Source organism: Somniosus microcephalus, chromosome 25, assembly GCF_052327205.1.
Source record: "Somniosus microcephalus isolate GS21.2 chromosome 25, FLI_Smic_1.0, whole genome shotgun sequence".
Taxonomy (NCBI): domain Eukaryota; kingdom Metazoa; phylum Chordata; class Chondrichthyes; order Squaliformes; family Somniosidae; genus Somniosus; species Somniosus microcephalus.
Window position 1 is genome coordinate 23,469,026 of NC_141011.1, and position 141,726 is coordinate 23,610,751.

At 45.7% G+C, this 141,726-nt stretch overlaps 1 protein-coding gene across 1 annotated transcript; it reads left to right on the top strand.

Annotated features, from left to right (window-relative positions):
* Positions 1-75,942: 75,942 nt before the first annotated feature.
* Positions 75,943-120,489, top strand: wnt4 (wingless-type MMTV integration site family, member 4). The gene is made up of 5 exons (XM_085966884.1): positions 75,943-76,600; positions 79,538-79,773; positions 92,533-92,664; positions 96,484-96,626; positions 115,865-120,489. Exons 1-5 carry the CDS (start codon positions 76,524-76,526, stop codon positions 116,330-116,332), a joined length of 1,056 nt encoding a protein of 351 aa, XP_085823010.1. The 5' UTR covers positions 75,943-76,523; the 3' UTR covers positions 116,333-120,489.
* Positions 120,490-141,726: the final 21,237 nt, after the last annotated feature.

Below are 141,726 nucleotides of genomic sequence, written 5' to 3' on the forward strand. Positions count from 1 at the left end.
AGTCCTGCCATGATGTTCTATAACAGGAGGTTGCGGTCCAGGTTGGACTTGTTAAAACCAAATGTGCGGAGGGAAGTCGAAAACAAACAGTTCCAGCATATAAATAACAAGACCACTCGGAGTTTCGAAATAGGACAACCAGTGTTAGCCCGGCACTATAAAAATGAGAAATGGCAATCTGGAACAATTCGGGCCAGACAAGGACCCCTGATGTACACGGTAGATATTGGTGAAAATGTAATACGGCGTCATGCTGACCAACTGGTAGAATCGAGAACAAGGGTCGAACCCATGGTTACGGCAGAGACAACCGTGGAAGAAGTTAGTGAACCTGAAGCATCTACCTCAGAAGTGAATGTACCTGATGATGATGTCCAATCCATAAGAGATCAACTAGATGAGTCACCCCAGCAACGAGAATCAGAGACCCCTGAAAGGCGTTATCCAACTCGGATCAGGAGGCCTCCTCAGAGACTGAATCTTTGAACTGTTTTGCATGAAGTTGTATATATATATATATGTTATTATGTTATGTTAAATGGGGATATGCACTGTTAAGCTAAAAAGGGAGGATTGTGGTGTATGTAACCTGTTCCACCTTAAGAGAACTACCTTAAGAGATGTACTACTTTCTCTTGGCTGCTGTATACTGTAATACCGCTGGTGACCACACCGGTATATAAACGTTGTGTAGTGATTTGCTGGGCAGTTCAGCCCTGACCTCTGAATAGTAAAGACCTGTTAAAGTTATTCTTGTTGTCTGTGTCCAGTGATTTATAATAAGCATAACTGGGACACACAGACTCAACATATACTATTCACTTCAACCACTCCCTGTGGTAGCGAGTTCCACATTCTCACCACTCTCTGGGTAAAGAAGTTTCTTCTGAGTTCCCTATTGTACTTCTTGGTGACTATCTTATATTGATGGCCTCTAGTTACGCTCTTCCCTACAAGTGGAAACGTTCTCTCTGTATCCACTCTATCAAAATTTTTCATTAAAATGTTTTGATGGCATTCTGACAGTTTTCACAGTCATTTGTTTCTGGTGCCAGCGCACAAATGACTGGACTTAGTGAATTCAATTTCACAACTTGCCATGAAGTCTGATTTCTGGGTCGCTCGTCCAGTATCAGCAGCACCACACCACTGTATCCGATTAATCCCAACTTTAATATCTGGCCGATGTCTGTGGAAATTCCAGACCGCTCAACAGTTGGGAAGTCAAAATTGCTGGCCTGATACGGACGGGCCAATCACTCAGCCCACCTACGCTTCCGAGAGAATGGTGGCTGGCGCTGCACCTGGCAGAGGCAGTGTTTGAACTGCCACCACCAGCGCTGCCGCCTCGGGAGGCTCTGCGAAAACATCCTCTTGGAGTGCTCCTTGACTGTTCCCCTGGCAGCAGCAGGAGCGGCACCACCTCATTTGTATCGCAGCTGCTGGAGTCAGGGCTGCTTGCAGCAGCAGCATTATAGTGGAGAAGCCTTTACATCGCTGTGCTACCACAAAACAAGGGAATTGCTCATTTTCGCAAAATGCAGAGGAGAGGAAACGTGGGTCAGGCTTTTAAAATAAGGAGAGGAGTGGGAAAAATGGAAGCCGATAAAAGTCTTTGAATTGAATCAGGATGTGAGCTTGTTCTTGAACTTGTCATTAGTTAGCTGAGAGTTTAGAAGAAACTTCTCCAGAGTTTGTTAACTTGTGGAATAAGCTGCCACCTAGTGCAGTGAGCACGGACTCTGGATTCTTTCAAAAGAGAACTTGATAAACTCCTGTTGCTGAAGGGTGCAGATGGGGTCCGGACATGGGTCGAAATATAGATCCAGGGTAACACGACATAAAATGAGGTGAGGTTCTGAGGTAAAGCTATCACAGGTACTCCACAGCCATCAGAATCCTTAAACTGCTATCAAAGGTAATGGTGTACCAGTTACTAAACATATAATCCTGTACAAGTGACTTAGTATCACAGGTAATGTACTGGCATTGCAGGTATTAAAATGGCAACACCAGTTATATATAAATCATTAGGATCAACTTTTTAATGACTTTTTTATGCATGCTTTTTTTGTAGCCATCCAACTGAGGGATTTTGGGGAACATGCACCCAGTGTCGCTGTATCAAGCACTCCCGGTCAGTTCTAGCAGAGCCTGACGAGAAGTGGAGCTTCCTCTGCACTGCCTCAACAATGTGCCTCAGCCCAACCTCAGAATAGCACCCCCTACAGTTCCAATATGACATTTTTGTGTCGCACACCCGCCACCCTGTGCCCATTAAGAGTAAAATTGTCAATCGTAGTGTCAACTAATGCCAGGTTAGAAGCTGCCATGCCCACTAGGAACTGGTTTAAGACTGTCCAAAATCATTTCACCTAAAACAAGCAGAGTAAAGGAAATTTCAGATCACTATGTTGTAGGAATTGTATTAGTATCACATGCTAGTATTAAAGGGAATGAGCTAGTATCACAGATAAAAGGGTGAGATCACAGGTAATGGACTGATATCACAGGTAATGGGCTTGTTAGTGTCACAGATAATGGCTTAGTGTCACAGGTGATGGACTTGTATCAAGTAATTGATCTGTAACACTGGTAGTGAGCCACTATGACACATAACTGACTATTATAACAAGTAATGGGCTAGCATCACAGGTAATGGTCTAGTATCATTGGTAATGGACTTATAATACAGGTAATGGATTTACATTACAGGTAATATATTCCTATCACAGGTAATGGGCTAGTATCACAGATAATGTATTTGTGCCTCAGGTTGCGGGTTATTGGGGTAGATTAGCTTCACCCGACAAGAGTACGTTTCAGGAAATCAGGCATGGAGGTCAGTGTACCCCATGCAATTTTTCATCAATTAATTTTAATGGATAGAAAGTCATGTGGGATATACTAGCCTCCACATCCGAATTCTGCCATGCACTCCTGTTAATGCACAGCAAAAAGAAAAGGTGTTAATTATCAAATGTTCCCTTCCCCCTATAATCTACAGTCTTTTAAAACCAAGCTTGGCGTCACCCAACCACTACTTGATTTACCTCATCTTCTCTCCTACGCTTTCAACCTTGGTGGTGTCCTGCACTATAGCCCTTGTCCCCTCACCTAAGTTTCTCAATGAAAACAAATTAAAAAATTGTTCCCAGGATCATGCTTTTGACCCTTTCAAAAGAATCAGAACAACATTAGGTATTTTCTAATCCTCTGGTTCTACCCCGTTACTTAATGAGCTGTAAAAAATTTCAGTCACAGCTTCTCTACCTCTACAAGTATTTTTGGATGCATTCCATCTGTTCCTGTTGTCTTATGAATATTCAAGTGCTCCAGTTCTTTCATGGCAATTTTATTACTGAGCTCCATTTTGTTCTTGGATTCAATGCCTCTCTTAGCCTTTCCAAGTATCGGAAAGCAGATATCATTGTTCTCTTCAGTGTTTATATAGTTAAAGTATTTGTTGAATTTCTGCATATTGTTTTCATAAGAAAGAACATCAGAAAAACTAATAGATGAAAAAAGGCTCTTCAGCCCATCAGGCTCACCCTCCCAGCATCCATCTCACCCGCCCAGTGCCCATCTCACCCGCCCAGTGCCCATCTCACCCGCCCAGTGCCCATCTCACCCGCCCAGTGCCCATCTCACCCGCCCAGTGCCCATCTCACCCGCCTGTAGTGTATGTAACGTTCCACCTTTAAGAGAACTATTTTAAGGGTTGCACTACTTTATCTTGGCTACTGTATACTGTAATACCAGTGGTGACCACACCGGTATATAAGTGCTGTGTAAGGATTTATTGGGCAGATTCGCCCTGACCTTCGAATAGTAAAGTCCTGTTAAAGTTACTCTTGTAGTCTGTGTATTAATTCACCATATAACCCACAGACTTTACAGTGGCGACGAGTTCGATCTTACCCTGCGGCAGCGATACATCCGAAGCAGTTAACGAGCGTCGAGAGGAGGCACCCGCCCTCGTCATTCTGCTGAGAGAAGACTCGAGTCTGCAGAGCAAGGAAGAAGGAAGAATTCAGACACGACGCCTTCCATCAGCAACAGGCAGTGATCGTCCCTTCTGCCACGGTGGTGAGTGAGCCGATCAGCCACGAGAAGCAAGTCGGCCACGTTGACTGTGAGTAGGGGGAAAATAAAAAAAAAAAGGAACGGAGGAAGGGCGGTGAACTCGACCACGGTCGGGGGGGAAAGGAGCCGGACAGAAGTCGGGCCCAGAGGCGCTGAGACTGGGGCAGCGTGGGGCACGGAAGCCGCGGTGCAAGCGGGAACGCAGCCAGTGTGAGAGACCGGGCTACCAGCGGGAACGCAGCCGGTGTGAGAGACCGGGCTACAAGCAGGCTGGGAGACGCAACAGCGTCATGAGACAGCTCGACCGCGACCGGCGAAAGGCCGGGCAGCTACCGAGGCCGCGAGGCGCTGCGACCGGGATCGTAAGGCGCGGGAAGAAATAAAAATAAGAAACCGCGGAGAACTCAGCCGCAGCCGGGGGAGGAAAGGACCGGACTGCGAGAGGGCTGGGAGGCGCGATTGGAAGCCGCTGAGGGAGAGACAGAGCCCGAGCGAGCGGGAGAGACAGAGCCGAGCGAGGGAGACCGAGGAGATTCAGCCAGCGGCTGGAACTGTTCGCCATCAACGGGTTGTCCCCAGCGCCGGTTGCCCTGCCGAGAAAAGGGAACAAAGAACGCACTGAAGCCGGCGCGCAGGCTGTGAACCCCGAAAGCCAGCGGTCGTCGCCCGAGGGAAAAGCTTACCCCTCCCACCAGTAGGCGGAGAAGAAGACAGGAGCGGGAAACCACCATTTTGAAAGTGGGCGGGGAAGAAGACAAGTGCGGGAAACCGCCATTTTTGGAAAAAAAAAGTTAAAGAAAAATTTCGTTGTTCTTTCTCAGGAAGATTGTGAAGATGCCTAAGCGTGGCAACATCAACGAATTCGATTCTGATGTGGAAGATTGGACCACGTATGTAGAACGCATCGAGATATATTGTAAGGTCAATAAGATAGCAAATTATGATAAAGCTCTAACCTTACTAAACTCAATGGGTGCGAAGACATACGAGTTATTGAAGCATCTTCTATCACCAGCTAAACCGGCGGATCAGTCTTTCGCTAATATTGTTGCTGTCCTGAAGGATCATGTGAACCCCACACCGCTGATGTTAGCGGAACGAGCTAAATTTTACGGGAGAACGCAACTAAAGGAGGAAAGCAACGCGGAGTACCTGGTTGAACTGCGTAGGCTAGCAAAATACTGTCAGTTTGGGGTAAATCTGACAGAGGCACTGAGAGACAAGTTTGTGTGCGGGATGTCGAAGGAAGGAACACAAAAGCGACTGCTCGAAGAGAACGATCTTACACTTGATAAGGCTGTCCTTATTGCAGCATCGCACGAAGCCGCAGCGAGAGGCACGGCGGAAATGCAGCTGAAGACAGCGGTACTCAGTGTGGATCAAATGACTTCGGGTACAACGAAATGTTACCGTTGTGGGAAGACAACACACGACCAGAACCAATGCTGGTTTAAAAACCAGGAATGTAGAAAATGTGGCAAACTTGGTCACATAGCTAAAGTATGCCGATCAGGAAAGAAGACCAGCAACAATAAGTCACCGCAGAAGAAGTACAGAAAGGTACATAAGGTGACTGTGAAGAGTCCAGATGAACTGAATTCGGATTCAGACCCCAACAGCAAGGAACTGGGTAGTCTGAGGATTCACAATGTGAGTAAAGAAGCTGACCGACAAACTATCTGGGTCACACTGCAGATTGCAAAAGTCCAAGTGAAGATGGAAGTGGACACCGGATCGGCGTTGACGGTCATGAATAAACAAGATTACAAAAAGTTATTCAAACATATTCCCCTACGGGATACGGAGATAGTATTGCAGACATACACGGGGCATAAAGTATACCCCGTCGGAAAGATAAAAGTCAAGGTGAGACACAAGGGCAAAGATCACCAAGGAATGGACTTATATGTACTACCCGAGGGAGGTCCACCGCTTCTGGGACGGGAGTGGATCAGGAAAATAAAGATAGACTGGCACTCACTAAACACAATGACGGTAGATTTCGGAAAGAAAGATGTCAAACCTGAACGGTTGTCCAGAATATTGGACGAGGCTAAAGAGGTATTCCAGCAGGGACTGGGAACACTGAGAGGAATTAAGGCAAAAATCAAGATTGCAGAACATGCAAGCCCAAAATTTTTCAAAGCCAGATCGGTACCTTACGCGATACGACCTGCTGTGGAGGCAGAACTGGAAGAGCTTGAACGTGCAGGGGTACTGTCGAAGGTGGACTGGAGTGAGTGGGCCACGCCCATTGTTCCCGTCATGAAGTCTTCATCAAGTAACAAGCCAGGGGGACCGGGGAAGGTCCGCATCTGCGGAGACTTCAAGATCACAGTTAATCCGGTGCTTCACACGGTACAATACCCGCTTCCGCGGATTGAGGATATCTTTGCTTCATTGTCTGGCGGGAAACACTTCACCAAGATAGACCTGGCACAAGCATATTTACAGATGGAGGTCGAGGAAGAGTCACACCAGTATCTCACAATCAACACGCACAGAGGCTTGTATCGATATAATAGACTGGTTTTTGGAGTAGCTTCGGCTCCAGCAATTTGGCAGAGGGCCATGGAGCAGGTCTTACAGGGTATTCCAAGCACTCAGTGTTACTTGGACGATATCCTGATTACGGGAGAAGACGAGGAGGAACACCTCACGAATTTGAAACTGGTGCTCACCAGGTTGAAGGAATATGGCCTTCGAGTTAATCGCCAGAAGTGTGAGTTCTTCCAGAAACGGATCTCGTACTGCGGTCATGTCATTGACCAAGAGGGGCTGCACAAGTCACCTGACAAGATCGAAGCGGTCGTGAAGGCCCCCGCTCCGGAAAATGTATCACAGTTGAGGTCGTTTCTGGGGTTGATTAATTATTACCATAAGTTTCTGCCAAATCTATCCACGGTGCTGCATCCGCTGAATGCTCTGTTGCGGAAAGAAGTACCATGGAAGTGGAGCGAGGACTGTAAGAAGGCCTTTCGCAGAAGCAAGGCGTTGATTACCTCTGAGGAAGTGTTGGCTCACTTCAACCCAACGCTACCTCTTCGTCTAGCTTGTGATGCTTCCCCTTATGGTATTGGAGCTGTACTCTCACACAAGTTACCAAATGGCTCGGAAAGGCCAGTCGCATTTGCGTCCCGATCATTGACCTCCGCTGAGCGAAATTATGCTCAGATAGATAGGGAGGCTCTCAGCCTTGTGTGGGGAGTAAAGAAATTCAATCATTACCTGCAGGGCAAGAAGTTTACATTGCTGACAGACCACCAGCCGTTGGTGTCCATATTCAACCCTAACAAGGCCGTTTCCACTATGACAGCACAAAGGCTACAGAGGTGGTCCGTTCTACTAGGGGCACACCAATATGACATCGAATACAAAAGGTCCAAACAGCATGGAAATGCTGATGGGTTATCGCGCCTACCGTTGCCAGTGGAAGAAGAGGCGACTACAGTGGACCCAGTGGAGATGTTCCACTCAACCATAATGGAATGTCTACCAGTAACAAATTCCATGATCGAAAAGGAAACAAGAAATGACCCGACTCTCTCACGAGTCTACGATTTAACGGTGGAGGGATGGCCAGTACATGGCGAACCAATGCTGCCAGCATTTTCGCACAGAAGAGAACAGCTGTCAGTGTGCCGAGGAACCTTGATGTGTGGATCTAGAGTGGTGATTCCACCCAAACTCCAGCAGAAAGTACTAAAGGAGCTTCACGAGGGGCATCTGGGTGGAGTGAAAATGAAGGACCTAGCCAGAGCGTTTGTGTGGTGGCCAGGTATTGATGGAGACATCGAAGAAATAACCAAGAGCTGTCTAGGATGCCAGAAGGTCCAAAACGCGCCACCACAAGCTCCTCTGCATCCATGGGAGTGGCCCTCATCTCCATGGCAAAGGGTACATATCGACTTTGCTGGTCCATTTATGGACTCAATGTTTTTAATCGCGGTGGATGCACACTCCAAGTGGCCGGAGGTAATAAAAATGTCCTCCACCACCACGGAAAAAACCATCACAGTATTAAGGACCATATTTGCCAGGAATGGGCTGCCGGAACAGATCTGTTCTGATAATGGACCGCAATTTGTGTCCGAAGAATTCAGGAAGTTCTTAAAAAGCAATGGGGTCAAGCACTATACGTCCGCCCCATACCATCCCGCCACCAATGGATTAGCTGAAAGGTTTGTCCAGACCTTCAAGAAGGCCATAAAGGCCATGGGTAATGAAGACATAAATCTACAACATAAGGTAGATAACTTCTTGTTGGCGTACAGGAATGCAACACATGCGGTCATAAACCAAACTCCCGCCATGATGTTTTTCAATAGAAGAATAAGATGCCGGCTCGATTTGGTTAAGCCAAACGTCAGACGGGACATAGAGAACCGGCAATTTCAAGGCATGAATGAAAGGCCAACTAGATCCTTTCAGATAGGTCAACAAGTTTTGGCCCGGGACTACCGTACCGAGAAATGGCAGCCGGGAACTATTGGAAAAAGGCTAGGACCGTTGATGTATACCGTGGACATTGGTGAAAGCATAATAAGGCGCCATGTTGACCAGATCATAGAATCATCCACAAAGGCCCAACCTACTCCACAACTCTATACGTCTAATGTTGAAGCAGAGATACCCAGAGCATCTACCTCCGATCCGGTAATCCTGGAATCCGATGAACCTGAAATGGTCCTTCAAGCAGAATCGACCTTGCCAGAAGAACCTACTACACCACCGAAAACGACTACACCACTGAGGCGTTATCCGGACAGAGTCCGGAAGCCTCCAGAGAGACTGAATCTGTGAACTGTTTCACACAAAGTTGTATATATGTTAAGATGTTATATTAATGGGAATATGTATATATTGTTAACTTAAAAAGGGAGGATTGTAGTGTATGTAACGTTCCACCTTTAAGAGAACTATTTTAAAGGTTGCACTACTTTATCTTGGCTACTGTATACTGTAATACCGGTGGTGACCACACCGGTATATAAGTGCTGTGTAAGGATTTATTGGGCAGATTCGCCCTGACCTTCGAATAGTAAAGTCCTGTTAAAGTTACTCTTGTAGTCTGTGTATTAATTCACCATATAACCCACAGACTTTACACCACCCAGTGCCCATCTCACCCGCCCAGTGCCCATCTCACCCGCCCAGTGCCCATCTCACCCGCCCAGTGCCCGTCTCACCCGCCCAGTGCCCATCTCACCCACCCAGTGCCCATCTAACCCGCCCAGTGCCCATCTCACCAGCCCAGTGCCCATCTCACCCACCCAGTGCCCATCTCACCCGCCCAGTGCCCATCTAACCCGCCCAGTGCCCATCTAACCCGCCCAGTGCCCATCTCACCCAACCTGGCCACTGTCTCACCAACCCGGCCACTGTCTCACCAACCCGGCCACTGTCTCACCCAACCTGGCCACTGTCTCATCCACCTGGCCACTGTCTCACCCAACCCGGCCACTATATCACCCACCTGGCCACTGTCTCACCAACCTGGCCACTGTCTCACCAACCCGGCCACTGTCTCACCAACCCGGCCACTGTCTCACCCAACCTGGCCACTGTCTCACCAACCCGGCCACTGTCTCACCAACCCGGCCACTGTCTCACCCAACCTGGCCACTGTCTCACCAACCCGGCCACTGTCTCACCAACCCGGCCACTGTCTCACCAACCCAGCCACTGTCTCACCAACCCGGCCACTGTCTCACCAACCCGGCCACTGTCTCACCCAACCCGGCCACTGTCTCACCCAACCTGGCCACTGTCTCACCCAACCCGGCCACTGTCTCACCCAACCCGGCCACTGTCTCACCCAACCCGGCCACTGTCTCACCAACCCGGCCACTGTCTCACCCAACCCGGCCACTGTCTCACCCAACCTGGCCACTGTCTCACCCAACCCGGCCACTGTCTCACCAACCTGGCCACTGTCTCACCAACCCGGCCACTGTCTCACCCAACCTGGCCACTGTCTCACCAACCCGGCCACTGTCTCACCAACCCGGCCACTGTCTCACCCAACCCGGCCACTGTCTCACCCAACCTGGCCACTGTCTCACCCAACCTGGCCACTGTCTCACCCAACCCGGCCACTGTCTCACCAACCTGGCCACTGTCTCACCAACCTGGCCACTGTCTCACCCAACCTGGCCACTGTCTCACCAACCCGGCCACTGTCTCACCAACCCGGCCACTGTCTCACCCAACCCGGCCACTGTCTCACCCAACCTGGCCACTGTCTCACCCACCTGGCATCCATCTCACCCAGCCCTGTATCCAAATGTATCCTGTGCTTCTCTAATGCCTTTGATTCCAGTAGCATATCTGGTAGATCATTCCTAACTCTGTGAGTAAAGATATTTTATCCACGGTTGGTTTTAAATTGACTTTCCTCTCATTTAAATTATTGAATTGCCCTGAGCAACCTTGGTACTTCGGTACATGCACAACCAGTACACAAGAGGCAAACACAACATCAAAATGCATTAGACATGTAAACTACTATCACTACAGGGTTGAATAAAATTAATGTTGATGTATTCATGTTAGAGTTAATATATTGGTATCACAGAAAATGTAATCACAGATAATGTACTGGTATTAGAGGGAATAGACTTGTTTCAAAGGTAATGCGTTGATATCATATGTAATGTACAGGTATTGCAGGTAATATACAGTATTAGTAATGTGTTCGTATTATAGGTAAAGTACTAGTATTACAGGTCATTTGCTGTATCATAAGGTCACAAAATAGTTACGGATGAGAAAGACCATTCAGCCCACCTTAGTTCATCCACCCAGAAAGATACTAAAGCCATTCAATTTCAGCATCCAATTGTTTCTTAAAAAGGTTTTAGATTTTTTCATCTCCATCGCTCTTCCTGAAATTCTAATCCATACACTGATCACTCTTTGTGTGAAGAAAAAATTCCTGACATCAGTCCTAAATTTACGTTTACTACTCCCACTATTTAACTTAAAGTAGTATTCTAGGTTTTCCTCTTCTATTTCCCTTACCTAGTTCATAAACTTCTATAAGGTTACACCTCAGACACTTCCTTTCCAGGATGACAAACCCAACTCCTCAGATAATGAAGCAGTCCATGCCTGCATGCAGCAAGACCTGGACGACGTTCAGACTTGGGCTGATAAGTGGCAGGTAACATTCGTGCCACAGAAGTGCCAGGCAATGACTATCTCCAACGAGCGATAGTCGAACCACCTCCCCTTGACATTCAACGGCATTACCATCACCAAATCCCCCACCATCAACATCCTGGGGGTCACCGTTTACCAGACACTTAACTGGACCAGCAACATAAATACTGTGGCAACAAGAGCAGGCCAGAGGTTAGGTATTCTGCGGCGAGTGTCTCACCTCCCCAAAGCCTTTCCACCATCTACAAGGCACAAGTAAGGAGTGTGATGGAATACTCTCCACTTGCCTGGATGAGTGCAGCTCCAACAACACTCAAGAAGCTCAACACCATCAAGGACAAAGCAGCACCGCTTGATTGGCACCCCATCCACCACCTTAAACATTCACTCCCTCCACCACTGGCGTACCGTGGCTGCAGTGTGTACCATCTACAAGATGCACTGCAGCAACTCGCCAAGGGTTCTTCGGCAGCACCTCCCAAACCCACGACCTCTTCCACCTAGAAGGACAAGGGCAGCAGGAGCATGGGAACACCACTGCCTCCAAGTCCCACTCCAAGTCACACACCATCCTGACTTAGAAGTATATCGCCAATCCTTTATCGTCGCTGGGTCAAAATCCTGGAACTCCCTCCCTAACAACACTGTGGGAGTACCTTCACCACACGGACTGCAGCGGTTCAAGAAGGCGGCTCACCACCACCTTCTCGAGGGCAATTAGGGATGGGCAATAAATGCTGGCCTTGCCAGCGACGCCCAAATCCCATAAGTGAATTTTTAAAAAATTCCTCCAATCTTTCCTTATTACAAGAAATAAAGAAATACTTGCATTTCTATAGCGCCTTTCACGACCTCAGGATGCCCAAAAGCACTTTACAACCAATGAAGTACTTTTGAAATGTAGTCACTGTTGTAATGTAGGGATCGGCCTTGTGGCTCTTCTCTGCACTGACCTCGGCGCTTGGATGTCTCCCTTATGTCTCGGTGACCACAACTGGACGCAATACTCAAGGTACGGTCTGACCAGAGCGCTATATAAGAACATAAGAACATAAGAAATAGGAGCAGGAGTAGGCCAATTGGCCCCTCGAGCCTGCTCCGCCATTCAATAAGATCATGGCTGATCTGATCCTAACCGCCAATCCACTATGACAGGACTATCTCCTGAATCTAACAGCATTAGACACACGAAAACAGGAGCAGGATCAGGCTACACGGCCCCTAGGCCCGCTCCGCTACCCACAGGGCCATGACCTATCCGAACCTAGACTCATGTCCAAATTCCTGCCCGCTCCCCGTAACCCTTAATTCCCTTTTCTACTAGGAAACTGTCTATTTCTGTTTTAAATTTATGTAATGATGTAGCTTCGACAGCTTTTTGGGGCAGCATATTCCATGGACCTACCACCCTCTGAGTGAAGTAGTTCCTCCTCATCTCAGTTTTGAAAGAGCAGCCCCTTATTCTAAGACTATGCCCCCTAGTTCTAGTTTCACCCATCATCTGGAACATCCTCCCTGCATCCACCCGATCCAACCCCTTCATAATCTTATATGTTTCAATAAGATCGCCTCTCATTCTTCTGAACTCCAATGAGTAGAGTCCCAATCTACTCAACCTCTCCTCATATGTCCATCCCCTCATCCCCAGGATTAATCGAGTGAACCTTCTTTGTACTGACTCGAGAGCAAGTATGTCCTTTCTTAAGTATGGACACCAAAACTGTATGCAGTATTCCAGGTGCGGTCTCACCAATACCTTGTACAACTGAAGCAATACCTCCCTATTTTTATATTCTATCCCCCTAGCAATGAAAGCCAACATTCCATTGGCCTTCTTAATCACTTGCTGCACCTGCATACTAACCTTTTGAGTTTCGTGCACCAGGACCCCCAGATCCCTTTGTACTTCAGTACTTTCAAGTTTCTTGCCATTAAGATAATAACTTGCTCTACGATTTTTCCTGCCAAAGTGCATAACCTCACACTTTCCAGTATTGTATTCCATCTGCCAAATCTCTGCCCACTTACTTAGCCTGTCTATGTCCCCTTGCAGGTTTTTTATGTCCTCCTCACTCACTACTTTCCCTCCCATCTTAGTATCATCTGCAAACTTTGACGTGTTACACTCGGTCCCCTCCTCCAAATCGTTAATATAGATTGTAAAGAGTTGGGGACCCAGCACTGACCCCTGCGGAACACCACTGGTTACTGATTGCCAGTCTGAATATGAACCATTTATCCCAACTCTCTGCCTTCTGTTAGATAGCCAATCCTCTATCCATGCCAGAATATTACCCCCAATCCCGTGATTTTTTATCTTAAGCAATAATCTTTTGTGTGGCACCTTGTCAAATGCCTTTTGGAAGTCTAAATACACTACGTCCACTGGTTCACCTTTATCCACCCTATATGTTACTTCCTCAAAGAACTCCAGCAAATTTGTCAAACATGACTTCCCCTTCATAAAACCATGCTGACTTTGTCTTATTAAATTATGATTATCCAAATGTCCTGTTACTGTCTCCTTAATAATGGACTCCAAAATTTTACCTACCACAGATGTTAGGCTAACCGGTCTATAGTTTCCAGCCTTCTGTCTACTGCCCTTTTTAAATAAGGGTGTTACATTAGCAGTTTTCCAGTCTGCCGGGACCTTTGCTGAGTCCAGGGAGTTTTGGAAGATTATTACCAATGCATCCACAATCCCTACCGCCACTTCCCTCAAAACCCTGGGATGTAAGCCATCAGGTCCAGGTGATTTATCCGCCTTGAGTCCCATTATTTTACCAAGTACTACTTCCTTAGTGATTTTAATCGTATTTAGCTCCTCCCCCCCTATAGCCCCCTGCTTGTCAAGTGTTGGGATATTCTTGGTGTCCTCTACTGTAAAGACTGATGTAAAATATTCATTCAGTGTTTTTGCCATCTCCATATTTCCCACCATTAATTTCCCGGTCTCATCCACTAAGGGACCAACATTTACTTTAGCCACCCTTTTTCTTTTTATATAACTATAAAAACTCTTACTATCTGTCTTTATATTTTTTGCTAATTTACTTTCATAATGTATCTTCCCTTTCTTAATCAATCTTTTTGTTATTTTTTGCTGTCTTTTAAAGTTTTCCCAATCCTCTATCCTCCCACTAGATTTGGCTACCTTATATGCCCTTGTTTTTAGTCGAATACTATCCTTAATTTCTTTACTTAGCCACGGATGGCTGTCTTTTCTTTTACACCCTTTTTTTCTCAGTGGAATATACTTTTTTTGGAATTTGTAAAATAACTCCTTAAATGTACACCACTGATCATGTATCGTCTTATCCTTTAACCTATTTTCCCAATCCACTTTACTCAATTCCGCTCTCATACCTTCATAGTCTCCTTTATTCAAGCTTAGCACGCTTGTTTGAGATACAGCCTCCTCACCCTTTAACTGAATATGGAATTCAACCATGTTATGGTCACTCATTCCAAGGGGATCCTTTACTAGGACATTTTTAATTAATCCTGTCTCGTTACACAGGACCAGATCTAAGGTTGCTTGCCCCTGGTTGGTTCAGTTACATACTGCTCAAGAAACCCATCCCTAATACACTCAATGAACTCATCCTCAAGGCAGCCCTGCCCAATTTGATTCGTCCAATTTATATGATAGTTAAAATCCCCCATAATTATAGATGTTCCCTTATTACAAGCCTCAACTATTTCCTGATTGATACTCCGTCCAACCGAGTTGCGACTGTTCGGAGGCCTATATACTACACCCACTAGTGTTTTTTTCCACTTATTATTCCTTATCTCCACCCAAACTGTTTCATTATCCTGATCCTTTGACCCAATATCATTTCTCTGTATTACAGTGATTCCTTCCTTTATTAACATAGCCACCCCACCTCCCCTTCCTTCCTGCCTGTCCTTCCTGATTGTTAAATAACCTGGTATGTTTAATTCCCAGGCATTGTCACCCTGCAGCCATGTTTCTGTAATGGCCACAAGATCATACCCATATGTAGCTATTTGTGCCTTTAACTCGTCTATTTTGTTACGAATGCTACGTGCATTCAGATAGAGAACTTTCAAATATGTTTTGTGACACTTAGTTCCTGCTATTGCCCTTTTTATTACTTTACCTTTTACTCCACACCTTCTACCCCTTCCTGACACGCTCTGGTTTTTAATTTCCCCACTGCTACCTAAGTCTATGACCTTCTCTGTTGTCATTTGTATTATTTGCTCTCTGGGAACCTCCCCCCCACTAGTTAGTTTAAAGCCCTCTCTACAGCCCTAGTTATATGATCCGCCAGGACTCTAGTCCCAGCACTGGCCAAGTGAAGCCCGTCCCAACGGAACAGCTCCCTCCTGTCCCAGTACTGGTGCCAGTGTCCCAGGAAGCAAAACCCATTTCTCCCACACCAGTCTTTGAGCCACGCATTTAACTCTCTTATTTTATTTGTCCTAGCCAAATTCGCTCGTGGCTCAGGTAATAATCCAGAGATTATTACCCTTGTGGTTCTGCTTTTTAATTTGGCCCCTAGCTGCTCAAACTCCCTCAGCAGAACCTCCTTCCTTGTCCTATCTATGTCGTTGGTACCAACATGGACCACGACAACTGGATCCTCCCCCTCCCACTCCAAGTTTCTGTCCAGCCCAGAGGAGATGTCCTTAACCCTGGCACCGGGTAGGCAACACAGCCTACGGGACTCTCGCTCTTGGCTGCAGAGAACTCTATCTATCCCCCTAATAATACTATCCCCTACCACTACAACATTTCTATTTACTCCCCCCTCTTGAATGGCCCCCCTCTCCACGGTGCTGTGGCCAGGTTGCTCATCCTCCCTGCAGCCCCTGCTTCCGTCTCCACAGGGAGTAAGAAGCTTGAACCTGTTGGACAAGAGCAACGGCTGCGGCTCCTCCAACACTACCTTCTGGATCCCCGTACCTGCCTCACTCGTGGTCACACCGTCCAGTCCCTGACCATGGGCTACATCTGAATTAATTAACTTCATAGGTGTGACCACCTCCTGAAACACAGAGTCCAGGTACTTCTCCCCCTCCCTGATGTGTCGCAGCATCTGAAGCTCAGACTCCAGCTCATCAACACGGAGCTGGAGATCCTGTAGCAGCAGACACTTGTCACAGATGTAATCACCGTTAGCCTCAATGGGGTCTACCGGCTCCCACATCTCGCAACAGTAACACATCATCTGCTCCATTCTATGTAATTAATTATAAATTTTTTTATTTAATTAGATTAAATCAATCCCTCTAAATTACACCAGTTTAATGGTTAACCAACTGTCTCCCTTACAGCACAGACCCTAGAAAAAAACCGCCGAATTTAAGATTGTAATAAAAAGAAGAAATACTCACCAACCAGTCCAACCAATCACCTACCTGCTTCCTGGTGACGTCACTCTTGGATTATTTCTTACCTCTCTCCTCTGCTGTTGATTTGGTACGCCTCTGGTCGCTGCCGCTGGTTTTTATGCCGGTTATAGCTCCTCCTCCTGACCTCGCTGCTCACTCCTAGGTCCGATGCTGGTCTCGGGCCTCTGGTTGCTGCCGCTGGTTTTTATGCCGGTTATAGCTCCTCCTCCTGACCTCGCTGCTCACTCCTAGGTCCGATGCTGGTCTCGGGCCTCTGGTCGCTGCCGCTGGTTTTTATGCCGGTTATAGCTCCTCCTCCTGACCTCGCTGCTCACTCCTAGGCCCGATGCTGGTCTCGGGCCTCTGGTCGCTGCCGCTGGTTTTTATGCCGGTTATAGCTCCTCCTCCTGACCTCGCTGCTCACTCCTAGGTCCGATGCTGGTCTCGGGCCTCTGGTCGCTGCCGCTGGTTTTTATGCCGGTTATAGCTCCTCCTCCTGACCTCGCTGCTCACTCCTAGGTCCGATGCTGGTCTCGGGCCTCTGGTCGCTGCCGTTGGCTTTTATGCCGGTTATAGCTCCTCCTCCTGACCTCGCTGCTCACTCCTAGGTCCGATGCTGGTCTCGGGCCTCTGGTCGCTGCCGCTGGCTTTTATGCCGGTTATAGCTCCTCCTCCTGACCTCGCTGCTCACTCCTAGGTCCGATGCTGGTCTCGGGCCTCTGGTCGCTGCCGCTGGCTTTTATGCCGGTTATAGCTCCTCCTCCTGACCTCGCTGCTCACTCCTAGGTCCGATCTTGGGCGTAATTCCCTCTGACTTATATTCTACAGTTGTGGCTATGTAGTTCAACATCCTATTAGCTTTCCTGATTGCTGCGCTGTATTGGTTGGTCATGATTAGTGTCAGGTCTGTTCAGACTCCTACGTCTCTTTCAGCAGGTAATGTGTTGTATAACAAGCAATGTGTTTATATCATGGGTAATACAATGGCACTGTAGGTAACGGCCTAGATATTCCGATCTCTATAGGTAAGTACACGCTGTGTACCTGTAGTGTATGTAACTGTTCTACCTTTAAGAGAACTATTGTATGTAACCGTCCACCTTTAAGAGAACTATTTTAGGTGTGGCACTACTTTATCCTGGCTGCTGTATACTGTAATACCGACGGTGACCACACCGGTATATAAGTGCTGTGGCAGAATTTATTGGGCAGATTCGCCCTGACCTTCGAATAGTAAAGTTCTGTTTAAGTTACTCTTGTAGTCTGTGTATTACTTCGCTATACAACCCACAGACTTTACAGTGGCGACGAGTTCGATCTTACCCTGCGGCAGCAATACTTCTGAAGAAGTAAACGAGCGTCGAGAAGAGGCACCCGCCCTCGTCGTTTTGCTGAGAGAAAACTCGAGTCTGCAGACCAAGAAAGGAGGAAGATTTCAAACACGAAGTCTTCCATCAGCAACAGGCATGGATTGTCCCTTCTGCCACGGTGGTGAGTGAGCCGATCAACACGAGAAGCAAGTCGGCCACGGTGACTGTGAGTAAAGGGAAAATAGAAACAAATAAACGGAGGATAAGGGCGGTGCACTCGACCATGGTCGAGGGGGAAAGGAGCCGGACAGAAGTCGGGCCCAGAGGCGCTGAGACTGGGGCAGCATGGAGCAGAAGCCGCGGTACAAGCGGGCTGGGGAGCGTCGTGAGACGACTAGACCGCGACGGCGAAAAAGGCCGGACAAATACCGCGACCACGAGGCGCTGCGACCGGGATCATAAGGCGCGGGAAGATATAAACATAAATAAGCCACGGAGAACTCAGCCACAGCCGGGGAGGAAAGCACCGGACTGCGAGAGGGCTGGGAGGCGCGATTGGAGCGAAAAAGGCCAGGCACCTACCGAGGCCGCGAGGCGCTGCGACCGGGATCATAAGGCGCAGAGGCAATAAATAAATAAATAACTAAATAACCCGCGAAGAATCAGCCGCAGCCGGGGAGGAAAGGACCGGACTGCGGAGGTCTGGGAGAGGCGTTTAAAGCCGCTGAGGGAGAGCCGCGCGAGCGGGAGAGACAGAGCCCGAGAGAGAGCCGCGCGAACGGGAGAGACAGAGCCCGAGAGAGAGCGAGCGAGAGCCGAGCGAGCGGGAGAGACAGAGCCCGAGAGAGAGCGAGCGAGAGCCGCGCGAGCGGGAGAGACAGAGCCCGAGAGAGAGACCGAGCGAGGTTCCGGCCAGCGGCTTGCAGCAGCTGCCGTGAAGGACCAGGAGCTGGATCTGTCCGACGCCAACTGGTTGTCCCCAGCGCCGGTTGCCCCTGCCGAAAAGAAGAAGGGGGGGGGGACAAGGAACGCGATCGGCTTTTCTAGCGCGCGCTTCAGAATAAACTGAAGCCGGCGCACAGGCTACAAACCCCGTAAACCAGCGGTCGTCGCCCGAGGGCAAAGCTTACCCCTCCCACCAGAGGAAGAAGTCAGGAGCGGGAAACCGCCATTTTGCCAGTAGGGGGGAAGAAGACAAGCGCGGGAAACCGCCATTTTTGGAAAAAAAAAGAAAAAGTTAAAAAGTTAAAGAGAAATCCTGTTGTTTCGCAGAAAGATAGTGGGAGATAGTGAAGATGCCTAAGCATGGTAACATCAACAACTTCGATGCCGAGGTGGAAGATTGGGACACGTACGTAGAACGTATCGAGATATATTGTGAGGCCAATAAAATAGAAGATGATGATAAAGCTATAACCTTGCTAAACTCGATGGGCGCGAAGACATACGGGTTATTGAAGCATCTTCTATCACCAGCTAAACCGGCGGATCAGACTTTCGATAATATTGTTGCTGTTCTGAAGGATCACTTGAACCCCACACCGCTGATGTTGGCGGAACGATTCAAATTTTATGCGAGAACGCAACGGAAAGAGGAAAGCAACGCGGAATACTTGGTCGAACTGCGTAGATTAGCGAAATACTGCCAGTTTGGAGGAAATCTGACAGAGGCATTGCGAGACAAGTTCGTGTGCGGGTTGTCGAAGGAAGGAACGCAAAAGCGACTGCTCGAAGAGAACAACCTTACACTTGAGAGGGCTGTTCTTACTGCAGCATCACACGAAGCCGCAGTGAAAGGAACTGCGGAAATGCAGCTAAAGGCAGCGGTACTCAGTGTGGATCAAATTACTTCGGGTACAACGAAATGTTATCGTTGTGGGAAGACAACACACGATCAGAACCAATGCTGGTTTAAAAACCAGGAATGTAGAAAATGTGGCAAACTGGGTCACATAGCTAAAGTATGCCGGTCAGGGAAGAAGACCAACAACCAAAGAAAACCATCACAGGAAAAGTACAACAAAGTACACAAGGTGGCTGAGAAGAGTTCAGATGAACCGAATTCGGATTCAGACCCAAACGGCCAGGAACTGGGTAGTCTGAGAATTCACAATGTGAGTAAGGAAGCTGACCTACAAACTATCTGGGTCATGCTAAAAATAGCCGGAGTCCAAGTAAAAATGGAGTTGGACACTGGATCAGCCCTATCAGTCATAAATCGAAGGGATTACAACCGGCTATTCTCACATATACCCTTGAGAGATACCAAGTTCGTATTGCAGACATACATGGGGCATAAAGTATACCCCATGGGAACGATAAGACCAGCCCAAGTATGAAAGACAAGGCTAAAATGGACTTGCTGACTGAGGTTGGAAAAACGAAGGCGTGCATAAAGGCTTATGCGCCAGAGGAGAACAAAGTTTCAGAACAGAATTCCACTGAACAACAACAACATAGTTTGACAGAGAATTCTGAGTCTGTCCAGTTTACAGACATATACATTACTGAGGAACACCGGGCTCGAACTCAACTTTATTTCAAATTACAACAGCAATTAGAACAATTGAGTCACCGTCTTGAGCAAGAGACAACAGCAATGAAAAAGTTCTTGGACACAGAGTGGGAGAATCTGGAAAGACAACAGAAGCAGCTGAGGGAGAAAATGGAGCAGGAGCACACAAACCGTCTGCGAGAGGAGGCCAAACGAATCAAAGCTGAGTCGGTCTCTGAAGGTGCGTGCTCTAATCTGGTGGAGCAAGATGTTCAGCAACTGAAGGCGCTTGTTAGCAGGTTGCAGGCAGAAAAGGCTGATTTGGTCGCCATGAATTCCGAGCTCCTACTGAAGTCGGGTGCAGCATCACCGGACGATTCATTTGTGGAAATTCGAATGGTGGAGGCTGCGGATGATGGCAAAGTAGAAACAGCAAAGGAGCCCCAGGGCAAGTTTATAAACAGCCCTGTAGCTAATGGGAAACAGATGATGGCAGAAGAGTTAACAGTCAGCCAACTTCTTCATATGCTGAGGGACAAGACCCTGAACTGGGAAAAACTTGAACACGAGCCTCAATCTTCAAAGAAAAGGGGTTCGGAACTCTCAAAGGTTATTGAAATAGCTGAGGTGGCAACACAGACTGAGAAGACTGCAGCAGAGCCGCTCTTGGATGCCGAAAGTACGCTGCCTCACGTCAATGCAGAACAACAGAATGCTGAAACAGCTACTTCAGTAGAGGGATTGAATGGTCCGATCAATCAATCTCCGAATGAAGTTGAAGTATTGAAATCACAAATGAGGTCATTAGTAAAAGACTTGCAGGAAGCCCAGAAAAAGCGGGATGAAGCTGAACGCATGATGAAGTCTCTTCAGGACAGATGTCGGGATTTAGAACAAAAGTCGGCTAACGTTCAGCTGGGCAAGGAGGAAATAGAAGACCCTCCCGCTGGCTTAGCTCAGGACGACACCGAATATTACCATGACCTGTTGAGCGACACCGAATATTACGAGGACCTGTTCTGCCCAGCTTGTGATGAAAACTCCCAAAGTGCAGAAACCTTGATGAATCACAAAAAGTCTAAGGAACATCGGGAGATGGTGGCGCTACTACGGGAGGAACTGTGCAGGCAGCTGGCAGCTGACAATGGAGCCCCGAGAGTCTCCAAGAAGCAGAAAAGGAAAAGACGAAGCAGAAGATGATAACCATCTGAACCATTATTACCTCTACCCGATCACACACGTGGTCCCCCGAACGGAGCCAAATCAGTTGGAAAGTAGGAAAATTTCCCAAGGCAATCCAACTGTTTTTTGTTTGTTTTAAAAAAGTCAGCAATGCTGGTTCAGAAGTGATGGAAGTAAAGCTGTTAAGTCTAGGGAAGGACTATCGGAGGAGTCCCTCTAGCAAGGTGACCCGACTACACCACGGAGGCGTGGTCCGGACCGAGTCAAGAAGATCAGAGACTGAATCTGTGAACTGTTTCCCGCAGAGACTGAATCTGTGAACTGTTTCCGCAGAGACTACCTCTGTGAACTGTTGTAACATGAAGTTGGATATGTTATGATATGTTAATGGGGAATAAGTATGTTGTAAGCTAAAAAGGGAGGATTGTAGTGTATGTAACTGTTCCACCTTTAAGAGAACTATTGTATGTAACCGTCCACCTTTAAGAGAACTATTTTAGGTGTGGCACTACTTTATCCTGGCTGCTGTATACTGTAATACCGACGGTGACCACACCGGTATATAAGTGCTGTGGCAGAATTTATTGGGCAGATTCGCCCTGACCTTCGAATAGTAAAGTCCTGTTTAAGTTACTCTTGTAGTCTGTGTATTACTTCGCTATACAACCCACAGACTTTACAGTACCCACCCGTAGGGACATCGGAAATGCCGGTTTCAGGCATGCACAGCGCATGCACTGAAAAGTGGCATTTCCGATCTGTCAAGAAAGCTCTTGACAGGTCCTCTGGCTGCCCTGAAGAAGGGCCTCTGCGGGCGGATAGTTCTGCTTTTTGGAGACCCTCCGCCCGCAGAAAACCCTTACAATTCTTACGCCTGGTAAAAGCAGGCGTAAGGCTTCCTTTTACCAGGATAAGAGTTGAAAAAAGTTTTTTTTTTAATTTCACTGGTTTATCATTTTAAAATACTTTTAAAAAGGTACATTTATTTTTAGCCCCATGAAAAACTATAATTTTTTTTCAAAAAATTAAATTTTTGTTAAAATACTTAATTTATTGTAATTTCAAGTCATTTTAAAAATGTGATTTTTTTTTTCATTTATTTAAAGTTTTACTATGTTTTTTCATTGATCTCCATTCATATACTTGACAAATCCTCCTGTCAAATGCATGAAGGGAGATTCCCTTCTGTGATTGGCTCCCCATGGCCCACGTGATCCCAGGGATGCTGTGAACGACATGCACCCCTGGGATACCTGGGCCCTGCGTACTTCAAGTTTGGTGAGGTCCAGGAACGGAAGCGTGTGCGTCCCGGGATCCCTCTGGTAAGGGCGCAGATTTTTCCAGATCGCAGGCCTCTGCCCGCGGGAGGCCTGCGATCGGAAAATATGGACCAATGTGTTGGCATCACAGGTGATGTGTTGGCAATACAAGTATTGTACCGGCATCCCAGTTGTTAGGCTGGTATCATAGGTAGTGCGTTGTTGTTACAGGTAATGTACTGGTAACATAGACAAGCTGCTACCTTTGCCTACAAAACAACAGTGACTACACTCCAAAAGTAATTAATTGATTGTGAAGCACTTTGGGATGTCCTGAGGACATGAAAGGCACCATATGAATCAAGTCCTTTCATAGTGGGGTTTTAGACAACTCCCTGGTGTAGAGGGAAAAGACAAATGTTAAAGATTTAAGGAAACGTGGAAATGAGCAAGATTGAACATTATTCAAAGGGTAGCAGGAAATATAATTTGATGGGGAAATAAAATAAATAAATTGTAATATGTTCATCGCAGGTAAAATATTAAAGAACAATTGAGGCCCCTTAAGCAGGTGAGTTAGCTGAAAGAGAAATAGGGCAAAAGTTTTAAATGATTTCTTTATAACAGTTTGCACTGTACAAACATTGGTAGTGTTACTGTCTGGTAAGTGAACAGAAAAAATACCCAAGTGGCGAAAAGAGTTTACTAATGAATATGTCAGTAAAAATCTGGATCCTGAATATTCATAAAGCATCATGCAATGGAATGAGTCCAAAAATACTTAAGGAAATGAGGGTAGAAGCAGGGGGCTGTTGTAGAAATGTTTCACAGGTCATCGGGGTAATGTCAAAAGATTGGAATTTTTTTCCCTAAAGTCAGAATTGTGATTCTAGAAATTATAGAGCTATTATTTTGGCATCTATTGTAGGAAAAACAGGGAACGCATTATATAGGAAGCAATTCCTTATAGACTGAAAGGTTCAAGGCTCAATCAGTGCTGAGATTGCCAACCTCCACTAGGGTGATGGCAGGAATGTTACAACTGGCCAAAAAGGGGAAATAAACGAAGGTTCCTGAACCCTCGCCAGTGACAGCTGGTGGAAACTGCGTGGGTTGACATCAGGTGGAGAACAAGATCTGGCTTCACTGTGTTGCCCCTCATGGTCACACATTAGCCAGGCTCACTCACAGAAAATGGTCCCCAGCACCTTTAGCACCATCATCCAGCAAGTCAGCACCTTCAGAAGAGGAGCCAAAATTGCAGGAAAGTGCAACTGAAGAGGAATTCTGAGAGATTGGGTCTGAATTTGACAGTGATATGAAGGACAATAATATGAAGGTCATTATGAATTTGAACTTTTGACACAGCGCTTTTCCCACTCGGAACACATTTCTAGAATGCAGATGCGCAAGTCGGTGGGGCCCGCAGGGTTTTCCAGATAAAACCCTGAGGGATCCTCTAACCTCCATGCCCATATTCCTGATATGTGCTCCCGTGGGTAAAGCTCTGCAACTGGAGTGCAAATTTGTAAAATTATCTCATATCTGGACTTTCAGAAGCTATTTGATAAGGTTTCTAATGAGGTGCATGGTGAAAATCTCTTGGGTAAAGGAGAAAGTTTTAAATTGAATAATGAGTTGGTTAAATGATAGGAAATAAAGGGTAGTGATCAATGACGGTAGTTCCAATGAGTACACAAGGCTGAGTATTGGCTCCTGTGCCCAATATTTATAAAAGCAGGATGCATTCAGTTACATAAGAAAGCAGGAGGTTTGTAGGTAAAGAGATATTTAAGAAGCGTAGCAACTAAGCAAATGAATCGTGAATTCATCTGTCATAGGGTAAAGTTCTAGATGTGAATCTTGACCAGAGTTTGAAATTTGTCACAGCTTGTGTTTCAAAGGCAAACTGAATGTTGGAACACACGAGGAGAACCTCATAATGCTAATCCAAGGAAAGTACATTGACATTCTATAAACTATTACTAAGAACACAAATAAGAGGTGATTCCATTATTTGATGTTCCCAGTAGGGAGTGGCTTTCGCTGGAAGTGCTTATTGTGCAATTGCACGCATGCAGCCCATGATTTTTCTGTCCACATGATGGACAGAAAATGGCGGGCTATGTGCTTGCAATTCCCAGAGACTCGCTCCCCTCTGAGGGCATTAGGTTGTGCAATCAGCCCAATGGAGTATTGTGTACAGTTATGGCCACTGTAATAACAGAAAGGCACAAGCCTAGAAATGACTGTTGGCAATATTAGCAGACAAAGCTTTCCCATGTTCAGATGGCATTCATTTGTCTGCTATTTTAGTGGCAGCATTAACCCATTAAAATAAATGGGTTAACACCTGCGTTAAAATAGTGAAGCGACGAAGGCCATACAAACACGTTAAAAAGTTCATCCAGTCTTTTCTAGGCTGTAAGAGTAGGTGGACAGGGTTCAGAGAAGGTCAACAATAAAATTCCATATTTAGATCTATAACAATTAGCTGAGGAAGATCGATCTGTTTTCACTTTCATCCCTTCATTCAGGACTGGATTCAAATGCTAGTATCAAAAATGAAAGAAATAACATTGATAATGGCTAGTGACGTAAGAAAACTACTAGGCACTTGGTCTGAGCGTTAAACAAAGCTTTAATCAACTGTTTTACAACATGGAGGTCTAGTTGTGTCCTTCACTAGTTCCTGTTAAGAATGTCCTGCCCAAGCTGGGCCATGCCCAAGTATTTATACTCTCCCTGGACAGCGCCGCTCAGTATTATTTCATAAGCCTTTCTTTCATGAATGACTGATTCATGGCAGCTAGTATGATACAAGTTAATGTCACTTATTGGCATCCATATTTCGAATATACTCTTATAATGGTTATTGCATAAATATCCTAGTCTTAGTATCACAGTTACTTGCAACATAGTTTGCATTACAGATAGACTTTGGGTATTAGAGTGCTGTTACCACACAGGTAAACAGGAGCATGAATAGAATTATGGATGATATAGGTAATGTGCTGGTATAGATATTGGCCCAGAAATTTGGGTCTCCACGGGTGAGTACGCACGAGGTACTCACCCGTAGGCCCAATGGAGGTTCATGCACTGCGCATGCGCGGGAAACCGGCACTTCCTGTTGTGTATGTACCTTTAAGGGAATAACTGGTCTCAGACTGCAGTACCGGCAGTGACCACCCCTGTATAAAAGCAACTAGCAGCCTTCTGTAGTTTCAGTTCCAGGTTGTCTCCATTCAGTAAAGACTTGTTATAATCAACTCCTGCCGTCCGTGTCTCAATTATACACGGACATAATATTGGCGATGAGGATGGGATACATTGCACGAGTTTGCAGGTCTGGGAAGAAGACCAACGACAACAAAAAGGCTACTAAGGAACCGTACAGGAAAGTACAAAAGATGATGGACAGTAGTTCCGAAGACCAGATGAGCGATAGTGAATCTGGGAACAAGAGACTAAGCTGTCTCAAACTTCACAACGTAATCGCAAAAGAGGATCACCGAACCATTTGGGTCACCCTCACGATAGCAGGGTCCCAAGTCAAAATGGAATTGGATACAGGATCAGCTCTAACCATCATGAATCGACGAGACTACGAGCGGCTATTCTCACACATACCCTTGAGAGAGACATCCATTGTCTTGAGGACGTATACGGGGCAAAAAGTATACCCCAGAGGAAAAATAAGGGTGCCTGTCGAATACAACGGCAAGAAAATACGGAAATTGTATCTCTACATTCTGCAAGATGGTGGACCACCATTATTGGGACGTGAATGGATCAGAAAGATAAGTTTAGACTGGCACTCCATTCAGGCACTGACGGTGGCTGGTAAAAAGGATGACGACGTCACTCCTGGACGATTGTCAACAATCTTAGCTGACGCCAAAGAGGTATTTCAACAAGAACTGGGCACTCTTAAAGGCGTAACCGCCTCGATAAAAATAGAGGAGAATGCAATTCCCAAGTTTTTCAAAGCAAGACCGGTACCATATGCAATTCGCCCAGCCGTCGAGGCAGAGCTGGAGAATCTGGAGAATGCAGGCGTGTTATCTAAGGTAGACTGGAGCGAGTGGGCGACACCCATCGTTCCTGTCATGAAGAAAATGTTAAACAATAAGTCTGAGGAGCCAAGGAAGGTTCGCATCTGTGGGGACTTCAAGGTGACAGTGAACCCAGTCCTTCACACAGTACAATATCCTCTTCCAAGGATAGAAGATATCTCCGCCTCACTATCTGGAGGGAAGCGTTTTACAAAAATTGACCTAGCACAAGCATATTTGCAGATGGAGGTTGAAGAATCCTCTAGGAAGTATCTCACGATAAACACTCACAAAGGTCTTTACCAGTATAATCGACTGGTATTCGGAGTAGCATCAGCTCCGGCGATATGGCAAAGAGCGATGGAACAAGTCCTGCAAGGGATTCCGGGGACTCAGTGTTACTTAGACGACATCCTAGTGACAGATGAAGATGACAGTGAACACCTTGCCAACCTAGAGCAGGTGCTCACTAGACTACGTGAACATGGGCTACGAGCCAATCGCCCCAAGTGCGAGTTTTTTAAGAAACAGATATCGTATTGTGGCCACGTGATTGATGAAGAGGGGTTGCATAAGTCCCCTGACAAAATTGAAGCGGTAGTTAAGGCTCCAGCGCCTGAAAATGTGTCGCAACTGAGGTCATTCCTCGGATTGGTGAATTATTACCATAAGTTTTTGCCGAATTTGTCCACAATTCTGCATCCACTGAATGCCCTACTACGAACGGGAGTAGCATGGAAATGGAGCGATGAATGTAAGCGGGCCTTTCAGAAGAGTAAGGGCCTAATCACTTCAAGAGAAGTATTGGCTCACTACAACCCATCACTACCGATAAGACTGGCGTGTGATGCGTCTCCCTACGGCATTGGGGCGGTACTGTCACATAAATTCCTTGATGGTTCAGAGAGGCCGATAGCTTTTGCGTCACGCTCGTTAACTTCAGCCGAGCGTAACTACGCCCAGATTGACAGAGAGGCCCTCAGCCTGGTGTGGGGGGTGAAGAAGTTCAATCACTACCTGCACGGTCAGAAATTTACTCTACTAACTGATCATCAACCTCTCGTCTCCATTTTCAACCCTCAGAAGGGCGTACCGATAATGACGGCACAACGGCTGCAGAGGTGGTCCCTTTTCCTAGGGGCACACCAATATGACATCGAGTACAAGGGAACTAAACAGCATGGGAATGCTGATGGATTGTCGCGCCTACCGTTGCCGACGGTGGAAGAAGAACTGGCAGTGGATCCAGTGGAGTTATTCCACTCGACTATAGTCGAATGTCTCCCTGTGACGAATGCAAACATAGAAAAGGAAACACGAAATGGCCCGACACTCTCCTGGGTCTATGATTTAACGGTGAAGGGATGGCCAGCACATGGCGAACCACTGCTGCCAGCATTCTCGCCGAGAAGAGAACAGCTGTCAGTGTGCAGAGGGACCTTGATGTGTGGATCCAGAGTAGTAATTCCACCCAAATTGACGGATAGAGTGCTCAATGAGCTTCATGAGGGTCATCTGGGTGGGGTAAAAATGAAGAACTTAGCCAGAGCGTTTGTGTGGTGGCCGGGAATCGATAGAGAAATCGAAGAGATGACCAAGAGCTGTACAGGATGCCAGAAGGTCCAAAACGCCCCACCACAAGCTCCTCTACATCCATGGGAGTGGCCCTCATCTCCATGGCAAAGGGTGCACATTGATTTTGCTGGTCCCTTTATGGACTCGATGTTTTTAATTGCGGTGGATGCACATTCAAAGTGGCCAGAGGTAATAAAAATGTCCTCAACCACCACAGAAAAAACTATCACAGTCTTACGAACCACATTCGCCAGGAATGGGCTGCCTGAACAGATTTGCTCTGACAATGGACCACAGTTTGTGTCTGAAGAGTTCCGGAGGTTCTTAAAGAACAATGGTGTTAAGCATTACACATCCATCCCATATCATCCAGCCACTAATGGATTGGCCGAGAGGTTTGTTCAAACATTCAAGAAGGCTATCAAGGCAATGTGTAATGAAGATATACCCCTACAACACAAGGTGGATAACTTCTTGTTTGCCTACCGGAATGCGACACATGCGGTTACCAACCAAACTCCAACCATGATGTTCTTCAATCGAAGACTACGATGCCGCTTGGATTTGGTTAAGCCAAACGTTAGAAGAGATGTGGAGAACAGGCAGTTTCAGAATATGAATGAAAGGCTGACCAGGAGTTTTAAGATAGGTCAACCAGTTTTGGCCCGGGACTACCGCACAGAGAAATGGCAGCCAGGAACGATCTGTACACGGCAAGGACCTCTAATGTATACCGTGGACGTTGGAGAGAGCATTGTAAGATGCCATGCTGACCAGATTCTAGAGTCACTGGAAAACGTCAACTCCACACCACGATCTGATACACCTGGCGATGAAACCGAAGTACCAATTGCATCTACCGCAGAATCGGTGATATTGGAAGCAGACGAACCAAACAATGACATTGATCCCGACTCAACCTCACCAGAAGAACCTGATACCCCAAAGAGGCGTTATCCAGACTGAATCAGGAAGCTTCCTCAAAGACTGAACTTATAATTGCTTAACCTCAACCAATGTATCTAGCAACCGTAATTGTAATTGTAATTAGTTATTATTTAGTTGTTAAATGAATGTTATGTACTGTTTATCTAAAAGGGGAGGAATTGTTGTGTATGTACCTTTAAGGGAATAACTGGTCTCAGACTGCAGTACCGGCAGTGACCACCCCTGTATAAAAGGCACTAGCAGCCTTCTGTAGTTTCAGTTCCAGGTTGTCTCCATTCAGTAAAGACTTGTTATAATCAACTCCTGCCATCCGTGTCTCAATTATACATGGACATAATACTTCCGTTCCCCTGAAAGAAGGGGTTCAGAGTTCGAGCGCGTGTGCAGGAGAGGCTGCGCGTGCGCATCGAACTTCCGTTTTTTTTGCAGGTTTTCCCGGGAGGGTAAGTCTCCAGAAGTTACACATTTAAAAAGCAGGCGTAAGGCCTGCTTTTTACAAGGTAAGTGGTGAATTAATTAAAATTAAAACATTTTTTCCACAGGTTTATTATTTTTAAATTCTTTAAAGCAAGGTAAGTTTATTTTTAGCCCCATTAGAAAATAAAATTATTTTTTTCAAAAATTTAAATTATTGTTTAAAATAGTTATTTCATGTAATTTATAGTTTATTTAAAAAATGTGATTTAAAAAAAAATTTATTTGAAGATTTAGTGCTGTTTTGGGACCGTAGTATTTATAAGTTTTGACAGCCCTTCCTGTCAAACTTATGAATGGGCATTTCCCTGCTCCGATTGGCTCTCCAAGGCCCACGTGATCCCAGGGGACGCATCGAACTAACTGCGCCCCTGGGATACGCAAGCACTGCGCGCCGGCAGTTGGAGCAGGCCCAGGATCGGAATTCCACGCGGGCCCACAGCTCAACAGCCGGCGCGCAAGGTAAGTGCAGGTCGGGGGCTTACACCCGCGGGAAGCCCTCGACCCGAATTTCTGGGCCAATGTACAGATATCCCAGGTACTGCTAATACAGGCACTGTATCAGTATTAGGGGAAATGCACCTGTTTAACAAGTAGTACAATGATTTCACAGGCACTTCGCTGGGACCAGCATCACAGGTACCACACTGGGGTCAGTAGCAGGGCTACCATGCTGCGATCAATATCACCGGAACTGGACTGCAGTCAGTATCATAATTACCACAATAGGGTCTATATATAAGAGGAACTGGACCGGGGTCAGTATTACAGGATCAATATCACAGGTACTGTACTGATGTCAATATTCCATTTATATTGAATTTCAAAGCATAGAGACAATGGCCTAGAAATTGAGTGGGGTTAGCGCCCATTTTGAGGCGCTAGAGGGCCTAGCGCCGCAAGTACAGCCGATTGAGAAATTCACTTGGGCGCTGCCATCGGCGTTAGCCGGTTGCGCTGCGCCGGCACCGATGACGTCATCGGTGTGCGCAGCGTCCCGGTTGCCGTGGCAATGCGCCCGAACGCCGAAATTGAGTTGCGGCCGCCTCACCCGTGGCAGCCGCAACCAACGATTTTTCAAAAGTTCGCTACGGGTCTTAGCGCCGGCGCATTAAGGTCGCGCGGCAGCCGGCCGCCTGCCCGCACCTCCCTCCCCGGACTCCTCCAACACCCCCCCGCGGCACAGATGCGTGTGGGCCGCGAGCCCGGCACTTCTCCGAGGTGCCGGGCTCATTTTTCTCCACAGATCAACGGCCAGCGGTCGGGTGCAGGCAGCTCCTCCTTAACGGAAGGAGGAGGCCTGCACTTCCCCAGCCTGCCGCACCGCATCGGGTGCCGCAGCGGCGGATTAGCGCCGCAATGCGGCAGTCAGCGCCCATTGCGAGGCGCTGACACCCTCCAGTAGCGCCGGCAGCCGTCTGGGCGCGGCGCTACTGAATTTTTGGCGCGCGCAGGGGGACTTAGCGCCGGCGCTAAATTTCCGGCGCTAAAGCCCTGGCGCGGCGCCAACTCAATTTCTAGGCCAATGTCTTATGCCATTAAAAGACCTTCAACAGAAAAATAAGAATTCGTTGTATCTGGCCAGCTCCATGGCCTCTGCCAATGATGCTCACTACCTGACAGTTAGGAAAGTACACAACAATGGCCTGTGGTGACACATTCATTCTTCCTCCCTCCCTTTGAAGAAGCTCACACCTTTCATCCTGTAACTCCTCGCGCTGCTTCAGTCAATCTGGGAAACTTGATAGGTATGTAAAATTTATGCACTGCATACAGGGGCTGATCACCTAATCAGAGGAAGTGTATTACTGCCCTTGTGACAGAACAGAGACGAACAACAAAGTTGATTCCTGTATTAAGAATTAATATCAGGAGGGAAGATTAAGGAAGTTCAGTTTGCTTCTCGGCCAGACCCCAACTGGAGCACTGCGTTCAGTTTTGGACACTGTGCCTCAGGAAGGACAGACTGGCCTTGGAGGGGGAGCAACACAGATTCACCAAAATGATACCAGGGCTTAATGGGTTAAATTATAAGGACAGGTTGCATAAACTTGCCATGTATTCCCTTGAGTGTGGAAGATGGAGGAGTGATCTCATCGAGGTGTTAAAAGGATTTGATAGGGTAGATACAGAGAAACTATTTCCTCTGGTGGGGGAATCAAGAATAAGGGAACTTAATCTTCAAATTAGGGCTAGGCCGTTCAGGAGTGAAATCAGGACGCACATTTTCACACAAAGGGTGGGAGGGACAATTGGGGCTTTCAAGACTGAGATCAATATATTTTTGTGAGGATATGGAGCTAAGGTGGGTGAATGGAGTTGAGGTACAGATCAGCCATGATCTCAGTGAATGGCAGAGCAGGCTCAAGGGGCTGAATGGCCTACTCTTGTTCCTAAAATTCCTATGTTCCTTTGGAAAAGAGGTTTCGAAGTGACCAAATTGAACATTTTCAATGTTATGATGGGGATTGATAAAGCTGATCCAGGCAAATTGTTCACTTAAGTGTCAGCTTAATTCAGTTGATAGCACATTCACCTCGAAGTCAGAAGGTTGTGAATTCAAGCCCCACTCCAGGCAAGAGACACATAGGCTGCGATTTTGCCGGCACTCAGAGTGCGGGTTCGGAGGTGGGTCAGCTGTCAAAATTGAAATGATTGCCAGCGGGTTGGGAACCCGCTCCGAACCCACCTCCATGTAAGTTTCCAAAGTGTCGGGTCTGTGATTTCAGAACAGACCCGACACCAAGCGGCGGGGGCATGACCATGGCCAGGTTTACTTCACTTGACGCTGTACACCCTGGCTGCCACATAATGTGCCAGGTTGACACCACCCCCACACCAGCACCATAAATCATCCCTACAATGTCCAAGCCATTCCTTTCACACTCATCATAAATGGGGGTTGCGGGGATGGGGGGGTGGAGTTCAGGGCTGGATTTTGTGAATGGAGGCGAGTTGGAGGCGGGACAGCTGCTTGTCATGTCAATGTCCCGCCTCCATCTCGCCTGACCAACCAGAGGGATTTTCCCCTGATTAAGCTTGTTAAGCCCGTCCTGCAGGCTCAGCAGGCCAATTAGGGAGGAAGTCACTGACAGATCATGTCAACGTCAGACGTGCTATCTGTCAAGACTTCTTGAAAGAAGAAATGTCAGCGTTTGACAACTCTGTGAAGCTGTCAAACACTGATATTCTCTTTAGTTTGATGAGCCCTTGTGTTCAGGACTCATCAAACCTTTCAAATTTGTAAATTTCACATGGCTGTTGGTACGGAGGTTCCATCAGCCAGTCTGTGAAATTGACAAGCAGGATGTCGGCTCTCCCCATCCACCGCGGCTGAAGGCTGTAGAAAGAAAATAAGGTAAGTGAACACTTTTTAAAACTTATCACTCACCTTGCTTACTTACCACTCCACACTTGCACCCATCACTCACCTCTACATTACTTCCAGGTGCCTCCTACCGCCGCAGACCTCCTCCACGTCTCCTCCAACCCAGCAGGGTTCTCCGACGTCGGGAAACCTTCACCTGTGAAGGTAAAATGGCACTAATCCCTTTTTCTGCCTGTTAACTACCTGTCAACAGGCAGTTAAAAGGATGAAATGCCTTTCCTGCCTCCAGGAGACGGGACCTGAAGCTGCACATCTTCCCGCCTCCTGGCAAAAGGGCACGGAGGCGGGATGGGGGCGGCTTTGCCATCCGCCCCCACTTTTTCCGAACTTACCGGCTGTCTCGCCTCCATGCCCGCCTCCTCGGGGCTTGGAAAATCCAGCCCTATGTCTCAACATTCACTGGAACTCACTAATACACTTCCAAAGGTGAGCACAGACCTGTCCAATAAGGTAAAGTGTTGAAAATATAGATTTCAATGTTTGACAACACATCAACAGAAACTTCACATGAACATTGGCTAAAACACCCAAGTGCCTACCCTTGTGTATTGTTAGTTGGTATGCTTGCAGTCAGTTAAGGATGAGTATGTGGGGTGGCTAGTGAGATGGGGAAGTGATAATATAGATAGAGAGCGATGGGTGGAGGTGCAAGCTATGTTGGTGTTGTGAAGGAATAAGCAATATAACCTATTCAGAAAAATACACCATTCTATGAAAGAATTCTGGTCTTATTAAAACATGACAAACTGGGTCTGGAAATCTAGAAACCTGACGATGAAAAAGCTGTGATAGCATTCTGGTTGTTGAGGTAAGATGAGTTGTTGACACTGAATCAGTGGCTTTGTTGAAACAGAAGGTTAGAGGCTCCTGGAAGTCTAAACCTTTGGGAACAAGACAATAGTTACCCAGTACAAGGTGTTCTAGTTTACACCTCATAAAGGAGCACATAAAAGTAACAAACATCTGCCTTTGTAAAGATGATACTGGGTGGAGTGCAGCTGCTGTTACGCCATTTTTAATGATAAATTTAGAACACCTGGAGAGGAGACATGGTTCTGCAGTACTACCAGCTGAGGTGACTGTAAGAACTGCAAGGGTCAGCACAAAAATGACTAGAGATAATTAGCTTACATCAGCAGAAAACCTTAAAGGCAATACCAATGGGAAAGGGTATAAAAATTGAACTCTCAAATGGGATAATAGACTCGCTTAAAGGGGCAAAGCGATTCTTGGTTTCAGAGCTAGCTCTGTAAGTCTACAACTCTTTGTACCTCGGGGATCAAGGTACAGGAAACTCTTTTTTATCCGGCACCGACGGGACCGGCATGGTGCCGGTTTATCAAAAAGTCCAGATTACAGAGAGTTATAGTTAAAAGGTACAAGAGCTCCGTACACAGTAACAAATCCAGGCTTCCCTGTTGCTTAGCAACAGCTGCAAGAAGCCCGGCCACAGACCAAGCGTCCCTGTTGCTTAGCAACAAGTGCAGGAACCCCCGATTACACAGCCAAGAATCAAGAAACGGCCACTAATAGGAAGAAAAACTTAACTGAACCTACTCCTGAATTTTGCCAGCTAACCGAGATTTCCGATTGTTTGGGTGCCGGTAAATCGAGAGTTTCCTGTACTGTATTTGATTTTGGTGGATATCCTGAATAAACTTTAAGAACTGTAAAACTGTAGCGAAGTTAAAATTTGAGAATAAGGATCTCTGATAAGATTGTAAAGCTTTCTCTTTTTGGAACTGTTAATGTTGCGATTGACTCACCAACTGTAAATTATAAGTCGGTTCTTTAATAAATCTATATATTTTTAGAATTGTCTCACATAATACTCTGTATCAAACTCGCGAACTCAATCTCTGTACACTCTTTGGTGAGCAGTTGCAGAATTCTGGGGGAGTTTTCCGGACCCTCATAATATCTGGAACGTTACAGTCTAGCTAAACTTATTAAAAGTGCTATCTGGAGGACGGTAACATTTTTAGGTTGTTCCTTTCCTTTAGGGAGAGATAGTCCGGACCTTTAGACCCAATTAAGCGTCTTTAGGATTCGGCTACCTCAAACTTTAGTTGAAAGTGAACGTCTGAGGAATACGCCTGATCTGGGGTAGTCCTAAAGGAGCTAGGACTAGTAATTATCCTTCCAGTGTGAGTAAAGATGTGCAGGAGTAGGATAGGGAAGGCAGAGCAATATTGGTGTGATGAGTGGCGCAGGAGGATGAGGTTGAGTGTGGCTTTGAAGTAACGTTTTGTGATCTGCTCAGATCATTGAAAGGTTTGCGCCATTGTAGCCTGGTCCTCCTGACGACATCCCTGCTTCTGCCCTCCTGTGCAATGTGCAACCAGGCTGTGTTGGTTTCCTGGGGAGGTCTCTTCTGCCTATAGGAAGGGAAGAGAACTTCCCTGGGTGTTGTGACTCCCTCCATAAGCATATGGAGGGAGTTTTGGGAAAGCCTGGGTGCAGCCGTGCACCTTTGTGCAGTGCTTGTCAGTGTTTGCAGCACCTCAATGCTGTAGAATACTGACAGCACAACAGTCAAGATCAATTTGGACATGGCCCCTTTAAGGAAACCGGCTGATGACGCTTCATCAGACCCGCTTCCTATTAATTGGCCGGAGACCTCGCCGGGCGGAGAGTGCGGGCTGGAGCAGGCAGCGGGCTGGGACCGCAACACCGACCTCGGCCGCCCCAGACCCGCCTCAGTCGGCAAAATCGCGGCCTTAATCTAAGTTGAGACTGCAGTGCAGCACCAAAGGAGTACTACATTGTAGGAGATGCTGCGTTTTGGATGAGAAGTTAAGTAGAGTCTCCTTTTGCCTGTTTAGGTATTCCATGGCACTATTTGAAGAAGAGTAGGAAGTTTTCCTGGTATCCTAGACAACAGTCCTCCCTTAACCAAAAACAAATCTGGTCATTCTCCCCAGCTGTCTGTGGGACTTGGCTGTGTGCATATTTGGCCACTGTTTGCCTCCATAACAAATACATGTCAAAAATAAGTCATTAAATGTGAAGCACTTTAGAACACATGATAAGGTGCTATAGAAATGCAAATTCTTTTATTTGTTTATGGAAGAATGGCTCAAATATTGGTCGACACGAGTTAAAAGTAAGGAATTTAAGGGCAAGGTGAAAAGTCTGGTAGTACTTTATCACCCAAAGGAACCTGTGGAATAATTTTCTGGACAAAGCCATTGAAGCAGACAGTTCAAGAGGCAATTAAATGAATTTCTGGAGAGAGAAGATATGATGCTGTATAGGTAGGTAGGTAGGTTTGATTGGTCTAGAAAAAAAGGGTCTGTCTTATAAGCCCCAAAAGGCCTTTTCCTGTTCCTACACATCTTGTGCCAGTCGTTACACTGCACTATTGATCCATCTATCCTGCATTTATTGTTAAAAGTTCCATCCTCCCCAACTTACTGTTATACTCACTGAAAAATGTTGATAAGCTTGAATGGTCCCTACAAAAAAAGATTGATGTATTCAGAGTTAAAGGGTAATTTCAGAAAAAAAGTCACAGCCAAAATGATTATTGTTAACGACTGGGATTATGAAGTATGACTGAAGTAATGGCTGCAGGCACATTTCAGAGTCTCAGTCTGAAATAAATAGAGTTTGTTGGAGAACTTTCAAATTATGTTGTTTCTCCCACTGCACGATGAGCATGGTCATTAATCAGGAGTCCAATAAAGCTTCACATGTCTTAAAGACCTAGCAATTTAATTTTTTACAGTCAAAAGACCATGCAATACCATGGAGGATGTGATTCAGAATGCAACTATGCATGCAACCTTTCCTGTCAAAGAACTACACTATGTGTACAGTGTTTGCACTACACTTGTGTAGGTATATATGAATTTTCTGTGAAAGCACTCTGCAGATGTATGTTAAAAGTCATTAACAGGGAAATATATATAGTGGACTATTTTCCCATTTTCAGTCACCATAACAGTAAGTGTTAGCAGGCTAATTGATTCTGAAGGGCTTCAAAGTCGGGGGTGATCCTGTTCTCACCAGATGGCCACACGCACGCACATTTTACAGAAGGGGTCAATAGATAGCAATAATTTTTTTCATCCCAAACCCAGCCCAGAGGACCCGAGGCCAATTGTCTTTCTCCAACTGCTGTTCTGGCGGAGGACAGGATCTCAGACTTGGCCCTGCCGCCCTTCACAGTCGAATTGCTTGCCAACATCCACTGTCCAGTCACATTCATGAAGAATGGCTACTCGGGCAATGTACTGGAGAGCACCCAAGATCAGTACCCTGCCACGAGTCAGCACCTTTGGGAGAGGTGTAGAGATGATCGGAGAACTCATAAAATATAATCAACTGAAATTACATATACTTTCCAGTGCTGTTAAAAGTACCAGAATAGCTACAGTACACAGATGTTGAGTTTAGCCTCAGACTGCTGTATAATTGCTGGAGATTAGATATTCATGGTTTGAAAACTCACTCTCCAACACACACACCAAGACAAGGGTCAATGCAAATTATTTTATTGCACGTATTTAGGAAATCAGTCTGTTTGTATCCCAAGAGGGCATCTCAGGGTCAGAATTGGGAGTCAAATTATAGAGTGTGACCATCACTATGAGTTACTGAGTAACTGGTGCTAGCAGGGGGTGTGAGGCAGAACATCAAGCATGATTAATTGGAGGCATTTGTACCTTCTAGTTAAATTATGGAAAAAGTCGCTGTAAGTTGTGGAGATAGTCAAATGGCTGTACGAGGGAGAAAAGAGAAAGAACTAAAAGAAAATGAAGAGAATAATAAAGATTGCGAAGAAAGGAAGGAGGAAAGACAGAAGCTACAGAGAGAAAGATAGAGAAGGCATTGAGGATGTAGAACAAGAAAGAAAAAGAAAAAGTAGAAGGAAGCAAAGAGACAGTGAAAGATCAAGAGAGGAAGCGGGTGACAAACTGAAAACAAGGAATGGGAGATGAAAATAGAAAAAGATGAGAAGTAAAAGGAAGAGGAAAGAGAGAGGAAAAAATGGTTCTTTTAAATTGGATTTAATATATAATAGAAAGGGGTTTCGTTTTTCAACAAAGCTCTACATTTACATACTAACCTATTCCGCTTGAAATGTCTCATTATGGTTTTCTCACAGAAAAGAAAAGGGTTTTCAATTATTATTACCTGTCTGCCCATTTACTACTATTGCAGAAGTTAACTATTATAAGAATTCATGCACAGAGAAGCACCCATGGGGGAGGGGTGTGGGGGGGGGACAGTGAATTATCTCGATGCCACTTTCATTACCATGCCCCGCTCCAGTAATGCATTTACCTCTTTGCAATTGAAGAAATATTTCAATTCAATTTGCATCACTGCTTTGCGAAAACGATAGGCCAAATACTTATATTGTGAAGTCAATGGCCTTTTAAACTTGTTTTATGATTATGTTATTCAATTTAACTGAATTTCAGACATAAATAACAGCTCCTAGTGGAACCTTCCTCTATGCAATGTCCTATCTGTTCTCAACATACAGATTTGCTCCCTTAACATCGATTTCGTTGGACAACATATTGTAAGCAACATAATTGCCAATGGGGAGCACGGATGCTGATACGAAAGGGGAAATTTTTCAGGGGGGTTAGCGGGCGGGTTTGGTGGCGGGTCAGGTGGGAATTTTTTTTTGACAGCGGGTAGGGAACCCGCTGTCAACCCGCCACCATGCTAGTTTCCCAGATGTCGTGTCTGTCATCGCTGAACAGGCCCAACACCAAGCGGTGGGGGAGGCAATTTAGGTGATTAAGAGCTTGTTAACAGCCACTTAAAAACTATTTTGAGCTCACCTTTAAATTTTACGAGGTCGCCCATGGGTTCCACGCTGCTCGGGGGTCACGTCAGGTAAGCAGGCCGGGAGTTGTGTCACCATCTCTTTACTTGATAGCTGCAATTTGGTATAAAAGCTTCCATCTCACAATTGTTCACTTTCCAAGGTCAGAAGCTGTTGCTTACTGCATTTGGAAGACAGATTGAGCTTTATGCAGGTTGCAAGTGTTTGGAGTAAACTCTGTATCCAGTGTCACCTCACTGGAACAACCTCTCTCACCATTGCCAGATCGCTTCTGTCATCTCAACTGCAGCTGCCATCTATTCCAGCAACATCGGTGCCCTTGAAAAAATCTCAGAATCCCACCACGATCAGCCCCAACACCAGCAGCACCAACAACAACACCAACCCACTCCGCAATCAACTGATGTTGCACAGGACACAGGGCATCAGCACCCGAGCACATTGCTGGTCGGGAGGCCAGGGATGGCCTCACCATGGCCAGATGTACTTCACTTGACGCTGTACACCCTGGCTGTCACATGATGCGCCAGGTTAGCACCACCCCACACCAACACCATAAAGCATCCCTACAATGCCCAATTCCTTTCACACTCGTCGCCATTGCAGGGGGTACCGTTATGTCTCACCATTCACTGCAACTCACTTAGACACTTTCATAGGTGCACACAAATCTGTCCCCGCCACCGACCCGGGCCACACCGGATCCGCCGAGTTGGGGAAATCGCAGCCATAGATTATAACTGAGGGTCAAAGGTCTCAGTTGAACTATGAACCATCAGTTAGACTCATCTCAGCACCAGATCATTATTGTGAGTTGATTATTATTTTTTTAAATGACTATTTTAATACCTACGTGTCAGCTTGGCTCAGTTGGTAGCATTCATGCCTCCAAGTCAGAAGATTGTAGGGTTAAGCCCTGCTTCAGGACTTGAGCACATGATTTAGGCCAACACTTCAGTGATGTATCGAGGGAGTGCTTCATTGACAGAGGGACAATCTTTCAGATAAAGTGTTAACCTGAGGTCCCATATACCTGCTCAGGCAGATATATAAAAATCCCATGGTGCTACTTGAGAAAGAATTTTCCTAGTGTCCTAACCATCATTCTTTCCCTCCACCAACATCAAAAAGAGGTCTTGTGGCATTCATTCATTGGCTGGGTGCAAATTAGCGGCCACATTTGCCTACGTAACAACAATGACTACACTTCAAAAGTAATCTATTGGTTGAAAAGCACTTAGGAACATCCCACGGAAGTGATAAGGTGCCAAGCACTTGTCTGTCTATATTTTGTAATCTTTTTAAATTTTCAGACGTTAAGATTATGCTGTGAAACAATGAACGAACGCTTAATGTGTCTGCATTAAATACCCTGTGGCTGCTGAGCCATTAACCTGTTTATTTTATATGGGATGATGCCAATATTAAATGATAATTGTGCAGTAAGGAATTTAATAGGAACAAGTTAAGGGCTGTATGTTAAATTCCACACGGTGTAATTTCAAGGCCTCAATTTTTTTTTAAGATTTCTTGTTCGCTGTGTGATTGTGACTTTCGTTTTCTGGAATGAGGACCTTCCCCATTGGCTGCGGGAGGTCCATACAGGCTGGCAAAATAAAAATCACAGCCAGAAAACGTAGTGGCTCATGGCATCCAACAAATTACCGTTTCCCTGTGCCTGAGAGAAAACACTCCTCTTGAGGCAGTTAGATTAGTACTGCCTTCTTTACTGTACACTACTACCCCTGGAACTGAAGAAATCGCCAGCAGTAGAGTATTACAGCACTGTTAGAGAGATCTGTACGACTGCACCACTGGACGGCTCGTGGAAGCAAGTTTCAATAAGGGCATTACAATTGGTCTGTGTTAGGACAAAGAAGAATCAGCCAGGCCCCATTGCTGATCGCTAGGTCACGATCCCCCCCTTCCCCACGCCTTCCACCACCCCCCCCCCCACCCCCCACATTGGAAATGAGCGTGTGCGGAAGTCAGGTGAGGACAGAAAAGGGTTTGGCTGTGAAGCCCCTTCCGATCGAATGGCCTGTTAACATTCATTGATGTCAGGCTCACACATGCGGAATGGTCACTTCGGAGGCTACCAGTAGCTGTGGAACAGTATTCCAGTATGAGGAAGCATGTTGGGAAAAAAAAGAGAAGAGAAAACTGATACAGTAAAATGTAACTCTACGAGAATGCGACATTTACCAGCTGAAACGATATAGGCCCAGTTTCACCTCATTTTCACCTTACCAGAAATCAATATTTGTACAGTAATTTCTGGACAGCAACCAAGCAATGGAAAAACTAATAAAAGAAAATAAACTTTGCAATTCCCTAACCACATGTGCTGTGCTTTGCAAGGGTTTCCTGCCCGGTATTTAAAGGAATTAGATGACTTCATTTGGCGCTGATGTGAGTATATTCACTAATATTGTGATTCCATTGCTAATAATATGCCAACCAAGTACACATGCAATGTATTTAACATGATCTTTTGGTCAGAATTTTGTACTCATCAAGGTGAGGGATGCTGGAGCTGAGGAATTTGACGTTTTCCTGTGTCAGCAAAAAGCACTCCCTGATCAGGTATAACACAGGTTAGGTGTTGAATAAAGCTCCAACTGCTCTGCCCCAGGAATGTGCCTCAGCTTCAAGCTCAGAAGAGCACCCCCTAATGTACTGGCACTTTGCTCTGTGTGTAAATTTATTGCCAATTTTGTGATGTGGACTGATGCTTTCTAAGAAATGCATTGAGTCTGCCTAAGTTCATTTTATAAATGGTCCTTACAACTAACTAGCAGGCACTTTATATCCCATCAGTCTGGGCTGGACATGAACCCAAGACCTGAGATGAGATACTGGAGACCAAACCAGGGACCTTCCTGGTCTACATAAGAACATAAGGATTAGGGGCAGGAGTAGGTCATACGCACCCTCGAGCCTGCTCCGCCATTCAATAAGATCATGGCTGATCTTCGACCTCAACTCCACTTTCCTGCCCGATCTCCATATCCCTTAATTCCCCTGGAGTCCAAAAATCTATGTACCTCAGCCTTGAATACACTCAACGACTCAGCAGCCACAGCCCTTTGGAGTAGAGAATTTCAAAGATTCACAACCCGCTGAGTGAAGAAATTCCTCCTCATCTCAGTCTTAAATGGCTGACCCCTTATCCTGAGACAGTGCCCCCGAGTTCTAGACTCTCCCGCCAGGGGAAACAATCTCTCAGCATCTACCCTGTCAACTCCCCTCAGAATCTATGGGCTGGATTTTCCAAGCCCCGTGGAGGCGGGTTTGGAGGCGGGAGTGGTGGGAAAATTGCAGAACCGGGGGGCAGGAACCCATCCCGTCCCCAACCCGCCTCCGTGCCAATGTCCCAGGAGGCGGGAACCTGACCTGTGCTGGGAGCTGCCTCCCCGAGGTGGGAAGGGGATTAGTGCCAATTAACTGCCTGTTAACAGGTAGTTAACAGGCAGTTTTTTTGCCTAATCCCTATTTTTAGCCCCGAACTGTGGGCTTCCCGACGGCTCCGAACCACGCCAAGTTAGCGAGGCAGACCGTCGGTCTGAAGGGGTTGGAGGGGTCGAGATGTCCGTTGTGCAGGTGAGTGATGGATGCATGTGTGCAGAGGTAAGTGTGTGAGGTAAGTGTAAAGTGTTTTAATAAGTTTTACTTACCTTTACTTTCTCCTGCAGGCTTCCTTCCTTCAGTTCTCGGGAGTCCCTCAGCTCACCGGCACAGAAAGCAGAATGGCCGCTGAAATGTCAAAATCTGCAGCATTCTGCTTTCTGGTCTGGAGAGCTCTCTAACTGAGTCGGAGTAGAAGGACTCAAGTTAGAAGACAGATTGTCAGTGTTTGACGGCTTCACAGAGCTGTCAAACGCTGATTTTTCATCTGTCAAAAGCTCTTGACAGATGAAATGTCAATCACTGACGTCACCAGTAACCAGGTGTCCCTTAATTGGCCTGCTGAGCTCGCTGGGCGGGCTTAACAAGGTCAATCAAGGGAAAATAGCATGGGTTGGCCACAAGTCGATGGAGGCGGGACTACAACCCAAAAGGTGGGAGTCCCGCCTCCATCACGTCCCCATTGACAAAATCCAGCTCTATATGTTTCAATGAGATCACCTCTCATTCTTCTAAACTCCAGCGAGTATAGGCCCAATCTACTCAATGGTCTGTATGGTTCAGCTATAACACTAACAACTTACATTTATATAACGCCTTTAACATAGTAAAACGTCCCAAGGCACTTCACTGGAGTGTAATCAGGCAAAAATTGACACCGAGCCACATAAAGAGATAATAGTACAGGTGACCAAAAGCTTGGTCAAAGATGTAAGTTTTAAGGAGCATCTTAAAGGAGGAGAGAGAGGCGGAGAGGGAGCTACGCATTGCATAAAGTCAGCTGAGCCTTCTGGGATCTGGTAGCCAGGCAGTTAAAGGCAAGATGTGTAAATGTACATGTAGATGTCCTTTGGTTGAATGTCTCACAGGTTCAGCATTTACTATAGCTGTGCAGAGTCGCTATTTCCTACCATAGACAAATAGAAGAGCTAGTTAAGTTTCTTAGCCATCAGGATTTCCATTGTTGCAAGATTTATTTATTAGTCTATGTTGCCATGGCCCAGAATTTCAGACTCGCTAAAGGACTGAATGTGGCTTTGTACGCAGTACCATACGTCAGGGGTTTTTTAAGCTAAGAAACATGTTCCTTTGTCGAGTGTATAACCCACCATTTATCACTGTACCCAGTTTCCCTCAACTTTTGCTTCTTTTTCAATTGAGACAGATAAAAACCCAAAAGCTGTTTTAAAATGCATAGAACATCTCTCACTTTGAACAATGCATGTTCCATGTGAGCACTGCCACCACATAAAACTGCAAGGTGTACCTAGAGAAGCAATCCAGCCACTCGGAGGTATTAAAGTATCCATATACTAATACTGAATTGGTAATTGTTCAGGTAAATGTATAGTTAACGCATGCTAACCTCCCGCTACTGAAACAATACAACTACAGGCACTGATAATGGAGTATTACACACTGTATGATACACAACTGAGCCTTACAGATCAACAAGTCCCACATTCAATCCCTGCTCTGTGCTAAATTAGCTGGTCTCAGCCAGAGCATATGTGTGCGTGTGTGCTGTGAGGAGGATGCCGAGAAACTCCAGGATGATTTGGACAGGCTGGGTGATTGGGCAGATGCATGGCAGATGCAGTATAATGTGGATAAATGCGAGGTTATCCACTTTGGTGGCAAAAACAGGAAGGCAGATTATTATCTGAACGGCAATAGATTGGGAGAAGGGGAAATGCAACGAGACCTGGGTGTCCTTGTGCACCAGTTGCTGGAGGTAAGTATGCAGGTGCAGCAGGCGGTTAAGAAGGCAAATGGTATGTTGGCCTTCGTAGCGAGAGGATTCGAGTACAGGAGCAAGGATGTCTTGCTGCAGTTGTACAGGGCCTTGGTGAGACCACACCTTGAGTATTGTGTGCAGTTTTGGTCGCCCTATTTGAGGAAGGATGTTCTTGCCATAGAAGGAGCGCAGCGAAGATTCACCAGACTGATACCTGGGATGGCAGGAATGACGTATGAGGAGAGATTGGGTCGATTGGGCTTATACTCGCTGGAGTTTAGAAGAATGAGAGGGGATCTCATTGAAACTTATAAAATTATAACAGGACTAGACAGACTAGATGCAGGAAGGATGTTCCCGATGGCGGGGGAGTCCAGAACCAGGGATCACAGTCTAAGGATAAGGGGTAAGCCATTTAGGACAGAGATGAGGAGGAATTTCTTCACCCAGAGAGTGGTGAACCTGTGGAATTCTGTACCACAGAAGGCAGTTGAGGCCAATTCATTAAATATATTGAAGAAGGAGTTGGATATATTTCTTAAGGCTAAAGGGATCAAGGGATATGGGGAGAAAGCAGGGACAGGGTACTGAGTTTGGATGATCAGACATGATCTCATTGAATGGCGGAGCAGGCTCGAGGGGCCGAATGGCCTACTCCTGCTCCTATCTTCTATGTTTCTATGTAAGAGCACTACCATTGACCTCATTGACCCCGGGCTTGGAGTGGGGGTGGCGGGGGAAATTAGTCAGGATGATTGCTGCTGTTTGCTATACAGTGGCTCCTGTTGAAGTGTGCATGTGGGGATGTTGGGTGCGAGCAGGATTTAGCTCACCTGTGAGATCTCCCTGAATACAATAGAAAGAAAGAAACATTTGCATTTATGTAGCGCCTTTCCCGACCTCAGGATGTCCCAAAACGCTTTCCAGCCAATAGCTGGGCCAACACTCACTGTCTAGGCTCAAAATGAAGAATACCCAATTAGGTGAGGTGCTGAAGGGCCGATAGCGTAGAACTCTATCCAGCATCAGCCTGCACCTTCAGGGAACGAGGGCAGAAAACTGAGGTATTAAAGTCACCTTGAGCAAAGAATCAGCCTATCCCTTACAGTTTGTGCTTATCAAGGTAACAGCAGTCAGTTGCAGGGCCCTTATCGAGACTAAATTGACATTTTTGGGGGACTTTTTACATTAAACACTCCCAGGTCGTCATGTGTTTGATGAGGATAAAGTTCAACCCACTTTGCTTAACATTATGTATTATCCTCAGCCTCAGAAAAGCACTCAGTACTGAACCAGTGCGCAATTTCTAACTCCTGCGTCAACCATTCTTGTCACCTCTGTGAGTGAGACTGCCAATTGGTCCTGAGTCATGGGTAGCTTTGTGCTGCAGATTTATGCCTACTGCAAAAAGGAGTTGAAATTAGTTTCTCTAAGGACTTTCCAGTCATCAGTGAGTGGATCCACATTAGATTTGGGCTTGATCCGAATCAGATCCCAGGGACGAAAGGGCAGTTTTCTGAAACCTCCGCAGCACACAGTCCTCTTTTAAACCGGTCTAGGAACTCAAAGGGGCCATTTTAACTTTGGGTGACTGTGTAAAATGGGCGATATCAATTCAGCTGCCCATTTTACAACTCTCACGATTTTCATTTCCAAATGAAGTTCGGGGGAGTTGTATAACGGGTGGCTGAATCGATATCACTCATTTTACATGATCGTCCAAAAGTCAAAATTACCCCAAAGACACTAACTCACATTTAATTTATCATCTTCTCATTTTCCCTTAGTCTTCTCTTTCTTCTATAATATACAGGCTTTTAAAATCCAATTTTAACTTATCCCATCTTCTCTTCGCAATCCCGTACTCTGGATGTTTTCACCCGTGTTTCGCAATTAATAAAGAGATTTACATTATTAATAGCCAAGCATTATTGTAAGACATATTTGTGTTACATCACAAAGATCGCATGAGGGAGGCCATTCAGCCCATCCGTCCATAGAAACATATGTCTCCCCATCACATCATCTAACAATCTCATGAATGATTGCAGAGATTTTGCCTCCACTAACCTACTCAAAAGAACTTTCCTGGTATTGATTGCTCTTTGTGTGCAGAAGTGCTTCCTGACATCAATTCTGAACTTCTATTTTATTAGTTTATACTATGTGCTCTTGTCCTGCAATCATGATTTAACTTCAAATGGTGCCCAGGATTAAATTATATTCTGCATGTATCTTATACACCTCTAGAAGTTCTCTCTTATTTGCCTCTTTTCAAGGTTAAAGAGTCTTAGTTTTTCTAAACTTTCATCATATCTCAGTCCTCACACTAGGGCCAAGAAATTGGATGGTGCAGCACCCGCTTTTGAGGCAAAAAACAGGCACGGAAGGGTTGATTCTGCACCGGGTATGTGCTGCACGCCATATTGGTTAGGGTGCCATGTAATCATCCAGAGCGCCTGTCTGAAACAGGCATTAGGCCCGTAACCTATGCAAATCGTAGGCCTAATGCCAAATTCAGGCCCCTACCCAAAGTTGGCTGGTGCTGAGGTTGCTGCGGTCAGTTCCCTTAGGTGCAGAGCAGCCAAACCAGAAGGGGCCAGAAGGAGCACTCCTGCCACATTAAAACTGTGGGCCGCTGCTGGCCACCACTCACTCCCCTCCTCATCTCCTCCCACCCCACCACCCCCCGCCCCCCTGGACTCACCGGTGCTCCGGTGCTGGCGTCCCCCCCAGCTAATCTTTTACGCGACCAGCGCACTGCCTCGTGGCATCACCAGCACTCTCGTCGTGCCTTGATGATGCAAGGGGACCAATTTTGCAAGGTCCTCTTGCTCGTTAGTTTCGCCGCGATGGTTCCCATTTGCTACAGGGTCTGAGGCCGAAGTCAGGCGTGAGCGAATTTCTGGGCCTCGGAGTCAGCCCTATGGACTTTCTCTGCATGCTCTCCAGGATTGGATGGTTTCCTTTTACCAGTACTGAAAGTTTGACCTGATCAGCGCTCCAGGCAGTTCCAGCATGATGGCCTCAGACTTCAACTCTATGGATTCGGCAATACTCATAATCTATTTGTTGTTGTTTCATATGTAACTACAGGAAACTCTCGTTTAAACGGCACCTAAATATCCGGAATTCTCTATTAACCGGCAAAATTCATACTCCGAAAACAACACCTCAATAACCGGAAATGTTGCCGAGTCCGAGTTTCCCGCGGTGGCCGAGTTAGTCAGTGGGGGTAGTTCTCCAAACTGCCACTACTCGGCTTCTTGGCGCTGTCGGAAGTCCGAACACCTCACTAACAGGAGTCTGACTCTCCCGCGCTGCTGGTAGTCTCTTCCGATCCGCCATTTTTCTGTGTTATGGATTACCCTCAACTGGCAGTCCTGTACTTAATCAAGCATCTTCCACCATCCATTTAACACAACATTCTGTAGGTGAGTACCCAATTACTGTATACTGCACGTTTCTTGATTTTTTTAATTTTTGTTTGTTAAAAATAGCCTCGGTAGATAATCCTCTCCGCCATCCGGAATTTTTAATCAACCGGCACCATCCCAGTCCCATCGGTGCCGAATGCCAAAGAGTTTCCTGTACAACCCATTACAAGCAGCAAAGTAACACTGGGCTTGGACAGCAACATAACAGAATCATGAGGCTTCACATTGATTCACAGAATTTTAATGATCTGAATCTGATATTATTCTGCATAAATATTCAAAGTAGCCTTCAGGACATTCAAACTATTATATGACCGGACGGAAATTATGAACACGTTTATATCGAATGTCGGTTCCTGGTGTTCGACTAATTAGCAAACCTTTTTTTAAAAAGGCAGGAAATTACTAAAAGAAACAACATAATTTTCACAAGATGCATGATACTTTCTACATGGTTTGTTGAAGGAATGAGTGTAATGGTACAAATACACTTTTCTCTTTCTGTGCTTTCTTTTGATCTTAATCAAAGACAGAGCAAGAGCACTGCCTCACCATAGCTTTATACATGAGAAAGAAACAAAGAACATGCATTTATATAGTGCCTTTCATGACTTCAGGATGTCCCAATTAAAAACTTTTTTTTACAGCCAATGAAATACTTTTTGAAGTGCAGTCACTGTTGTAATGTAGGAAACTGATTTGCGCACAGCAAGCTCCCACAAACAGCAATGAGTTAATGACCAGATAACCTGGGGTTTTTTTTGCGATGTCGAGAGTGATAGCGTTGTGAAAAACAAGTAAATAACCATCCTTTTATACTGAGGTGAAGGACTGCAGCACTAGAAAGTATTGCAGCTTTTTATTGCACACGCTTTTTTTAGCCTATGAGAGTCAGTCTGCATGCAGGACAATCACTTCAATATTAAAGTGTGGCAGGGGAGTGATTACATATGGTGCTTTTCTTGCATATTTAGAAATTAGATTTGAATCAAAGGAGTGATTCTGTAATCCAGAGTTGACAAATCTTGCACAGAGTGCAGGTGGGAACGTTACAGGCACCAACCTGGCTATTTCTGTCACTTCATTTTAAAGGACAAGAAAAATTACAATTTCCCTAAGAGACAGGTCATGGAATCACTATTCTAACCCAAAGAAATCAGAATAACGTCTACTTTCTCTCCCTCCCGAACAGTTTCCAAGAGTTTCAAGTACATGGGTTTGAATCATGCTGTGCAATATTAGTAACACATGTTAATATATTTGTATGAAATTCCTTTTTCCATTATTTTAATAAAGATTTAAAACAATTGGGCTAGTGCCTTTGTGTAAATAGCAGACAGAGAAACCTGTTAATGCATTTGTAACTAATATCACACAGTGCGATTTCAATCCCAGTGAGCCTAAACAGTGTCTGAAAATCCCCGCAAGCAAGTCCAAACCAGGAGTTTGGCCTCGTTTCTTTGCTATGATATTTTTGTTGAAACTATCGCAATAAACTTGCTAAAAAGGGCCTATAAACTTAAAGAACCAAAAAATAACACGTTAATGCAGTTAGGAGGTTTTTTTTTGCCTATCGTTAGAGCTGGTGGTGTTGATGTTGAACCTCTCCACTGGATCTAAAAAAACAGCAACAAACAGATGGGTGTTGAAAATAGATGGTGAGCTGGGGAGAAGGTGGTTAAGAAATGTTGCAGAAAGCTTGGATGAAGAGATGGGTTTGAAATAGGTTTTTAAACGTGAAGGAGGTGAGTGGTGGAGATGTCCATGGTGAAAATTCCAGAGAGCAAGACTGACACAACTGAAGATTCTACCACCAAAAGCAGGGTGAAAGAAGAGGGGGCAAATGATTAGATGGTCAGAGTTAAAGGAGCACAGCATCTAGGAGGGGTTATAGGGCTGGAGGCATTTGCAAAAGTAGGGCGGTGTGGCGACACGCCACCACTGGACATAATCCGCTCATGGCGGCACAGACAGTCTAAGCAGAAGCCCCCAGCCGGGGGCCCTTTCCTCCAGCAACTTGTTTCCCGCAGGGACAGGCTGCCAGGAGCACGTCCTGTCTGGGAAGTATTTAAGTGGATGCGCGGGCTTTTCTAGTTCCTGTTTGTCATGTGGTTGGAATAAAGCAGTTGTGTTTTCAATAGCTCTGGTCTCGACTCCCACGTTTGCCGCGGTATCTCAACACTGGTGACCCCGACGCTCAGGACGAATCCTAAGCTAGCATGGCGGATACAAACGCAGTCACGGTTAAATTACCAGACTTTTGGGAGAACCTCGCCGAAGCCTGGTTCGTTCAAGCTGAGTCCAGATTCCGGCTGAAAGGCATTACAGTCGACGCCACGAAGTACGACTACCTCGTCGCCTCGCTCACCTACGCTACAGTCCCCAAGGTTTGGGCAGCGCTGCAGAATCCACCAACAGAGGGCAAGTACGAACATCTGAAGGCTGCGCTACTTAAAAAATTTCAAACGTCCTCTTACCAGCGCCACTGCCAACTCCTGGACCTCCCCGGCCTTGGTGATGCTTCACCATCAGACCTGCTTTCCCACATGCTGTCCCTCTCAGACGACAAAAATCCCGGCGCCCTTTTTCGCACGCTTTTCATTCGGCGGCTCCCCGCCAGCATCCGCCCGCTCATTGTGGAGTCTGACTCCACGGACCTGAATGATATAGCCGAAAAGGCCGACCGGCTGCTCTCTGCACAGGCCGCTCGCGACGTCGCGCCCGACCTCATGGCAACGACCACGCGGTCTTCCCGGGCCGCTAGGCCCGACCGCCCTACCACTCCGGGTCACTGCTACTACCACACCCGTTTTGGCGCTAGGGCTCAACGCTGCACGCCACCGTGTTCCTTCAAAACGCCCCCCGCACCGGCCCCCGCGATGGCCGCGGGGCAGAAGGAGCCCCTACTGTACGTCACTGACGACAGAACCAACCGCCGATTTCTGTGCGACACAGGGGCCCAGCACAGCATCACCCCCGCCTCCGCCCTCGAGATCCAACGCGGCACACGGGGTATCACACTGGCTGCAGCCAACGGCTCTGAAATCCGCACATATGGCACCCGCATGGTCACGCTCGACCTCGCGGGCCGCCGCTACCGCTGGGAGTTCCTCACAGCCAAGGTCCTCTGCCCACTCATCGGCGCCGACTTCCTACGCGCCCATGGCCTCCTTGTCGACATTCCGAGGCACCGCCTCGTCGACATCAACACTATGGACCCCATCCCCGGCGCCTTTACCCCGGCCCGTTCGGCCGGCCTGACGACCTACTGCCTCGCCAGAGCCACGGACGACTACTCGGCACTTCTAGCTGAGCTTCCCGCCCTCACTAACCCGACCTTTTCGGCCAAAGCCGCCAAGCACGGTGTGGAACACTATATCCCCACCACCGGCCCCCCAGTTTCTGCCCACGCCCGCAGATTCAACCCGGCCAAGCTGGAAATCGCGCGGGCCGAGTTCACCAACATGGAACAACTCGGCATCATCCGCCGCTCCAGCAGCCCTTGGGCCTCGCCTCTCCACATCGCCCCCAAGCCCGGCGGAGGCTGGCGCCCTTGCGGGGACTACCGCCGCCTCAACGACGCCACCACCCCCGATCGATACCCGGTGCCACACATCCAGGACTTCTCGGCCCGACTGGCCGGACGAACCGTCTTTTCCAAAGTCGACCTGGTGCGCGGTTACCACCAAGTCCCCGTACACCCCGCAGACATCCCCAAAACGGCCGTCATCACCCCATTCGGCCTGTTCGAGTTCCTGAGGATGCCCTTCGGCCTCAAGAATGCAGCACAGGCTTTCCAGCGCCTTATGGACTCAGTCCTCCGGGACCTGAACTTCCTATTCGTCTATCTAGACGACATTCTCGTGGCCAGCTCCTCCAAACAGGAACACCTCGAACACCTTCGCATCCTGTTCGGGCGCCTAGCCCAACACGGGCTCATCCTCAGCCCGGCGAAGTGCCAATTCGGCCTAACCGAGATCGATTTTCTCGGTCACCACATCACCCCTGCTGGGGCCGTCCCCCTGCCCAACAAGGTGCAGGCCGTCCAGCAATTCCCCCGCCCCACAACCATCAAGGGCCTCCAGGAGTTCCTCGGGATGGTGAACTTCTACAACAGGTTCATCCCCAGAGCCGCAGCCCTCATGAAGCCCCTATACGACTCCCTCCGAGGAAAATCCGGCAAGATGGACGTAGCCTGGACCACTGACACGGCAGCCGCCTTCGACGCCACCAAAAACGCGCTCGCCGACGCCACTCTGCTCGCGCACCCGAGGGCCGATGCCCGGGTCGCGCTCACCACCGACGCCTCCGACCACGCGGTCGGGGCCGTGTTCGAGCAGTGGGTCAATGGCGCGTGGCAGCCACTTGCCTTCTACAGCCGCCAACTGCGCCCCCCGGAGGTCAAATACTCCACTTTCGACCGCGAGCTTCTCGCACTCCACCTGTCGGTCCGCCATTTCAGGTTCCTCCTGGAAGGCCGCCCCTTCACCGCGTATGTGGACCACAAGCCACTCACATACGCGATGGCCAAGCACACCGAACCCTGGTCCGCTAGGCAGCAACGCCAGCTCGCGGCCGTCTCCGAGTTTACTACGGACATTCAGCACGTCTCCGGTAGAGACAACGTGGTCGCCGACTGCCTTTCCCGTCCCGCCGTCTGTGCGAATCACCTCGCGGTCAACTACGCACAACTAGCAGCGGCCCAGCTCACGGACCCAGACCTCCTCTCGGCGGCTACCAGCCTGCCAGGGCTACGCCTAGCCAAGGTCATGCACGGGCCCGAAGCCACGGCAGTCACGTGCGACGTCTCACTCGGTCAACCCAGGCCGGTTGTCCCTGAGACCTGGCGCCGCCGCGTCTTCGACGCGCTCCACGGGCTCTCTCACCCGGGTTCCCGCGCATCCGTCAAACTCCTCTCCAAGCGCTTCGTCTGGCGCGGCCTCAGCAGAGATGTTCGGACTTGGGCCACCTCCTGCCTCGCCTGCCAACGGGCTAAGGTACAGCTGCACACCAAAGCACCCCTGGGAGACTTCGAGGTACCCAGCCGCCGCTTCGACCACGTACACGTCGACATCGTCGGTCCCCTGCCGCCATCGCAAGGCCAAAGTTATCTCCTCACGATGGTCGACCGCTACACACGCTGGCCTGAGGCAGTGCCGCTGACCTCCACCACCACAGCCGACATCGCCAGGGCGTTCGTTAACACCTGGGTGGCGAGGTTCGGCGTACCGGCCGACATAACCTCCGACAGAGGCGCCCAGTTCACCTCCGAACTCTGGACGGCCACAGCACGCAACCTCGGGGTGACGCTCCACCGCACCACGGCGTACCACCCGCAGGCCAACGGACTTTGTGAACGCTTCCACAGGTCACTCAAGGCCTCACTCCGCGCCGGCCTGCAGGACAGTACCTGGACTGACCGCCTACCGTGGGTGCTACTCGGCCTACGCACCGCGGTCAAGGAAGACCTCCAGTCCTCGGCAGCGGAGTTAGTCTACAGACAACCGCTGCGCGTCCCAGGCAAATTCCTTCCGGAGCCTACCAAGCCTTGGTCGGCCGAACAGCAGCGGCTCGACTCTTTCTCTTCCGCTCAGCAGTTCGCCCCACTTCCGGTCAACCGACACGGCGAACTCGCACCTCACGTCCCGCCAAATTTACAGCAGGCGCGCTTCGTCTTCGTGCGACACGACGCGCACCGCGGGCCCCTGCGACCCCCGTACGATGGTCCGTACGAGGTACTACAAACCGGGGACAAGGTCTTCAAGCTGCGACTCGGCGACAGGGTCGAGACAGTCTCCATCGACCGGCTCAAACCAGCACACACAGAACCAGGGGAACAGGTCCCCGTGGCCCAGCCTCCAACTAGAGGCCGTCCCCCCGGCAAGCCAGCACAGCCGGCGGCGAACCGCCCGACCCAACCAACCAGACCGGCGACCACTCAGAGCCGCTGCGGCAGAACCATTAGACCACCGTCACGACTCATCCACTCCTCCTAAGCGGATTCTGGGGGGAGCTCTGTGGCGACACGCCACCACTGGACATAATCCGCTCACGGCGGCACAGACAGTCTAAGCAGAAGCCCCCAGCCGGGGGCCCTTTCCTCCAGCAACTTGTTTCCTGCAGGGACAGGCTGCCGGGAGCACTTCCTGTCTGGGAAGTATTTAAGTGGATGCGCGGGCTTTTCTAGTTCCTGTTTGTCATGTGGTTGGAATAAAGCAGTTGTGTTTTCAATAGCTCTGGTCTCGACTCCCACGTTTGCCGCGGTATCTCAACAGCGGGACAAAGTCGAGAGAGAGATAGAATGACAAAAACAAGGGTTTTAAATTTAATGGCCTGTATTTTCCGAGTGTGTGTGTACGAGTTTCACGGGTACTGTAGTGTATGTACCTTTAAGGGGAGAACTACTTTTTACAGCTACTGTATACTGTAGTACCGGCAGTGACCACACCTGTATATAAACCCTGAGTACGGATCTGTACGTTTAGTTTTAGAGTAACCCTTATCCAGTAAATACCTGTTGATTGTTCCTGCAGTCTCGTGTCCAGTTATTGAAGGACACACAACATCAAAAATACACGGATCTAACAGTGGCGATGAGGCAGATTCGAACCTACCTGCAACTCTGCATTACCTCCCAGGGATTTGCTCCTGGAGAACAGTGGAAGAAAGTTGAGGCCAGAAGCACGGGCGTCGACCACGAGCAACCGCCCAGTCATCCAGCAGAGATTGAGCATCGCAGGGGAGGCTGTTGAGAGCTGGGCTTGGTTCTCCAGTCACGGTGGTCCAGCGAAACGGGCTGGCAACAGGTACAGCGCAGACCCTTCCCGGACAGCGGCGGCTAGAGCCGACCGACAGCACAGAAAAGGCCGAGCAGCGTCGACGGGAGAAGAGAGAGGGTAGAGCGCACAGGGCGCAGCCGGTGTTCAGGCCTGAACAGCGTCAACGGGAGAAGAGACAGGGTAGAGCGCACAGGGCACAGCCGGTGTTCAGGACTGAACAGCGTCGACGGGAGAAGAGAGAGGGTAGAGCGCACAGGGCGCAGCCAGTGTTCAGGACCGAACGGCGTCAACGGGAGAAGAGAGAGAGGCGCGAAAGAAAACGCGCAGAGAGCAGCCGGTGTTCAAGGGACAAGCAGCGTCAGCGGGGAAGAAAGGGAAATGTGCAGAGCGCAGCCGGTGTTCAAGGGCCGAGCAGCCGCAGCGGAGAAGAAGGGAGAGCATGTGAAATACCATTTTGAGCCGCAGCAGAGAAGAAGGGAGAGCGCGGGAAAACGCCATTTTGAGCTGCAGCAGAGAAGGGAGAGCGCAGGAAAACGCCATTTTGAGCCGCAGCGGAGAAGAAGGGAAGCGCGGGAAAACACCATTTTGAGCCAGTCTAACCACACCCAGGGATGCCGAAGAGTGGCAGTATCACAGCGTTCGACAATGAAGTCGAAGATTGGATGACATATGTCGAACGCATAGAAGTGTACTGCAAGGTGAATGAAGTGCCAGATGAGAGGAAAGCGCTGGTATTGTTGAATTCCATGGGTGCAAAAACGTATGGCTTACTGCGAAACCTAGTAACCCCAGAGAAGCCAGTGGACAAGGATTTTGGAAACATAGTGTCAACCCTACAGGACCACTTAAAACCCACACCGCTGCTGATAGCAGAAAGATTTAAGTTTCACAAAAGGAACCAGCATAAAGATGAAAGTAATGCTGAGTATTTAACGGAACTGCGTAAGCTATCGAAGCACTGCCAGTTTGGAGCGGGACTGGCAGATACCTTAAGGGACAAGTTTGTGTGTGGGCTTCAAAGTGAAGGAACCCAGAAATGGCTTTTATCTGAAAAGGACCTTACGCTGGAAAAGGCTTTCAGCATGGCAGTATCACATGAAGCAGCCGCACGGGGCGCTGCAGAGATACAGAGACCGCAAGAATATGGCACAAATGAAATGTCATACGGAACAGTGAAGTGTTATCGCTGCGGCAGAACAACACACGACCATAATGATTGCTGGTTCAAGGACAAAGTGTGCAGACAGTGTGGAAAAGTAGGACACATAGCAAGAGTCTGCAGGTTGGGAAAGAAAACCAGCAGCAAGAAATCTCCACAGGAGAAGTACAAGAAGGTACATAAGGTGACGGAGAGTAGTTCAGATGAACAGAAAAGTGATACAGACTCCGGAAGCAAGGAGCTGGGTTGTCTGAAACTACATAAGGTGATCCAAACAGAGGATCATCAAACTATCTGGGTCACGCTCAAGATAGCTGGAGTCCAAGTGAAAATGGAATTGGACACAGGATCAGTCCTAACAGTCATAAACCGAAGGGACTACAAGCGGCTATTCTCACATATACCCTTGAGAGATACAGAGATTGTCTTGAAGACGTACATGGGGCAAAAAGTCTACCCCAAAGGAAAAATAAGGGTGAACGTTGTATATAACGGTAAGGAAACACCAAAAATGGACCTATATGTATTGCCAGATGGAGGACCACCACTACTAGGACGTGAATGGATCCGGAAGATACAGCGAGATTGGCATTCCATACAATCACTGACTGTAGATGCCAAAAAGGATGATGACGCCACACCTGGATGACTGTCAAAAATGCTAACTGACACACAAGAAGTGTTCCAGGAGGGACTTGGAACACTAAAAGGCATAACAGCGACTATCAAAATAGAGGAAAATGCAAGCCCAAAGTTTTTTAAGGCCAGACCGGTGCCTTATGCGATCCGCCCAGCCGTTGAAGCAGAGCTGGAAGGTTTGGAACGTTCAGGAGTACTGTCCAAAGTGGACTGGAGTGAGTGGGCCACACCCATCGTTCCTGTAATGAAGAGGTCGTTGAGTAATACGCCTGGGGAACCAAAGAAAGTTCGCATCTGTGGGGACTTTAAGGTGACAGTGAACCCAGTCCTTCACACGGTACAATATCCGCTTCCGCAGATTGAAGATATTTTCGCCTCGCTATCTGGAGGGAAATGCTTCACTAAGATTGATCTGGCCCAGGTGTACCTGCAAATGGAGGTAGAAGAAGCCTCGAAACAGTACCTCACGATCAACACTCATAAAGGTCTCTACCAATACAACCGGCTGGTGTTCGGGGTAGCATCAGCTCCGGCTATTTGGCAAAGGGCAATGGATCAAGTCCTGCAAGGGATTCCAGGGACCCAGTGTTATTTGGACGACATCCTGGTCACGGGCAAAAATGACAGTGCTCACCTTGCCAACCTGGAGCAGGTGCTCACTAGATTGAAGGAATATGAGCTCCGAGCAAATCGCCACAAATGCGAGTTTTTCCAGAAGCAGATCTCGTATTGTGGCCACGTTATTGATGAAGAGGGGTTACATAAGTCCCCTGAAAAGATTGAGGCAGTAGTCAAGGCTCCAGCACTGGAAAATGTGTCACAACTGAGGTCGTTCCTCAGGCTGGTGAACTACTACCATAAGTTCTTGCCAAATTTGTCTACAGTACTACACCCACTGAACACCCTACTGCAAACGGGGGTACCATGGAAGTGGAATGACGAATGTAAATGAGCTTTCCAGAAGTGCAAAGAATTGATCACATCAAAGGAGGTGTTGGCTCATTTCAACCCAGCACTACCCATTCGGTTGGCGTGTGATGCATCACCCTATGGCATTGGAGCGGTGCTGTCGCACAAGTTCCCGGATGGCTCGGAGAGGCCGGTAGCCTTTGCGTCTCGGTCACTAACCTCAGCCGAGCATAACTACGCCCAGATTGACAGGGAGGCCCTCAGCCTCATGTGGGGAGTGAAAAAGTTCAACCACTATCTGCACGGGCAGAAGTTCACCTTGCTGACGGACCACCAACCACTTGTCTCCATCTTTAATCCAAAGAAGGGCGGGCCGGTGATGACTGCGCAACGGCTACAAAGATGGTCACTTTTTCTAGGGGCGAACCAATATGAAATCGAGTATAAGGGCACGAAACAGCATGGAAACGCTGATGGGCTATCACGCCTGCCACTGCCTACTGCGGAGGAAGCACCAGCAGTGGACCCTGTCGAAATATTTCATTCGACTATAATTGAATGCTTGCCAGTAACTAACGCTGATATAGAGAAGGAGACCCGAAATGACCCGACACTGTCTCGGGTATATGACTTGACGGTGAAGGGATGGCCAACACATGGCGACTCACTGTTGCCAGCATTCTCATCCAAAAGAGAACAGCTGTCAGTATGCCAGGGGACCTTGATGTGTGGATCCAGAGTGGTAATTCCACCCAAGTTAAGGGAGAGAGTGCTCAATGAGCTTCACGAAGGCCACCTGGGAGGGGTGAAAATGAAAAGCCTTGCTAGGGCTTATGTGTGGTGGCTGGGGATCAATCAGCAAAGCGAGGACCTGACAAAGAGCTGCTCAGGATGCCAAAAGGTCCAAAATGCACCACCACATGCCCCTCTACACCCATGGGAGTGGCCCTCCTCTCCATGGCAACAGGTGCATATTGATTTTGCTGGTCCATTCATGGACTCAATGTTTCTAATAGCCGTGGATGCGCACTTGAAATGGCCTGAGGTGACCAAAATGTCGTCCACCACCACGGAGAAAACTATTGCAGTCCTACGGACCATATTTGCCAGGAACGACTTGCCAGAGCAGATTTGCTCTGATAACGGACCACAGTTTGTGTCCGAAGAGTTTCGAAGATTCATGAAAAGGAATGGAGTAAGGCATTACACATCCAACCCGTATCATCCAGCCACAAATGGATTGGCTGAGAGGTTCGTACAAACCTTTAAGAAAGCAGTAAGGGCCATGTGCGATGACGACATTCCACTGCAGCATAAGGTGGACAATTTCCTGTTAGCTACAGAAATGCGACACATGCAGTCACCAACCAGACCCCTGCCATGATGTTCTTTAACCGAAGGTTGAGATCTCGTCTGGATTTGCTCAGACCAAATGTACGAAGAGATGTTGAGAATAAGCAATTCCAGCACATCAATGAGAAGCCGACAAGGAGCTTCAATGTAGGGCAACCAGTCTTGGCCCGCGACTACCGAACAGAGAAATGGCAACCAGGAACAATATGCACACGGCAGGGGCCACTAATGTACACAGTGGATGTTGGGGAGAACATTGTGAGACGCCATGTCGACCAGATCCTAGAGTCACAGGAACGAGTCAACCCCATGTCTCGTGCACCTGGTGATGAACCCGACATACAGGTTGCATCTACCCCAGAAACAGTAGCATTGGAAGCTGATGAACCAACTGACGACAAGGGGCCTCCGCACCAAGAACAAGACACTCAGGAAAGGCGCTATCCAGAAAGGATCAGGAAGCCGCCCCAAAGACTGAATTTATAAATGGACTATTTCCAGTTAATGTGCATGTTAAAAGTGTTAATTGTTAAATGAATGCTATGGTACTGTCAATCTAAAAGGGGAGGAATTGTAGTGTATGTACCTTTAAGGTGAGAACTACTTTTTACAGCTCCTGTATACTGTAGTACCGGCAGTGACCACACCTGTATATAAACCCTGAGTAGGGATCTGTACATTTGGTTTTAGAGTAACCCTCATCCAGTAAATACCTGTTGATTGTTCCTGCAGTCTTGTGTCTAGTTATTGAAGGACACACATCAAAAATACATGGATCTAACATGTACGAGGTGTGTACATGCGCTGAAAACCGGCATTTCCGAACTGTCAAGAATCCTCTTGACAGATCGGATGCCTGCCCTGGAGAAGGGCCTCTGCGGGGGGAGAGTTCCGCTTTCTGCAGAACCTCCGCCTGCCGAAATCACTTAAAAATCTTATGCCTGGTAAAAGTAGGCGTAAGGCCTGCTTTTACCAGCATAAGAGTTTTTAAAAAGTTTTTAAAAAATGTTTTCACTCATTTATAATTTTAAAATATTTTTTAAAAAGGTAAGTTTATTTTTAGCCCCGTAAAAAACTTTAATTATTTTTTTCAAAAAATTATATTTTTGTTTAAAATATTGAATTTAATGTAATTTTAACCCATTTTAAAAACGTGATTTTTTTTTAATGTATTTAATGTTTTAGTGTCTTTTTTCAGTGATCCCTATTCATACTTTTGACAGGTCTATCTGTCAAAAGTATGAAGGGGGATTCCCTTCTTTCATTTACTCGCCTGGCCCACGTGATCCCAGGGACGCTTGCGAACCGCATGCGCCCCTGGGATATGTGGGCCCTGCGCATTTCGAATGTGGAAAGGCCCAGGATCGGAAGTGTCCGGACCTCGGGATCCCTCAGGTAAGTTCGTCAATTTTTTCCCGATAGGAGGCCTCCGCACGCAGGAAGCCTCCTATCAGAAATTACAGGCCAATATGTTGGGGGATGAGATGCCATTGGAGGTCAGTGAGGATGGAGGGTGGAAAGGTGATGGATGAAAGAAACTTAGTACAGGACAGGACACGAGTAACATATTTAATGAGAGCTGATCAATCAGCACCTGAAAGAGTAAGACAGGTTAACATTTAAAGATTCCTAGCCGAAACGTTAAACTATCTTTCCCTTTCAGATGCTTTTCCAACACTTTCTCTTTCTATTTCAGATTTCCAACGAGTCCAGTTTTTTATTGTCCACTCTTTGACCTAAGAGTCTTTGATTGAGGTGCCTACAAGTGCAATCATTTGCCAGTGGCCATTTGTTTTAGGTAAATGTTCCTACGTGCCCAAAGATCTTTGCAATAAAGCTCATGAGTTTTCTCTGTCCAACATTCCAGAAATGTTATTGCTCCAGCGTGCTGCATGCCACTTTTGTTTAGTACTGAGCTTGTCCTGGAAGCTGTGTTCCGCTCCTTAGTGCCATAGATAAAGTGTTGAAGGATTCTTGTCATTACCTGTATGGACCATTTAACAGGTTACAATTTTTGTACATATTGTGCACTGTTGCAGGCTCGTATCTTTCACTTGTGATGTTTCAATTTGTAAAATCAGAACAGGAGAAGCATCTTGTCAATCAGTTCATTTTATATGTTTGTGAATATCGACTCTGCATCAGGGAAACAAATCCTATACACTAATAAACTACAATCATTCTAATAACATGGATACATTAAGGTTCCTTGTGGGGTTTTGAAATAGCTCACTGTAATTGTTTAGAAATAAACAGGAAGAAAGAACTTGCAACAACTTGCATTTATATAGCACCTTTGATGTAGTAAAATGTCCCAAGGCGCTTCACAGGAGCATTAGCAAACAAAATTTGCATTTATATAACACCTTATCATTGTCTTTCAGAATGTCCCAATGCAGAGAAATGTATGTATTTAAAAAGGAACTTTGCTTTCTGGTGTGTTTTCCTAGGGTGGTGTTAGGGATGCTAAAGTCAACTTCATTAATGCCCCCGCACAGAGATAGCATACAACAAGACGTAGTCGAGAGGCAGGAACATATTCCTGCAGAATTTGGTGTGCTCAAACAACAGTTTTGATGCTTGGCCCACACCGAGGATGCTCCACAGTGTGTGTACCTACAGGCTATAGCACAGGAGAAGGAGTTCACAGATTCATTAGCCAGCAATGATTTGTTCAATGGTGGTCTCCCCCTAGCGTTACAGCAGGAGACCAGTAGAACCCTTGCAAAATTTCAGGGCCTCCACTCAAAGGGATTATTACTAGTCCTAGCCCCTGTAGGGTTACCCTGGATCAGGCATATTCCCCAGACGTTCACTTTCAACTAAAGTTAGAGGTAACGGAATCCTAAAGATGCTTAATTGGGTCTAAAGGTCCAGACTATCTCTCCCTAAAGGAAAGGAACAGCCTGAAGATGTTACCGTCCTCCAGATAGCACTTTTAATAAGTTTAGCTAGACTGTAACCTTCCGGATATTATGAGGGTCCGGAAAACTCTGCCAGAATTCTGCAACTCCTCACCAAAGAGTGTACAGAGATTGAGTTTGCGAGTTTGATACAGAAGTACTATGTGAGACAATTCTAAAAAAATATAGATTTATTAAAGAACCGACATGTAATTACAGTTGGTGTTTCAATCGCGACATTAACAGTTCCAAATACAAAACGCTTACAATTCTTATCATCAGAGATCCTTATTCTCAAATCTTAACTTCATTACATTTTTACATTTCTTAGTCTATTCCAGGATATCCACCAAAATCAAATACAAGTACCTTGATCCCCGAGACTCAAAGAGTTGAAGACTTGCAGAGCTTGCCTCTGAAGCCTGAGAATCACTTTACCCCTTCAAGCAAATCTGTCTTCCCATTTGAAAGTCCAATTTTTATACTCTTTCTCAGTGGTATATCCTTTGAAGTTTTCTGCTGATGTAAGCTAATTATCTCTAGTCATTTTTCTGTTGAACCCTGCTATTCTTACTGTTAGATCAGCTAGTAGCAAGCAGACTTGTGTCTCTACCTTTAGGTGTTCAAAACTTATCATAAAAACAATGTGGAACAGTGCATCTATTTGATGTCATTCTTACGAAGGTCTTCTGAAGAACACCTCAGCTGGTTGCACCATTGTCTTTTTAGTTATCTCAGTTGGTTGCAACACATAATCGTGTCTCCGTGTTTCATTTGATGTTACTTTTATGAAGGCATATGTTTCTTTAATTTTATGTGATTCGTTCCGAAGTGTTGGTTTAAAACACTTAAACAGGGTATATACCATTGCATTCCTTCCAAGCTGCAGACTTCCTGGAACCTCTAACCTTCCACTTCAATAAGGCTATTGTCTCAGTGTCAACAACTTATCTTTTCTCAATATCCTGTATGCTGTTCACAGCTTTAGATAGTTGAGGCTTCCAGATTTCCAAGCCCAGTTTGTCATGTTTTAATAAAGTCAAAATTCTGTTCATAGGCTGGTGTATTTTTCTGAATATTGCATATTCCTTCACACCACCTTTTGTCTCAGATTTTAATTTTTAAGTCCAACTGACCTCTCGATATGTAATATAAAGCTATTGCCTTCCAATTGTAATTCTATTATAAGAAAATTCATTTTTGGCAGGCCAAAGGAACATGGACTGTTAAACAGCTTGAAATCCAACTGGTTCTCAGTGAAGATCACATGCTGGCGAGCTGGAGAACATTACCATCAAGATCAAATATGTCTAGTGCACTACTTTCTGAAAATAAATGGATTAATTTGTTTGCATGGTCTGGAATGGAGATGTGAGATGTGTGAGAATAAATCTTATACTAACAAAGTTCTGAGAGTTTACTTCTTACTCATGGACAGAGGTCAGGAGTGAAGAGATACATCAGACCTTTAAAACACCAGCAAACTTCCAAACATTAGTTTCTACCAGCTCTAAATTGTGAACTATGATCTTTAATGATTTCAAGACCTCAGCCCTTAACCATCTCTTCTTCTAACCATCTACAGGCTTTTAACACTGACGCTTGGCATTACTGAATCACTTCTTCAGTACTTTGTCTTCTCTCCTATTCTAATCAAACTTAGAATCCTGCACTATAGGTCTTCATCTATGTTTCTCAATTTTTAAAAAATCAATGCATCTAACTCAAATTATGTCTATATTATAATATTCATAACAAACAATTCCTTACCTGCAGAAAGTGAGAGGTGGACATCCTGAGCTTCTATGTATGTTAGGAAAAGTGTCTGAAATAAATGTGGAAAGCAAAGTACAATATGGAGGCAACCAGCCATGATATTCGATTCTCTCAGATGCCTCTTCCCATAGATAATTGCCCCCAATCATAGTTAGGAAAGCTGAAGAATGGTGAATTGTCTATCAAGCTAACAAGGAACAAATTGTTCGCTGTAGACTGGTTTAAATGAGAACAAAGTCTGATGCCTCTTCAGGTGGTTGGTAAAGCTGATATCATTACAGTAAGCAACTGAGGATAGCACTGTGCTCGACAAAGCGGGCTGGATGTTGCTCTGTGGCAGGTTTACCGCTGAAAGTGTGTCAAGACTGCACTTCTGATGGTGAGTGTGACCCTCTTTGAAGCATCACATTTTCCTGGGTCATTTAGGAGGCTAGGTTTGAAATGACTCATAGGGGGTAAGTTTAATCGATCCCACTTTATAGGATCGGATTGGGGGGCCCATTTTACACCCAGCCTGGTTTTACTTTCCATTAACTTCAATGGAAAGTAAAATCAGGCAGAGTCTAAAGTGGGCACCCGATCCAAACCTGTCAGTTTCCCACCAAGCGTGTTAGGTTAAAATGCCCCCCATGGTGTCAAGCACCAAGGGGAGACACATGGACAAAAACAGTAAGACGGCACGCATACTTTGATGCATTCATTAATTCTATTGTAGGAATGTGCAGATTGATTTATGGCAAGGTGGATAAATGAGTTGCAGAAAGATTCCAAAATGGGAGAATTGGTAGTTGTTCAGGAGAGTGAACTGCCTCCACATGAATGATTAGATGTACTTGCAGAAGGTGGACCACAATGGCAGAAGAGGTTTTGCAGTGGACACAGTTGAAGGTGTCTGTTATCAGCTCTATTCATAGACGTCTCGCACATGGCAAAGAGTTCTCCTGTGTGATTTTTCCTCCAGCAGGGCCTTGTCTGCCTGCTCACCCTGCTGGCTTCATTGACTTTTCTCTACCACCTCCAGGGCATTAATCAGGAGTCCTTTGTGAATGGCAAAATCGTGCAGCATGCAGCAAACCACACAGTGTGAGACACCCTGGCTGGACTGTACTGGAGCATTCCCCCCACCAGATCTATTAAGGCACCTGAAGCATGTCTTCACAAGATTTATGGACTGTTTAATGACAATCTTTAAGGCACTGTGAGCTTCACTGTATTTGTGCTCAGCAGGGGTCCACAGGATCCAAACCAGGGTCATCCACCACTGCCGCAATGAAGACCCCTCATCCCCAATCAGCCAGCCAGATGCCTGCCTGTCATCTGTGAACAGTGGTGGTCGCTGGACTGTCTTCAAATAAATGATTTGTGGTAGCTCCCTTTTAATGAGTGTTAAGTTGCAGAATGAGATGATTCTGATCGCACATCAGCTGCACAATGATTAAGTGAAACCCTTTCCTGTTGGGAAAGCTGATTGCATTTTCAAAAGGGGCAAGTATGATGATGTGGGTACATTTGATTGCACCTTGCAACTATAGAGATTGAACCACTCTATAAATGTTAATAGCACTGTCACATTGATGTGCTAGGTCCAAAGAAAACTGACATAAGAAAACTACTAGGCACTTGGTCTGAGTATTAAACAAGGCTTTAATCAACTGTTTTTCAACATGGAGATCTAGTTGTGTCCTTCACTAGTTCCTGTTAAAGAATGTCCTGAGCAAGCTGGGCCCATGCCCGAGTATTTATACTCTCCCTGGACAGCGCCACCAGCAGGCCGCCCAGTATCATTTCATAAGTCATTTCCACATGAATGACAAGATTCATGTCAAAAACATTATGAACTGGGCAACTCACATAAGCAATATATTGGTTACTTGCTTAATGTGGACTGCCAATTGGCTGATGTTGCTAATGTCCCCTGATTGTACATGAAAGATTGTACTAGAATTTGAGTGCCGCAGTGACTTTGATTGACACTGGCACTGCTGTGCCTCTGATAGAGGTAGACTCCAGATCTGGGGCAACCAGGTGACACCACTTTGGTATTGCCTCACGATGGAAGTGCAGCCTTCTCGAGCAATGGTGAGGTTGAGACTTGGCCACTTTGGTCTGTATACACAGAGGCCTTTGGGTGCTAGACTCTGCCTTCGGTGCCCAATCAGGCTGGCTCCCTGTGTGGCTCTTCCTGATCCTCTTATTCCTTTTCATAGATGAAAATGTATGGGAGGGAACATTGCCTCACATGGTGAATGAATTAAGCTGAAAAAAATAAAGACCACAGCAGCAAGAGCAGCGCTGGAGCAACCAGCAAAGGTGAGATGACAAAGCAGTAACACAAAAAAGGAGCCTTCAGCAGCAAACTACCTGTCCTCAGAAGGTGACCATTAACTCCACTTCCGCAAGTTGGCAGCTGCTTCACAATACCGACTGCCTCTTTTATGCCAGTGTTCATTTCAGGAGGTGAGCCACACACAGTGAGAGAGGGAAATTTAACATGGGACACTGAAGCTACGTTTAAATCTGATTTGTATGTGGCAGCCACTCATAATGCACTCTCAGGAATACTTCAATGGGTTTTTTTATGGGCAGGGATTCGACATTGCAACACCCCGACCCAGTTAAACTCTGCAGGCCACCCTAAATCCACCCAAAAACAGGCAATAAACATGAAGAAAATCCGGGCCAGCGAGTCTAGGGAAGGTTAAAAATGACCTACCTGGGTTGAAATCTCTTGTTTCTTGGACATCCTGTTTGAAGTCATTTGTCAAGGATTTGGATTTATATGTGAATTTATCTGGCTAAGACCTTTTGAGTTATGTTAGTTCAAATGAAAATTCATCAAGCTCTAACATGAATTCGGCAAGCTGTTCTGTCTTGTCACCAGAGTTTAAGGTGAGCCACTGAAATGTGGAATGAATTTTCTTGCACCAGGGATAAAGGTGAGCTAGGATATTTGACAAATAGTTTTTGAAGTATTATAGGGCTCAGCAAATGAATATAATCACTGAGGGCAAGTTTGAGAACCAGTGCTGAATCTGCATATTTACATTGCACATCTGTGGAATGAATGCCCCTTCCTGGAACCATTCCCAAGCATTTCAAATAATTCACCACTACTTCAAATATGACATATTTACTGCTATAATATTTTAATACAATCAAAAAATATATTCATGCAGTAATACTTTGGGCAGGAGAAAACCATTAGTCTACCTAGTCAACTATTTCTAAACAACACATCAGGTTACTTTTTGTGAATCTAGCCTTGAATCTTATTTACTAATAGGAATCCATCTTTTAAAACCTGCCATGGTTTACTATTCCACCTTCCCTGCTGATAATCTGTTCCACATTTCTATCACCCTCTCACTAAAAAAAATACTGCCTACATTTCTTATTTTAATTTGACATGCGTAACTTTAAACTGTGGCACAGTGCATCAGAGAATCAACCCGTTGCAACATGGAGTAGTGGGCTGCAGGTTTGATGCCACACTTCACTGGGTTGCTGTACACAGTCATACCTTTTGAAGGGGGTGGTGAACAGTCTCCATACAGGGAGGGGGAGAAATCAGAGGAAGAGATCTCAACCGCATTCTTGCACAATATCCAGTGGCAGGCTTTGGAGCAACTTGGCAAGAGGCCTGGGGAAAAGCAGGAGGAAAGAAAAACAAGGGTAGAATCAGAAGGTAACAAATCCAGTAAAAAAATGTGTCAAACCATAAATCTTATTTGCAAAATTAACCCACGACTATACTCCCATCATATACGCATTAACCAATGGTCCAATAATCCTACATTATTGCTCCTCTGGTCTTTCCTCACTTGCCCCTAATAAGCTCTAAATATTCCAACCTACATGCTATTACTCCTCCCTGCATCCTTATTGTATTGAAACCAAGACCATCTCCTGCTTTACCTTATTCTCCCACAAGACCTACTGTGAAACTTCCCTTAGTCTTCTCTTCCTCTTGAAAACAGGCTTTCAAAACCCAAACTTGGCATCACCTAATCACTTCTACGTGATTGACTTCATTATTTTTAACTTCACTGCAATATGTGTCATCCCCCTTCAACTAAAAGAAAATCCATCATCATATTCTAGACTGGTATGGCTCTCCCTGTTAAATGATAATCTGGTTAGATACAGGGAATTTTTTGTCCCTTCCAGCTCTCCTCTCCTGAAAGTGTTAACCCTTGCTGCGTGTGGTTTCAGGAGTGCCAAATGACCTTCAATACTTTGTTGAAGAAACATTCTTCATGTGTGTGCCTAGACAACATGTGACAGCACTATCATATTGATGTGCTAGGTCCAAAGGAAACACTATGAAATAGGCAACGTGCATAAGCAATACGTTGGTTACTTGCTTGATGCATCTGCCAATTGGCTGATGTTGCAAATATCCCCCGATTCTACCTGAAATCAGCCAGTGGCGTAGAGGTTGAGTGCCGTGGTGACTTTGATTGACATGAGAGCTTTTGGAAACAATAATTAGGGACAAAGTTAACAGTCATTTGGACAAGTGTGGATTAATTAAAGAAAGCCAGCACGGATTTGTTAAAGGCAAATCGTGGTTAACTAACTTGATTGAGTTTTTTGATGAGGTAACAGAGAGAGTTAATGAGGGCAGTTGACGTGGTGTACATGGACTTCCAAAAGGTGTTTGATAAAGTGCCACATAATAGGCTTACCAGCAAAGTTAAAGCCCATGGAATAAAAGGCACAGTGGCAGCAAGGATACGAAATTGGCTAAGTGACAGGAAACAGAGTAGTGGTGAACGGTTGTTTTTCGGACTGGAGGAAGGTACACAGTGGTGTTCCCCAGGGGTCGGTACTAGGACCACTGCTTTTCTTGATATATATTAATGACTTGGACATGGGAGTACAGGGCACAATTTCAAAATTTGCAGATGACACTAAACTTTGAGGTATAGTGAACATTGAGCGGGATAGTGATAGACTTCAAGAGGACATAGACAGGCTGGTGAAATGGGCCGACACGTGGCAGATGAAATTTAACGCAGAAAAATGTGAGGTGATACATTTTGGTAGGAAGAACGAGGAGAGGCAATATAAACTAAAGGGTACAATCCTAAAGGGGGTACATGAACAGAGAGACCTGAGGGTATATGTGCACAAATCATTGAAGGTGGTTGAGAAAGCAGTTAAAAAAGCACATGGGATCCTGAGCTTTATAAATAGAGGTATAGAGTACAAAAGCAAAGTTATGATGAATCTTTATAAAACACTGATTCGGCCTCAACTGGAGTATTGTGTCCAATTCTGGGCACCGCACTTTAGGAAGGATGTGAAGGCCTTAGAGAGGGTGCAGAAAAGATTTACAAGAATGATTCTAGGGATGAGGGACTTCAATTACGTGGATAGGCTGGAGAAGCTGGGGTTGTTCCCCTTAGAGCAGAGAAGGTTGAGAGAAGATTTGATAGAGGTGTTCAAAACCATGAGGGGTCTAGACAGAGTAGATAGAGAGAAACTGTACCCATTGGCAGAAGGGTCGAGAACCAGAGGGCACAGATTCAAGGTGACTGGCAGAAGAACCAAAGGCGACATGGAAAAACCTTTTTTATGCAGCGAGTGGTTAGGATCTGGGATGCACTGCCTGAGAGAGTGGTGGAGGCAGATTCAATCGTGGCTTTCGAAAGAGAATTGGATAAGTACCTGAGGGGAAAAAATTTGCAGGGCTACAGGGAAAGGGTGGGGGAGTGGGACTAGCTGAAGTGCTCCTGCAGAGAGTCGGCATGGGCTCGACAGGCCGAATGACCTCCTTCTTTGCTGTAACCATTCTATGATTCTATGACAGGCATCACAACAAAGTTTGATCTTGTCCTACCCAACGCCTATATATGCACACTCCAGTAGGGACCGCTGGATAACAATCAGCAGCAGGAACCTTGGCCGACTTTCATCTACTTAACATGGAGCACTGGGCTTAATTGAGGCAGTCCTTCCGCTGTCCTGCCTGAGATCAGGTAACGTGAATTTGGAAATTTCTTGCTCCTTATGGCTCAGCTACTCACTGCCTTAATCAGAAAGCAGAGCCATCCTGGAGTGCCAAATACAAGGTTTTCTGGCGTGATGTGTGTTGTTGTATTTAATAGGATTTCACCGTAATATTCTCAATCCCTACCTTTCAGAAGTACAATCAGTTATGAGACAAACATCCCTTTTCCTGTGAGTGACTTATGTATAGTTAAACATGAAAACCTTCCCATTAGAACAATCTTCATTGTTAAATAGCTCGGAGGTGTAGAGTTAAATAGAACTTTGAGAAATGGAGATAATCTGCTTTATGGTTAATATAACTGTTTAAAATTAAGATTTTTTTTTCTCTTTACCACACGGCATTTGGCACGTGGCCCAGTGCTGGGTAGTAAATCAGTTGCTTTTCAGTGTCTGTGGATTTGATTAATATGGGTGCCGAGCTAGCTCTTTATAAAGTGATAACAGGGGCCCTGCACTTCCTCAGATTGGGGAGTGGGAAAAGACAGCACAAAAGATTAAGACAAATGAAACTTGGAAAGTGGTTTCTAGTAAAGAGCTGACTGGTTGCTCCTAGAAATGTGTCATGTCTTACAGTGGACCAAAAGGTCACCACTCATCTATACTCCTACCTTGAGCCTGGGAGGTAAGAACAAGGTAAAGTTAGCCGTGAAATATGTCGAGTTAGCATTTGTACAAGTACCTAGACTTTTTAAAAATCAGATTTCTGCTCAAACTTTTGTTCAGTGACACCTTCTACTTGGATAGTGCCTTTAACGTAATAGAATGGCCCAAGGTATCTCACATGGGAGAGAACAAGCACAGTGTATTAGCCCGTAAACTATGCTGTATTATATTATCTGTCCACTGTTTTAATGGAGACATTAATTTATTTTTGCTAGATTAATCTTTCCATTAGAATAATGGATAGATAATAGCATGCCGCATAAATGGTTAACACCCCAGTTAAAACAGCAAACAAAGGAATTTGACACAAACGCAGTAAGTCATTGTATAATAACACACGAGGTAATGCCTATGCTGTTATCCTTGAACAACAATGTTGCATTGATTTTGCCTATCTATTCTTTTATCTATTTTATTTTCTGTTTGTAAGCTGTTTGGATGATTGAGAGGTAAAGGTGATACAGTAAAGGTCAGCAAGCAACAAATGGCAAACTCAGCTTACAAGGATTAAAAGGTAAAACTGCAAATGCCGTAAATCTGAAATAAAAAAGTGCTGGAAATGTACAGCGGGTCAATGAGTGCCTGAAAGAGAAAGGCTAATGTCTAGAAGTAACCTTTCATCATTTAATTCGGTCAAACTGTACGAGTGATTTAAACAGAGATTAAGTTGTCAAAAATACTATTTACAAAGCACCGTGGTCAGTTCCACTATGACACGAGCAAGAAAATTCAAATCTAAATGGCCATGTCCTCGTCCCAAAATGCTGCCCAAAGCACATCAATGTCAGCAATGTCATTAGACCAATATCAAAAATATGATTGTAAGTTTAATTTCTTGTGTGCTATTTATTTTTAGTATAATGATTAATGCATTTGTGTTAAATTCCTGTCTGTACTATTTTAATGCAGTTCTTAACTCATTGAAAATAAACAGGCTTAAAGTAGTGTTAAAGTAGCTAAACTTGTATCAGCAGGAGATATTTCACTCCCCACCCCCCCTCCCCCCCACCCCGAGTATTTCTTGTCCCACTACCTCAGAAACTTTCCTATATTAGACCAGCCTGAGGTTTTCATTTCACACACAATCCATTCTTATTGCCTTTCTAAGTTTTTGGATTTTTAATATTTTTGCTAATGTTACACCACTTTTTTCTTGGTCATACTTTCTCCCACACTACTCCCATTATTCTTGCCATGTTTAATGCCCACTATTCTTCTGGTCCTGATGATTCAAGACTCATGTTTGCAACTCATCTCACTACAAAATTAGATTTTATGATATTTTTCACTGCACAAAGGTGAGGAATGTTAGTGCTGAGGATGGAACACTTTCTAATTTCAGGCACTCCTAGGTCAAATATAGCACGGTTAGTTATAGCATCTTGTTTCTTTACTTGTCCCATTACCATCTCCTTTTGCCTTGCACCATCCCTTTTGTCATTTAATCACTGCTGCCTTCCACCCTATCACAGACCTTCCCTTTTGTTCTTTCCTCCCCTGCATGCCCCCCCCCCACACTTTTCCCTACCTCTGTACTTGCTTAAAAACTGATACATTGCTAACTTTTTCCAGTTATGACTAAAGGTCATGAACCTGAAACATTAACTCTGTTTTTCTCTCCACAGATGCTGACTGACCCACTGAGTATTTCCAGCATTTTCTGTTTTTATTTTAGTTTTTGGCATGGTTAGTTATAACATGCGGATCCGTGTCAAATTTTGTTTGATAATGCTCCTGTGAACTGCCTTGGGAGGTTTTACGACATTAACGACGAGTTTTTGTTGTTATAGCATGGTTAGTTGCAGAGTAAAACTCCCATTACTCGGACCCAGCAATGTTTCTCAGCTCAAACCTCAGAAGAGCACCTGTTACAGCACCAGTGTGACAATTTCCCCTTTCCCAAACCAGCCATCCTGTCACTTCTCTGAGTGAGTTTTCCAAATTAGTACCAAATGGGGGCAGTTTGGTGGGGCCCATACCCACTAGAAGGAGTGAGCCTTTGGTTCAGTGGAAGTATTCTCGCCTCTGAGTCAGAAGGGTTGGGTTTGAAACCCCACTCCAGACAAGGGAGACCAGAGGGTCTGAATACTTGATTGACGTCCAGCGGGGATACCTGTGTCCGATGGGTGCGGCTGGACAACCCTAATAGTAAAAAGCCTTGGTTGCAGCCCACCTAGGAGAAGGTACTCCGAAGATAAAAACCGTGAGGAAGACAATAGGAAACCTCCTCAGTTACTCTTCCCTAGCAAATGGCTGAAGAATCTTACATGTGAGACTTGAATCAGGACCTGCCCTAGGGCAGAACACAATGGGTGGGCCGACCCACTGGGATGTGGACTAGGACTACTCAAACTCATTTCACATAGGACCTTTACAGCCAACAGATAAAGGAGACTTTCATCCCATCAGTTTGGGCTGGATTTGAACCTGAGCCCATTTTTTGTTTATGATGAATACAGCAAATATCCCCAGCTTTCAATAAGATCCAAACATTATTCTATTGAATAGCATGCTTCTTTAGGGGTACGGTAGCATTGTGGTTATGTTACGGGGCTAGTAATCCAGTAGGTCTGGAATAAGGATCTGGAGACGTGAGTTCACAATCCCACCATGGCAGCTGGGGAATTTAAATTAGTTAATTAAATAAATCTGGACTAAAAAGCTAGTGTCAGTAATGATGACCATGAAACTGCTGGATTGTTGTAACAACCCACCTAGTTCACTAATGTCCTTCAGGGAAGGAAATCTGCCATCCTTACCCGGTCTGGCCTATATGTGACTCCAGACCCACAGCAATGTGGTTGACTCTTAACTGCCCTCTGAAATGGCCTAGCAAATTATACCAAACCACTACAAAGAAGCATAGATTGCAGTGGTTCAAGAAGGCAGCTCACCACCACCTTCTCAGAGGCAATTAGGGATGGGCAATAAATGCCGGCCTTGCCAGCGATGCCCACATCCTGTGAATGAACTTTTTTTTAAATTCCTCCTATTTTCCCTCAGGTTTAATGTTTGAATCTTGTCCAATGTAGTCTGATAGCATCAGCTCAACATTGCCAAATGATCAATTGCACGACAATTGCACTGTACATTTTGCATCCTACAAAGTGTTTTCATCTTAAAACCTTCAGATTAACTACAAAAATAAAAACTGAATCTCACCTACATGTAGGGCCAAACAGGAACTGTCTCTTAAAGGAGCTCCGTTATTCATTTTGAGGAGTTTTGCAAGCAGAGCTCAGTTCCGGAAATAGGCTGCACTGTAAAGCAATTGCTGCAGGGTGAAAGATTCCAGGTCTATCTACGACAGTACAATTTTTTCAAAGGACTTTTATCAGATAATTAATTTTTTTTAAAGAGCAATTTCTGGTATTAAAGTGAAAGAATGGAGTATTTGTCCACTTTTGCCAATTATTGACTTTCAGGAGCTTACTCAGGTCAGGTATAGCATGTGTTAGATTTACAGTAAAACTCCTTCTATTTCATGAAACCATTATGCCTTAAATGCAACTTCAGGAGAGCATCTGCTACTGAATCAGTGTGACATTTCCATTTCCCATGCCAACCATCCTTATGGTATCTTTAAAACTAATTTAATGGTAATGTATGCTGAATTATGAGAAGCTTGGTACTGTGCACAGAAGTTTAATAATGAGCTTGCATTAATAAAGCACCTTTCACATCCTTGGGACATTCCAAAGCATTAAACAACTTTCACGCAGATTTCTCAAGAGTTGTTAGAGAGCGGAGACTCGTTCATCACTAAGTCTGGGTTGGATTGAATCATAAAAATCATAGAATCATAGAATGCTTACAGCATAGAAGGTGGCCATTCGGCCCATTGAGCCCATGCCAGCTCTCTGCAAAAGCACTTCAGTTAGTCCCACTCCCCCACCCTGTCCCCATAACCCTGCAATTTTTTTTCCTTCAGGTACTTATCCAATTCCCTTTTGAAAGCCATGATCGAGTCTGCCTCCACCACCCTTTCAAGCAGTGCATTCCAGATCCTAACCACTCACTGCGTTAAAAAGTTTTCCCGCACGTCGCCTTTGGTTCTTCTGCCAATTGCCTTAAATCTGTGTCCTCTGGTTCTCGACCCTCCCGCCAACGGGAACAGTTTCTCTCTATCTACTCTGTCCAGACCCCTCATGATTTTGAACACCTCTATCAAATCTCCTCTCAACCTTCCCTGCTCTAAGGGGAGCAACCCCAGCTTTTCCAGTCTATCCATGTAACTGAAGTCCCTCATCCCTGGAACCATTTTCAATACCCTCTCTAAGGTCTTCACATCCTTCCTAAAGTGCGGTGCCCAGACTTGGACACAATACTCTAGTTGAGGTCGGGCCAGTGTTTTATAAAGGCTCATCATAACTTCCTTGCTTTTGTACTCAATGCCTCTATTTATGAAGCCCAGGATCCCATATGCATTTTTAACCCCATTCTCAACTGACCCTGCCACCTTGGAACAAGGTTCCAGAGGTGAAAGCATAGTCTACTAATAATTTACTAGCTTAAATGTTGCAAAATAAGTGTGAATTGATTTGGCACAGTGATTGTGATGACGTGACGCCGCCATGCAATTTATGTGTCACCATGGTGCTTATAAGCAGAATGAAAAGCAAGTTGCCCTGCAGACTGAAATAGCTCTTCCTCTCCCTTCCCCCATGAACTGCCCTTTCAAAGTGGTGGGGATCAATTGCCTTTGTATTCCTTCATGATTGATCCTTTTGTGGCTTGGGACGTCTGGCTGTCAGGAGATGAGAGCAATTTTTATCTACCCCTGTGAACAGGCCAGCCTGGACTCTGGTTGAGCCTAATTCAGGTGATCGCACTGGCTTCTTCAGTGCAGTTTGTGATCAGTCTCTGGCCAGAAACTTCAGTCATCCAATGCAGGGATATTTGATGCATCACTATGTCATATGATTCCATCCTCATCCTCAGTCTCATTGTTGCCATCAGTACTAACCTTGGGCGAAGATTCCTTCTATGCGCCATGTGTAATTAAATCATAAACCTATTTATAAAGAACATGATTTTGTTACACATTGGATACATGTGGACATTGCCCCACATTGCTATTCAGGTGATTTTTTTAAGGAAAAAAGTTTCAATAAAGAAGCTAAGATTCATTATCTGCTGTCCCTGTGAATGCCAGCAAGAGTAAGGGGAAAATACTTCCGTTTGAAAAGATGAGTATGTTTACGAGTCCCACTCTGCCCTGAATTAGCTGATATCAGCCAGGGAGGCAATTGGGAGTGCGACAAATGGCCTCAGTGTTCCTGGGCTTGGGAGCAGGAACATGAGCCATTGTTCCTGCTCCGGTCTCTAATTTATGATTCCTGTTGGAAGTGTGAACGATGGGTGAGAACAGGTCCGGCTTGGCTCAGATACGCTCCACACAGTAAACAGCCTGCCCACGTTCACTTTCTAATCCTGCAGACGAAGTGTGGCCGATTGGATGATGTACCCAAGGGATGCTGGTGCCTGGGTGACTGTAAAGCAACATGAGCAGTCACCTGCCACAGCGAAAATGTAGGGTGGGGGTGGGGGTAGGAACAATTCGTTTTGATAAGACTTGGTCGGTTTTTTATAAAAAGTTTCAAAAGGAGAAACGCCTGCTCTGAAAGGGTGAGAAAATCTAGTGACCGTCATTCTCTTTTACTTCTCTCCCTCTACCGGTTGCTTCAGTGCTTTTCTCTGCAGATCTCCCAGTGTATTTGCTGTCAGATGGTGCTCCTGTCAGTGTATCAGTGACTCATCAGCGCCTCTATAAACCACACACAGCGGCGAATGGAAGCAGCCTGTGGGGCTGATTGACGCGGTGGCCGGTCCAACCCTGTGCTGCCGAGCCCGCCCCCGGGGGGGCTCTGTGCCCGATCAGGGATCCGAGCGGGGCTCGGCTCGGTTCTTCGCATTCTCCTGCTCACCCAGCCGAGGCGCAACATCCCACGGATACAAGCCCTTCGACACCGCACCGGGATTCGCAGCGCTACCTCCTGCCTCTCTAACTCCAACCAGAGCTCGCTTGGACCCGGCGAGAGCTTCACCGAACCTCCGCTAAAACCCACCTCACATCCCCTCGACCGTGGAAAGCTTGTGCCATTTCACCAGAAATCACTTATAACCACACTCAAGCAGCACTTAAAGGCGATCTCTCCGTCCGTATATATTTAGATATATTGGCGACATCCTTGATTATAACTTTTTAAGAAATTGAGTGGATCTTTCTGAGGGCGAAGATTTTTTTTTTAACCTGTAACAAACAACTTGGAAAACTAAAAAGACTTGTTGCACTTTATGTGATTTTATATGAGGGAAAACATCTGAAACACTTATTTCAAAAAATCATCTGCAATTAAGGGAACAAATATTTCTGCCTGGATTTTAGGTTGCTGAAGTTTCTTCGTGATGACTCCGGTCTGCTTCCTGCGGTCGCTTCTCGTCCTGATCTTGGCTCTGTTTTCGGCAAATGCTAGTAACTGGCTGTAAGTGTTGATAATTACGACTTATGCTATTTATATTATTATTGCAAAAAAAAAGGTTTTAATTCTCTCATCTGAAGGCGAGATGGTGCAACAGACAGCATGCATGAGGTGAGGTGGGGAGGGGGTCAAGTTTCGTGCTCTTTCAAAAAGAATCACATTTTGTTTCTCTGTTGTGTTTTGGTGATTTTTTTTTTTAAATAAAGACCTTCAGATTCATCTGGACGAGTGTTTTCTAACCCTTGACTCCCAACCCTGTTGTCATTCAGGCTCTGAAAAAAAATCCCAATAAAACAGTACCACCCTAAACGTATTTGGCAATTTAAAATGATCCTGGTTATATAATTTTACTGATAACATCGTGAAGTTACATTTATATTTATAACATTTGAAAGTTTTTTTTAAAAACATCTCTCAGCCAACAATCTATGCCCCTCGGGGATGCTGGGTGTCATTCTTATTTATTTCTTTCAATTCATTAATTTTTGATTAGTTAGGCGGGGTGATCCGAGAGAGAGTGAGAGAGAAAAATAGACTTGTGCAGACCTGTTCTCGACTTCAGCAGATACGTGCTTTCAATTAATCCTCATTTTTCATTCATACAGTGAGTGAAGGTACCGGCAGATGACAGGCGTGTTATTTAAATTGTGGGTTTCCCCGGAGGCGGCTTTATTCCAATAATTTTATTTTTAAGAAAGAAACGAGTCAAAATATGTCAGTCGTGAATAAAATGTTGATATAATAGAATAATAATAGCATGATGGTACCTGGGATATAGCCTCTCCCTGTATTGCAATGAGGTCCAGTCTGTTTGAAATGTCAGTGATTCTCTAATATAGACCCTTTTCAACAACAAAAAAATGTTTATAACCAACCCCGTGTATAACAGAGATGGCTGTAAGGGATTGATTTAAAATTGTTTTTAAAAATTGCTTATATCAATAATTATCGCGCGTATTTAAACTACTAGCATGTGGTAATAAAAAAACACAAGTAATTCTAAGGGAGTGGGATGTTGCTTCTACACAATTAGTATTTCATGTGATTTATAGAGCGACGGAATTAAATACTGTTGTTCTGCCCTTCTCTATCGTTGGGAAACAGATATATTTCGTCCTGTATCCGCGAGAGAGAAAATGTGAGAACGAGTGAAACAGATAGTGTGAGAGAGGTGGAACTGTCTATTTCCCATGTCTGATTAAAGAAGTTAGTTGTTTTCCAAACGATACTGGTCAAATCGGAGGAGGGGGAGCTGTTTGGGGGAGTTGAAGGTCAGCTTTGCACAACAACAGTCTGGTACACTGTCATAGTGCTGACTGCGAACCGCCCAAACAACAGATACCTCGCCAGTCTGATTTTGTATTTACTGTGGGCGACCCTACCCAAAAAGAAGGGTAGGCAGGGCAGCCTCTTCTGTGATCAAGTTATTCGAGGGGGCGGGAGGATTTTAAAAGGTTAAATAAAAGTGTACCAAACTGCAGAAAGGAAAATCCAGATACCCTTAACCCTTTAATTACAAAAGTGATTTTTTTTTTAGTTGTTGCAACTTTGAACCTTTTAGATAAAGAAGTGTGTTTATTTCCAAAAACGTTTAGAATTTGAGAAATCTGTGAAACCCGGAGTGTTCTGGTTTACAGGAATCTGCATTGTTACCATTAACCAAAACTATACTGACTGACCTGGCAGGCTTCATGCTGGTATATGGAAAGAAAACTCATTAACCGCAAGGCAAGTACTGGGTGTCCATAATTCACCGCAGGTCCTTTGTTCAATGTGAAAATTAGTCCGATAATTCCCCCAAAAACTACAAATACACAGCGAGGATGAGATGACTTTATCTCTGTTTTAGTTAAGTAGTTTTTCCCCGTTATTATTATAAATTTTCGGGCTGAAAAATATCTCTCTTTTCTGTAGATTACTTTAAGAAATTGTTTTCAAATCTAGATATTTATCGACAGAGCAACTGGAACCTTAGGATTGTTCAATTATATATATATTAATGCAGAAAAAACAGTCCTCTAACCGATAACATTTCATGTTTTAGAACTGTGCGAAATATATACGATACGTAACACAATATTTGACTTACACAATTCTCGCAATCCATTTTCTAGGTTTTTTTTCAAGAATTCAAATAGTAAATAATTATTCTCTCCCCCCCCAAAAAAATTAAAACGTAATTGTTCGTACACCCCTCCCCCAAACATACGCACAATCTTTTCTGCATCCGTTGCAAATACCCTGAAGGGAAAAGGTGCAGGGCTGAAATTTTTTTTTAAACTGCTCATCACCGAGATAAAGTACCCCTCTTATCAAAAAAAAATCTGCCCATAAAATACTACAAATAGTATTGGAAAATATGTGCAGAAGACCAGAGTTCGCAGTGTAACTGGTTGTCGAATACGGGGAAGTATCTGTTTGATTTGCCTTCATTCTCCGGGACTCCTCTTTTTAACAGTTGTCATGAGTTAATCTGAAACCCGCTCAGATTCTTCGACTCAAATTTTACTGAAGTTAAGGAGCGAATTTGGAAAGTTGGAATTTACAAACAACTTTCGTTCTTTTGGTTAGAATCTCCGCCGAGTTTTGACTTCTGTGATTACAAACATTTTGAGTGTAAAATGCTAAACATCAAGAAAGGCTCCAGACAAAACAGACAGTTAAGACATTGTTGGCACTGGCCCAGGGAATGTCTTTTGGGTTCTGAAGCTATGATATCTGGATTGGACTGTAATAATTCTGTTTTACACTGAGGTGGATCCCCTATTTCATACTCTGGTAGATTCCCCGTTTTGAAATATGGCAGATCTACATTGTTACACTGTGATGAGACCTGCAGTTATTTTAAACTGCTGCATCCCCTATTGTTTTTACACTGGTGGATCCCCTGCGTTATGTTTGCTTCTGCTAACCCGTTGCCTTTTCTGTCTGTTTTAACAGGTATCTGGCCAAGCTGTCGTCGATCGCCAGCATTCAGGATGAGGAAACGTGCGAGAGGTTGAAGGGTTTGATAAACCGACAGATCCAGATCTGCAAGCGGAATGTGGAGGTGATGGACTCGGTGCGGAGAGGAGCGGAGCTGGCGATAGAAGAGTGTCAGCATCAGTTCAGAAACCGCCGCTGGAACTGCTCCACTGTCGACACACTGCCTGTATTCGGCAAAGTGGTCACACAAGGTACACAGAGACCGAGGCCGATAATGCCGGGTTACAGCACACAAGGTACATAGATCAGAGACAACAAATCCAGGACATGAATCAGGAATAGTGTAAGGATCGGTGACAATACACAATTAAAACAGTGACAGAGGAGGCTAAATTAAATTGTATTGGGGCCAAGAAACAGTTGAATGTCTTTCTGGAGAGAGAGCTTGGGAAATGTGATGAGAAGGGAGATTGATAGAATTGATCTATCAAAAGGGGACTTTCTGTCCTTTATGACCTTTTCCTGTTTCTAAAAAATCTTATATTGTCATGTAATCCAGGAATGTGGTAGGAGAATTGAAGGATAGTTATAGGATAAGGGGACACAAGACAAAGGTAAGAAAGAAAAGAACCTGCATTTAAAAGAGTTAGTAATTCTTACACAAGAAAGGCATACATCTATCATTGTAATCGTGGGATTTAATATGCACAGGTCAGGAATAATAATCCAAGGATTGAACACACAAGATACTGAGACCAGGAGTAATGATTTCTCATAAATTAAAGACTTTGATGCATAGACTGAGAGAATGGTTGCACATACTGTGACCGCAATCCCGGGATAGAACAGAGGGAGTATCGGGATACTCTGTGCCCCTCTATCTCCAGAAAGAGAAATTAATTATTGGAAAACCAATAAAAGATAAACCACAGTGATAGGTCTCGTCTCTCTGTAATTTATCAACACTTCCTTGGCTTTCTCCCCTTGTTGCTCCTAAACTGCAAATGTGTTGCCCTCTTCACTGTGTTGAAATCATGATTCGTTACACTATCTCCTACTCGAACTCATTCTTTCCCAAGACTTCAAAACTGTGGAGCTCTTTACCTCGCTCAGTCTTCCCTTCCTCCCACAGTGGGCAATGGGTCAGATGTGGAGTTTAAAATTCAAGCTTGGAATCACTGCTCCTTGAGATATCTTGTCTTCTCCCCTATTCTTTTCAACCTCTTGCACTGTGGGCTTCTGCCCTTCACCTGAATAAAAAACAACCAAAAATAGAATACAAACCAATGGCAGTCCAGAGATAAAGCAGAAATATATCAGTGAAAGCTCTAGATAACCAATAGTGAAACCGAGAGTGAGTTTATTTTTATAATCTAGAACTAGGAAGTGTAGATCAGTGCTAGCAATCATGAGGTGAAATGTCGATCAGGAATAGCAATGTCAGACAAGGACCGTAATCCAGTGATACACAGATGCGGAATAGAAATGACAGTAATACTGGGAAGGATGAGGCACTGATCATAATCTCAGGATAACGCCAATTAAAGAGCTTCCCTGATGGCTCAGTGAGTATATCCAGTGAATAGTTGAGCCCTACAGATGAGGAAGACCTAAGGTTTGATCCCAGGTCACCGCCAGCACCCATCGGTTAAGGGGGAGATAATTGGTCACTCTTCACTGCTCATGGCTATCCAGCAACCGCCGCTGTACACTGTGGACATTAGGTGAGGCAGGATTGGACCCGGAAGGGATGCCTTTTGTGGTGAAAGGGCCTGCTGATTGTTAGAGCTCACACATCAATAATGGCCAACATGGAAATATCAGAGGGCTTCCAGGCCCAAAGAGTCACCAAATTCAGGAGAGCGGGGGAGAAGAAAAATAATTAAGATCACTGATAATGGCATGGCTACTAACACTATCATAAAAAATATCACGTATCAGTAATCAAGAAATAAGACAGGACTGCTGGGCAGTTCGTTCAACTTCCATTGGGGGTGGAAAACAGATGATAACGGATCGGCCATCTGTTATATACCCCGCACCATTTTAATTTCTATTGAAGCCAATGGAAAGGAATATTGGTGGGGTGCATAACTAGTGTGGCCAATCCGCTACTTCCTGTTTTACCCACCCCCGCCCCCGCTAATCTTGAAAGTTCTGCCCCCGTCTTTTTATTTCAAATCCTGACCCATCTGCTGTGCGTTTCCAGCATCTTCTGTTTTTATTTCAGATTTCTCAGTGTTGATTTTTATCCATAGTATTTCACGTGTTGGCAAATAGGATCAATGCAGCTGAGATGTACAAATAGAGGGCATAGTACGAGGGATAACACACACACAGAGCACACAGTAAACCCAGTGGTATCACAGATGGATCAATGACCCCGATATCTGGACCGCTATGGTAATCCCAAAACAGTCACATACAGAGTAGGAACAGGAATCCCAGGACTGTCATACACAGTGCAACGACAGGAATCCCAGGACAGTTACATACAGCAGTGATAATATTCTTGGGAAAGTCACAAAAAAGACCGTTTCGTTTCAAAGATCAGCTACTTCCACCTCCGTAACACTGCCTGTCTCTAACTCTGCTGCAGCTTATCTGCAGCTCAGCTGAATCCCTCATCCATACATATGTTATCTTCCACCCTCCATAAACTTGAGCTCATCCACAACTCTGCTGTCTGTGTTCTAACTTGCACCACGTCCTGTTCACCCCTGTGCTCACTGACCTACATTGGTTCCCAGTCCATCAATGCCTCAATTTTAAAATTCCTCCATGGCCTCGCCGTTCCCTATTTCTTTAACCTCCTGCAGCCCTATAACCATCCCAAGAACTCGACATTCCTCCAACTCTAGACTTGTGCACCCCCCACTCCTTTTGCCCCACCATTGGCAGATGTGCCGTCAACCATCTAGGCCCTAAGCTCTGGAATTCCCTTCCTAAACTTCTCCATCTCTCCACCTCTTTCTCCTCCTTTAAGATCCTCTTTAAATGTGAATAAGGTTTTAGTCACCTGTTTATTCACCTGTCTTAATATCTCTTTCTTCGGCTCAGTGTCAATTTTTGTCTTATTATGTTCCTGTGAAGTGCTTTGGGACATTTTCCTACGGTAAAGGCACTATATAAATGCAAGTTGTTGTTGTCACACACAGAGCAGTCACAGAGCAGTGACAATAATTCCAGGGCAGCCACACACAGTAACGTCGGGACAGTCACACATAAAGCAGTCATTTTGTGACAGGACTGCATAATATAGGTCAAATATTGATTATGAGATCATGACACTGGAGATCAAGATCAGTTATAAGTAAAAGAAGGATTACAATCCAGAATTAAATTGATATTAATAAAAGGAAAGACTTCATAGAGTTACCAAGCTAGTACAGGTAAATCAGGGACAGATGTTCAATAAGAACTTCAAAGCATTCCAAGTAAATTAGAACATAAAAAATTGCAAAGATAGACTTGGTTGTGAGGAAATTGTAGAAATCAAAAGAGATGGTTGGGAAAGTATAACATATTGGAGTAACACTATAATTGGATTTACAATAGAAACCTGGGTTTTGAGTAGGCTAACCAGATCAGCAGAGATAGAGATATACATAGATATATGTAAGTAAACAAACAGCATATTTAGATATTGGACATTGCATCATGGAAATCATGCATGGAACATATTTAAGAAATTTAACATTGAACTCTCGGGACTGCAATGAGGTATAGGTTATTTTACATTAAATTCAAGGCTGACAAAGGGCTTAGCTTGAGCAGAAATGTGCGGAATCAGCCCCAGGGATAATGCTACTTACGCCCACACACACACCACGCAGAATTTTAAATATGAAAGTTAAAATTTCACTGTCAGCAATTTGTACTTATGACCTTTATTCAGATTTTTATTGCTTTCAAGGTATTATAGGCAAGTTCCTGCATTGATGCAACACAGTTCTTTATGTAGCACAACTTAACTGTGCTTTGAAGTCTCTATATCAGGGTAATTTGAATTTTGACAAGCAGTGTGAGGCCATCTTGAGGAGATAGTTTCACACCACCTGGACTTTGCACAACCTTCAGTATAACCACAAGCGGTGTAAGCCCATTTCAAATTTTAAATGATCCAGCTAGTCTGCTGAACCATCTTTACATTTTTAACACTAGCACAATTTGTAATTTAGGACAGTCTGTTTTTTACTAACACAGAACATTTCAGCAGCTCCGGACACTAGTGGGCAGAGCTCTGCTCATGTATTTAAGTGTACATGTGCCGAACTACAATTTGCCAGTACTGTCTGCTCTCACAGCTCAACTGGCATCCAACCCAGCTATATAAAGACGCTATGAAAGAGTTCAAGATTCCTTCACAAAATGACTCCATTTAAAAACACTGAATGCACTGCCTGATAAGGTGATGGATACAGATTCAATAGTAGCCTTTAAAAGAGAATTGGATAAATACTTGTAGGAGAAAATATTACAGGGATATGGCGAAAGAGCGGGGCTAACTGGATTGCACTTCGAAAGAGCCGGCACAGACTCGATGGACTGAATGGCCTCCTTCTGTGCTGTAGGATTCTATGATTCGATGATCTGACTGAGTCATAGAGACCAGGATGGTCACAGGTTCCATCCACAGTCTCTGCTATGTCAGCTGATGTCAGAAGTAGGGCTGAACTTTTATTTTGAGGGCTCAAATTGATGCGAGATGGCCTTGGAGATTAATGTACCCCCCAAACCACTTTGCATTGATGAAAAAGTAGCAAAGTCAAATCCAGCCTTGGAGTGTTAATAATAATTCAACTTTATTGTCATTGTACAACAAAATGTGATCTTGCAAGCTCCCATGAGTCCAGTACAAATAACATTAACATTAAACGTAAATAGCACCGTCCTGGGAGAAGTAAAGCCACTGCGTCTGTGCGCGCCGCCATTCCATTTCCACCATTCCTCCTATCCGACAATCTTCAGCCCAACACCCGGGCCTGCTCACCAGCCGCCCCTCCCAGGGCTCCTTCCGTGACCTTCTGCACCCTGGTCTTACCCCTGATGGTCACCCCTCCAGGTACTAACCAGGCCTGGCTCTGCTTAGCTTCCAAGCCTTAGCCAGTGACCCTGTCCCTAGTCCCAAGAACAGGGCATAAATGATCCTTGGCATAAATGGGCAAGGAAAGAGGGAAAACATCATTACCGACCATTATCCAGTGGCTCCTATTGGAACTGTATGGGCATGAATGTGGATTGAGCTCAGCTGTGATGTCCCAATGCTCAAATGGCCTGCCGACACTCAAAACCGGGATTTTCCCCATTGGTGTTATTTTAATACAGGCTGATGTTAAAATAACACCAGCCGGCAAAGCTAGGCTTCACATGAAGAATGGGCACTCGGATGAGGTCCCAGGCAGAAGGCTTTGCTCGTGCAACTGTAACAGGAGTCTGCGCCTTCTAGGCAGGGAAGACATTGTAGGGAGGGGGCCAGTCGGAGCTTCAATTTATAGAGCCCAATCCAGAGCTAACCCTGGATTAAGGGGAATAACAACAGAAAATGCTGGGAAAACTCAGCAGGCCAGGCAACATCCGTGGAGAGAAATTAGAGTCGACGTTTCGGGTGAACCCTTTTTCAAAACTCAAAACTGGATTAAGGGGGTTTGAGTGACCATTGTTGCAGGTTTAAACTGAGCAAAGTCTGGCATCAGAACAGGCAAAACAAGCCCAGAAATGACCTAAACATTAATTTAGTATTAAACAAGGCTCGACACTCTTTCAGCACTTTAAGCTCAGAAGACAGCACGGTGGCATAGTGGTTAGCACTGTTGCCTCACAGCACCAGGGACCCGGGTTCGAATCCAGCCTCGCGTGACTGTCTGTGTGGAGTTTGCACATTCTCCCCGTGTTTGCGTGGGTTTCCTCTGGGTGCTCCGGTTTCCTCCCACAGTCCAAAAATGTGTGGGTTAGGTTGATTGGCTATGATAAATTGACCCTTAGTGTTAGGAGGATTAAATATGTGTGGTTACGAGGATAGGGTGGGATATGTGTTGGTGTAGGGGTTACAGGGATCGGGTGGGATATGTGTCGGTGCAGGCTCGATGGGCCGAAATGGCCTCTATCTGCACTGTGGGATTTCTGTGATGACATGAGACAAACGGTCCCTTTTACCCTTTATCTTGCCCTTGTCAATTTTGATCGGTTGAATTGGAACCTCTGTAAGTCAGCCAGTGTAATGGAGCTTTTTAATGGGACTGCACTGTGTCGCTGGTGAATAACAGTGAGTTAGAAGCAGATGTTGGAAGTGTGTTGATGCGAGTGGGATTCCGTGGATTAGAGCGACCTCCACTGTCACTACTTAACCCTGCAAGATAAGGTCTGACGGACGAAGCATCAGGAATGACATCGCAGTTCAACAACGCCATCCCAGCGTGTTTTCGGGAGCTTCCTTCCATCTCCCTCCCCTTTCCCCGATGAGGTTAAATGGTTTTACATTATTTTAAAACGCGAATTTAGCTCAGGCAGTCACAGACATCATTTTTAAAAACAATCTTGACGCAAATACAGGGACAGGAGCCGCTGGTTCAGCCCCTGTACTCAGGGACTTGGCTCACTTGTCAGCGAGTTATGTGCAGAGTTGGGTTACATGTAGTTAATGGCGTCCTGTTGGAGGTTGATAGATGCATGACAATTGTACAAAATCTATCAATACTGAACACTAATTTTCACTAAACGAATTCCGACCAGATGTAACTTCGATTGCCGTTAATGTTTTGTACATGATGCCAATACATTTGGGGAAATGGTTTTCTGTGCATTTAATTTCCCCAGTATTAAAAGAAAACAGAATATCTATCACTTTTTCTCCCCTCTTCACCTGAAGGCTTTGACAGTTCCTAGGGTGTGGTTCCACAGTGCCAGATATGCTCTGCTCTCTCCTGCATGTTGCACTCTCTACGTCAACAGGCTGTTTGGCCACAGAAACAATAACCAAATTTGTCACCATCAAACACGCATTTCCCAGGGTGGTCACTAGGAACATAGGAACAGGAGTCGGCTATTCAGCCCCTTGAGCCTGCTCCACCATTCAATCAGATCATGGCTGATCTGTGCCTTAACTCCATTTACCCACCTTAGCTCCATATTCCTTGATACCCTTACCTAACGAAAATCTATCGATAGCCACCAGAAGCAGTAATCCTGGCTGATTTTTCGCCCCCTCTAAGGGATGCTGAGATCAATTTTAGTCCCTATTCCTAAACTGAAGACTGACGTTCCTGATCTGCATGGTTCCGTACCACACTGGGTGGTTGATTTGCCCATCAAGTCAATGGGGACAGGTCACATATCAATGAATTATAGAATCATACAACACAGAAGAAGGCCATTCAGCCCATCTTGCCTGTGCCGGCTCTTTGAAAGAGCCATCCAATTAGTCCCACTCCCCTGCTCTTTCCTCATAGCCCTGCATATGTTTCCTTTTCAAGTCTATATCCAATTCCCTTTTGAGAGTTACTATTGAATCTGCATCCACCGCCCTTTCAGGCAGTGTGTTCCAGATCATAACAACTCGCTGTTTATTTATTTTATGGGTACCAAAGCTTGCACTCCAGGCAATCCACTTTAATGTGTGATACTCTTAATTAATCACCTCAAATTACCACATTCACTATTATTGACAGTCCTGTTACCACCTTGGTGAGACAACCCGCCAAGTTTGGACAGAAAAAATCTGTGTTTTTCACAGTTCAAGTGGACATAACACAAAAATTTCACACGCCCACTGTAACACTTCACTGAAATCCAAGTGACAACACTGCTGTCCAATGTTAAAGCAACAATGAAGGGAAAGGGGTGGGTTTATCCTGTGTTTCAGCACAGCATGGGCCATTTTGGCAGCAGGCAGACCCTGGTATGCCAAACCAAGATAAGTATGCACCTTTTGAGTTCATTATTGCCATTCAATTGGGGTGCTCACATTTCTTTTGATAAAATGTTTATATTTATTTTCCATTGCTGTTTGTAGTTCTCTCATAACAACAGTGACTCAAATGTAGGACTCTGGGTGGTTCAGACTCTGAATTAAACTATGTTTACTGTGGCTTCTCACCAATCAGAATCCTCCATTAAACCTACCAATGATTTCATTTATATTTTGAATGATAGAAAAAAAAGGTAAACCTCTTTCTCCCACACAATTTGTTTTTAAATATTGTACAATTATAGAACTTATTGTGTGTTACTGTATCCTTTCAGATCCTGTATCACAAAATCAGCGATAAAACCATTGGGTCCTATATCATGTTACCCGAATCTCACAATCTCCTGATAAAAGCAACCAGTTTAACAAACATTTTGTAAGCCAGTTATATTACAGCGTTCATAGAATCATAGAATTTCACAACACCGAAGAGGGTATTCGACTCATCATGCCTGTGCTGGCTCTCTGAAAGAGCTTCCCATTAGTCCCATCCCCAAATTAAAATTTTTCTTCATCAAATATTTATCCATTTTCCTTTTAAAAGCTGTTATTGATTCTGATTTCACCGCTGCAGAATATTCCATGTCTGCGTAAAAAATTTCACCTAACCCCTCCCTTCATTCTTTTGTTGATCATCTTAAAATGATGCCGCCTAGATACCATTCAGAGAAATATAAATGAGGCAGAGACCAACTCCTCAGGAGTTGGCTTCATTCCCTGCCTCCAGGAGCAAATGCCACACATGAGCAAAAGTAAATGGCTGCCTCTCTGCTCTGCTTGATGTTGGGTCCATCAGTTTATTTTCGCTGTAGGTGGGGGTCAACTTTATACCCTTCTATATAGGTTAGCAGAGCATTTTTTTATGGATCTTTCCTTCAGATTAGGAAAGGTGTGCAGTCAGATGGAAAGATCAGGAATGCACCTTTGTAGCAATTGCATATGCACAAATCTTGCAAGAGGTATAAAATGAAATGTTTGTTTTTTGCAACTTGGCTTTTAGGTAGCCATTTACAAAGCACTGTAAGATGTATGATCACAACCTAGATTGATTAACCCTGGATATCCCCTCCTCCCCACTTGTAAGCTAGATCCTTACTTCCACTCTTGCAGCATCCCACTGCACCCTTGCCAAATCCCATTGCACCCTTGCCAACTTGAGGAACTTATCCAAATGCACACTCTTTCATGCCCTGCTATTCTGGTGGAGCATGTTGGACTGGCCTCCTTTAATCGTTTCTTTTACCCCCTTCAATTCTTTCTTCTTCTCATCTTAGGTGGCTGACTCAGAGTGGGATATAATTTATTTTCTTATGCTGGGGTATGGATCCATGGTACCAGTGAGTGTCAGCAAGCTGTTGAACAATGGGGGGCATCACTGCTGAGCACCCCACCTCTTCCCCCAAAGTCCAATGATTTTTACAGGACTCACTGTATAACAGTCCTAAATGGGAACCCTGGCTGATCTTTTGTGGCACTCCTGTAGTCGTCCCAGCTCAGTTCAGTGAACTCAGTGCAGACTGGACATCAAACATGGGACACGCCGGTCTGTTCTGCACTTGGCGGTGCATTTACCAGCTGAACCATCGGGGCCTCTTATTCATATCTAACTGAATAATAATGGTCATAGAAGCAAATTGTGCTGTAATCCACATTCACAGTACACACTTAAGCAGTAGATCATATTTCCAAATGCTGACCTGTTAATTAGTTGTATAAGTGGGTCTCTTTAACACTTCCTTATTCACTATCACAATCCAGCCACTGTAAGTGGCGCTTTGCAAGCTATAATTGTAAACACAAAAAAGAACAATTTTTGTGTATTCAGTGCACTTTTTATATGTGCACTTCAAATTTATACCCATTGTTGGAAAAATATTTTTAAGTGTTACCCACAAGGGACTGGGTGGTGCAGTGGATTAATCATTGGTTTTCACTCCTATGGGTTTGAATCTAGCCCAGACAGATGGGATGAATGTATTCTCCGTCTGCTGACTGTCAGTCACGTAAAATGAGTTTCTTCAGTTTCACTTCCAGTTCCAAGTGGGCATAGACCCACAGTGCCCAAGACAGCACTTTTGGGTCTGATTTGTTAATCTTACTCATAGAAGCATTAGGGTGGGTGCTGGATATGGAAAAATATCACACTGGTTGCTCCTTTGAGGTTGGGGTGGAAGTATGTTTTTGGGGCAGAGTAGATGCATCTTTATTCCGCATCTAACTGACCTGAGATTCATGATGTTGACACTGAGTGCCTGAAATGGAAGAGTGTTCCACTGCCAAGCATTAATGTCTCTCACCTAGACAAGGACAAAAATTCACAATAATAAGTCATTAAGAAAAAGTTAACTACAACTCAGTAAGTGCAGCTTTTAAATAAAAATTACCTAAATTAACATTTCACTTTGCGCTAATTGAAAAAAAAAGCAAATCCTAAAAAAAGGATTAAAATGTATCTTTGGTATGGCTGAGGTCCTTAAGATCTTTCTGCAATAGTGTCTCATAAGTCCCACTGTTGCAGAAATCCATACATTTATACCGTGGGTTGGATTTCACACAGCCAGAAAGAAAAGCTGAAAAACTGCAGTTATTAACTTCCTTTCTGGCTGTTGTACCTTCTCCAGGGACCAGGGGAGGTCTAGACAGGCCAGAGATGGCAAACTGCTTTGCTGGCCTTTACAGGCAGGCTAGGGTGTTCAGCCAGTGAATGGCCAGAAAGCATTGTTGCTTCCGCCTCTGATAGCCAAGTCTGTGTCGCCACTGGGGCACTGTTGCCTCCAGAGATGACACCACTTGTTTTGGCGGGGCCCAGAACTTTCAGAGGCAGCAGAGACATCTTTACGTTACTGCTTTTCTGTTGAAGTTGGGCCTGCTGTCAGTGGCATCACAGTAAAGTAAATATAGCTCAAGTTAATGCAGTAGGGAACAGCTGCAACAGAGCACAAAGGACCAAGTGCAGCCCAAGTGAGTGCAGTTTCTCATAAAGGCACTGTCTATTGCAGCAGTTGTGACCCTGCAATTGGCCTCACTGTCCTAGGGCTAGAGAAGGGAAAGAACGAGCCAGAGTACCTGCTCCTGATCATTAACCAGTGGCCCAGGCTGAAAAGTGGACATTGGGTTAACAGAATTGGGCTATGCTAAGATGTCCTCCACAGTTAAATGGCCAGCTGATACTAAATGGCTACGCTCATGATTGAAGAATGACCACTTAAGCAAGGTAAAGGGCTGCCAGCGCCCATGAAACAGTATTCCCACAGTCAGTAACTTCAGGAGAGGAAGGGAGACAAGAGGAGAAAATTGGAGAAAAGTGTTGATGACAACGGGATGAATTGCTCATTGAAGAGGAGTACACTCCATCAGTGTAAGGGAAAATCACATCATATTCCTATAATACATTACTATTATTAATAGCATTGGTATATATATGTCAGCTGTCTGGTACAACGCTTACTAACAGGAAGTCGTTTTATTTGTAAATGAGGAGTTTATTAGTATGGTAAAAATTCACTTTAGCATTGACTGAGTGAGGGAGCACCTTTAATAAAAGTGAAATTCCCTCTTGAAACAAATAATACTGTTGTGTGTTAGCAGATACTTAATTAAAATGGAGCAATCCAATTGGTGCTGCCAATTGCCGCTAATTCCTGTTAGGTAGTCTCAATTTGTAGAACACAATTTTAAAATGAAACACTGTTAAAGGGGCCCCACATTATGAAAGTCTAAGATCCCTACTTGAACCACCCCCCCCCCCCCCCCAACATGAAGCTCCCCAACAGCTTAGACGTTAGAAACTCTGCCCTCCTGATCTTGGTCTGTATTGAGTAAGCTGATCTCAGATCTGATGGTGGTACGACTGCTACAATTGGCTTCTTAGGGAGAAGAAAATCAACCAGGATTCGCACTCCTCGTCACTTTTCAGTGGGCCCTGGTGGGATATGTATATGCGGATATCGGATGAGGACAGGGCTGGTCATGGCTCTGATGCCCACAAGATATAATACTCTACCAACAGTCACTTTCCAGGCTAATGGTCACATGGGTGAGGTGCCACAGGGCAGAAGATGCTCTTTGAGCTATACCCCAGCAAGCCTTAGCATCGTTCGGAGAGGTAATATGAGGATTAAAATTAATCTATTTGCAATGCTCAGAGCAGAAACACACAGTCTTAAATTTGGTAATAAGAAACCTCAGTTTTGCTTTAATAAGATTACTGTTCTCTATACCAGCATGGGACTGCCTCATTCTCGGCTATCATCTCATGGCTTAATCAGCTTCACATTCCTGCCCACCAGCCATTAAAGTAACATGATCTAAAACAGTAATGATCTTTGTTGGCCCATCAGTTAATGCTCAGTCAGAGAGAGTAGTTGGCTTTATTTTAGGGGTTAGTTATGCTACAGGTAATGGTCTCAGACCAGTTGGCAGGGGCGGGGGGCGTTCAGCCAACCTGAGCTGCTGCCAGCTCTTGCATTGTGCTTTCTGTCCAGCATCAATATAATTTTGTGCATGCATGCACCAGACAATTAGATTTTAATATTAGGAGCGAGCCAAAGGCTGCGTAGAAACTGATGCTTCCAGAGGACTGCCTGGGAGCTATTAAAACAGGACTGAAGTTATACCACACCATTTGTAAAGTTCAAGTGGTTTAAGACTGATTTCTGGTGGTGGTCTTTAGTGCAGTTTACAAACTGATCATCACTCTGACGGTTCTAGGTTTTGTGTCGATATGCACCCAAAGCCACTTTGCCTCAATATAAAAAAGCCCATTGGAGTGGAGGAAAAATCAGAAATTATGTTCAACAGAACTGTAACAAACATAGCTCCCAGGTGGTCCTTTTTCATGCACTTATCAGCTTGCTCCGAACATTGAAATCTAACTAGCTGTCACACACAAGCACAGAACTACGTCAGTGCTGGGCAGAAAACAACATAGAAGCTGGCAGTGTAACTTGGGTCTGCATATCTTGTTCGGCTCTATACAGGTATTGTTACATCCCAGTGTGTCCGTGATGTGGTTGAGTAACCATTCTCAATTCTTTAAATGCAGGAACAAGAGAAGCAGCTTTTGTGTACGCAATCTCATCTGCTGGAGTAGCCTTTGCAGTTACTCGTGCCTGCAGCAGTGGAGAGCTGGAAAAGTGTGGTTGTGATCGCACAGTCCATGGAGTGAGTCCTGACGGTAAGTCTAAAGATGTTGCTCCATCAGGGGGCTGGATGTTGCAGTGAGTTAGCCATTGCCCTTTATCCTCTGAGATCGGTGTTCAAAACTAGCCCAGAGTAATGGGCTGAAAATCTCCTTTGCCTGTATAGGTCCTACACCAAACAAGTTTCAGCAATTTCAGTCCAGTTCCTAATGCGCAGTGCAAATTACCTATAATCTGGCATTAATTTGCAAACTGACTAAGAGAGGCCACAGAATGGCTGGTGTGAAAAATGAAAAAAAAAATTACACAAGTATAGTAGGTCCTTTCCTGAGATTGGAGTGGGGCTCATTGTTGAGGTAGCATCTAACCATGCTATACTTGATCTGGGAGTGCTGGATACTGATACCAGGTGCCTCACACTGAAAGTGTTCCATTCTCCAGTACTAACATTCATCATGGGATGAACAAAAAAAAAACACATTTAACATGCTTCATCATCATCCACATATTAGACCTTAAAATAGAGGGAGACCACTTCGGGTAAAGTAAGGACTTCATTAATGGCCAGTAATAGTCTTCGAAGGCCCTGTTCTCCCCCTCTCTAACCCCATGTTCTCTGAGATGAAGCCTTTCTTCCATTATGACTCTCCATCTAGCAGCCTGAGTACTTATGGTGCATTCAGGACATCATTAAGGGCAGGAAAAGTGCTGCCGTGTCCTATCCTCCTCCTCTTCTTAATTCCTACATGCCCCCTGACATGCTGGGACCACTCTCCAGCCATGGTACATAAGTAGTTAAAGACCAGCTCCCCTCACAGAAGTCATGTATCAGCTTAACTTGAAACAATGGTTATAGATTTAAGTCAGTTTCTCTGTGCCTATTTGAGAGAATGAACAAGCCATTTAATTCAAATACAGGTCCACAACCCCTTATCCGAAACCCTTGGGACAAGATGTGTTTCGGAATTCGGAATTTTTCGGATTTCAGAACGGTAGCTCTTTTTGACATTTTTACAGTGAAAGTAAACTCAAAATAACAAAAAATATCAAAGAGCAGCAGCCGCACGTGTGACTGGTAGCAGCGCTGAGGCACAACTGACGCCTCACACCTGCGTGGGTCAAGCATCGGCCGCGTCGGGTCATGTGTGCCGCCACTCGGGTCATGTCGTGCACATGAGTGAGGCTCCACGAAAAAACTTTCGGTTTTCAGAGCTTTTCGAATTTCGGAATTGCGGATAAGGGGTTGTGGACCTGTACAAACATCTTGTGGGATTTGTGGAAAAGTGTGTTTGATTGGCAACTCTTTTGAATTTAACAATTAATTAAATCTGTGTGGTCCTGGTCAATTTTTATAAAGGGATTTATCAACCTGTCTTGTTCATATCAGAGAATCTACCTGAAGACTTCGAAGACAGATAGTCAGGACAGATAGCTTCCATAGGTGGTGAGAAAAAGAAAGGAATCACTACATAAAATAGTTTAGCGCAGCAGTGATGAACTATTTATTATTTTCTAGTATTTGAGGAGCTAGCAATGCTTAATAGCTACTGTAGAAAATGCTGTTATCACTAGTATTTGTTGGCGTTTTAATATTTAATAAATCTGTTTGTCAGTTAAAGCCCAAGCCAAAGTCAAAACGAGGAGGATCACATGAGATCATGTGATAAAAACAAGTCGCTAATAAACTGTTTGTTTCCTGGACAGCCTACAAATTTACCTAGATATCTGGGCAAGTGAAAATATTCTTTCTAGGAAATAGGGAGCTAGGAGTCACCTAGAGTAAAAAAAAAAGCTAAGGAAACCAAAAAAATGGCTTTGCTGTAGTGCTGGAGTTGGTGCATAAATACAGAGTCTGATCAATGATCTGACTCCCCATTGCATTAGAAACTGGAAAGTAAAACCATGTGGGGGTTTCAAAACTGAACTGCAAATCCTTAAATGCAGTGTAAATATCGACAAAAAAAATCACGAGTGACTCCATTTCAGTTTGTTGCGTACAGTGTAAATGCACTCCAAAAACTATTAAACAGTTAATATCATTGCGGACATTTGAAATTGGTCAGTATAATTGAGAGTCTAGTGTTCTACCATTACTACTATTGCAGTGATTTTCTGTGTGGGAGGCTCCTCTGCAAATATTGGAACACTCACAAGAATTTTGAGATCAATGATAACCCTCCTCCGCCCAGCGGGCAGAGTACGGGCGGGGGTTAAGGTGGTGGGGAGGGGGGAGGGAGGTTCACACCGCATTCCTGCCGGCCACCATCTTAACTGACCTCAGATCAGGCACAGGGGGGGCCGCCCAGCCCAGGCAGGCGGGGGACCTAATTGACAACCAAAAGTCGCAGCCCGATGATGTCACTGGCGCTGCAATGCCATTTTTACTTATGGATTCAGGAGGCTCGCATGGGACCAAACCCAGCAGCTATACCATGGCGGGAGTCAGTGGAGTGGCCAGAAAGTTAATTTTTACTTTTCTGTGGAATCCTTGTGGAGCAGGAGTGCTCATCCAAGCCCCGCAAGGAGTCCTTGGACCACCCCAGCCCCGGCTTTACCGCTCCGTCCCAGTGCTGGTATCTGCTGCCAAACCCCTTCCCCAGCACTAACTTCATGCCGCGGACTGTTCTCTTGGGTCCCTGGCATCCTCGGGCTCCCGACCCAATTTCAGCTCCTGCCCGCCGGCCCTGACATGACTTCCACCAGTTAGGGGAGAGAGACAGTGCTACTTTATTTAAATTAGGCCCAGGAGTTAAAATAGCCTGAGCCTCAGGCTAAAGTTTCCATGGAGATTTATAGGTATGTAGGAACATATGTGGTGCCAGAGAGTTGTTGCCTATAAAATCCAAAGATAGAATAAGGTTAGATGCCAGGAATAATCTCCTTTTGCAGGGAGTCATCAGCCTCTGGAACAGACTTCCACAAAATGTGGTCTGAAATCATTCCAGTCCTTTAAAAGAGAACTTGACGGGGTTCTGAAAGAAGCATGCATTCCCAGTGATAGGGGATACATAATTAGTTTACACTGGGATGCAAAATGGGCAACCACAATTTTCTGAAGCTTGTTTGTTTGCCTTAGGAAGTCTGAGAGGAATTTGGCAGCAATTTTTCTTAATTGGCTAGTCTTTTTTTTCTATTCATTTTGCATCCCAAGAGACAACACTACCAGGAGTGGAGAGGATGGCATGCAAGGTTACAAAGTCTGCTGGATAGGGTGGACTTGATGAGCCTGAAGGTGTTTTCTCACCTTTCTTTTTGTATGTTCACATGTACTCCAAAAAAGATCAGTGCCTTCGGGAGCAGAAAATGGGGAAAACATTGATAAAAAACTAATATGCTACCGTTAATTAACCTGTCAGGTTACTGATTATGTGAAAGGGTATACTGTGTGTGGTAAACCACTTTTATCGTTCACTATCGTTACACTATAGTTATCACTGTTATATCGTTACTCTATGGTTATCACTGTTCACACTGTTGTATCACTATACGAGGTCGCCTCTTGTCACGCTGCTATACCTGGGCTGACCACTGCTGACTCCGCCCATGACTCCACCTACCTGCCCAGGTATAAAGGTAGTCGACTGGCTGGCATTCCTCCTTGTTGTATCCGATCACCCACGAGGGTGGGCTCTGTTATTTAGCCAATAAAAACCTATAGTTACTTTCTTAACTCGTCGCTTTTCATTGGATGAATTGATAGGTATATCACTGTGATTCCTAGATTTTAAATCGGATTTAGTTCCCGATTTGGCCTAGGCTTGACTTGACCTTGAAAATATCTGGATTGTTCACTTCTGAATTAAACAGGCTTTTTGTTCTGATCATTAATATTTTTTCATTACTGTTGGGTTTAGGCTTCCAATGGTCAGGATGTTCAGATAATATCGCATATGGTGTTGCCTTTTCCCAGTCTTTTGTGGATGTAAGGGAAAGAAGCAAAGGTGCCTCTTCTAGCAGGCCATTGATGAATCTGCACAACAACGAGGCAGGAAGGAAGGTATGTGGTTCATAATCCTAAAACTCCAACTCTGCTCTAAACTGTTCCCAATCTTAAACTTTACCACTTCAATTGCTTCTCTAACTCTTTATTGCATCAATAATTTTCTTTGTTCAACAATTTGATTCTAGGGAAAAATAGGTTATATCAAGTGTGTTTATCCATAGCTGATTACTGCTGACTGGTGTTGTATTGGCAATAGTTTTGGCAATATTTGCCAACATATGTGAACACATCTGTCATAAGATCACAAGATCAATATGGATGTGGAAGACCATTTGGCCCACGTGAGTTCATCCATCCAGAAAGACCCTAAAGTTCACCACACCATTGCAAAATCTAACTGTTTCTTAAATAGTTCTAGATTATTTGCCTCTGTTACGCTACCTGGAAGTCCATTCCAGGTGTTGGTCACTCTTTGTGTGAAGAACTTCCTAACATCAATTCTAAATTTGCCCATTACTAGTTTAAGCCTGTGTCATAGAAACATAGAAGATAGGAGCAGGAGTAGGCCATTCAGCCCCTCGAGCCTGCTCCGTCATTCAATGCAATTATGGCTGATCATCCAAACATAGTACCCTGTCCCTGCTTTCTCCCCATATCCCTTGATCCCCTTAGCCTTAAGAAATATATCTAACTCCTTCTTGAATATATTTAATGAATTGGTCTCAACTGTCTTCTGTGGTAGAAAATTCCACAGGTTCACCACTCTCTGGATGAAGAAATTCCTCCTCATCTCAGTCCTAAATGGCTTACCCCTTATCCTTAGACTGTGACCCCTGGTTCTGGACTCCCCCGCCATCGAACACAGCCTTCCTGCATCTAGTCTGTCTAATCCTGTTAGAATTTTATAAGTTTCAATGAGATCCCCTCTCATTCTTCTAAACTCCAGCGAATATAAGCCTAATCAACCCAATCTCTCTTCATACGTCATTCCTGCCATCCCAGGTATCAGTCTGGTGAATCTTCGCTGCACTCCCTCCATGGCAAGAACAACCTTCCTCAGATAAGGCGACCAAAACTGCACACAATACTCAAGCTGTGGTGTCACGAAGGCCCTGTACAACTGCAGCAAGACATCCTTGCTCCTGTACTCGAATCCTCTCGCTATGAAGGCCAGCATACCATTTGCCTTCTTAACCGCCTGCTGCACCTGCATGCTTACCTTCAGCAACTGGTGCACAAGGACACCCAGATCTCGTTGCACTTCCCCTTTTCCCAATCTATTGCCGTTCAGATAATAATCTGCCTTCCTGTATTTGCCACCAAAGTGGATAACCTTGCATTTATCCACATTATACTGCATCTGCTATGCATCTGCCCAATCGCCCAACCTGTCCAAATCATACTGGAGTTTCTCTGCATCCTCCTCACAGCACACACGCCCACCCAGCTTTGTGTCATCTGCAAACTTGGAGATATTACATCTAGTTCCCTCGTCTAGATCATTAATATATATATTGTGAATAACTGGGGTCCTAGCACCGATCCCTGCGGTACCCCACTAGTCACTGCCTTCCACTCGGAAAAAGACCCGTTTATTCCAACTCTTTGCTTCCTGTCTGCCAACCAGTTTTCAATCCAAGTCAGTACGTTACCCCCAATCCCATGTGCATGCTAGTCTCTTATGTGGGATCTTATCGAAAGCCTTCTGAAAGTCCAAATACACCACATCCACTGGTTCTCCCTTATCTATTCTACCAGTTACATCCTCAAAAAAGTCCAGTAGATTAGTCAAGCATGATTTACCTTTGTAGATCCATGTTGACTTTGTCCAATCCTGTCACTGTTTTCCAAGTGCTCTGCTATTATATCTTTTATAATGGATTCTAGCATTTTCCCCACTACTGATGTCAGGCTTACCGGTTTATAATTCCCCGTTTTTTCTTTACCACCTTTTTTAAATAGTGGGGTTACATTAGCTACCCTCCAATCCATGGGAACTGTTCCAGAGCCTATAGAATTTTGGAAGATGACCAGCAATGCATCTACTATTTCTAGGGCCACTTCCTTAAGTACCCTAGGATGTAGATTATCAAGCTCTGGGGACTTATTGGCCTTCAATCCCATCAATTTCCCTAACACCATTTCCCTACAAATACTGATTTCATTCAGTTCCTCCCTCTCATTAGACCCTATGTTCCCCGACATCTCTGGGAGTTTATTTGTGTCCTCCTTTGTGAAGACAGAACCAAAGTATGTATTTAATTGGTCTGCCATGTCTTTGTTCCCCATTATAAATTCCCCTGATTCTGACTGCAAGGGACCTACGCTTGACTTTACCAATCCTTTTCTCTTCACATATCTATAGAAGCTTTTACAGTCAGTTTTTATGTTCCCTGCAAGCTTACTCTCATAATCTATTTTCCCCCTCTTAATTAATCCCTTTGTCCTCCTTTGCTGAATCCTAAACTACTCCCAATCCAAAGGTTTGCTGCTTTTTCTGGCCAATTTATATGTCCTCTCCTTGGATCTTATGCTATCCCTAATTCCCCTTGTTAGCCAATGTTGAGTCACCTTTTTTGTTTTATTTTTATGCCAAACAATGTTTGCCATTGCCTATTCACCGTCAACCCTTTAAGTAACATTCCCCAATCCATCCTAGCCATCTCGCATACCATCATAGTTTCCTTTATTTAAATTCACTACCCAAGTCTCTGAATCAACTACTTCACTCTCCATCTTAATGAAGAATTCTATCATGTTATGATCGCTCCTCCCCAAGGGGCCACGCACAACAAGATTGCTAATTAATCCTTTCTCATTACATAATACCCAGTCTAAGATGGCCTGATCTCTAGTTGGTTCCTCGACATATTGGTCCAGGAAACCATCCCGTATACACTCTAGGAATTCCTCTTCCACAGTATTGTTACTAATTTGGTTAGACCAATCTATATGTAGAATAAAGTCACCCATGATAACTGCTGTGCCCTTATTGCATGCATCTCTAATTTCCCATTTAATGCCATCCCCAACCTTAGCATTACTGTTTGGGGGTCTGTATACAACTCCCACTAACATTTTCTGCCCCTTGGTATTTCTCAGCTCTACCCATATATATTCCACATCATCAGAGCTAATATCCTTCCTTACTATTGTGTTAATCTCCTCTTTAACCAGCCATGCTGCCCCACCGCCTTTTCCTTTTTGCCTGTCCTTCCTGAATATTGAATACCCCTGGATGTTGAATTCCCAGCCTTGGTCACCATGGAGTGATGTCTCCGTAATCCCAATTATATCATATCTATTCACATCTATTTGCACAGCTAATTCATCCATTTTATTACGATTGCTCCTCGCATTAAGACACAAAGCCTTCAGGCTTGTTTTTTTTAAACTCTTAGACCTTTTAGAATTATTGTTTACTGCGGCCATGTTTGATTTACACCCTTGATTTCTCTGACTTCCACTTTTGCTTTTCTCCTTCCTGTCTTTTGCTTCTATCCTTGCTTCCCTTTCCTCTGTCTCCCTGTACAGGTTCCCAACCCCCTGCCATTTTAGTTTAAACCCTCCCCAACAGCACTAGCAAACACTCCCCCTAGGACATCGGTCCCGGTCCTGCCCAGGTGCAAACTGTCCAGTTTGTACTGGTCCCACCTCCCCCAGAACCGGTTCCAATGTCGCAGGAATTTGAATCCCTCCCCCTTGCACCATTCTTCTAGCCACGTATTCATCTGAAATATCCTTCTATTTCTACTCTGACTAGCACGTGGCACTGGTAGCAATCCTGAGATTACTACCTTTGAGGTCCTATTTTTAAATTTACCTCCTAACTCCCTATATTCAGCTTTTAGGACCTCATCCCACTTTTTTACCTATATCGTTGGTACCTATATGCACCACGACAACTGGCTATTCACCCTCCCCCTCCAGAATGCCCTGCAGCTGCTCTGAAACATCCTTGACCCTTGCACCAGGGAGGTAACATACCATCCTGGAGTCTCGTTTGCGGCCGCAGAAACGCCCATCTATTCCCCTGACAATAGAATCCCCTATCACTATAGCTCTCCCACTCTTTTCCCTCCTGTCCCGTGCAGCAGAACCACCCATGGTGCCAGGAAGTTGGTTGCTGCTGCCTACCCCCGATAAGCCATCCTCCCCAACAATATCCAAAGCGGTATATCTGTTTGAGAGGGGGATGGCCACAGGGGACCCCTGCACTACCTGCCTGCGCCTACTACTCTGCCTGGCGGACACCCATTCCCTTCCTGCCTGTGTAGCCTTTACCTGCGGTGTGACTAACTGATTAAATGTGATATCCACGACGTCCTTAGCATCGTGAATGCTCCAGTATGTATCCATTTGCAGCTCCAGCGCCACAATGCGGTCTGTCAGTAGCTGCAGCTGGATACACTTCCCGCACACATGGTCGTCAGGGACACAGGAAGTGTCCCTGATTTCCCACATAGTGCAGGAGGAGCATGCCACGGGGCCGAGCTTTGCTGCCATGACTTACCCTTTAATTAATTTAAATTAAATCAATACCACCAATTATACTACAATTAAATGATATACTTAAGGGCCCTTGTTTCCTAGCACTCCCCGCTACACAACAGAGATCTTAGAAACTATAACCACAAAATTAAGACCTTCTAAACTTTATAAACTATGAACCTTAACTGTCAAACTATAGAGTAGTATAAGTACTCACCCAATCAGCTGCTTCCTCCTGCCCGCGTCACGTTTTGAATCGTGATGTAGCTCTGGAACGCAGCCGCCAGTCTGCGAGATTGGTAAGCCTCTGTAAAAAAGCCCGCGAAAGTGAGTTTAAATACTCACTGAACCTCCGCTCTCACTGCTCCCGACACTGGCCTCTGTAAAAAAGCCTGTGAAAGTGAGTTTAAATACTCACTGAACCTCCGCTCTCACCGCTCCCGACAGTGTCCTTGTCCTAAATTTAATAATTTAGTTTGAAGTAATTTTCTGGATCTGCGTTTTCCATGCTGCTTACTTTTTGCTATATCTCAATAAATTCACTTGTCAATCACACTCGTTCCAGTTTCTCCAGTCTTTCTTCATAATTCAGTTCTCTGTAGCTAAGGCCCTGATTTTAAGTCCTCCAGGCCCCAAAAGGAAACCTTGGGGAATCCCTTGCCCCAGGTTTCCCCTCCCCTCCCTCGATTGCAATTCCCCCCTGCCCACCCCCCCTCACCATTTACCTGACTGCCAGGGACCGTTCCCATGGGTCTCTGGCGTCGGCCTCCTGCTGCCCAAATTCCCGCTCCCGCGGTAGTGGATCTGGCTGGGTTTGGGTGGCATTCCTATGAAATGTAACGGCCATGCCTCGATGTTGCCGTTGTTTCCAGGTGCATCTCCCGCTTCGGGGCTCGCATGCACCGTTCTTGCACCCCCCTTAATAAAATCGAGGTCTAAAGATCGGCTTTGTGGCTCTTATATGAACTGACTTTAGTGCTTGAACGAGACAGTCTCCCTAGTATCTTAGTGACCATCGCTGGACACGTCACTCAGGTGTGGTTTGGCCACGGCACTATACAGTTTGCGCATGACTTGTATTCTGTTGGTTTGGCTATAGAGTTCAACATTCAGTGTGCTTTGTTGATTGCTGCGCTGCATTGGTTGGACATGTTGAGTCTATTTTCTGAATTGCTTATTCAGGATCAATGGGCCCTCCTAATTTCTGAATCAAAGTCATTGATGTAAATTAGAAATGGTAAAGTCCCAATACTGATCCCTGAGACACTCCACTCTGCACTTTCTCAGACCCTGACATAACTACTCAACAGTAGATAAATTGTAGATGTGCGAGCTTCAATTAGCATCATGTACTTGAACAGTTAACTTGTGGAGAAACACAAGCTGCATGTTTTATGAGGTCTGCTGAGGATGGCCAAGTGGCATTTATATAGTCATCGTCTCTCCTTTATTTTTGTTATCTTGTATCTTCTCTTTTTTTCTGTTGTCACTAGCTGTAATTTTACTTTTTCAATATATCTTTTTCTTAGCAATTTTCTTCTCTTCCTCTCCTGAAGCAGTTGACTCTATGGTGGAATATGGTTGCACAGGCACTGGGCAATTTATCATAGCTTATCCACTCAGTCATTATTCGTCGGTGAGCCTCAAACTGTGAATGCTGGCAGACTATTTGAGCGCAGGGTGTACCATAATGGAGCTCAATATCCATATATATATATACTAGCTGGGGGGAGCCCGGCTTTGCCAGGGCTGTTTTGGGCCGGGCGCTTTAAATCGAGTGCCAGGCTTTGGGCCCTGTCTGTGTCCCTCTGTGAATCTACTGGCGGGCAACATTTCTACCTTTTAATACCTTGAAAGATGAAAGTGAAAGTACTTATAAAACGTTTTTGGTAAATCTTACGTTATTTTTAAAAGAGAAACTAACTTTTTCAAAGCTGGATAAGGAGAGTAGTTTGAGCTGCAAGCAGTGAAAGAATGGCTGGCAGATCCCTGAGATGAAAACGATTAGTCCCGCCCACAGACACACTTAATACCTTGAAAGATGAAAGTGAAAGTACTTATAAAACGTTTTTGGTAAATCTTATGTTATTTTTAAAAGAGATACTAACTTTCAAAGTAGTTTGAGCTGGAAGCTGCAAGCACTGAAACAATGGCTGCCAGATCCCCGAGATGAAAACGATTAGTCCCGCCCACACACACACACACCGATTGGCCAACCATCAGGGGACCGTACTGTAGGATTGGTCAATCGTGACGGCACAGGATTGGTCAAACCTTGACGTCAGTCAATCAATGCTAGCAGATAATGAGTTTAATTGTAAAGGTTTTTTGCATAAGGCGCGAACAATTTTTGTCCGACCAAAAAGTAAATATGCTTACCAGCGTCCTGGAAGCGTAAGCTTTCTTCGGAGGTAACGCGCGCGTAGGTACGCGGTATAACTTTCGAGCGCATAGCCGGACAGACGCACACCCGAGGACAGACAGACAGAAGGACAGACAGAAGGACAGACAGATCGACCGCTTTATATATATACTAGCTGAAGTGCCCGGCGGTGCCGAGGCTTTTTCGAGGGCATGTTGTTGTTGGAAGAGAGAGAGAGAGAGCGACTGGGGGGGGAGAGAGAGAGAGAGAGAGAGCGCGACTGGGGGGGGAAGAGAGAGAGCGACTGGGGGGTAGAGAGAGAGCGACTGGGGGGTAGAGAGAGCGCACGGGTGGGGGGGAAGGGAGGGCTGGGGGGGAAGGGAGGGCGGGGGGGAAGGGAGGGGGGGAATGGGGGAAGGGAGGGGGGGAAGGGGGGAAGGGAGGGCGGGGGGAAGGGGGGGCGGGGTGGAAGGGAGGGCGGGGGGGAAGGGAAGGGGGAAGGGGGGCGGGGGGGAAGGGCGGGGGGGGGAAGGGAGGGGGGAAGGAAGGCGGGGGGGGAGGGAGGAAGGGAGGGCTTGAGGCTGAGAGACAGGCACGCCCGGTTGCCGTGGTAACCCTGCCGCGCCGCCCCGCACTGCCGAGAGCCCAGCTCTCCGAGCCCCGCCCCCCCCCGGCCGAGAGCCGCGCTCTCCGAGCCCCGCCCCCCCGGCCGAGAGCCGCGCTCTCCGAGCCCCGCCCCCCCGGCCGAGAGCCGCGCTCTCCAAGCCCCGCCCCCCCGGCCGAGAGCCGCGCTCTCCAAGCCCCGCCCCCCCAGCCGAGAGCCGCGCTCTCCAAGCCCCGCCCCCCCCGGCCGAGAGCCGCGCTCTCCAAGCCCCGCCCCCCCCCGGCCGAGAGCCGCGCTCTCCAAGCCCCGCCCCCCCGGCCGAGAGCCGCGCTCTCCAAGCCCCAGCCGGCCCGCACTCCTGTTGCCGGGGTAACCCGATCCGCACTCTCAAGAGCCCCGCCCCCCCCCCCGCCGAGCCGAGCGCAGAACAGAGTCTCACCTGCTCCTGCTGCGCGCGCACCCTGACCCTCGTGGCTGACGCCGTTGCCCCGGGTAACGTGACACGGGGGGGGGTGGGGTGGTGAGGAGCTTAGCAGCAGCCCAGTTACCTAGCTCGGGCCTGGCTGGGCAAGAAAGGCCCAGGCTTTCAGGCCTAAGAAAAAAACGGGCAAAGGTAGGAAAAAGAATGTTCAGGTGAGATAAAATATTTACAAATGAGTGATTTATTTTAAAAGAATTTAATAAATTGAATTTTATTTTGCTGGAAAAGTATATTTGAAAAGAAAGACGCAGAAAGCAGGAAAAAGAATGGAAGCAAGATGGCGGCTACTCACCTCGGTTCAGAACGATAAGGCCCACCCACACACGCACCGATTGGTCGACCGTCAGGTGACCAAAGCGTAGGATTGGTCAATCGTCCCGTCACTCGACCGTAGGAGGGCCCGGCCGCACGCGGCAGCAAGCCGCCGTACGATTGGTCGACCTCGAGGTCACTCTGTCGCTAATGAGCGGATAATGAGATGCTAATGAGCGGAACGTTGAAGGTTTTTCAGATACCGCGGGCGCGATTTTAGCCCGGCCGAAACGTAAATACGCTTAAAACCGTCTCGGAAGCGTAAGCTTTCTTTGGAGGTAACGCGCGCGTAGGTACGCCCTGTAACTTTCGAGCGCATAGCCCGACAGACGCACAGGTGATGACAGACAGAATGACAGACAGAATGACAGACAGACAGACAGACAGACAGATCGACCGATTTATATATATAGATAAAATATAATATATGCCTCAGTAGGGGTTGCTGAATTAAAATCAGGAGTAAGGACCATGCCTGATTTTTCCCCTTCTAATCCAAGGGGACAGAAACCAACTATGGCAACTGTCCCACTGCCCCAGCTGAGATCCACTGGCACTGGGCAATTGAGATCCACTAATTCAGCACAGACTGGGGATTGAACTTGGGGCATTCCCTGCTGGATAACCTCGCTAAGTTATTGGGGCACTCTGTTTTCATACTCGGCTTTCACTTTATGTATGAATGCTGGGATAATCCCCCTATATTGCAATCTCCTGTTTTCTCTTTCTCTCAAGCAAGAGAAATGTTGGAATTACTAGCACAGTGAGCACAGATCTGAAATTACAATCCTGAAGTGATAGCTCACCATCCCATGTGGGAGAGCTGGTGAATCTGAATTCTGAATATAAATTGATTTTGGAATCCTGACATCCAATGTACATGCAAAGCCATAAGATTCAATGTTATATAGTCTATTTCTCTTACTTCAATGTCACATAACTCAAATTATCTGATAATTTTAGCACTAAATTCCCACTTTGCTATGTTGTTTACATTGTTTTATTGAAATTGTTGAATAGTTCAATGTTTTAGTGCAAAAAACAACTGAATTATCAATAGACTACATCTGCCAAAAATAAAATCTGTGAATTAATTTGGTAACTAGTTGCTATTATTTTGCAATACCGTAGAAACACAATAATGCCTATTAGCAAATTTGTTCAGCTAAATTATCAAATAGTTTTCAAACAACTCTTTTGTTGATATCATTGACTGGTTGCATGTGTGGGTCTAAAAACACCACAGCAATATTTTTTATGATTGACTAACATAAGAACATAAGAACATAAGAAATAGGAGCAGGAGTAGGCCAATCGGCCCCTCAAGCCTGCTCCGCCATTCAATAAGATCATGGCTGATCTGATCCTAACCGCCAATCTACTATCACAGAACCATCTCCTGAATCTAACAGAATTAGACACACGAAATAGGAGCAGGATCAGGCTACACGGCCCCTGGGCCCGCTCCGCTACCCACAGGGCCATGACCGATCCGAACCTAGACTCATGTCCAAATTCCTGCCCGCTCCCCGTAACCCTTAATTCCCTTTACTTCTAGGAAACTGTCTATTTCTGTTTTAAATTTATGTAATGATGTAGCTTCTACAGCTTTTTGGGGCAGCATATTCCATGGACCTACCACCCTCTGAGTGAAGTAGTTCCTCCTCATCTCAGTTTTGAAAGAGCAGCCCCTTATGCTAGGACTATGCCCCCTAGTTCTAGTTTCACCCATCATCGGGAACATTCACAGATCACAGAATCACAGAAACCCCACAGTGCAGATAGAGGCCATTTCGGCCCATCGAGCCTGCACCGACACATATCCCACCCGATCCCCGTAACCCCTACACCAACACATATCCCACCCTATCCCCGTAACCCCACGTATTTAATCCCCCTAACACTAAGGGTCAATTTATCATAGCCAATCAACCTAACCCGCACATCTTTGGACTGTGGGAGGAAACCGGAGCACCCGGAGGAAACCCACGCAAACACGGGGAGAATGTGCAAACTCCACACAGACAGTCGCCCGAGGCCGGATTCGAACCCGGGTCCCTGGCGCTGTGAGGCAACAGTGCTAACCACTATGCCACCGTGCTGCCCTGCATCCACCCGATCCAACCCCTTCACAATCTTATATGTTTCAATAAGATCGCCTCTCATTCTTCTGAACTCCAATGAGTAGAGTCCCAATCTACTCAACCTCTCCTCATATGTCCATCCCCTCATCCCCGGGATTAACCGAGTGAACCTTCTTTGTACTGACTCGAGAGCAAGTATGTCTTTTCTTAAGTATGGACACCAAAACTGTATGCAGTATTCCAGGTGCGGTCTCACCAATACCTTGTACAACTGAAGCAATACCTCCCTATTTTTACATTCTATCCCCCTAGCAATGAAAGCCAACATTCCATTGGCCTTCTTAATCACTTGCTGCACCTGTATACTAACCTTTTGAGTTTCGTGCACCAGGACCCCCAGATCCCTTTGTACTTCAGTACTTTCCAGTTTCTTGCCATTAAGATAATAACTTGTACGATTTTTCCTGCCAAAGTGCATAACCTCACACTTTCCAGCATTGTAATCCATCTGCCAAATCTCTGCCCACTTACTTAGCCTGTCTATGTCCCCTTGCAGGTTTTTTATGTCCTCCTCACTCACTACTTTCCCCCCCATCTTAGTATCATCTGCAAACTTTGATATGTTACACTCGGTCCCCTCCTCCAAATCGTTAATATAGATTGTAAAGAGTTGGGGACCCAGCACCGACCCCTGCGGAACACCACTAGTTACTGATTGCCAGTCTGAGAATGAACCATTTATCCCAACTCTCTGCCTTCTGTTAGATAGCCAATCCTCTATCCATGCCAGAATATTACCCCCAATCCCGTGATTTTTTATCTTAAGCAATAATCTTTTGTGTGGCACCTTGTCAAATGCCTTTTGGAAGTCTAAATACACTACGTCCACTGGTTCCCCTTTATCCACCCTATATGTTACTTCCTCAAAGAACTCCAGCAAATTTGTCAAACATGACTTCCCCTTCATAAAACCATGCTGACTTTGTCCTATTAAATTATGATTATCCAAATGTCCTGTTACTGTCTCCTTAATAATGGACTCCAAAATTTTACCTGCCACAGATGTTAGGCTAACCAGTCTATAGTTTCCAGCCTTCTGTCTACTGCCCTTTTTTAATAAGGGTGTTACATTAGCAGTTTTCCAGTCTGCCGGGACCTTTGCCGAGTCCAGGGAGTTTTGGAAAATTATTACCAATGCATCCACAATCCCTCAAGACCCTAGGATGTAAGCCATCCGGTCCAGGTGATTTATCCGCCTTGAGTCCCATTATTTTACCGAGTACCACTTCCTTAGTGATTTTGATCGTGTTTAGCTCCTCCCCCCCTATAGCCCCCTGTTTGTCCAGTGTTGGGATATTCTTAGTGTCCTCTACTGTAAAGACTGATACAAAATATTCATTCAGTGTTTTTGCCATCTCCATATTTCCCACCATTAATTTCCCGGTCTCATCCTCTAAGGGACCAACATTTACTTTAGCCACCCTTTTTCTTTTTATATAACTATAAAAACTCTTACTATCTGTTTTTATATTTTTTGCTAATTTACTTTCATAATCTATCTTCCCTTTCTTAATTAATCTTTTTGTTATTTTTTGCTGTCTTTTAAAGTTTTCCCAATCCTCTATCCTCCCACTAGATTTGGCTACCTTATATGCCCTTGTTTTTAGTCGAATACTATTCTTAATTTCTTTACTTAGCCACGGATGGCTGTCTTTTCTTTTACACCCTTTTCTTCTCAGTGGAATATATATTTTTTGGAAGTTGTAAAATAACTCCTTAAATGTACACCACTGATCGTGTATCGTCTTACCCTTTAATCTATTTTCCCAATCCCCTCTACTCAATTCCGCTCTCATACCTTCATAGTCTCCTTTATTCAAGCTTAGCACGCTTGTTTGAGATCCAACCTTCTCACCCTCTAATTGAATATGGAATTCAACCATGTTATGGTCACTCATTCCAAGGGGATCCTTTACTAGGACATTTTTAATTAATCCTGTCTCGTTACACAGGACCAGATCTAAGGTTGCTTGCCCCCTGGTCGGTTCAGTTACATACTGCTCAAGAAACCCATCCCTAATACTAGATGTGCTTATGTCCTAAAATCTTAGACCTTTATGTTTTAAAGAGTCCATATCACTATTTTACATTATCATCTTGCAAGGACCTCCATAAGAACATAAGAAATAGGAGCAGGAATAGGCCACTTGGCCCCTTGAGCCTGCTCCACCATTCAATAAGATCATGGCTGATCTTGGGCTCAAAGACACTTCCTTGCCTGCTTCCCATAACCCTTCACTCCCTTATCTTGCAAAAATCTGTCTATCTCCACCTTAAATGTATTTAATGACCCAGCCTCCACGGCTCTCTAGGGGCAGAGAATTCCACAGATTTACAACCCTCAGAGAAGAAATTCCTCCTCATCTCAGTTCCAAAAGGGCGACTCTTTATTCTGAAACTGTGCCCCCGTGTTCTAGATTTCCCCACGAGGGGGAACATCCTCCCTGCGTCTACCTTGTCGAGCCCCCTCAGTATCTTATATGTTTCAATAAGATCACCTCTCATTCTTCTAAATTCCAATGAGTATCGGCCCAGCCTGCTCAACCTTTCTTCATAAGTCAAACCCCTCATCTCAGGAATCAACCGAGTGAATCGTCTCTGAACTGCCTCCAATGCAAGTATCTTGCATCTTGTTATCAAACATTACTGATGTATTGGCGTCATGTGTCATTGACCATCTTCGATCTTTATAGGAAGGCACCGTGGCTTTGTCAAGCATTAATCATGGTGGACCTTATAGCCAAACCAATGAAATGTAGAAGTCAGTTCAACCTTAGTCTTATTCCCAGTTTGTTTCCAACCTATAGGAAATGTGGCTGGCCTTTCATGGAACTGCATTGTATACAAAGGTGACACAAACTAATTATGTTTACCCCAAAGAAAACAGTGCATTACCATGGTGATCAGCCCCTTTAACATTGTATCAACCAATGATCCCATTGGACTGTTTTTATTGGACCAACGTCTATAGTTTGTAGAAACTTGTTAAAAGCATCTCTTATTCTAGGTCCAGTAGCTCAAGCAGTTGAGTGCTTGATTCCCAACCGGAACGTCACACATTGAAATCACTCAGCTCAGTGACACTGCAGCCTAACAGCTTAATTTGAAGGCCTTTTAGAAGCTTCAGGGTGATAAAAGTAACTAAAACAGCTAATCCTAAAGAGGCTAGACAGTATTATCTCCTGACATATTACCCTGTACTTACTTGCAAAGACCCATCTTCTACTCATCCTCCCCAGTACATCTGTTACTTCTCTCCTCCCCCCGCCCCAAGTCTCTTCAACTCTTCCTCCTTCCTCAACCACATGTACTACTTTCCCCAACATTGTTCTACACTTATCCACCCATTACATTTGCTCCTTCACCCAAGCCTCTTTAACTCTTCCCCCTTTCCTTCTCAATTATACCTACTGTAAAGTCTGTGGGTTGTATAGTGAATTAATACACAGACTACAAAAGTAACTTTAAACAGGACTTTACTATTCGAAGGTCAGGGCGAATCTGCCCAATAAATCCTTACCCAGCACTTATATACCGGTGTGGTCACTACCGGTATTACAGTATACAGAAGCCAAAATAAAGTAGTGCAACCCCTAAAATAGTTCTCTTAAAGGTGGACGGTTACATACAATAGTTCTCTTAAAGGTAGACGGTTACATACACTACAATCCTCCCTTTTTAGCTTACAACATACTTATTCCCCATTAAACATACATGTATTCAACTTCATGTAAAACAGTTTACAGATATAGTCTCTGCGGAAAACAGTTCACAGATTCAGTCTCTGCGGAAAACAGTTCACAGATTCAGTCTCGGTGGAGGCGTCTCCTGCGCTTCTTGACTCAGTCCGGACAACGCCTCCGTGGTGTAGCAGTTCCCGGTGGTGTAGTCGGTTCACGTTGCGGAAGTGACTCGTCCAATAGTCCTTCCCTAACTTAACAGCTTGAACTCTGTAACTTCTGAACCAGCATTGCTGACTTTAAAAAAAAAACAATTGGATTGCCTTGGGAAGTTCCCCTACTTCCCAACTGATTTGGCTCCGTTCTGAGGGACCACGTGTGTGATCTGGTCGGGTGATAATGGTTCAGATGGTTATCATCTTCTGTTTCGTCTTTTCCTTTTCTGCTTCTTGGAGACTCTCTGGCCTCCCTTGTCAGCTGCCAGCTGTAACGCCACCATCTCCCTATGTTCCTTAGACTTTAAGTGATTCATCCTGATTTCTGCACTTTGGGAGTTTTCAGCACAAGCTGGGCAGACCAGGTCCTCGTAATATTCAGTGTCACTCAACAGGTCCTGGTAATATTCGGTGTCGTCCTGAGGTAGGCCAGCGAGAGGGTCTTCTATTTCCTCCTTACCCAGCTGGACGTTAGCTGGCTTTTGTTCCACATCCCGACATCTGTCCTGAAGAGACTTCATCATGCGTTCCGATTCATCCCGCTTTTTCTGGGCTTCCTGCAAGTCTTTTACTAATGACCTCATTTGTGATTTCAATACTTCAACTTCATTCGGAGATTGATTGATCGGCCTATTCAATCCCTCTACTGAAGTAGCTGTTTCAGCATTCTGTTGTTCTACCTTGGTGTGCGTCAGCGTACGTTCGGCATCCAAAGGCTGTTCTGCTGCAGTCTTCTCAGTCTGTGTTGCCACCTCAGCTCTTCCAATAACTTTTGAGAGCTCCGAACCCCTTCCCTTTGACGATTGAGGCTCGTGTTTATGTTTTTTCCATTGTAGAGTCTCATCCCTCAGCATATGAAGGAGTTGGCTGACTGTTGACTCTTCTGCCATCATCCCTTTCCCATTAGCTGCAGGGCTGTTTATAACCTTGTCCTGGGGCTCCTTTGCTGTTTCTACTTCGCCATCATCCGCAGCCCCCACCATTTGAATTTCCACAATTGAATCGTCCGGTGATGCTGCACCCAACTTCAGTAGGAGCTCGGAAGTCATGTCGACCAATTCCGCCTTTTCTGCCTGCAACCTGCTAACAAGCGCCTTCAGTTGCGGCACATCTTGTTCCACCAGATTAGAGCACGCACCTTCAGCAGCCGAATCAGCTTTGATTCGTTTGGCCTCCTCGTGCAGACGGTTTGTGTGCTCCTGCTCCCTTTTCTCCCTCAGCTGCTTCTGTTGTCTTCCCAGATTCTCCCATTCGGTATCATAGAACTTTTTCATTGCTTTCATCTCTTGCTCGAGACGGCAACTCAATTGTTCTAATTGCTGTCGTAATCTGAAATAAGTCTGCGTTCGAGCTCGATGTTCCTCAGTAATATATATGTCTGTAACTTGAACAGACTCAGAATTCTCTGTCCAACTATGTTGTTGTTGTTCAGAGGAATTCTGTTCTGAAACTTTGTTCTCCTCTGGAGCATAAGCCTTTATGTACGCATTCGTTCTACCAACCTTAGTCAGCAAGTCCATTTTAGACTTGTCTTTCATACTTGGGCTGGTCTTACCGTCATCCGTTTCAGAGTCTGAGCTGATTGTCTGCCCCGAGTCCTCACTCGTTATTGCTTTTAGGTAGTGCCATTCCATGTCTATTTTCTTGATCCACTCCCGTCCTAGAAGTGGTGGTCCTCCCTCAGGTAGTACATATAAGTCCATTCCTGGGTGTTCTTTGCCCCTGTCTCTCACCTTGACTCTTATCTTTCCCATGGGGTATACTTTATGCCCCATGTATGTCTGCAATACGAACTTGGTATCTCTCAAGGGTATCTGTGAGAATAGCCAGTTGTAATCCCTTCGATTTATGACTGATAGGGCTGATCCAGTGTCCAATTCCATTTTCACTTGGACTCCGGCTATTTTTAGCATGACCCAGATAGTTTGTAGGTCAGCTTCCTTACTCACATTGTGAATTCTCAGACTACCCAGTTCCTGGCCGTTTGGGTCTGAATCTGAATTATGTTCATCTGAACTCTTCTCAGCCACCTTGTGTACTTTGTTGTACTTTTCCTGTGATGGCTTTTTTTTGGTTGTTGGTCTTCTTCCCTGACCGGCATACTTTAGCGATGTGGCCCAGTTTGCCACATTTTCTACATTCCTGGTTTTTAAACCAGCATTGGTTCTGGTCGTGTGTTGTCTTCCCACAACGATAACATTTCGTTGTACCCGAAGTAATTTGATCCACACTGAGTACCGCTGCCTTTAGCTGCATTTCCGCAGTTCCTTTCGCGGTGGCTTCGTGCGATGCTGCAATAAGGACAGCCCTATCAAGTGTGAGGTCGTTCTCTTCGAGCAGTCGCTTTTGCGTTCCTTCCTTCGACAACCCGCACACGAACTTGTCTCGCAATGCCTCTGTCAGATTTCCTCCAAACTGGCAGTATTTCGCTAATCTACGCAGTTCGACCAAGTATTCCGCGTTGCTTTCCTCTTTCCGTTGCGTTCTCGCATAAAATTTGAATCGTTCCGCCAACATCAACGGTGTGGGGTTCAAATGATCCTTCAGGACAGCAACAATATTAGCGAAAGTCTGATCCGCCGGTTTAGCTGGTGATAGAAGATGCTTCAATAGGCCGTATGTCTTCGCCCCCATCGCGTTTAGCAAGGTTATAGCTTTATCATCATCTTCTATTTTATTGGCCTCACAATATATCTCGATACGTTCTACGTACGTGGCCCAATCTTCCACCTCGGCATCGAAGTTGTTGATGTTACCATGCTTAGGCATCTTCACTATCTCTCACTATCTTTCTGCGAACAACAGAATTTCTCTTTAACTTTTTAACTTTTTCTCTTTTTTTTTTCAAAAATGGCGGTTTCCCGTGCTTGTCTTCTTCCCCGCCTACTGGCAAAATGGCGGTTTCCCGCGCTTGTCTTCTTCCCCGCCTCCGAAAATGGCGGTTTCCCGCGCTTGTCTTCTTCTGGTGGGAGGGTAAGCTTTGCCCTCGGGCACCGACCGCTGGTTTACGGGGTTTGCGGTCTGTGCGCCGGCTTCAGTTTATTCTGAAGCGCGCGCTAGAAAAGCCGATCGCGTTCCTTGTTCCCCCCCCCTTCTTTTCGGCAGGGGCAACCGGCGCTGGGGACAACCAGTTGGCGTCGGACAGATCCAGCTCCTGGTCCTTCACGGCAGCTGCTGTAAGCCGCTGGCCGGAACCTCGCTCGGTCTCTCTCTCGGGCTCTGTCTCTCCCGCTCGCGCGGCTCTCGCTCGCTCTTTCTCGGGCTCTGTCTCTCCCGCTTGCGCGGCTCTCTCTCGCTCTCTCTCGGGCTCTGTCTCTCCCGCTCGCGCAGCTCTCGCTCGCTCTTTCTCGGGCTCTGTCTCTCCCGCTTGCGCGGCTCTCGCTCGCTCTCGGGCTCCCAATCGCATCTCCCAGCCCTCTCACAGTCCGTGTTTCCCTCCCCGGCTGCGGCTGAGTTCTTCGCGATTTATTTATTTTTATCTTCCCGCGCCTTACGATCCCGGTCGCAGCACCTCGTGGCCTCGATCACTGTCCGGCCTTTTTCACCCCAATCGCGCCTCCCAGCTTCTCGCAGTCCGGTGCTTTCCTCCCCGGCTGCGGCTGAGTTCTCCGTGGCTTATTTATTTTTATATCTTCCCGCGCCTTACGATCCCGGTCGCTGCGCCTCGTGGTCGCGGTAGTTGTCCGGCCTTTTTCGCCGTCGCGGTCTAGCCGTCTCACAACGCTCCCCAGCCCGCTTGTACCACGGCTTCCGTGCTCCACGCTGCCCCGTCTCAGCGCCTCTGGGCCCGACTTCTGTCCGACTCCTTTCCCCCTCGACCGTGGTCGAGTTCACTGCCCTTATCCTCCGTTTTTTTTTTCTATTTTCCCTTTACTCACAGTCACCGTGGCCGACTTGCTGCTCGTGCTGATCGGCTCACTCCCCACCGTGGCAGAAGGGACAATCAGTGCCTGTTGCTGATGGAAGGCTTCGTGTTTGAAGTCTTCCTTCCTTCTTACTCTGCAGACTCGAGTTTTCTCTCAGCAAAACGACGAGGGCGGTTGCCTCTTCTCGACACTCGTTAACTGTTTCAGAAGTATTGTTGCCGCAGGGTACGATCAAACTCGTCACCACTGTAAAGTCTGTGGGTTGTATAGTGAATTAATACACAGACTACAAAAGTAACTTTAAACAGGACTTTACTATTCGAAGGTCAGGGCGAATCTGCCGAATAAATCCTTACCCAGCACTTATATACCGGTGTGGTCACTACTGGTATTACAGTATACAGAAGCCAAAATAAAGTAGTACAACCCCTAAAATAGTTCTCTTAAAGGTGGACGGTTACATACAATAGTTCTCTTAAAGGTAGACGGTTACATACACTACACCTACCACTCCTCCCTGGCCTCTTTTACTCTTCCCGTACCCTCTGCCACAACGATTCACCCCAAGGTATCTTCACTGCTCCATCATGGTCTCCATCATCTCTGCTACCCTCTCAACTTCAGCCTGAAATTTCTCCTGAAGCCACCTCCACTAATCCTCCTCACCTTGCTAGTCTCTCCCAAAGCTGCCTCCACTTTCCAAGTCTCTTCCCTCTTCAATTATGACAGCATGGTTATGTAATTGGGCACACGGTGGCATTTTGCAACTACAGTTACAGAATTGTTGTTTCTTCTCTTAATTTCAGTTTTAAAACTCTAAGATTGAAAACACATTGTGAACTGCAGCAGACAAGGCGTCTGCTAGCGCGTAAATGTTCCCCGACAGCAGGATGTTCCAGGAACTAAGCTGCACCAAAAACTCCACATCAAAGCGACACTACCCCTTCAAGGATGCAGCTGTTTCCAGACTCAGTCACAGTTGCACTATTAAAACAAACACAGTTCAAAACGTGACCCTCACCTTCTCAAATACAACTGTGACAGATGAACAATATTGTGCGCTACACCACATCAAGTATTAAAACAGTTTAGTATAGGTTATTTTTCACAACGTCTAACTGTGCATTCTTTTTTCAGGCCATTTTGAACAACATGAGGGTGGAATGTAAATGTCATGGGGTTTCTGGATCGTGTGAAGTGAAGACTTGCTGGAAAGCCATGCCTCCGTTCAGGAAAGTAGGCAATGTGCTGAAGGAGAAATTTGATGGAGCCACAGAAGTCGAACAAAGGAAAGTCGGTTCCACAAAAGTCTTAGTGCCCAAGAATTCACAGTTCAAGCCTCACACGGATGAGGACCTCGTGTACCTCGACTCAAGCCCAGATTTCTGTGATCATGACATTAAGAACGGGGTCCTCGGAACCTCTGGGCGGCAGTGCAATAAGACGTCCAAGGCGATTGACGGTTGTGAGCTCATGTGTTGCGGTCGTAGCTTCAACACGGAGGAGGTGGAGATCGTGGAGAGGTGCAGTTGTAAATTCCACTGGTGCTGTTTCGTCAAGTGCAAGCAGTGCCGCAAAGTGGTGGAGATGCACACGTGTCGGTGATGAGGCCTGTCCCAGGTCAGCCCAGGCAAACCCAGGTCAATGCCCGTCACTACGGGGGACTAGAACACTCCAGCGATTCCAAGACAGATAGAGAGAAAACATTATTTAAAATGTCCCAAAGGATCCTTGTTTTATTATTTTTATTTATTGCTGACTAACAAAGATCTGGAGGTACTTCTCCATGGACTGTTACTGCTCCGGTTGAACTTACCTCTCTGTTACTGATGCTGCTTAAGTGGAACAAGGGGGCGGAAGATGGTCTGGTTTGACATTGGTATTGTTGCACAGACCTTTTCTGGTATTGATACCTCTTCAGTTGTACACTGCTCTCTTACAGACATATCTGGTCGAGAACTCATGTCAATACCTCTCCAATTCTCCATTAATTCCTGCTATTCTCTGATCATACAAAAGTTACCCTTACCTCCAGCTGCCAGCAGCCCCTTCCGATGATCATCCAGCCCAATCTGGCTTGTGCTGAAACCTCTCCATCCATTCAACAGCCTTCTGATTGTCTACCATTACATAATGACTCCTCTCACAGAACTCCAGTGGTCTCCGGATAACTCAGTATATCAATACCTCCAAATCGCGTACATTCCAAACTGTGTCATTACAAGCTTTCACACAGCTCCCGACAGCTTGCAGTGACTGGCATATCATGACTTCCCCCACAATACGTGTGCGCGTGTGTGTGATTTTTTTTTGTAACAGAGAAGACAGCACTATACCGTCAATAAATAATTTAGATGGTACCAATTGTAACATAATGTATAGAGTCGTTGAAACAGAAAAAGACCAAATACAGAGAAAAACCCTTTACGGGCTGAATATGCACGCTGGACAGACTAACAGAATGTATTATAACAGTGTTCTGAATATTTCAGTTACAAAGAGACTACATCAAGATGAAATGAATCCTAGAAGATTCTATCTCAAATACTGCTTCTAGTACGATGTAATGCACAGTACAGTTTAGCCTGTACAATGATCCTAGTGTTCATGTATTGTTGACCATGTTATCTGGACAGAAATTTGTGCTACAGATGTTAAAGATCTAGAATCCTAACTCTGATCTTTCGCAGTTGTTCTTGTGCTGGAGTTACATTCTTCTTCTTTCTTTTGTATATACATGTACATCACTTCAGACCAGGCAGAAACTAACATCCAAAGGGACTGGGTGGTGCCAGGAATTAGACATCGAGCTGGGTTTAAATTCAGTCCAAGTTAACTGCTGACTGTAATTGTACCAAATCAGCTTGGGCACTCTCAACCAAGTTGCCAGTGAGCATGAACCCACAGCACAAAACTGCCCTCATTTGGCACAAGCTTGCATCAAATTGGCACTATCACTCAGAAAGACCGCAGGATGGCAGATTTGGAAATAGTAAAACCCTGGGTGCAGAGGTTGTGGCTCAGCCTGATTGCTGGGCAGAGTAGGGAGCTTTGCTCTGTATCTGATGGCTGTACTGACCTGGAAGTGCTTGATGCCGACACTCAGGGAATGGAACAATTTTCCATTTGAATTACTATCAATAACATCCCTAATCTTGAAGACTGCCCAGTGGGCGGGCCAGGCTAGTAAAAACATCAATGTGCTGACTTCAATGCTGCTATCTTGAACTGTGGTATTTTTTTTCAAGATTGCAGTATGTTATTTTGTATAATATAGGCTGCTCTATAATGTTAATCGTATATTAGCTCGTCTCACATTTCCAATGTTTTTTGCAACAACAAAAGAACTGTTCCTTAGAGTTAGGTGTAATTTTGTATGTGTACATTAAATGAACAGGCATCTTTTATTTAACAACAATGAACAAGAACAGGATGATCCAGGAAAATACAAAACACTCAGCATCGTAATAAAAAAAGGGATTCTCTTCACCATCTGTGGGTCAATACCAGTAGAGGTTGGATTCCGATTTAATGGCAGCACCTCCAGTGATTGGGATTGGAACATGGGTACTGCTATGGCAAATACTGTGTGAGTTGGATAACTCCTGCCTCTTCTAAGGAAGCTGGGCTAGTTTTGTTTAGGAAAGAGCAAATTTTAAGGTGCCTTAGTTAAAGTTTTCATTGTTGTGAAGGAGAGTGACAACTCACACAGTGACCAACAAGCTGATGCTGCAAATTGTTCACTGTAGCGGAAACCTCAAATCAGGGGAATACAAATTAAAAATCAGGAAGTTGATGGTAAGAAGGAAAGTCAAGCAGAAATGTTTTACTAAAAGGGTAATAACGTTGTATAATGAATGACCAGGGAAGGCCATTGAAACAGGCAGCATAAATAGGTTTAAGAGGTAATTAGGTGCATTTGTGGTTTGTTCAACCAACTAGCCTGTTTCTTGTCCCTAAAAATATTTTTCCCCCATCAATTTTCTCTTCTGCCATCCCTCCCTCCTGAATGCATTGAGTCCTTAATAGGTTCAACTCCAACAGGTACGAGGGAGTTCCTTGCCCAAGTGTTCATGTGCCAGATGAATTTGTGTGGAGCCTTCGCTTGAGAACAGCGCCAACTGCACTTTGTTCCCTATTGTCGTGCTGTTGCTATGGCGGGTTGCTAGGGGTTATTGTGGCCTTATGAGACGTGATATGACAAAGGTACGTTACGTGGTGCCACCTCGTTTTATAGAAAGCTTCTGTTGACGTGGTTAATAGCACATTAAGCCTCTTCACTATTGAACAGACTCCTATTCAAAGTTCAAAGGGATTTGATAGAGGTGGACAAGATTATGACGGGTTTGGATAGGCTAGACAGGGAAAGGCTGTTCCCACTAGTTGATGGTACAAGGACTAGGGGACACAGATTTAAGGTTTTGGGCAAGAGATACAGGGGGGGGATGTGAGGAAAAACTTTTTTAGGCAGCGAGTGGTGAGGACCTGGATTTCGCTGCTGACGGAAGTGGTGGAAGCGGAAAGACTCAATGTTTTCAAGGGGAGACTGGATAGGCACTTGAGGGAAATAAACTTACAGGGCTACGGGGATAGAGCGGGGGAATGGGACTGACTAGATTGCTCTACAGAGAGCTGGCACGGACTCGATGGGCCAAATGGCCTCCTTCTGTGCTGTATGACTCTATGACTCATGAACAATACAATTCAAACTGTGACAAGTTGCAAAATTCAGAAGGAAAAAATAAATTCTATATTTTAAAAAAAGGTAGCTGATCTCAGGTGGGCGCTTAAATTGGCCTCAATATAACGGGGAAAAGAAAGGTCAAAGTCAGCCTAAGTTCCCACTCCTGACTGCATGCGTGTGGCAGCCGGGTACGGACAGGATCAGGCTCAGCTGTGATGCCCTCCGTGACTGAATCCCCCACAGACATCGCTGTCCAGGGTCAGAAATAGAAAATGGCGACCAAAGCCAGGTACAATAGGGCAGCTAGCACTCATGAAACTGTACCGCAACACATCAGCATCTCCAGGAGAGGTGGGAAGGAGATTAGAAAAGAAAAATGCTCTCACTCCCAGCCGCGATTGTCATCCAAGCTCAATTATTTGACAACACATTTTATGTGTTGTGTGTCTGGGAAGAATGGTAAGGGGCGGGGGTGCAGGGGTGAGGTGGGGAGAAAGACAATGCCCCACCTGAGCAAGATCGAGGAGGTAAATATCACAGCCTGCTCACCCTGCAACAAGCCTGCCTTCAGTTGGCCGGTCATGCAGCAACACCAATAGTGTTTGAACAGGGACACAAACCAAAATCATACCATTTTCCTGACTAAAAGAGGGAGCTTGAAAGAGAACAGCCCCCGTTAGGAGGTTAGAGAGCAAACTGAGGGGAAAAAGTAGTAATAATAGTTCTGTTCTAATAAAAATAGAGCAATGAAACACTGGAAAAAGTTGAAAATAGATTTGTATAGGCATGCCAGTGTAATCTAAATAATGTACAAATCCTAATATATTTGTTTAGACAGATTCTATGTGATTTTCAGTCTACAACATTCTTAATACAGAATTAATAAATGTGATGTTTGCACTCCCAAATGAAATCAGCCTTATTCAGATGCACCTATGTTGTACACGATGAATATAAGGTATTACCAGCTCCTGGTATTGACGTCCCAGTGCCAAACAGAAACAAAGCACTAAATGCATTTATGTTTAACAAGCAAATATTTCATTATCAGGTATGTTACTTCCTTGTATCATTCAAATAAAATTAGTATAAGTGCAGTTTGAGTCATGTGGTGCAATATTACTGCAGCTGGAAAGTGAGAGAAAGCAAGACAATGCACTGGCGCTGGATCTATCCCTGTACCTGCACCTAGAGCTTTAGTGAAAGCCCCCTATTAAACCTAATGGTGCTCTATTAAAACTGGGTCCCTTCATTTTAATAGAGGAGTTTCTGTATTGCTGAGGATGCTGGGATAGCCCTGCCTCCAAATCAGTCTCTTGTTTTCCAACAAGTAAGGAGATAATAAGTCCCACAGCCAAGTGGATCGGAGTCACCTGACATAAGGTTGTTGCAGTATGAATTACAAGTTATGATCTCAATTCATTCTGAGTTACATGGTACACTCAAAAGGGCATTTTATCATCTGAAACAAGGATGTCCATGGGCTTAACCCACAGCCTATACACCACCAAAATTAATAAGTGAAGTCATAAAGAACACAAGTGGAATTTATCCCTCTTGACTCTCACTGACTACTCTTTTTGCAGAGGGAGGTAAACGGGATCACTTGGGTTTGAATTGCTCCAAGATGACATGTTTGGTAATGGAAGATCAGAACCCAGGCCATCCTAAGGAGTAGACTCATTAATCCAGTACCTAAACCAGACTGTCCACAGTAGCCCAGCCAGCTCACTAATGGAACCAGGAGGGGTAGGCCTGTCACTGGGGACTGGAATTATTCCCCATTCTGTTCCAGGTTGCAAACCAATGTCCTAGTTGGACAAGCAGCAGAGGCTCTGTGCTGACAGGCTGCAAGGTTTTAGTTGATTAAAATCCTGCACACACTTGCAGTTCCCAATGCCTTGGGTGTGTCAAGCTGTGGCTATGCTCGCTGGACTTAAGTAGGGTGTGTCCCTATAGTGAGAGAGTGTGCATTCCACATCAGGCAAACAGAAACTCTATCCATGTAAACTTCTCAGCTTGGTTAAAGATGGTGATGGGTTTCTGTGCATGTCACTCAGTTGACCAAAAACACAATCTGACCATCACTGAGGAGGATATCCCACCCACTGCACCTTAACAAGGACAATGCATACCACATGGGCATCTTTCAAGATAGCAACATATCTTGGGTTTACAAAATGGAGATAAACCCCTGGATGCGTTATTGCCCGTTAACACACTCCTAACTAATACTATTTAGAGCTCTGCATTTATGGGGTTTATCTTTGAAAATAATTTTCAGGAACTTTTTTGAGAGCTTATTTTGGACTTTTCAAAAGTAGCTAAAAATCAGAAAGAAAATATTATACTGTCTGCCTGTCACAGTTATGCACTCTGTGTATTCTCTTCCGCTTTCTCCTCATGATAATCACAGCACAAGTAACCGTGCTTCAGAATCAGAATTCAGGGAAAGAACTCAGGGAAAGAACAGAAAGTGTGAATTTTGGTCAGCCAGAAGCAACGTCTGCCGTTCAAATTAAAGAAAAAGTTTTTAAATCAGAAAGTAATGAAACATCAAAAAGGGGTTAACAACTGGATGTAAAATGGAAAACAAATGAATGGGCTGAAGTATAAAAAAAATGGGAATGTTTCAATGAAACCTGGTTAAAACCCAATGCATTAATGATCTTATATATAAACTTCAGAATCCTTGGTTTGTTACGGACTTGTCCCAACTATTTATAATCGTGCACATAATATAAACCACCTGAATCCCTTGGTGTGTTGCTGGGGTTACTGTAACCCCATGCATTCCTTATTGTTTTACTACCTTATAAGAAATTCCCAGCTCACTATTATTTTATGTATAATATTATAAAGCATATCCATTAGTAACTTGTAATTTACTTAGCTACTTATTATGCAATAGATAATGCATGGAGAAGAATTATAACATGTTGAAACAGTTAGAGTGTTACAAGTGACTTTAACACCCCTGTGCTAGAAAGAGAACAAATAGGCAGGATTGCTGCTTCTGATTATGCAGAGAGCCCTAATGGATAATAGGCGTGTGGATGGTGAGTGAGGACATGTTTTAGCTCAGCTCTGACATCCTGTACGATCCATGAATGATCACTCGAACAAGGTACCGAAGGACACCCAGCACCCATTAAAATGTACTAAAGAATCATACAGGTTTACAGCACAGGGGGCCATTCCGCCCATTGCATCTGTGCTCTTTTCTAGAGTGACTCGAAACTAATCCCACTGCCCTGTGCTCTTCCCATAGCCCTATATCTTGCCCTGCTTCAAATATTTATCCAATATTGCCTTAAAAGATGCAATGGTCTCTGCCTCAACTATTCCCTGTGTCAAAGTATTCCATGCTCCCAACAACCTTCTAAGTAAAGCAATTTCTCCTCAGCTCTGCCCTCAGTTTCTTAGTGACAATTTAAAGTAATACTAATTACACCTCCCCCCGCCCCCCAACCTCCCCATCATGACTCACCAACTAGGGGGAATAGTCTTTACCTATTCAATCTATTAAAACCCTTCAAAGTTTAAAAACCTCAATAGAGTCTCAACTTAGCCTTTTCTATTCCAGTGGAAATAATCCCACGATCTCAAGTTTTTCCTCATAATTATAGTTTTCCATCTCTGGCATCATCCTGGCGAATCTACACGGTTTGGTATCTGCGGCTTTAATGTCCCTTCTAATAGTAGGGTGTCCAAAACTGCACACAGCACCATATCTAGAGGCAGCACCTTCAGTAAAGGGGATAAGAAAAATGGAAAAAGAGAACATCGTGCTGTTGGTCTCCTCCCTTTCAGTCCTGAAGCAACAATGAGACCAGATGGTCCGTATGCTGCTGGGCTGACCAGATTCAAACAGATGATCCCTGTGGCATAGACAGGAATACAATGCTAACTATTCGGACTCCAGTGGTCTTAGGTTAACCGGGAATTGGAGAGAGGAGGGCCTAGAGAAGATGGCAGGAGAGCAGCAGACTGGAGCTAATACACAATTAATGCTAGGCATGTTGGGCCAGTTTTGACCAGAATGTATAGCAGTCTAATAGAGAGGGAGATCAGCTGGCGAGATCAAAAGGGTGGGAACAGGTCTGGAGCAGGTGAGTGGAGTCTCAAAATTACACTGAAGTAAAAACTTTGATATAACAAAAATAGAAACATAGAAGATAGGAGCAGGAGTAGGCCATTCGGCCCCTCGAGGCTGCTCCGCCATTCAATGAGATCATGGCTGATCATCCAAATTCAGTACCCTGTCCCTGCTTTCTCCCCATATCCCTTGATCCCTTTAGCCTTAAGAAATATATTCAACTCCTTCTTGAATATATTTAATGAATTGGCCTCCACTGCCTTCTGTGGTAGAGAATTCCACAGGTTCACCACTCTCTGGGTGAAGAAATTCCTCTTCATTTCTGTCCTAAATGGCTTACCCCTTATCCTTAGACTGTGACCCCTGGTTCTGGATTCCTCGACCATCGGGAACATCCTTCCTGCATTTAGTCTGTCTAGTCCTGTTAGAATTTTATAAGTTTCAATGAGATCCCCTCTCATTCTTCTAAATTCCAGCAAGTACAAGCCCAATCGACACAATCTCTCCTCATATGTCATTCCTGCGACCCCAGGTATCAGCCTGGTGAATCTTCGCTGCTCTCCCTCCATGGCAAGAACATCCTTCCTCAGATAAGGTGACCAAAACTGCACACAATACTCAAGATGTGGCCTAACCAAGGCCCTATACAACTGCAGCAAGACATCCTTGTTCCTGTACTCAAACCCTCTCGCTACGAAGGCCAACATACCATTTGCCTTCTTAACCGCCTGCTGCACCTGCATGCTTTCCTTCAGCGACTGGTGCACAAGGACACCCAGGTCTCGTTGCACTTCCCCTTCTCCCAATCTATTGCCATTCAGATAATAATCTGCCTTCCTGTTTTTGACACCAAAGTGGATAACCTCGCATTTATCCACGTTATATTGCATCTGCCATGCTTCGGCCCAATCAGCCAACCTGTCCAAATCATACTGGAGTTTCTCGGCATCCTCCTCACAGCACACACGCCCACCCAGCTTTGTGTCTTCTGCAAACTTGGAGATATTACATCTAGTTCCCTCGTCTAGATCATTAATATATATTGTGAATACCTGGGGTCCAAGGACCGATCTCTGCGGTACCCCACTAGTCACTGCCTGCCACTTGGAAAAAGTCCCATTTATTCCAACTCTTTGCTTCCTGTCTGCCAACCAGTTCTCTATCCAAGTCAATACCTTGCCCCCAGTCCCATGTGCCTTAACTTTACATGCAAATCTCTTATGCGGGACCTTATCGAAAGCCTTTTGGAAGTCCAAATACACCACATCCACTGGTTCTCCCTTATCTATTTTACCAGTTACATCCTCAAAAAATTCCAGTAGATCAGTCAAGCACGATTTACCTTTTGTAAATCCATGTTGACTTTGTCCGATCCTGTCACTGTTTTCCAAGTGCTCTGCTATTACATCTTTTATAATGGACTCTAGCATTTTCCCCACTACCGATGTCAGGCTTACCGGTCTGTAATTCCCCGTTTTCTCTCTACCAACTTTTTTGAATAGTGGGGTAACATTAGCTACCCTCCAATCCATGGGTACTGTTCCAGATTCTATCAAATGTTGGAAGATGACCAGCAATGCATCTACTATTTCTAGGGCCACTTCCTTAAGTACCTTAGGATGTAGATTATCAGGCCCTGGGGATTTATTGGCCTTCAATCCCGTCAATTTCCCTAACACCATTTCCCTACAAATACTGATTTCTTTCAGTTCCTCCCTTTCATCAGACCCTATGTTCCCCGGCATCTCTGGGAGGTTATTTGTGTCCTCCTTTGAGAAGACAGAACCAAAATATGTAATTAATTGGTCTGCCATTTCTTTGTTCCCCATTATAAATTCCCCTGATTCTGACTGCAAGGGCCCTACGCTTGACTTCACCAATCTTTTTCTCTTCACATATCTATAAAAGCTTTTACAGTCAGTTTTTATGTTCCCTGAAAGCTTACTCTCATACTCTATTTTCCCCCTCCTAATTAATCCCTTTGTCCTCCTTTGTTGAATCCTAAACTGCTCCCAATCCTCAGGTTTACTGCTTTTTCTAACCAATTTATATGTCCTATCCTTGGATCTTATGCTATCCCTAATTTCCCTTGTTAGCCACAGTTGAGTCACCTTTTTTGTTTTATTTTTATGCCAAACTGGGATGAACAAATTCTGTAGTTCATCCATGTGGTCTTTGAATGTTTGCCATTGCCTATCCACCATCAACCCTTTGAGTGACATTCCCCAATCAATCCTACCCAACTCGCGCCTCATACCATCATAGTTTCCTTTATTTAAATTCAGGACCCTAGGCCTAGAAATTCACTTGGGCGCGGGCAGCTCGCTCGCGCCCAAAAGTTAGCGCTGGGCGGGGAGGCATTAGCGCACGCTGTATATTCGTCTTTTGCGCCCCAATTTGGAAGCGGGCGCTATACCAGGGTGTGCCCGCCTCCGTTTGGGGCGCTGCAACTGAATATCGGCACATTAGTTGCCGCAGCGCCACCCGATGCGGTGCGGCAGGCTGCGGTACTGCAGGCCTCCCCCTTCTCTTAAGGGGGAGGTGCCTGCAACGGCCGGAGCCCCGATCGCGAGTGCGGGCAAAAGAGCCCGGCACAACGGAGAAGTGCCGGGCTCCACGGAAACCAGCCGGCAATGCCGCGGGGGGGGTGGAGGAGGCCGGGGAAGGAGGTGCGGGCAGGCGGCCGCTGAAAAAGCGGCCGGCCGCACCTTCAGCTTTAAAGCGCCCCACTATGGCAGCAGGACGGCCCCGTTTTCTGTTCGCTGTTTGCGCCCGCTTCGGAGGAGGCGGGCACAAATAAATATGGGGATCGGCGCCGTTTCAGGGCATTACGGGCCACCGCGCACACCGATGACGTCATCGGTCCCGGCGCAGCGCTAACGGCTACCGCCGCCAATACCGCTGCACTCAATTTCAGCGCTACCACCCCGCCGGCGCAAAAGACCTCTTTAGGCGCTAAGTGGGCGCAAGGCCCACTGAATTTCTAGGCCCTAGTCTCTGAGTCAGCTACTTCACTCTCCATCTTAATGAAGAATTCTATCATATTATGATCGCTCTGCCCCAAGGGGCCTCGTACAACAAGATTGCTAATTAATCCTTTCTCATTACATAACCCAGTCTAAGATGGCCTGATCTCTAGTTGGTTCCTCGACATATTGGTCCAGGAAACCATCCCGTGTACACTCCAGGAATTCCTCCTCCACAGTATTGTTACTAATTTGGTTAGCCCAATCTATATGTAGATTAAAGTCACCCATGATAACTGCTGTGGCTTTAGTGCACGCTTCTCTTATTTCCCTTTTAATGCTATCCCCATATACCACTCCCACTAACGTTTTCTGCCCCTTGGTATTTCTCAGTTCTACCCATGCAGATTCCACATCATTAGAGCTAATATCCTTCCTTACAATTGTGTTAATCCCCTCTTTAACCAGCAATGCTTCCCCACCTCCTTTTCCTTTTTGCCTATCTTTCCTGAATATTGAATATCCCTGGATGTTGAGTTCCCAGCCTTGGCCACCCTGGAGCCATGTTTCCGTAATCCCAGTCATATCATATTCGTTTACCTCTATTTGCGCAGCTAATTCATCCACCTTATTACGAATGCTCCTCGCATTAAGACACAAAGCCTTCAGACTTGTTTTTTAACGCTCTTAGACCTTTTAGAATTATTATTTACTGTGGCCATGTTTGATTTAAACCGTTGATTTCTCTGACTGCCACTTTTGTTTTTCTCCTTCCTATCTTTTGCTTTTATCCTTGTTTCCCTTTCCTCTGTCACCCTGCTCAGGTTCCCAACCCCCTGCCATTTTAGTTTAAACCCTCCCCCAGAGCACTAGCAAACACTCCCCCTAGGACATCGGTCCCGACCCTGCCCAGGTGCAAACCGTCCGGTTTGTACTGGTCCCACCTCCCCCAGAACCGGTTCCAATGTCCCAGGAATTTGAATCCCTCCCCCTTGCACCATTCCTCTAGCCACCTATTCATCTGAAAAATCCACTGTGGTAAATAAACTTCTGTCCAAAATAGTCTCACAATATCAGAATGCTTGTCAGGTGACATTGAGTATGTTAGGGGCACAGCCATATTGTGGATCAGTAGCTATGGTATCCATTCGCAGTAACCAGTATCTTGTTTATACTGCCTGGCGGTGATTTGCACTGTCATATCCAAGAGATAAGGCTGTGCTGTGGCTTACACGTGTGCATAGCTCCATTTCCAGCCATTAAATATTAAATGTACTGGGAATGCAGGCAGGAACATTTGAGTTTTCAATACATTCAATATTAACTCTGAATAAGTTTACAAAGTGTCCAGAAAATCCAAAGGGCTTCTTGAGCACCTTGTAAGCCCAGTATGACACTGTAGGAACTGGGGTTGCGATTGGAGACTGTAGTTCCTGATCCACAGTATGAGTGTACCAATAATGTATACAATCCCAGGGATTTTAACACTACTTCCTACCCCCAAATGAAAAAGGTTGTAGTATTAGTGCACCCTAAGGATCAATGTCACAGGCAACAATAATACTCTTGATCCAAAGTCTAGCCACTTCAGTTCTGAAACCTGCACTAAGCGTGCCTTGATGCTTCAACAAGCTCATCCAGTGAGTAGCTGAGCCACACAGAAAGGAAGGTCCCAGGCTGGACGCATCATTAGTGCAGGTTTCAAACCTGAAGTGGAAATAGGAGTTCTACACTTGGCCTCCGTACCAGCGGGCTTGGGAGGGAGAAAGTCAGCCAGGGGTTCCATTCCTGATTAGTGCCCAGTGACCCATAGAACAAATGTATGGACCTCAGGTGAGAACAGAGTCTGGCTCAACTGTGATGCCCTCCACAGTCAAACTGCCTACATTGCTGTCTCAACCAATACCACCAAAACAGGTCATTCTTACCATTGCTGTTTGTGGGATGTTGCTGTGAGCAAAATGGCTGCCATGTTCGCTTACATAGCAATAGCCTTCAAAGAGACGCACTGTATGTAGGATTGTCCTGGAGTCTTCAGAAATTGAAGATTAATCTCCGGATACTGCTACAAACAACCCAGGAGAAAAATCAGAAGGGCATTAAAAAATATTGTGTTTTTCTTTTCATTTTCTTTGAACACTTTTATTTATTGGTTCTAAAAATATTGGAGATGGGAAAAAAAGGCTGTTTTACTCACAGTCAAGAATAACCCAATCAGGCAACAAAGAGTGTTTGTTTTCCAATTTGCGTGGGAAGGCGAGTTGCCACGAGGATTGGCGTGTCAAACGACCAATGACGGGAGCGTGGGGCGGGATGATTAGAGATCATGTGATGAAACCTTCAGAACACATCCAACCAGAGTTGGCAACCCTAACTGTATGTAAAGTCCTTTGAGATGTTTCTGAGAAATGTAATCGGACACTACATAAATGCAAGTCCTACATATATATATAAATAATATACACATTTGCCAAAATAACAATTTTTGCTCTTTGGTTACAAGGCTCAAAGTAATAACAAGGAAATGAAAACTATTGGCTTCATTTAATTGGGCCTCTTGAGCTAAGCATTTTTCAAATTTCATTGAGTGTGTATGACTGACTGCCATTTAGCACAGTATATATAAAATATAAAACCTGTAAATGCTGCAAGCCAAAATCAAACAGCCTCATAAAGGAGATATATAATGGAGAGCTTTATAATAAGCTACAAATCAGTGATTGCAATCCTTTCCTCAGAGATTTCTGCTGCTTTTACTATTTCACATGTATGCAATAACTTGTTAGGTCAAAAATAGGAAGTTTCTTTGCCAAGGAAGACAAGGTGGCTCAAGCACCAAGACTGAAAGCACAGATGTGGAGGGCTGCCAGCCACTCTGTAGGAACACAGGTCCTGCTGACAACATAGGGGCTGTTTGACAGTAGGAATGTCTGTTACCTTGTCACCAAACCCCAGAGACTGTCACCAGGACAATCCATCAGGACCTTGTTATGACAGAGCTCGAAATAGGAAGATGGTCACTTTCAGAGCAGCAGATGGACAGTCTGACCGTGCTCGGTGGCCTCTTTAGAGGATATGAAGCAATATTTGTGAGATACAATGGCTTGCTAGTATGTGAAGATTATATGTGCGTATAGAAAAATGTAGTTATGATCAGGCTCATTGTATAAGAAGGGAATCTGATTCTTGTTCCTTAATATATTTGTTAATGAGAACCCTAAACTGAATAATGTGCCTAGTTTTATCTCCTTCTCTCCGGAAAATGCGAACTCATTGGTGAGGTACAGTTCCATAGGTGCTGGCTGACGTCTGATAGCTTGTTCAATTGGTTATTCTTCCTGTATGAGTCGAAGCACCGGGAATAGGCAGGCTATTTAACTATGGAGGGCAACACAGTCAAGTTTGATCTTTGTCGCACCCGGCGTTCACACAAGTGCAGGGGTCACAAGCTAGCGATCAAGAGCAAGGGCCCTCTCCTGCCCACAGGCATTGTGGCCACCTGACTGTTGCCCTAACTACAGTCAGCTGGACCTTCTGGCTTCTAAGGCTTAGTACTACACCAGGCTTTACACACAAGGGAATTGGGGGAGGGATATAATTGGACTGTTTGTAATACAACACAGGCCACGACTGGCACAGTCACTCTCCCAGTTGTCATCATTTACTTCCAAGACTGAACTTCATTCTTAAAGGGGCATGACCTCCCAGGAAGGTTTGCTTGGCGTACCTTTCATTCAGCCTCCAATGATGCACATTGTGGATACTAACTAGCACAGCGCATTACAAAAGTTTATGCTGAACCAGATATAGCACTGCACAAAATTTCCCAGAAACCAACTGAAAACAGGGTTCTTGGATTAAACTGGAGAGTGAAGTAGTTGACTCAGAGACTAGGGTCCTGAATTTAAATAAAGGAAATTATGATGGTATGAGGCACGAGTTGGCTAGGATGGATTGGGGAACGTTACTTAAAGGGTTGATGGTGGATAGGCAATGGCAAACATTTAAAGATCGCATGGATGAACTACAGAATTTGTTCATCCCAGTTTGGCATAAAAATAAAACAAAAAAGGTGACTCAACCGTGGCTAACAAGAGAAATTAGGGATAGCATAAGATCCAAGGAGAGTACATATAATTTGGCCAGAAAAAGCAGCAAACCTGAGGATTGGGAGCAGTTTAGGATTCAGCAAAGGAGGACAAAGGGATTAATTAAGAGGGGGAAAATAGATTATGAGAGTAAGCTTTCAGGGAACATAAAAACTGACTGTTAAAGCTTCTATAGATATGTGAAGAGAAAAAGATTGGTGACGTCAAGCGTAGGTCCCTTGCAGTCAGAATCAGGGGAATTTATAATGGGGAACAAAGAAATGGCAGACCAATTAAATACATACTTTGGTTCTGTCTTCACAAAGGAAGACACAAATAACCTCCCAGAGATGTAGAGGAACATAGGGTCTAATGAGAGGGAGGAACTGAATGAAATCAGTATTTGTAGGGAAATGGTGTTAGGGAAATTGATGGGATTGAAGGCCGATAAATCCCCAGGGCCTGATAATCTACATCCTAGGGTACTTAAGGAAGTGGCCCTAGAAATAGTAGATGCATTGCTGGTCATCCTCCAAAATTCTATAGACTCTGGAATAGTTCCCATGGATTGGAGGGTAGCTAATGTAACCCCACTATTTAAAAAAGGTGGTAGAGAGAAAACGGGGAATTATAGACCAGTAATTCTGACATCGGTAGTGGGGAAAATGCTAGAGTCCATTATAAAAGATGTAATAGCATAGCACTTGGAAATCAGTGACAGGATCGGACAAAGTCAACATGGATTTACAAAAGGTAAATCATGCTTGACTAATCTACTGGAATTTTTTGAGGATGTAACTGGTAGAACAGATAAGGGAGAACCAGTGGATGTGGTGTATTTGGACTTTCAGAAGGCTTTCGAGAAGGTCCCGCATAAGAGATTAGCGTGCAAAGTTAAAGCACACGGGATTGAGGGTAAGGTACTTGTGATGAAATATGTCATTCATCAGACTCTGTAGTTAACTGTATATATTGTATTGCCTGCTCCGGTGTTTGTACCTTGTATTGTGTATAGGGCACCGCCCCCTTTGTGTGTCGGCTCCGCCCATACCTGGCCCTACTTAAGACAAGTCCAGGCTTATCCTGCAGTAGAACAGCAGCACGCCAGGTGAAGCTAGGTGCAGCCACCGGCATCCTTTCTTTGCTAATAAAAGCCTTTGTTTTATTCTGCTAACTTCGAGTCTTGAAGTTATTGAGGCACGTCAATTTTATTAGCAAACTTTTAACGATGGATCAACTTTTGAAACCGGAACGCTTGGACTTGGACCCGCATGCTTCGGATGCATCGGCACGGTTTGGACACTGGTTCCAGTGCTTGGAATTCTTTATGGCCAACTCCGAAGCCGTCACAGTCTCTACAGCCACCGGAGATGTGAAACTCGGGATCCTACAGAATCGGGTAAGCCACCGGGTTTTTCCACTCATACAAGACGCCGCCAGCTACCTGGATGCCTGCAACATCCTAAAGGCCCACTATCAGCGGCCTACCAACGAAGTGTACGCCAGGCACCTGCTTGCTACCTGCACACAGTGACCCGGAGAGTCGCTAGAGGACTTTCTAGTCACCCTAAAAGTGCTTGGCAAAGACTGCAAATGCAAAGACGTGAAAGCCATGGTATACACAGACGAGCTGATTCGGGATGCCTTTATCGCAGGCCTTAGCTCTAATTATATCCGGCAGAGACTGCTAGAGAAAACGGGCCTAGATCTGACACCGGCTGTGGACACAGCGCGATCGTTGGATGTGGCTCAGAAGAACTCTGGCTCCTACTCGGCAGGCCACGCGGCCCACGCCGCCTCTGTTTCCCAGCCCGGTAGCCCAACACCGTCGGGGCCCTGCTCTCCCCCCAGAAGCCCTACGACCGCCGCGACGCATCGGGGCCCCAAATGCTACTTCTGCGGGCAGCCGAAGCACACCAGGAACCTGTGCCCGGCGAAAGGCACCACCTGCTTTAAGTGCGGTAAGAAGGGGCATTTTGGAAAGGTGTGCAGAGGGAACCCCGCAGGCAAAACCGCCACCGCCACGTGCGCGCCGTGGGAGCGGCCATCTTGGACGCCATCTTGTCCGACCTCGTGGGGTCCGCCACCTCGCGAGCAGACAGCGTGGACGCCATCTTACCCGGCCTCGTGTGGCCCACCATCTTGTCCCGATCAGGGCCCTACAGTGGCGTCGATCACAGTGGACCAGTCCAGACTGCACCCACTATCCAAATCGATGGTGGACATTGAGGTAAACGGGTGCAAAGTTAAATGTTTAATTGACAGCGGGAGCACAGAGAGCTTCATTCACCCTGATCTGGTACAACGACTCTCTCTAACTATAGTCCCTACTCAGGGCAGGATCTCTATGGCCGACAAAACCCAGATATCGACTATTGCGGGTTACTGCGCGGTACGATTGTCCGTTAAAGACACTGTATATAATAATTTTAAACTGTTAATTATGAAAGATTTATGTGTGAGCATGATCTTGGGCCTGGATTTTCAGTGCCACCACCAAAACATCACGCTCAATTTCGGTGGGACCCAGCCGCCCCTCACAGTGTGCGGCCTGGCTACCCTGAAGGTAAAGCCGCCTTCGCTATTCGCGAACCTTACCCCTAACTGCCGGCCAATAGCGACCAAAAGCAGGAGGTGCAGCTGGGAGGACAGGCGGTTTATCGCGACCGAGTTAGACAGACTCCTGAAGGAGCGCATTATTGAACGCAGCAACAGCCCGTGGCGCGCCCAAGTGGTGGTGGTGAGGGGTAGCGAGAAGAAGCGGATGGTGATTGACTATAGTCAAACAGTCAACATCTATACCCAACTAGACGCCTACCCGCTACCCCGCATATCCGAGATGGTGAACCAAATCGCCCAATACCGGGTGTTCTCCACCATCGACCTCAAGTCAGCGTACCACCAGCTCCCTATCAGACCAGAGGACCGTTCGTACACCGCCTTCGAGGCAAACGGACGCCTCTACCAGTTCCTCAGAGCCCCCTTTGGGGTGACGAATGGGGTCTCGGTCTTTCAGAGGGAGATGGACCGCATGGTCGATGACCACCACTTGCAGGCAATCTTCCCCTATCTCGACAACGTCACCATCTGCGGCCACAACCAACAGGACCACGACTCAAACCTCGCGAGGTTTCTGAAAACCGCACAAAAACTCAACCTCACCTACAACGAGGACAAGTGCGTTTTCAACACCACGCGCCTTTGCATACTAGGCAGCGTGGTGGAGAATGGGGAAATCGGACCAGACCCCGACTGATTGCGCCCCCTACGGGAGCTGCCCCTGCCCAACACTCCCAAAGCCCTGAAAAGGTGCCTGGGGTTATTCTCGTATTATGCCCAATGGGTCCCTAACTACTCCGATAAAGCCCGTCCCCTCTTGAAAGCATCCTCTTTCCCGCTCTCTGCTGAGGCCCATGCTGCCTTCAAAAGCATTAAGCAGGATATTGAGCGGGCCACGCTACAGGCAGTGGACGAGAACACTCCCTTTCAAGTGGAAAGTGATGCGTCTGACTTTGCCTTGGCGGCCACCCTCAACCAGGCAGGGCGGCCCATAGCTTTCTTCTCGAGGACCCTCCAGGGGCCCGAGATCAGACACTCCTCCGTGGAAAAGGAGGCCCAAGCCATCGTGGAGGCAGTGCGCCACTGGCGGCACTACCTAGCCGGCAAACGCTTCACCCTACTTACCGACCAGCAGTCGGTAGCGTTTATGTTCAATAATAAACAGAGGGGGAAGATTAAAAATGATAAGATTCTTAGGTGGCGGATCGAGCTCTCCACCTTCGAGTACGACATCATATACCGGCCGGGGGCCCTTAACAAATCCTCCGACGCCCTCTCACGAGGGATGTGTGCCAACGCCACCGGGGATCGGCTACAGACCCTCCACAACGACCTCTGCCACCCAGGGGTCACACGGCTGTTCCACTTCATAAAGTCCCGCAACTTACCCTACTCGATTGAGGAAGTTCGGTCTCTGACCAGGAACTGCCGCACCTGCGCTGAGTGCAAGCCTCGGTTCTACCGCCCTGATAGAGCCCACCTAATCAAAGCTACACGGCCCTTTGAGCGGCTTAGCTTAGATTTCAAGGGCCCCCTCCCGTCCGTCGACCGCAATGTTTACTTCCTGAACATTGTGGACGAATACTCCCGTTTCCCATTCGCCTTCCCCTGCCCAGACATGACCAGCGCCACAGTCATTAAATGCCTCAACAGCCTGTTCTGCCTGTTCGGTATGCCAAGCTATATCCACACGGATAGGGGGGCGGCCTTCATGAGCGAAGAGCTACGCCAGTACATGCTGTCCAAGGGGATTGCCATGAGCCGTACCACCAGCTACAACCCCCGGGGTAACGGTCAGGTGGAGCGAGAGAACGGGACAGTATGGAGGGCAGTCACCCTAACTCTAAGGACCAAGGGCCTCCCTATCTCCCACTGGCAGGAAGTCCTCCCAGATGTGCTCCACTCAATACGGTCACTATTGTGTACCGCCACTAATGCCACGCCTCATGAGCTAATGTTTGTGTTTCCCCGGAAATCCACCTCAGGCGTATCCATACCGTCATGGCTCTCCACCCCAGGTCCGGTACTTCTGCGGAAGCATGTGAGGGGCCACAAGACGGACCCCCTCATGGAGCCAGTGCACCTGCTCCACGCCAACCCACAATATGCGTATGTCCGGCACGCCGACGGACGGGAGGACACTGTGTCCATAAAAGACCTCGCCCCAGCCGGTAACAATAGCAACAACGACTACAACAACAACCACAACAACTATTACCCACCCACTCCGCCCACTAATTTTTCATCACCCCCGGAAGAACACCAGCCAACGGTACACCCACCACCTACTCCCCCACCACCTACTCCGTCAACAACCCCGGTGGCGCCCCCGGCAGAGACCCAGGAGACCACCCGGGACACCCAGCCGGCACCCGCGGCACCACAACCGTTACGTCGGTCACAGAGGACTATCACACCCCCGGACAGACTAAATCTGTAGAAGGGGTGAATGTGATGAAATATGTCATTCATAAGACTCTGTAGTTAACTGTATATATTGTATTGCCTGCTCCGGTGTTTGTACCTTGTATTGTGTATAGGGCACCGCCCCCTTTGTGTGTCGGCTCCGCCCATACCTGGCCCTACTTAAGACAAGTCCAGGCTTGTCCTGCAGTAGAAAGCAGCACGCCAGGTGAAGCTAGGTGCAGCCACCGGCATCCTTTCTTTGCTAATAAAAGCCTTTGTTTTATTCTGCTAACTTCGAGTCTTGAAGTTATTGAGGCACGTCAGTACTGTCTTGGATAGAGAACTGGTTGGCAGACAGGAAGCAAAGAGTTGGAATAAACGAGTCTTTTTCCGAGTGGCAGGCAGTGACTAGTGGGGTACCGCAGGGATCAGTGCTAGGACCCCAGCTATTCACAATATATATAAATGATCTAGACGAGGGAACTAGATGTAATATCTCCAAGTTTGCAGACAACACAAAGCTGGGTGGACGTGTGTGCTGTGAGGAGGATGCAGAGAAACTCCAGTATGATTTGGACAGGTTGGGTGATTGGGCAGATGCATGGCAAATGCAGTATAATGTGGATAAATGCGAGATTAACCACCTCGGTGGCAAAAAACAGGAAGACAGATTATTATTTGAACGGCAATAGATTGGGAAAAGGGGAAGTGCAATGAGACCTGGGCGTCCTTGTGCACCAGTCGCTGAAGGTAAGCATGCAGGTGCAGCAGGCGGTTAAGAAGGCAAATGGTATGTTGGCCTTCATAGCGAGAGGATTCGAGTACAGGAGCAAGGATGTCTTGCTGCAGTTGTACAGGGCCTTGGTGAGACCACACCTTGAGTATTGTGTGCAGTTTTGGTCGCCTTATCTGAGGAAGGATGTTCTTGCCATGGAGAGAGTGCAGCGAAGATTCACCAGACTGATACCTGGGATGGCAGGAATGACGTATGAGGAGAGATTGGGTCGATTAGGCTTATATTCGCTATAGTTTAGAAGAATGAGAGGGGATCTCATTGAAACTTATAAAATCCTAACAGGACTAGACAGACTAAATGCAGGAAGGCTGTTCCCGATGGCGGGGGAGTCCAGAACCAGGGGTCACAGTCTAAGGATAAGGGGTAAGCCATTTAGGACTGAGATGAGGAGGAATTTCTTCACCCAGAGAGTGGTGAACCTGTGGAATTCTCTACCACACAAGGCAGTTGAGGCCAATTCATTAAATATATTCAAGAAGGAGTTGGATATATTTCTTAAGGCTAAAGGGATCAAGGGATATGGGGAGAAAGCAGGGACAGGGTACTGAAATTGGATGATCAGCCATGATCTCATTAAATGGCGGAGCAGGCTCGAGGGGCCGAATGGCCTACTCCTGCTCCTATCTTCTATGTTTCTATGTTTGGAACAGGCATTTGTCACTCTTCTCAGAACTGAGCTTGGAAATTCACTGGAGAGGCAGTAATGTCTCTTTAAGGATCAGTATTCCAGAAAACTTTAAACACTCCGCTGAAGCCAGTGTATCCTCACATTCACCGGTATAACTTTCCTCCAGTCCCCCAACGTGAGTGAGACAGTCAGTGCAACTATATACTAGTGTTCGATACAGTCAAGCGTCTTTATGTTTGTTCTGACCTGGAAGACATTTTAACAGGTAACAATAAACAAGAGAAATGGGGAAAAGTGCAGATTAGAAAATAGCTGTAAATGGGGCCCACTGCACTGAATCCAGTTTACTTTCCAGTCTTCCTGATTGGAGATGACAAAGTGTTTAACTGGGAGATCAAAATTCCATTCCCAGTCTGAATAGATCACATTAACTCTCAATATTACCCATTGGGAGCAGGATTTGTTTGATCAGACTGAGAAAGCAGACATGTTACCTACCTCAATGCCTCAAGTTTAAAATCCTTGTCTTCATTTTTAATCCCTCCAAGGCTCCAACTCTATCTTCGCAATCTCCTCCATCCCCACATCCGCCTCCAAACAGTCCGTTCCTCTGACTCTAACCTCTTGTGCATCGCCCTCTCTGATGACTCTCTGGAACTTCCCCTCTAAACCCCTCTGCCTCTCCATCTCTTACTTATCCTTTAAAACCACTTCTCAAAATCCATCTCTTCAACTAAGCTATTAGTCACCACTACTAACCTCTCCTTCCCTGGCTAGCATCTGTATTCCATATTCACAGAAATCACAGAAACCCCACAGTGCAGTTAGAGGCCATTTCGGCCCATCGAGCCTGCACCGACACATATCCCACCCGATCCCCGTAACCCCATGTATTTAATCCCCCTAACACTAAGGGTCAATTTATCACAGCCAATCAACCTAACCCGCACATCTTTGGACTGTGGGAGGAAACCGGAGCACCCGGAGGAAACCCACGCAAACACGGGGAGAATGTGCAAACTCCACACAGTCACCCGAGGCCGGATTCAAACCCAGGTCCCTGGCGCTGTGAGGCAACAGTGCTAACCACTATGCCACCATGCTTTTTTTATGTTAAATGCAAGTTGTTGCTGTGGTTTAGTTTAGGAAAAAGGATCAATTCATGAAGGAGCCATTTTTAATCCTACCCATCCTTTTGGAAAACTAAATTATTGAGTAAAGTTGGTATCATTATAAATGCTGTGCATTAAGCAACAGATTCTCTAACATGAGTGCAGGTGCTGGAGGATATGTCTAGTGGTGTTTAATCTGATGACAGTACTAAGTGTTGCATGTCGAAAGAGCAACAGACAAATAGCGAATTTGGAAATCTATACATTCCTTTCTGTGATCGGTACGCCACAACATTCTCATTAATATGTTCTCCCCAGTAAGCGGTTAGCCAGCGCAGATCCTCCTCCATCCAGGAGGGCAGGAGTTTGTGGCATCTCCAGGAGTAATGTTACCAACCAGCAAAATTGTCAATGATCAGCTTTTCCCTCCCCTCCCCCTAACTCCCCCAGTAGGTAACTGTGCTGCAGGGCGTTGGCACTGACCATTACAGACCTGAAGCCCCTGCTCTCAAATCCTGATCTGTATTCAATTAGCTGATCCCATCTGGGGCAGGAGTTGTTACCACTGGCCTCAACACCCTGAATCAGGGAAGGAACAATCAGCCAGAGTTCTCACTCCTAATTACAGTCCTGTCAGCCCTGCTGGAAAGTGTACTTGCAGGTGTCAGATGAGCATAGGACCAGGTTCAGTGGTGATGCCTTCTATGGTTGAGTAGCCTGCCAATGCTCACTTTGTAGGTTCACATTTGAAGAACGGACACTTGGTCGAGGTGCCAAATGGCTGCCAACGCCCGTGGAATGGTACGCCAGCAGGAGTCAGCAACTTCCGGAAAGAAGGGAAACCAAACTAGATGGACCACCTCACCTCTGCACTCAAAGCTCCACGAGGACCACCGACAAAATTCACCCTAATCCAACGGTGAGCAGGTTTGACTGGAACTTGGCCTCATGACCTATAGGATGCGAGTCGATTAATCAACCGCGCAGCCTATAGCCCTCAGAGACTAAAGAAAACCGAATTGGTTGAGACGGAGGTTACTCCAGGAAATTTGCTTGACCTGTAAGGCTGAGCTTAAGCTACGATCCCCCAAGAGCAGCTAGCAAACTAGCAAGAGTGCTGGTCTCAGAGAGACAGAGAAAAGCGCTGGAATTTTTAAAAATTCCCTGTGCTTGCTGTTGCTTGCATTCTTCAGGGTTATTAAGTATGAAAATGTTAGTATTATTTGACATTGTTGTGACAGTGTGTGCTGAACACTCTGGGTTTCCAGGTGGGTGAAAGAATTTCAGCAATTTTACAATTTGTAGAATTAACAGCTTTCAGCAGCTATTTACTACAAGTACTTGTTGACAAGTGATACTCACGAATAATACAGCATGTCAGGATCTGCATGGGGGTTAGGTATTCTGCTACAGTCTCCAGTCAACTAGACACAAAACTGACAAGGTGATGCCAGAACTGCATAGTATCTCATAAACAAACTGTAAATCAAACTTACTTGGTCTCCTGGGTAAAGCACAGCTAATGTAGTAATAAGCCATACAAGACTAGATCATCCCAAGTGCCATTCCCAGTATGTGCTCAGTTACCTGATTTCAGTCTGGGGTGTGGGGCAATCGAGGTGTTACAGTTGGTGTAAGCACCTCAAGGCTGAGGGGGCGACGGGGGGGTTGAAAAAAGACAGGCAGAATTCCAGTCCTGATTGTTATCTGGTCATCCCTACTATAAAGTGCACGTCTGTGGATGCTGGGTCAGAAACATAGAAACATAGAAGATAGAAGCAGGAATAGGCCATTCGGCCCCTCGAGCCTGTTCCGCCATTTAATGGCTGATCATCCAAATTCAGTACCCTGTCCCTGCTTTCACCCCATATCTCTTGATCCCTTTAGCCTTAAGAAATATATCTAACTCCTTCTTGAATGTATTTAATGAATTGGCCTCAAAGAAGAGGATTGGCCTGCTGTCTTGACTCACTAGCTTCCTGAGGAGCTGGACTGCAGCTGGCTTGGTGCCTTCAGGAGCAATTTGGGAGGCGGGGAGTGTAAACTGTAAATTATCAGGGAGCTATCACTAGCATTCGCAGGGCTAAGTAATTGCTGTACTACTGCACTTGCATCAGTAACTGTAATAGCTACCCAGAGAGAGTGTCAAAGCTATACCTTATTAATATTACATTTTCCCTCCATTTTTCTCCCTTAAATACCTGAAGGTGCTGATTCCTGGGTGTTTGTGAAGCGGCGTGGGAAACTTTTCTACGTTAAAGGTTGTATAAATACATGTTGTTGTTGCATACAGAAAGGAAGACTTGCATTTATATAGCGCCTTTCATGACCACCGGACTTCCCAAGGCCAATGAAGTACTTTCGAAGTGTAGTCACTGTTGTAATGTAGGAAACTGTTCCGCTAATGTGAGCAGCCCTCCAGTATCTCATGCAAATGACCAATGTTTATGCTTAATTCTAGAAGAAATGTCCCTGGAAGGGCATCACCCACACATGCACACTTTTTGGCTGGGCCTATTTGACAGCAATCAGGAGCAGGAAATCTGACGAAGATTTCCCCTTCCTAGCCAAAGGGAACTGAGGCCATTTGCACTTCCCTGGGTGAGATCAGCAAACACATCACAGCTAGAGACTATTCCTGGTCTGCAGAGCCCAGTACCACACAATGCAGTGCATTCACCCACTCGGCCATTGGGGAAACTATATTTGGTTCAGAAGTTTTCCATATTTCATCATCTAGAATACTCCAGCGTTCCGCCAGCAGCAAATTACAGCCCATTATGCGTGTGAATTATTGTCTCAATATCATGATTTTTTTTAAAAATTCCAACATAGTCATAAAACAAGGTGTGAACGAAGTAACAGAACGTTTAAGCCGTGGAATAATACTACAGTATATAAAGAATGTGAATGTTGGCAAAAAGATACTGGCCAGGAATCAAACTAAAGGGTTTTGATCGCATTGTAAACTGTAAGAGAGCCCCTAGATTCAATTGTATTTTACTGCTAGCTATTGAGGGTACTCCAAGACTTCTAATTATAAGTGAAACTGGCATTTTCATTGCAGTGTTTAGACAGCATGTGGTAAATGTAGAAATTTGTGAGATTTGTTGTGTGATTTCAACCTACTTATAAAACTCGTAAATTCACGGAGTGGAATCAAAAGCAGATTCAGCTGATTTTCTTGTGTTTGAAAAAAACTCGTTAACTTTTTTTTTCTTAAAACAAGGTTTTGCTGAGTTGTGCAGTGTTTGTCGAGACATGGTACTGTACAGATCACATAGTGCTTGGTCTTAGGAGAGACAAAAAGGAAAAACTGCAAATGCTGCAAGTCTGCAACAGTCCTAAATGGGCTCGTTCATTCTCATCTTTCAGTTCTGACAGAGCGTCTCTATCCAAACCTGCTGTGTATTTTCATGTTGAGATTTTTAAAACAATTGTGTATGTTTGAATAGCACTGTGCAAAGGCTACAGCAGGCCTGAAGTGAGTGGAGACAATGGGTATTGGTGGGTTTTGAGTGGTATTTGATGTGTGGAGTTCTTGGAGCAGGCAGTGAGTTATTGGGGCCTCAGCGTTTTTCACTTTATTCGGGCCCCTCAGACGTGGACTTGAGGAAGGGGTTTGGATGCAGTGGAACAAACACGGTTTGGAGCTTCTCCA

What these genes read in the sequence shown, in the direction of transcription:
- wnt4 (XM_085966884.1), top strand. Translation starts at nt 76,524, where the DNA reads ATGACTCCGGTCTGCTTCCTGCGGTCGCTTCTCGTCCTGATCTTGGCT. An exon ending in CGGCAAAGTGGTCACACAAG is followed by an intron (nt 79,774 to 92,532) that starts GTACACAGAGAC and finishes CTTTAAATGCAG; the next exon opens with GAACAAGAGAAGCAGCTTTT. An exon ending in ACAACGAGGCAGGAAGGAAG is followed by an intron (nt 96,627 to 115,864) that starts GTATGTGGTTCA and finishes TTCTTTTTTCAG; the next exon opens with GCCATTTTGAACAACATGAG.